Source organism: Rhinichthys klamathensis, unplaced genomic scaffold (assembly GCF_029890125.1).
Source record: "Rhinichthys klamathensis goyatoka isolate OS25496 unplaced genomic scaffold, OSU_Roscu_1.1 h1tg000032l_1, whole genome shotgun sequence".
Taxonomy (NCBI): domain Eukaryota; kingdom Metazoa; phylum Chordata; class Actinopteri; order Cypriniformes; family Leuciscidae; genus Rhinichthys; species Rhinichthys klamathensis.
In genome coordinates this window covers 4091284-4213179 of record NW_026606581.1, presented here as the reverse complement: position 1 = coordinate 4213179, position 121896 = coordinate 4091284, and the positions used below count along the sequence as shown (strand labels likewise).

General features: G+C 38.5%; 6 protein-coding genes and 2 long non-coding RNA genes across 10 annotated transcripts; 4 read left to right on the top strand and 4 right to left on the bottom strand.

Moving 5' to 3' along the window:
• Window positions 1-1960: 1960 nt before the first annotated feature.
• itgb1bp1 (integrin beta 1 binding protein 1) lies at window positions 1961-8504 on the bottom strand. The gene is made up of 7 exons (XM_056245626.1): window positions 8352-8504; window positions 6399-6528; window positions 5926-6004; window positions 5712-5842; window positions 4818-4910; window positions 4442-4591; window positions 1961-2594 (listed from the first exon to the last, which is right to left on the bottom strand). Exons 2-7 carry the CDS (start codon window positions 6468-6470, stop codon window positions 2523-2525), a joined length of 597 nt encoding a protein of 198 aa, XP_056101601.1. The 5' UTR covers window positions 6471-6528; window positions 8352-8504; the 3' UTR covers window positions 1961-2522.
• Window positions 8505-8910: 406 nt separating this feature from the next.
• iah1 (isoamyl acetate hydrolyzing esterase 1 (putative)) lies at window positions 8911-11461 on the top strand. The gene is made up of 6 exons (XM_056245625.1): window positions 8911-9065; window positions 9147-9199; window positions 9319-9461; window positions 9547-9708; window positions 10383-10504; window positions 10590-11461. Exons 1-6 carry the CDS (start codon window positions 9003-9005, stop codon window positions 10761-10763), a joined length of 717 nt encoding a protein of 238 aa, XP_056101600.1. The 5' UTR covers window positions 8911-9002; the 3' UTR covers window positions 10764-11461.
• Window positions 11462-12482: 1021 nt separating this feature from the next.
• Window positions 12483-31445, bottom strand: adam17a (ADAM metallopeptidase domain 17a). Of its 3 annotated transcripts, none has more exons than XM_056245622.1 (20): window positions 31037-31445; window positions 30137-30269; window positions 29585-29718; window positions 29412-29500; window positions 29120-29291; window positions 27718-27848; window positions 26651-26737; window positions 23753-23866; window positions 22765-22906; window positions 22599-22690; window positions 21218-21370; window positions 20943-21142; window positions 20026-20129; window positions 19741-19875; window positions 18685-18812; window positions 18513-18591; window positions 18318-18406; window positions 16978-17034; window positions 16732-16771; window positions 12483-13080 (listed from the first exon to the last, which is right to left on the bottom strand). In XM_056245622.1, the coding sequence occupies exons 1-20, from the start codon at window positions 31149-31151 to the stop codon at window positions 12740-12742; spliced, it is 2535 nt and encodes an 844-aa protein (XP_056101597.1). In that variant the 5' UTR covers window positions 31152-31445; the 3' UTR covers window positions 12483-12739. The 3 variants fall into 3 exon arrangements, with proteins under 3 accessions (XP_056101597.1, XP_056101598.1, XP_056101599.1); XM_056245623.1 differs by having other exon boundaries at window positions 27718-27849; window positions 29124-29291; XM_056245624.1 differs by lacking the exon at window positions 16732-16771.
• A 3624-nt stretch (window positions 31446-35069) lies between these two features.
• rnf144aa (ring finger protein 144aa) lies at window positions 35070-86394 on the bottom strand. The gene is made up of 8 exons (XM_056245621.1): window positions 86268-86394; window positions 61487-61637; window positions 60029-60133; window positions 57650-57710; window positions 54181-54391; window positions 46547-46694; window positions 46274-46363; window positions 35070-35454 (listed from the first exon to the last, which is right to left on the bottom strand). Exons 2-8 carry the CDS (start codon window positions 61619-61621, stop codon window positions 35323-35325), a joined length of 882 nt encoding a protein of 293 aa, XP_056101596.1. The 5' UTR covers window positions 61622-61637; window positions 86268-86394; the 3' UTR covers window positions 35070-35322.
• On the top strand, window positions 37235-37890 carry LOC130080282 (uncharacterized). The gene is made up of 3 exons (XR_008806663.1): window positions 37235-37320; window positions 37504-37670; window positions 37830-37890. It is a non-coding gene; the product is annotated as an uncharacterized LOC130080282 (long non-coding RNA).
• LOC130080281 (uncharacterized) lies at window positions 39385-40709 on the top strand. Its single transcript, XR_008806662.1, has 3 exons — window positions 39385-39549; window positions 39624-40321; window positions 40509-40709. It is a non-coding gene; the product is annotated as an uncharacterized LOC130080281 (long non-coding RNA).
• A 2125-nt stretch (window positions 86395-88519) lies between the features above and the next one.
• rsad2 (radical S-adenosyl methionine domain containing 2) lies at window positions 88520-92090 on the bottom strand. Its single transcript, XM_056245620.1, has 6 exons — window positions 91728-92090; window positions 91140-91301; window positions 89669-89898; window positions 89430-89579; window positions 89130-89162; window positions 88520-88768 (listed from the first exon to the last, which is right to left on the bottom strand). The coding sequence occupies exons 1-6, from the start codon at window positions 92029-92031 to the stop codon at window positions 88604-88606; spliced, it is 1044 nt and encodes a 347-aa protein (XP_056101595.1). The 5' UTR covers window positions 92032-92090; the 3' UTR covers window positions 88520-88603.
• A 691-nt stretch (window positions 92091-92781) lies between these two features.
• Window positions 92782-97582, top strand: cmpk2 (cytidine monophosphate (UMP-CMP) kinase 2, mitochondrial). Its single transcript, XM_056245618.1, has 5 exons — window positions 92782-93396; window positions 94161-94275; window positions 94453-94654; window positions 95664-95897; window positions 96785-97582. The coding sequence occupies exons 1-5, from the start codon at window positions 92818-92820 to the stop codon at window positions 96903-96905; spliced, it is 1251 nt and encodes a 416-aa protein (XP_056101593.1). The 5' UTR covers window positions 92782-92817; the 3' UTR covers window positions 96906-97582.
• Window positions 97583-121896: the final 24314 nt, after the last annotated feature.

Here is a 121896-nt window from a genome sequence, read left to right as displayed (position 1 = left end):
AGACAGACATAAGAGCGCTTTTGTTCTGGCTAAGGGACTGGGAACAGGAAGACTGAACGAAAGAAATCTTGACTCTGTACCTGCTGGGAGTTTTGAGCGCTGTGACAGTCTCCGTGAACATTCGGTGGCCTCCAGGGAGAGGAAAGGAGGCGGTGAAGAGCATCAAGAAGGTTTATTTCTGTATAGATATTTATAATTCTGAGCTGTCCTTCTGTGGTCTTGATTTAGATGCTCTTATTGATTTTAATGATCTTTTGCAGAGGCCTGTGGAACGCTGTCATTTCTCAACTGGCTCGTTCTTTCTTAAAGCGATAGACCAAAAATGAAAATTCGGTCAGTAACTCACCCTCATGTTCTTTCAAACTGTGCAAAAGAACATGCACTGCAGAATGTGCAGAGTGCTTTTTCTAATGTTAGGCACTACAAAAGTGGTCCATAAGATTAATTTGCTATATTCAAAGTCTTCTGAAGCCCTACTGTAACCGTGTGAGGAACAGACCAATATTATATTTACTCATCCTCATGTCGTTCCAAACCTGTGTAACTTACTTTCTTCTGTGGAACACAAAAGATGATATTTTGAAGAACATTTCTCAAAATAACTCCTTTTGTGTTTCACAGGAAAAAAAAAAGTAATTCAGGTTTGGATTGGAAAGACATTGTTATTCGTTTAAAATCAAACCTCCCTCGACATGACAAACCAATGACGTCCAACTTGACACGTGTCATATTTGAAACAAACACAACTTTAATTTGTCTATTGTAGTCAACATATGGGTTCAGTGTACTTGGAATGCTGTGCATGTGTCATATGGACCACTTTACAATTTTCCTAGACAGGTTTGTCGTCATTATGGAAAAAGCACTCTTGACATTCTTCAAAACGTTTCTGGCTAGATAGAAAATCATACAGGTTTAAAAGCAAATGATGACAGTATTTTCATTTTTGGATGAAATAACCCTTTAAGAAGCTCTTACCTTCCTTCAGTGTGTAGAACATGAACATACACTGAATAGTGTTTTCAGCTTGAGAGCACTAAAACCTTGTCATTTTTAACAGATTTCAAGGTGTCAGTTTGAGATATGAATTATATGTATTTCCACCAACCAGGATGTGCCCTGAATCTCCCAGCTTTGGTTGGCCAGATGGGTGTTCCCTGTACCAGTAATAACTCGGCATCTCTTTCTTTCTCTAGCGCTAATTGTATTCCAGGGGAAATTAAAATCCCTCATGCCATATTTCCCTCACAACACTTCTCTTAAAATCCTTTCTAAAGCTTTGAAATGCTCATCCATCAGTAATTGTGTGCAGGAGCGTTTTTAATGTCATGAGTGTTTGATGTGGTTGCAGAGCAACTTAATAGAGTCTGTTATGTAACTTTTAATTACAGTCATGTTAGTCTTGATTGAGCTCGGGCCAGAGTGACCTGTAACTCGGGCAGTGACGGGATGTAATTATCCTGCATTCAGCTCAATGTATACGGACGGCACCTGGCCGGCTGTGATTGTAAATAAATGTAGACTTTGCTTTGTGCATATTTAATTGTAAACAGAGAGCTTAACTGATAATGACTGGCGTTTTGTTAGATAAGACTGTTACAGTACACTTTTAATTAAGATGAAAACAACCTCTATTCATCCGTTTACCATAAACGTCATTGTTGCTAATATATAAATATATGCATATATGTACAAATAAATGGGAAAACTGGAATAAAAAAAAAAAAGACATGAATTAATTTCATTCAGGTGTTGCATTATTCAGGTAGATTAAGTGAAACTGACAGATAAAAGGACAATAACCTTCTGAAGGGTTCCCCCATCCCTCTCAGTTAGGGGCCTGTGAGATGTTTTTGTATTAAAGATTAATCATTTGAAAACAGAAGTCCATAACTCAATAGGTTAAAGAGCACTGCCATCTATTGGGGATGAGGAAAAAAACATGAGAAGAAACTCCACATTATACATTCGCATTGATTTATTGTACCGTATTAACTGATCCGATCCCACTTGGACCAAGACACACACCAGGACGACAGAAGAAGGGCATGTTCAGAAGTGCAGGATACAGGGTGCAGGGGGTTTGGGTTTTACAGCATCTTTGTGTTCCACTGACACTAATGTACCACGCTTAACACAAATCCCACTAGAGTCCAAGAAATCCCGGATTCACTGGCCCGTGGTGGGAAATGTGCTCTGAGGTTGTTGTATATTTACATTAAATAAGATTAAATTAGGTTACAAAAATAGACGCAGCCCGAACTTGGACTTTTGGGTTGGGGTGGGGCTGTTAGGAGAAGAGGATGCTGGGTAAGACTAATGAATATGTTGTAAACGTGGTTGAGATGGCTGCCCTTTCATACTGAACAAAGACCGAACAGCTGTGCTAACATTAATCAAAGTGAGACAAATTCCAGCATATCTGTTTAAAAAGGGAACCTTCTACAAACAGACTGACTTTCTCGTCCTGCTGAAGGAACCAGTGAGGGTGGAAGAACAGGAACGCGCGTTCCCAGCACTCCTCAGGACTTCTCTGAGGCCAGAGCACAGTCGAAGGAGGTGGACAGGACTTTACAGATGGCCTGGGCTTGTTCCTGCAGAGCACAAAAATGATGTGTTAAAGCTACAGAATGTAGCAGAGTTTTCAATGTTCACAACCATTCAAAAGTTTGCGGACAGTAAGGATTTTTTTTGAAAGAGAAATTAATACTTTTATTCAGCAAGGATGCATTAAACTGATCAACAGTGACAGTGAAGACGTGTACAAAAGATTTCGATTTCAAATAAATGTTCTTTTGAACTTTCTATCCATCAAAGAATCCTGAAAAAAGTATCATAAAAAATATTAAAGCTAGGGTAGGGTGACACTTTTTGTTATACTGGTTGAAACTCTCTTCACATCCTGATAGCAATCAATAATAGAAGTGGTCTATTAAAAGATGTCTTCTAGGGAAGTCTCAGGACCAATAAATGTTCGGTCCGAATGCAGTGTTTGGATCTCCTACCTACCAACCTATGTATTTCCATACCTCAACAGAGAGTTGTAGACACAGTCACTGACCGCCTCAAACAAACAGCAGCCGCATTTAACAGTTCCTCCTGAACCAAAATAACGAGCTTATGCTGCGTTCACGCCGTGTCATGTGTTTTGGAGGAGTTATGGCTTTGGAGACGCTCTGAAGGGTGCTTTTTTTAAAGCTCCCTGAAATTGTCTACCCAAGCTTTGAGCAGCATAACAGTTTTCAACATTGATAATAAGAAATGTTTCTTGAGCATTAATTCAGCATATTAAATTATTTCTGAAGGATCATGTGACACTGGAGTAATGATGCTGAAAATTCAGCTTTGCATCACAGGAATGAATTTTAAATAAAGCTTTTTGTTCTAAATGATGGTTCCTTCAATTTAAAATAAAATTACATTTTCAAGCCATTTTAGAGCAAATACATAAATAATGAAATACTAAATATTTCTGCTACATCATCAGGGGTCTCATTTATAAAGCGTGTGTACGCACAAAACGGGGCTGGAAACGTACGTACGGCGTATCTAAAACCGTAAATCTTCATTATAATCATAAATACAGTGTTCTGTGAAATATGTTCACAATAACAGTTTAAATAAATAAAACTATGTTTTACTTCTGATATAAACATTTAGATTAAATATGCCATTCTGATGAATGGAGTTAGACACTTAAATTACATGAAATCATTACTGAGAAGTTACAACATTTTTTTATATTCAATGACTAGAAATATTTGTTGTGGATGCAATGCTTTCAAACACTTTCCCTCTGTCATGCTGTGTTTTAATGTGTTAACTACAGAGATAATTGCTTATGATAATAGCAGATTGTCTGAGAAAATAGTTTCGTGCAAATAATGCACTACAAGGTCTATCTGTTTCCATTAAAAATATAAATCAATTAAAAATACTCTTTGGCCAGTGGAAAAGATTGAGAAAAACTTTCTCTGAAATGTATTTTACACTATTTGATTTATTTATTCAAAAACAAGGCAAGGATATAGGCTACTAAATTATTTTTTATTAATGTAACTAATGTGACGGCACATCCGTATTTCATATTTTCCAAATGTCTTGTACCGTTAAACATGTTATCACGTGGATGAATAATCATATGCAAATGATATGCAGTAAGGATATGCATAGTAAAACTAGGCGTTGTAAGCTCCATATATGGTTGTTTCGGGGAGGAGACGCAAGTGCGCACATTCTTCCGCTGACTGGGATTTATAAAGTGAATTCTGCGCAGGTTCTGGCGTACGCACGGTTGTATAAGTCAGAATATTTGTTTGCGTACGCATTTTTGGCTTTCGGACGCACGTACACTTTTAGTAAGGATTCTACGCACAGTTTTATAAATGAGACCCCAGATCTTTATATGCTCTCAGAAACACTTCCTGTATCCAGGTCTTACCGCATTGCTGCACTGATACACCCAGATGCTGCAGTCATGTTGCTTGGTATCAGTGGTCTTCAGTGCGAGCAGGTTCTTTCCAGCACCCAGACCATCATCATAGCAAAGCATACGCACAATCAGGTAGAGCGGGTGACGGTGAAGCACATCCTGAGAAGAGAAAGAATCGATAACAAATCAGATACCCAGCCATGACATTACACTGAAATCCTGTATTTCATCGTGGTGTAGATAGATGTTTCGGTTTCAAGACATGCAGTTCCACATTATTTTGTGAACGTGAATTTCAAGCTTCTCTCAACATGCTCGTTTATTTCGTGTAAAAAGAAAAGAAGCCAAATATCTCATAGTTAACAATGACATTGAGTCGACTCACACACTGGTCTAATGAAGCCACTTTAACTCCATACTTGGACACTCCCAGAATCATTTCCTCATCTCCAGGCACAAATGGCAGTTTTCCATCTTGCTTTAAAGTGAATACATGAGATTAGGTTTTTAAACAGCTTCAGACAACATTTATTTAAAAAAATTTTAAATACAGTTCGCTAGATTAGAGGTCTGAGAAGATTTCTGAGAAACACTGTTGAAAGTGGATCAGACCGAGCGCCACAACAAAATTGTAGCCAATCAGCAGTGGGGGGCGTGCCCACTCGTGATGAGAGAGTGCGCAAGAGGGAGATTTGAGTGTAAAAATAGAGATTGCAAAAGAGAAAAGGCCAGAGGAACATCACTGGAAATAGAAGGCAAGAGATCAGGCAAGAGTTGTAGGACCTGCGGTAATATTGGAAAAGCTTTCCAGCACAGGAAAGACCTAAGGCCTGAAAATTGATGCCAAGGATGCATTTTTTTTCAGCTCCATACGTAGAACAACATTGGTTTTGCTATTTTTCACAGAACCAAGATATGCTGTTGTAATGTAAACTACAGTAACAAGAGTGTCATTGTTTATCTGAAGCTGGTGTGCTGCTGGTGACTATCAACATACTCTTGCTTGTACATAGTCTTGTGTACTGTATTCATTTTTTGTTCTTCCTTGTCGTTCGTTCGTCATCTTTGCTTTATTTCTTCGTAAATACTTATTTTGCTTTGCTTCAGCTGGAATAAAGAGACCTCCACTCTTGCATTGAGTGTTTGGGCATTTTGGGGGCGGAGCAATGAAGGGAGGGGCCTGTTTGTTTGGGTTGATTTCAAATATCAACAGTGTTTCTCAGAAATCGCTCACTGCACCTTTAAGGGGGTTACATCTTCCCCTTCTGTAGATCCTTACCTGAGCTGCATCGATGAAGTTGATCAGGTCTAGAGGCTCCTGGAGGGTTTTGCTCATCTTAAACTGCAGCTTCTCGATGGCTCCCACATACTTGACTCTGAACTCAGCACACGTGTCAGACACAGCGTTACCTGAAGGGTCAACAAGGTCAGGAACTCTTACGGAGTCAAAAATATACACGCATGCGTTTCCACAGGTTTCATTGAGGACTAACCTGAGCTCTTGGTGGAGTCTGTATCAAGACTGGCGACTGTGCTTGACCTAGACAGGCCTCCCAAACTGGAATCTACTGACTGTAAAAAGGGAAATTACAGTTTATAATGAACTTTGTGGAATACAGAAGTCAGCAGACAGAATTGGTGAATCCAAATTCACTCTTTTATAAATTATTAGGTCTGAAATCATAGCATATTGTACTTTTTTAATAAGGATGAATCCATGCATGCCTTGTGAGCTATTACTGGCCAAGACCTCTTTCACTGCACTCTCCGTTATGAAGGTGCCATTTTATTATATTGTAGTACAGGCATACTGGGTCAATTCATACTTACTGCATTAGTTATGCTAAATGACATACTTTATGTGCTTTCTACTAGGTATAGAAAGCACATACAGTAATGTGCACATGGAGATTCAGCCAACATTTAGTTTATGACGCGTGTACTTGATTACTTTTGGTGAACTGACCTTGCTTTTAGTGCTGATCTCACTGCTCTGGGAGCTGCTGCTGCTGTGGCGCTTCTTGACCTTTCGAAACATCCTTCACCATGACGCCAGTGCTGCAGTTCTCCAGCTTACCAGCAGATGGCAGCAGAGTCTGAGGAGATTTATCAGCTTTAGCACCATTTAAAGGTAGACTAAGCAGTTTTACACTTTCAAAATAAACAAAATTTAAATATTGGGTCAAAACATCATCAATCCTTGTTCCAAAACGTGAGAGGAGAGTCTGCTGGCAAAAAGAGAACATGACAGAACTCGTAATAAAACGAGAATCAACATTGGCCTGGCTTTTCGGAGATGGCGAGAACTGAGGGATTTGAAACATTGTAAAAGCAACGCGGAGATGCTGTTTTTATTACTCAACAGGTCAGAGTAAGGTATTTTATTAAACAAGATAAATTGCTATATGTAGCTCTCTAACAGAGTTCAAGCATTGTAAAGCATTATCTATTGTGAAGGGTTGTTGTAGCGCTGTGCTGCTATTTTCAATGAAGTGTCTATTAATGGGTATAACTACAGTAATGTCTTATGCTAGTTAGCCTGAGTTCTTTCAATCTAAACTGGTTATCTCTCTTAAACCTAGTAGTAAATGTTTTATGAGTAGTGGGATAATCTCTAATTTCTCTATGAGGAAGAATCATATTCATCTGCACAAGCACAACCAAAACAATGTCCTTCCACAAAATGCATGTAGTTTTGTTATATATAAAAAAAAATAGTTACATAGTGTACATTTAAATTAATCAAAATCACACCCATTGTTGTTTCCTGTAAAGCTGGTACTAATATTTAAAGAATGTGCACCCAATGGTGTACAAATGACTCTAACACTGAAGATAACGTGCAATATGTAGCCAATAAAATATTTTAGAGACTATAATTAGAATTAAACAGAGAAATAAAGATAAACCACAAAATATTTTAATGACTTTTAAGGCCTTGAAATCAAAAAATGATTTTTGATAAAAAATAATTCTCATTATTTGGTAATGGAACTAGATTTGAGACATTTATCTAAACAAAGAAACATACAAGCACATTAATTTATAATGATGTAATTTACTTATTAAAATATATATTTTTATTTATTCACAGGTAATATTTGACCCTTATTTAAAGAACCATTTATGACCCTTTACCTTTGGATTTTCAGCATGTTATGTAGCTTTAAACATATTTATATATATTTTATATCTATGGACTAAATTGACATCAATATCTATATTTGTACATAGTATTTTCTAGAGTTTTATACATATAATAAAAATTTTGATACAGATATAGGAACGTTTTCTGGCTAAAATGTCGTTATATTGTTTAATTATAACGTGAAGGTGTTGATAAGTTTGATTCATCCCAATGAATCAGTTCAAAAATGTCCATTTAAATTAATCGTTTTATGATATGCACACTCAAGACTGACTTCGAACCAAATAACTATGAGTCAAGAGTGTAAATTAAGTGCCGTTTCAGCGTAATGAACAATTAACAAGGTTCCTTACGTATTATTTCTGTTCAGATACACTTATTACGCTACATATCAATAGTGCCTTTATACGAGTTTAAGAAGCAGCTTGGACAAACATGTTCTTGGGGTTCGAGATGAGCCCACGCCCCTATAAAACAATGGTGCCAAACTTTGGGTAACTTTCTATGAATCTACAGAGAGGCGCTCGGCTCGCGCACTAGCTCGTGGTGTGTGATTACTAGTAGGCACGAGCTCTCCGCGGGCACATTGTTAATGAAAACCCCTTGGAAAATAACGGAAACCCGTTGCTAGGATAAACATTGAGCAGCACCCCTGACCCACGTCTAACTTGACTAATGCAAACGCAAAGGGCTGTTATTTGGTCGTTTATTGGCATTTCTATACATAACTATGAATAATATGAACTTGGTAAACAAGCACACTGGGCATACCTCTATTTTGAGCTCACTATGCAGCAGTGTAGGGCTGTAATAATTATTAATATGGTTCATCAAAGCGGCGGTCGGTAGCTCTCTCTCTCTCTCTGCTTTGGCGAGACGTGCGTTGACACTTTACTTCCTGTACGGCTCCACCCTGCACCTCTTAAAGGGGACGCACGCTAATAGGTGGCTAAGTTTGGAATGGAATATCAACTTACTTCTAACGTTACTTACTAAAAATACTGCACATACTAATATTTTTAAGTAGCAAGTGGCTAATGAATTAAGAATGGACAGAACATCAGCTTACTAACTATAAGCTGTATTAATTAATACATTAATTAATTTATTCATTCATAAATTCGTAGGCGGCTACGTTTAGAATGGACGGAATATGACAGTAGTAACTGTAAGCTGTATTATTATTTACTTATTAAACAGTAAGCAGTTGTTCTGAAGACAGCTATCGGCTCGTGTGTCTTTGAAAGCAGTCACGCGCTTCTACTGACACAGTTCAGTGAACGAGAAAGGATTCAGTAACGTTACGTGAAAGAAAATGATTCAAAGATTTGAACTCCGAATCATTTACGAACGAAGCACCGGCTTTGCTGCTTCTTCCTCGCAGTCTGAGGTGAATTAAAGTCGTCGGTTGTTGCAGTTACAATGTCGACTCTAAAGAAAGTTGTATGGCCCCAAATCATTCTCTTCGGTGACTCAATAACACAGGTAACAGTTAACATTTTGGGACACTGCCGTTTGAGTTTTAATACTTAGCAGCTACTGTAACATGCATTGTTTTTGTTTCAGTTTGCCTTTCAAGCGAACGGATGGGGATGTGAAATCTCTCATAAACTCGAGAGGTAACGTTACAGAGTTCATGACAGCGCACGGATGCATCATTGTATTCACACCGCCACAGCTGATGATTTTATCATTTAAAAAAATAAATAATGATTTGATCATTTCTTTGATTTATTAGAAAATGCGACGTGGTAAACAGGGGCTTGTCTGGATACAACACAAGGTGGGCTAAGATTGTGCTTCCTCGCATTGTGCCCATTTCTGATGCTCCTATTGCGGCTGTGACTGTTTTCTTTGGCGCTAATGATTGTGCTTTGGAAGGTAAGACTATGTCACGTGTGTTGTGCATCATTGCTAAACAACAGCGGCGGTGATAGGACAATAGTTTTTTGGGGTTTTTTTACAGACAAGAACCCCGCGCAGCACGTGCACCTCCAGGAGTTCTCAGAGAATTTGAAGGACATTGTCAGATATCTGGTGTCTATAGGAGTGTCCAATGACAAGATCATCTTCATCACACCACCACCACTTCAAGAAGCCGCCTGGGAGAAAGAGTGCTTGCTAAAAGGTGACACACCTCCGGACTTTAGGTCGTGTTCAATACTAGTGTACTGCGTGCTGGACACTAGTGCTGCTTTGCAGTAAATTCAGTGCTTAGTGTAAATTGAGTGTTTTGCATTGTGGGATCCAGTGTACTGTTGAACACTTAACAAATATAGACAGTGAATAATATACTTATTCTACAAAAACTTCAGCAAACATACTCTACTTTCAAAAAGTATTAATAAAGAATGTGCACCAGGTGTTTTAGCTGTACATTTAATCATATATATATATATATATATATATATTGTAATATTACAACAACTGTCAAATTTTGTACATGCAACTTTTCTAGTTTTATTGTAAATGGTGAAAAAATGAAGTTTACCATGCATCCCCCTTATTTTCACACTGACATGGAAGTTATATCAGCCACATGTTTAGCATCTGTTTCTTGAACTATGTAATTGGACACCAGTTAATACATTTTACTTGCATCTTGTTCAGTATTAAAAATGCAAAATATCCAGATCACTTAATTGAACATGCAAACCTTATGAAACTTGTATCGCTGCATATTGCATGCCATTTCGCAAACTATTTAAAAAGATATATTTGGCTGTATAGACTGTGTAGCAAGCAGTAGTATTTAATAGCCTCAGTCTCTCTCACACACACATTGATTATGATTTTCATCAGGTTCAGCTTTGAATCGGTTAAACTCTGTGGCTGGTCAGTATGCGCAGGCCTGCGTTCAGGCTGCAGGACAGTCTGGTGTGGATGTTCTGGATCTCTGGACACTCATGCAAAAAGATGGACAGGTAACGACGCACATGCTGGCACATACTGTTGTGAATGAACATGTATAAATATAACGAATATAAACAAATGCGTTTTCCCCCTCAGGATTTCTCAGTGTATCTTTCAGATGGACTGCATCTTTCTGATAAAGGAAACCAGTTTGTGGCAAAGCATTTATGGACACTTCTTGAGAGGCGAGTGGCTAACTTGCCCTTCATTCTGCCTTACTGGGGGGATGTGGACCCAAAATGCCCTGAGAGCAGCCTACTGTGTGATTAAACCTCAGGTCACATGATGCACAGCGGATGAAACACCATTCAGTTCCTGTGGTTTAAATTAGAACATTTTTGGATACACTAATCATACATGGTGGAAGGACCAGCCGCCAGCCCTATTTGCAAACAAGGAGTATTTTGAGTTACTCAAGCAAGTTAAATGACAAATGTCACAGATTATGTTTGATGTTCTGGCAAAAAATATTCAGATTTCTGTATTAAAGTTTTGGTGAGGTCAATTGATTTACTGCCGTTTAAACACACACACACAAAGCTTTTAGTAGGGACAATAACCACTTTCATTTTATACCTCCTTGCAAAATTCCAATGTATTTTTTTCAGCCTAGGTCCATAAAATAATTAGAAACACTTCAGTGTAGAGGCAGTTTATTTATGTGGGTTCATATCCCTAGAATATGTTGAATAAATGTAACAACCAAGCATCAGAAACACATTTAAGGATAGTAGATTGACATTTCTAGTGAGAGGTTTTAATTATTTCTGATTTTATATACAGGAATATAAGAAACAATACAAAATATATATGTAGTCTATTGACTTATGGCACATGAAAACGTTGTTAAAACTCAACTTTAATAGTCATAGTCTGATATTTCACAGTGGGGGCATAATAGTCTATACTATACTTCTATTGATTTTGGTCACGTCTATACATCCGTTTTAGTGGCAAAAAGATGAAATCTATGAAATATGCACATCCCTGGCTCTGTAATCAGTGTTTCACATATTCATACAGGTATATTAAAATGACACGAGATGCTGTAGAGAGCACATATTAAACTGAACAACAAGCCTTAAAATATATGAAAACATTTTTAACATCCTGTGCACTTTCTATCATAAAGCCAAGAAAACTCTTTATAAATAGCATCTCCTCTTACAGTTCCCATAAACACACAAGTAATTTATATACATATGGCATAGAACATGCATAACTTGAATTTTGTCAGCAAGTCGACCAGTGCAACATTAAAAGTGTGATGACATGTATAGAGGCGTGCTGTAGGCCTGCTGCTCGTGTTTTTAATGAGGTATAAATGAGTGAGAATACAAGAATTTGCACTACTGCGACTGTGTTACAAGGCACATATTGACTGGTTCAAACGACATGAGGGCGATTAAATAATGACAGAATTTGTTTTGGGTGAACTGTCCCTTTAAGCTCTATAGACAGCATCTGATTTGTCAATTACCACAATCAAATAATTTTGATTTGTACTTCAGATTATAAAAACAACTAAAAGTACCTAAACAGTTACAGTGGAAGTATACGAGGCAAATTATTAAAGGAATAGTTCACCCTAAAAAGAAAATTCTGTCAATATTTACTCACCTTCATGTTGTTCCAATCCTTTATATAACTTTCTTTCTTTTGTGGAACACAAAAGAAGATATTCTGAAGAATGTTTTGTACTGTTTTTGTCCATGCAATGAAAGTTAATGGGGTCCAAAAAATATTAGACTCTCAATGTTTGGACAAAAAAAAAAAAGAGTGTTTCCCCCCTCCCATGTAACGACATAAGGGTGAGCAAATGGCTGAATTTCATTTTCACTTTAACCCCTTAAACTTTCATTGTAAATTCATTCAAGTTCATAGCTGTCAATATGTATTTTTGCTTGCTTTTAAAAACTGATAGGCTTGTCGCATTTTGCAGCTGTCCAAAGCCGTATTGAATTTATTCCTTTAATTTGTATATTTACCAAACATCAGTTATTTCTCTTGGCAGTTACTGACTTGCTTGTAAGTGACACTACTTGTAACAACGACAATTGTGCATTAAAAGAATGCTAGAAAATGTCTAAAAACCAACCGAAATGTGTCAGCAGTCTACACATCACATACACTTTTAAGTGCACCAACAAAATGAAGCCTGATTGCACCGTTTATTACGGCTCTTGTCTCAATCGAGTGATCTTTGACTTGAATACGAGTGTCCTCAGCACTCGGTCTCCTTACTGTCAATGCGCGCCTGTCTCTTCAGCCGTCTCTTGTCCCCGCGGGATGGCATTGCCTGTCCGGTGAGGTCCTCGAAGGACCTGGCAGCTGTGCCGCTTTGAGGGAAGCCTTCCTCCTCGTCCAGGTGAGAGGAGTCTCCGCTGGGGTCCTCCTCGATTGTGGCCATTCGCAGCGGATCCACTTTGGGTTCGGCGGAGAGGTTGGCAGGGCCTGGGGCGGCGAGCGTCTCCTGTGCCGATGACACGGCGGGGCCCGTTGAGGGCTGAGGTCGTGCTGACAGCGGATGAGGGACCTTGACGATGCGGAAGGGCACCGGTTCCAGACTGCTCAGCATCTCTGCGCTCTAAGGATAGAAGTTTGTGACAGAATCGGTAAGGAAGACTTCCCAAAAGCTTATCATGGTATTCACTACATCACTAGGGATGGGCACGAGTACTTGGAAGTGACAGCAATGATCGATTTTAAAAGCACTACAATTGCGTATCATAAGTTTCTTTCTTCCAGTCAAAAACATCTAGACCAGTGGTTTGCAACCTTTTTGACTCAAAGGTATTGTCCAACACCGTAGTCCCTTGCAGTCAATAATTGTATCCATTAAAACTCTTCTTTGATAATTAAAATGACTTTTTAAATGTTTTACCATGCTTATGCAAATTAGTCTCCGCCTCCACTCAATCACACCAGCTTGGACTACCTGATCCACTCTGTCAACTGTAGTAAATGCTACACAATGGCAAGTGGAAATGTTGGTTTAATTCAGCCATATATAAGAGGAAGAGCGAATTATACAGGGTCATCTACAAGTCGATGTATCAGAAAGGATAAAGTGTTTTATGTGTCGCGCTCTACAATGTCGGAGACATAACGGTAATTAATATGATTAGTCTTTGGCTTGACTACGTTGTCAAACAGTTAATAATATGTTGCTAATGTTACACAAACCATGTTCCCGTTCGCCATCTCAGAGTGAGACAGCTACCTTCTAAAAATCTGCATCCTTAGAAACACTTTGAACATCATAGAAAGTCAGTGGAGAAAAGCCCCGTCCCGCACATTGACGGTTATGACGGTAGGAAACTGTGTTTTTGAGACGTTCTTTGGTGCACTGCAGTTTTAAGTAGAAAATATTTATCTATATCTATACTTCTAGAATTTGTAATTTATAGAATTTATAGACATAAACAACATTAAAAACTTGATTTCTTTAAAGATCCCCCTATATTAGCTACGATATTAGTTTTTAAAACTTTTTATTAACATAAATAATCATTAAACCGAGGTCTTGACTCTTTGTGGTCATTAAAACACCAGGATCTCTTTTGAAAAAGAGTAGGGGTTTAACCCATTGGCCACTGTCCACTGTGGTGGACGTTCTGGCTGCCGTCGCATCATCCTGGTGGATGCTGCACATTGGTGGTGGTTGAGGAGATTCCCCCTTCATATGTAAATCGCTTGAGTGCCCAGAAAAGCGCTATATAAATGTAACAAATTATTATTATTAAAATAAACTGGGTGTATAGATATATCAAATTAATTAAACAATATATTTAGTGATTCAAAAAGATAAGAAAATTCGGTATATTTTTCAATAACAATAAATGATTTAAGTTTACATCTTGAATTTTGTGTGTTTTAGCAATTTAATTATTGTTTTTAATATAACTGAATAATTGATTGCCCTGGCCCCCTGGTTAAGAACCACTGATCTAGACATCGCAATAAAAAAAGCCCAAAGGTTTTCGAGAACAAAATGGCATGAAACGAAGTGTTTTGAAGTATTTTTTAACATGACACGTCATCTACAAACCCGTGACTGAATTGACACCAAGAGACGATGGAAAAACATCTGTATTAGGGCTGTGAATCTTTGGGTAGGCAGCGAATCGATTCGATTCACGATTCATAGGTTTTCGATTCGATTCAAGAACGATTTTTGCAAATTCAGAAAGATTCGATTCGATGCGATTCACATTAAAATTCGATGCGATTAAATTAATTCGATTCGATTCTTAATTTTTTATATGCATTCATAGGATTATTTAAATGCTTCCCCCAATGGGTCTTAGTCAGGGTGTGAATTATACAGCTGGCTTCGGGGGTCAGAGAGTGGGAACAAAAAGAAAGAAAAGAAAAACAACGACATTTTGTCTATTGTTAACGTTAGTTCATGTTAGTTTTTAATGAATCTATTCTTATAAAAAATATTTCCAAAGCCTATAAATTAGCATTAGTAAAAATGTAAACTATGATTTAAAAAGGCTTTAAAAGTATAGTTCATCATGCTAACTATTTTGTAGGAATGGATACACAACCTTAAAGTGTTCCTACATTAAACATCCTTCCATTGTGAGACTAAAAATACCATGAACTTTCCCAACTAAAACCTTAACTAACGTTTCCTCATGGAATAGCTATACTCTTTGTTTTCTCTTTATCCGACTGAACATTTTCCTTGTGATTCTGAAAGAAAACGCGCCGGCTGTCTACTTGTGCTATATTAACGATTACGAATGCAACTTTAATGCGCATCTGATTGATGGATAAACCACGCGCTCTTATTTCAGTGTAATTAATGTTGTAGTTATTTCATCAGTTCAGTTTAACGACATTAAGTTACATTTCATTCATCATTCATGATTAATCGGTGTACATTTTAGACACCTATTATACGTTTTCTCTTTCCATGTAATAAATGCGCACCCTTGAATAAGTGGGGTTTTACTTTAACTGCTCAGGACGGGTATGACCCATTTCCGTAAAACTTCAGTATCTTATCTTAAAGAAAATAACGGTGACGTTTCCACGCAACGAACGCGTTGTTTCATAGCAGTGACCGCGCAATGATATGGCAGCTTTATTAATGGCTTGCTTTCTCGATAGAGAGCTGTCATCTGCTCATGTGAACACCAATGGCTGTCCTGAGGAGAGCTCAAACACGGACTGCTCAAAAATCTGCAGATGAGAGCTATATGGGACCGAGCGCGAGCGAAATCCAGTGAAAGATGGTAAGAGTGCAGCGAGTATGTGTGAGAGCTGTGAGGACGCGAAATGACGCCGCACAACGCCTCATAATTCGCGCATGTAGTCATTTAATGACTGTTTTTATGTTTTAAAGCACTGAATCGATATAGAATCGCAAATTATTCGATTCTTAGCATTTTAAATCGAATATTGACCGAAATAAACGATTCACAATTCGAAATACATGTTTCAAGATCGATGCATATGCATCGTCAGGATTTGTAATCGATGCATCGAGAAAACGAATGAATCGTTACACCCCTAATCTGTATGGTGCTTGTGTACGTAAACCAACTACTGATTAACCAAAACTTGAATTTAAATTTTTACTTTTTTTAGCCATTTGTTTCCATTGTTTAAAAATAAAATAATGTATAATCTATTATTTTGTATTCATTTTTTGTTTTTATAATAGCATTTTTACTGCAAAAATTCACCACAAAAGTAGGCAGAAAATAAAATAAAAATGACATGTTCTTCAGTTTTTTGTAAAATCTAGGACAAATCTATTACAATTAGCACAAAGAATTAAAAAATAAATCGGAAGCACAGTTAAATTACTCTGATTTACTGTATATGTCAACTAAGTGAGTAGACAAACTGATGCCCATCCCTATGCATAACATGAACAGCATGCTACACTTGAGTTGGATGCAGCAAAATATGCGATCCATTCACATCTCTTGAACCAAATCAAATGAAGAGAAGGGCATCTGTAGAGTATGCAGTATCAAGAGAGTTTCAAAGTCGTGCATTTAAAACGCTCAAGGACTGAACTGCATCCAAAAAACACGTTTGAACCAGAAACCGCCAGCACATCCTCACTGACACATACAGACATACAGGACAAGCTGAACTGAACTCAGTCGGCCCATCTGACACGTCACAACCAGCGCGCTCCGACTCGTCACACCCGGGAGGGAGGGGGGGGGGGGAGGGGGGGTTGGGGTATGACGCACAGTCACACACTCACCTGAGTTAAGAGCTCTACTACACACCTCCACTACCATCTGCTGCTGTTCCACAAGGGTCAGAGCAAACAAGCCACAAGTCATACACTACTAGCCCTGATTAAAGACACCATGCTAACTGAATGTTATTATGTTACTTTGGGGTCGTGAATGACTTTAATGCATATTAGTGTGTTAGTATTCTGATCTCCGCTGCATGAGTAAGGAGTCCATCTTTGGAGTTGTAGTTTTGTGACAGAAGGACTTACACTAGGGTACATCATGGTTTTGGAGTTTTCCTCATATTGTTGATCCAGTTTCTTGTCCTATTAGCAAGCAAAGAGAGATGATCACTGTAATGTATTGTTTAGCCAAAAATGACAATTCTGTCATCATTTAATCACCATAATGCCTTTACTTCTGTGTAACATGGTGACAGCAATACAAATGATGCTATGGCAAAATACCATCAAATTTCAGACTGTTCCTCACAGTGTTCTTATTGAACTATTACAAATCATTATTGTTGATTGAAACAAGCTGAAAAAAATATATATAAATGTTAGATGAAAAACTTAACCGCTTGCAAAATGGCCTTTCAATAAAACATGGCTGCCTATACAGTAGAAAAGATTAGAAAAATAAATCGGTGCTACCTGACTAGAGAAAAAAGGCTGTTTTTCTGTATTCCCTTTTGCCAAATACGTTGGAAAACATCAACACCCATAATACACTGTACATGTTGCCACCCAAGCCCACTGCCAGCTGTCTGTATGGATACGGTTGACCAGAGTCAAATACTGCCTTGCTTTAGTAGGTAATACTTTTTAGTAAACTTGTAGTCGACTTGTATTGTTCCCGGGTGCAAGAATTCAAAGAGTAAACGTTTAACTGCAGTTACTTTCGGTTTCCAGTGAAGACTCCAGAGTGTTGTAGGCAGTGGCTAAAGGCGGCAAATAATCGTAAATACGGAGAGAACACAGCGACGGAAAATCTCAAAAAAAAAAAATTGTGTTTGTAGTCAACATTTCATACCGTATGACCACAAACAGTGTTTTAGGCCAAACGGAGAGAAAAAAAAGAAAAGAAAAGGCCATACTGTCCGTTCCGCCTGAAGCAAAACGCCGTCGCGTAAAGGTAAGAAAGCTGTTACCATAGTGTTACATTTTTACCATAATGCTGTTTAAAGAGTAGAACAAAGTATGATACTTTTTTTTTTTGATAAACCTACTCTTGCAATAACGGTTTTGTTAATAAAACTCTGTCTAATTGTCTAATTAGTAAAACATCAATTTAAATGAAAACGCTAATTCAAAATATTAATAATAAATGCTAAAAGTATCGTTTGGCTTTAGGAGACTTGGAATATAGTGTACAAGCCATATGGGCCACTTTTATGATAAGAGGTTTTTTTTTGTCCTTTTTGGAGCTTGACAGTCCAAATTCACATTCACTTATTGCATGGATTGTATATTCTACCACATAAATTCACAGAAGAAAATGACAAAGGATTAGAACTACACGACAGTGAGTAAATGATAACAGAATTTCAGAAAATTCACACAAAATCAATTCAGAAAAACATTGAAATTTGTGAAATAAGTCTCACCACACAGTGCACCAGTATGCTTAGGGGGATCCAGAACAGGAGAGAGAAGACCACCACTGATCCCACTATGTTGTCAGCCAAGAACTTCCCTGCACATTGACAGAAAAGAGTCACCATTGGCATTTACAAAATATACAGAAAAAGTCAATTTCACGGCATGATTCCTAGCTAAATGCACTCTGCTATATCTCTTACCAAATGTGTTGATGTCCAGTTTGTCAATGAAGTCCCATAAACGTTCAATGACATCTTGGACCTGCTTCATGCATTTGCCCTGAAATGAACACCACCACAGCATTTATAGAAAACACTATTTATCAGTCTGATAAATGATCATTGTCAAAAGATAGACAAGCAATGCACTCACGTCCCCGTCACAGAAGCCAACAGTACAGGGTTTGCCCTTGCGCAGGTAAAGAAATATCCCTCCACCAAAAAAGGGAGTGCACAGCCCGTCTCTGCTCCTACAGCACACTTTACACGATTCCTCGGTCTCTGAAAAACATCACAGCAAATGGACAGACTCAGCATTTTTGCATTCATAATGGAGGCTAAAACTGTGAACACGATTATTAGAATGCACAAGTTTCAGTGTACATGGACCATTCCAATTAACAGGCCAATATCTGTCGATGTGATAATGACAAATGCCAATATATGTGCAGGTTCTGTTTATATTTATTTGGAGTACATGTGTGAAATAGCCTAAATATTCCTGTAATTTCAGCCTTTTTATACATCTTACATGCTATCATATAGGGAAGACTGGGGATACAAGTCACATGGTCTGTATTTACACTATCTTCTAACTTTCTATTCATAAAAGAAACCTGACAAAATGCATCACGGTTTTTATAAAAATGTTTCCAACTTTGATAATAATAAGAAATGTTTCTAAAGCATAAAATCAGCATATTAGAATGATTTCTGAAGGATCATGTGGCACTGAAGACTGGAGTAATGATGCTGAAAACGTAGCTTTGCCATCACAGGAATAAATTAAATTGTAAAATATATTAAATTAGAAAACACTTATTATAAATTGAAATAATATTTCACAATATCAATGTGTCAAAATATCAAATAAATCAAAATCTTCTTTCAAAACCATGAAAAAAATCTTACTGAGATTAATACAATTAATGAGTAATTCATAAAAAAAAAAAAAAAAAAATATGACCCGCATCCTTTTTCCTGGGCAATAATGGAGTACATTTTCAAAAGCTTTATTGTAGCCAAGATATTAAGGTCTGTGTCTATATAGAAATTGAAAAATATCAACTGAAGTAAAACAAATTGTGATATATAGAAACAACGTTATATTGTCCATCGCTGGTCACTAGGTATCAACACTGGTCATTCAAATAGATATCTCTGTAGGGCACTAGTGTAAACACAGAGGAGGATTTGTCTAGACATTTACCATTGCAGGCGCAGGACTCAAGGTTATGCAAGGCCTCACAGAAAGGCTTGCACTCGCCCTTCTGACATCGACCCTTGTCCACACACTCTGTATTATCAACCAGGTTACCAGGCGTGGGGCACTCACTGCTGTTGCCTGGGATACACAAGGGTTAAAAAGTTAACCAACCAAATATAAGAGGTGTGCTCAGTAGCGGTCTGGATAAACTACACTGACAGAGTGGAGTTTTATGTTATTAGTTATTATATTATTACGTGTCATTAAAGTTAGTGTGAGCAGGCTGACCTGTGCACCTGGACGTGTTTTTGCAGGTGGCAGTGATGGTCTCCTGACAGATCTTATCTGCACTTTCAAACCTACAGTTCTTGCAGCAGGGGCTGTTCCTGTCACTGAGGGTCACAGAAAACAACATCAGGCACAAATACTCATAGCAACAATGATATATGTGTGTGTGAGTATTATTCCTACAGAAATCATAATGATATGCTGATTTGGTGCTCAAAAACATTTCTTACTATTATCAGTGCTAAAAACAGTTGTGGAGCTTAATATTTTTGTGAAAACGCAAGATTTCAGGATTCTGTGATTAATAGAAAGTTAAAAAGAACAGCGTTTATTTGACATTATAAATGTCTTTTCTGTCACGTCTGATCAATTAAATGAATCCTTGGTGAATAAAAGTAATAATTTCTTAAAAAACAACTTTTGAATGGTAGTGTATACACACACATATATATATATATATACATTTTGCTATAAATATGTACCAATGTCTATAAATCTATAGTGTCTTTATTTGATAACGTCATTTATTGCACAAAAAAACAACCCATAAAAGACATTAAGTACAGTTTCTTTTTATTATTATTAAATGAATTTAATATTCATTATTTTATGTATTTTTATATTTTATAAATGTATTTATTAAAGAAAAATTATTTTTATTTTTATAAATTATTAATATTCTATTTAATTTATGTATCAATATCTCAGAGCTTGTTGGTCTGGTTCAGGGCTTAGATTGAGGTATTTTTAAAAAAAATCCCTATGAAGGCAATAATTGTGGAAAATACTTCAGGAATGAAGAAATAGTGATATAGTGAAATAGTGGGCGGTCACTATTGTGATTAGATCTGGGCAAAGTTGATGCTAATAATCTCAAAATGTCTGATATAGTGGTCTATCCTGTTTAGCTTGTTTACCTGCATTGTGCCTGCTTCCTGAATTTGCACTTAGCTGTGCAGCATTCGTCGTCGTAGAGATGAAGCAGTCCAGGGTCGCAGTCTTCGTCCTCCTCCACACGGGAGTTCCCACACAGCTTACTGCTCCTCTCCTTAAAGCACTGGTGGGCCTTAACCTTTAACGCCTTAATCACTGAGTTCCTGCTACAAATGGAGAAGCGCTGAGGGAAACAATAGGCGAGTGAGAAAATGTAACTACATGTTAAAAGAAATAATCAGCACAGGATGGATAATACCTTGTTGTTGAAGTGATCTCCGCTGACCGCAATAGGGTACATGACATATTTGCCACCCTGGTCGTCGCTGGGCGCACAATTAGGTACAGTGTCTGGATCGTGTTCAGCTCCAAAGTTGTGTCCGAGCTCATGAGTGGTTACAAGATCTGCTTCCTGGATAGACGATACATCACTGTGCTTTAGGGGTGGAACGGTACATGTATTCGTACCGAACCGAAACGGTACGGGCGTCACGGTTCGGTGCACGAATTTACACGGAGAATACACGGTATAAAAATAAATAAAACTCGCGTGAAAATTAATTAATGTAATGCGGAACTACTGTTAGATACGCGGGTTCTTTAGGGACACATAATCTGTAGGCTACCATCGGCTTAGCTCTGAACGCGCGTTCACTTCAAACGTTGGCTTTATACGCGCGTCCTATTCGCTTTGGACTAGCGTCGAACTTAACGCTCTATTCGCGTTTGGTGTGACCGCATAATGAACAGGCTGCGATGTCAAGATTGCAATGCTGGAGTGTGTGTGTGTGAGAGAGAGAGGCGCGGCCTCGATCGAACAGTGGAAACATAAAAAACATACTCCGTCATTTTGTTCATACAGATCATTAAACCTGCAAAGTGTTTACTTATATTTGTGTACACTCGCAATAAAACACAACATTGTGCTTTTGTCACACTGTAAACTCTTGTCAAACTGTAACCTACAACTGTCACCCAACCAAAATCACACACACACACACACACACACACACACTGTTTTAAAAGCAAAACATATTTATCCAACTCCATTTCAAAACACTCTGTGGGCCACATCTTTTAGACATTCATCATATCACATTGGTTTTCATTTCTTGTCCTCGGAGCACTAATCTTACACATTCTACATTGATTAAAAAAGAAAATCGAATGCGTTTTTAATGGTAGTATTATTTTATACAGAAATCAATTATTTATAATTCAGATGAGAATAATGTTACATTGTTAATTAATAATGTTAATTAAAATTAAGGAAAACAAATATATTTATCTGAAATATAGCAAATTAATTTTAAATTAATTCAGGTACAATTACCAAACATATCGCAAGGTCTTTTTGTCTTTTTATTAATTTAATTAATAAACGAATTATATAAAACTATTGTCAGTGCACTACAAATAAACTGGTTCTATGCCTTTATTAATAAAACTTATTTAAAAAATACAATGCCTTCTGCATTTTTGTTTTGCTTTTCCCTCCATTGTACCGAAATCGTACCGAACCGTGATGTCTGAACCGAGGTATGAACCGAACCGTGACTTCTGTGTACCGTTCCACCCCTACTGTGCTTCATCTACTAGTATGCAAAATCCAAATGGAATTTAAAGCAATGTATGCAAACCTTAGTCAGAATAGTTTTCCCATAATTCATGGTGCTTGTCAAGCCAGTGTTCAGGTAACTGGGTTTCTTGACGGACTGTGATGGATAGTAGGCTGTAAGACAAAATGAATGTGCAAAGTCAAGCGCTGTTGAGCGGAATTCCATTCACAGTTGTAGAGATCCTTACGTTTAGGGCAGAGCCCTCCCAATCCCTGTTTGGAAGGGGCCACGTATGCCAGACCCAGAGTGCCATCATCAAAGTCCTGATAGGTGAAGAGATGGGCAAGGCAAACTGCAGAGGCGTTGTCTGCGATGTCATAACTGAATTGCTGAAGAGAACCCAGAGAAAGATGAGAAAGTGAGAGTCAACAAATCTGTGTTCCAGGGCTCCTCTTTAAAAATAAATAAATAAATAAAGCCACATGCTCTCGGCTTTAGAAGCCAAATTACTCTTTTAAATGACAAATGACAGAATTACTTGATAAAGATGGTCATTCAGAAGCTTCTTTACATTTTAATATACATTTGGCGCATAAATATCCAATATAGTGATCCTGATATAATTATGCCATGTCTCTTTTTTTGTAATAAATACTTTGTACAATTTTTTTTTTTTGAAAATGGTTCTAACATGTCATTTAAATAATGTTGCCCTTTGATCAATAATATTTCTATACAATATATTTTTTTAGAAAACCATTAATTAATTAAATAAATAATAATTAATTTAAATAACGTTTTGAATAAATAGACTGATTTATGGTTCACAAACAGTAGCGGATCTCGGTTCATTTCGAATCAAACAATAGAAAAATGACTCACAGTTCAGTAAGAGAGTCTATTGTGAATGAATTCACAGACAAAGTTAGTATGATTCAAATCGAACATTAAGAGTCACTGTTCAGTGAATCGGACCTCACACTGACTTCATTTATTTGTGCAGGAAACACTGGCACACACCCTAACCAGATGATATCTGACGAATCCTACACTGTCTTCATTTGAAATGTCTTTTTGTTGCATTTGCGATAATTTTTTTCACTGTCTGCCAGCCAATAACATCGGACCCGAATACAAATCACATAAACTTCACTGACCCCAACACTGGATTGCTGTTGTGGATTGATCATAACATTTTGACCGGTGTATATTTCCAAGGATTTCATGGCACTTACTTCCAGAAGTTTCTTCACATCCCACACACTGCCAGTTCTTTCAAGTGGGCTTCCATCCATATTGTAGTGAATCTCTCCTGGGGCAACTTTTGTCGGCCACTTATTTATGATTATCTGTTGGCATATTGACATCTTAGATGGCAAGATAACACTAACTCATCAAACTTTGCACATTGAGATAAAGTAATAACAAGCTTATAAAAAGGCAAAGCATTGAGCACATGAACTCCACTGTAATGCATGAAATGGATTTCGTCACAATGGGAGAAAATATCCAGATACCAAAAGCCACTTCTGAGAAAGACCAAGATTAACCCTCAGGTGCTCTTCGGTCATTTCTGACCGAAAAATTTTCTGTTTTAAATTTTAAAAAATCACAGCTTCATCGGAATGTTACAAAACTTGGTGACTTTTATGGCATTGGGTATGTGAACACACAAAAAAATTGAGGTCATGATCCAAGCAGGCTAAGTGGTTGTAAAAAAAATAGTCACACTTGTGCTCTTCGGTCAAAAATGACCGACCATAGGAAATGAATGGGAAATTGACAAAAACACAAAAACTGAGAGAATTTTTGTGTGTACAATCTACAAATCGGCCACGATGCAGAAAAAAAGTGCTCAGCATTGAAGGGGTGACACTCTAAAACATCAGGAGTGCAAAACATTAATTAATTAATCTGAAATACAGCAATAATTGAAGAAATATTTTTATAAATTAGGAAAAAAAAAATTGTATTGCTTTCAATGGCAAAAATGGACCATAAATATTGCATAAATATTAATAAGTAACATCAAATTGTCTCAAAATTAAAAAGAAAAAATATTATTGAACAAAAATAAATTGCATTGGTTTCACTGGAATGGAGAAAGTTTCATTTTTAGGTGTCCGGTCACTTCTGACCGGGAAGATAACAAGTGTGACTCCGAAACGAAGAGCACCTGAGGGTTAAGTCACACCTGGAGTGTGCTACAAGCCATGTGACAAAATCTGGAAATGTTGGTGGTCTGGTCTAATGAAACTAACATTAAGCTCTTTGTATTAGAGTTGCGTCAGCTGCCATGATCACTTTGAATGAGTCACCAGTTCTACCAATGAGAAAACCAGGGATGCATTGGGACAACCCCATAAACCTGTATGATTTTCTTTCTTCTGCGGAACACTAAAGAAGGCGTTTTGAATAATGTTTCGCTTGTTCTTTTCCATGCAGCCTGGAGCTTTCAAGCTTTAGAAAGGATGTAAAGCAGCAAAAAGGTATCATAAAAGTGGTTTATACGACTAGTCGTGTTATATTACAAATCGTCTGAAGCCTTTATTTAAGAAACAGACTAAAGTGAAGTTGTTATTTACTGATAAATTTGTGAAACAAATTGTGCTCAAGAAAGGGATCAGTTTGATTTGTTATTGAATCATTCAGAACATATTAATGAACCACTTGAGTGATTCATTCAAGATTTTCAAAGAATAACAACTTGAAAACTTATTATTAACTGGAACATACACTCACCTAAAGGATTATTAGGAACACCTGTTCAATTTCTCATTAATGCAATTATCTAATCAAGCAATCACATGGCAGTTGCTTCAATGCATTTTGGGGTGTGGTCCCGGTCAAGACAATCTCCTGAACTCCAAACTGAATGTCAGAATGGGAAAGAAAGGTGATTTAAGCAATTTTGAGCGTGGCATGGTTGTTGGTGCCAGACGGGCCGGTCTGAGTATTTCACAATCTGCTCAGTTACTGGGATTTTCACGCACAACCATTTCTAGGGTTTACAAAGAATGGTGTGAAAAGGGAAAAACATCCAGTATGCGGCAGTCCTGTGGGCGAAAATGCCTTGTTGATGCTAGAGGTCAGAGGAGAATGGGCCGACTGATTCAAGCTGATAGAAAAGCAACTTTGACTGAAATAACCACTCGTTACAACCGAGGTATGCATTTGTGAAGCCACAACATGCACAACCTTGAGGCGGATGGGCTACAACAGCAAAGACCCCACCGGGTACCACTCATCTCCACTACAAATAGGAAAAAGAGGCTACAATTTGCAAGAGCTCACCAAAATTGGACAGTTGAAGACTGGAAAAATATTGCCTGGTCTGATGAGTCTCGATTTCTGTTGAGACATTCAGATGTTAGAGTCAGAATTTGGCGTAAACAGAATGAGAACATGGATCCATCATGCCTTGTTACCACTGTGCAGGCTGGTGGTGGTGGTGTAACGGTGTGGGGGATGTTTTCTTGGCACACTTTAGGCCCCTTAGTGCCAATTGGGCATCGTTTAAATGCCACGGCCTAAATGAGCATTGTTTCTGACCATGTCCATCCCTTTATGGCCACCATGTACCCATCCTCTGATGGCTACTTCCAGCAGGATAATGCACCATGTCACAAAGCTCGAATCATTTCAAATTGGTTTCTTGAACATGACAATGAGTTCACTGTAATAAAATGGCCCCCACAGTCACTAGATCTCAACCCAATAGAGCATCTTTGGGATGTGGTGGAACTGGAGCTTCGTGCCCTGGATGTACATTCCACAAATCTCCATCAACTGCAAGATGCTATCCTATCCAATATGGGCCAACATTTCTAAAGAACGCTTTCAGCACCTTGTTGAATCAATGCCACGTAGAGTTAAGGCAGTTCTGAAGGCGAAAGGGGGTCAAACACAGTATTAGTATGGTGTTCCTAATAATCCTTTAGGTGAGTGTAAATTACATATAACTTATATGATTGGAACATATTTTTAAAGTGCCTTTGCACCCTTTTTCATGCTTTTCAAATGTCAACTGTTCAATTACCCCTTTAACAAATATGAAGAGAAACTAGTCAAACTCATCTACTGAAGTGATGTAGAAGAGAAAAGATGAAAACTAAGAAAGTTATTAAGGTCACCTGTTGAATCTGCACACCGTAACCTATAAATTCATGATCCCAGGATGTGTTCCTATAGATATCATCCACTCTGTCTATCAGCTCAATCTGAAAAACACAAAATGCTCAAATTCAATGTACTTTTATCAATAAATCTGATATCATGGTGTTAATATGAATCATATCCCCAGTGCCTCAAACTGCTCTGTTGTACAAGAACAATGACATTAGGGCTGGGTTAAACGATTATTAATTAAACGATTAGTCTGTCGATTATTTTATCGATTAGTCGGCTAATCTAACGACTAATTGAACGATTCTTTTTTGTAACATGGAAATTGCAGGAGTGCACATTCAATGCACAACAATTTTGATCTGGTTCTTACAGAGTATCTACACTGTAAAATGTTTGGTAGGCTACTCAAATGAGCCCTATCACACTTGGATGTGGTGCTCATTTTAATGTTTTCAGTGCTCATAAAAAACATCCGGACTGATTTTTCGGTTTTGTTGACGGGGGTGGGGTTTACATGCGCTTCATAAGGCACACACGCACATTTGCACACACACGCGCAAGGTCTCTCGCTCTCTCCCTCGCTGCGCACGCTACACGGTTTGGAGCTCGCGAGCTCTAGATTCCGGGAGATTTTAGCTAATTTGCGGTCATCAGGGAGCCGCTATCACTATGCGGGAGACTTGGGATGTCAACTCCATTTGACAAAGAGCGCAAATAACGACACCTTTACGTTTGGGACTAAATTTGAAGTATTCCCATACCTTCGATGATTTAGTGTGAGCTGGGTTTTTTTAGGACTTTTTCTTTTGTTGGGACTTTTGCATGGCTTTGTTGTGAATTCTGTGAAGAGGTTGCTGTTTCGTCCTCGATTCTGCAATGTTTCGGTCTCCCACGTGTGTGTGGCGAGCTGTGCCGCCGGGAACGGTGCAAAAAAATAAATACATAAGTAAATAAAGAAGCGTCGACAAAAAAATATCACGTCGACGAATTTTTGACGTCGAAGCGTCGACGCGCCGCTACAGGCCTAAATGACATGCCACCTTTCCAGTTCTATTTCGTGTGCTTTGCTCACCAAGTAGTTGAGGGTGGTGCTCTCCTCTCCACGGCCCATGTGCTTAAAGAAGCGATGATCTGCCACTAACAGCAGCGGGCAGGTGTTCTTCTTGTGGTCGTGTGCAGATCTTCTCTCTCTGTTGTGAGGCTCTGCATTCAAAACATAGAAACCATCTAAACATGGTGCACTATGAGTTTTGTTATTTCTAATTAGTTATGTAAATCCCAAAGCATCAATATCCATAAATGGATCTAACCAATTTAAAGCTACACAATGGGGACTTCCATGAATATTATAATGGAGGACAAAAAATAAAGAAGTTATTCAACAGATTTATTATGCTTTGTCTCCAGAATATTTTAAATTCTCATGGCAAGAGGTCAATGCTGGGTGACTACATGCTTGAATGGGCGGCCTTTGTCAGACTAATGTATAACTCCTACACACTCATGCAGTATCAATCCCGCTGAGCCGACGATGAGCATGTGAATAAACTGAATATCTATTGTCCATTTAGGCATCTCTCATAACAAAATGTGTTTGTCTCAAAATGGCCAAAAACAAAACAATTTGACCGTTAAGACTACATGAAACAACATATGATATTTACACTGCTGTTCAGAAGTTAGCAATTGATTATTATTTTTTAATTTTTCAGTTTTTTAAAGTCTCTTGCGCTAACCAAGGCTGCATTCATTTGATTAAAAATTCAGTAATATTGTGAAATATTATTACAATTTAAAATAGTTTCTATTTTTTAATAGATTTTAATATGTAATTTATTCCTGTGATGTCTAAGCTGAATTTTCAGCATCCTTACTCCAGTCTTCAGTCACATGATCTTTCAGAAATTATTCTAATATGCTGATTTGGTGCTCAAGAAACATTCTTATTATTACCAACGTTGAAAACAGCTGTGCTGCTTCATATTTTTGTGGAAACTGATTTTGTGAAAAAATGCAAGATTTTTGATTAAAAGCAAACAAAAAAATAACAGCATTTATTTGAAGTAAAACTCACTTTTGATAAAAATTAATGCATCCTTACTGAGTACCGGTAAAAGTATTAATTTATAAAAATAAAAATAAAACATTTGAATGGTAGTGTAATTCTGTTAAATAACATATTTTCAGAATTTTTAAAAAAAAAAACGGAATATTTAGAAGATAATGTGAGCGGGGCTTGATTTTATTGATGAGGATTTGTTTGCACTTCTCAAAAAGTGGTCCATGAAACTTTTCTCACAGTATTTTTAGCCTACCTCTGTCTTGTGTTTTACTGTGTTTAGTTACTGTGTGTGTGTGTGTATGTTTGTGTCTTGTTGATGTCATGTCTACTTTATCTCCCTGTGCAGCAACCTCATAAATAAAACATATTATTATTATCATCAATATTATTATATATATATGTAAATACACACCCTCCTCCTGTTCCGTTTGTCCTGCTGCCTCTTCTGGCAGGAGATCCTGGGCATTAGCCTTCACATATCCACACACTTTGGGTGAGGACAGTCGACTAATATTCTTAATGTCCTCTGAGCGGTACACCAGCATTCGGCCATCAGGGGGCGACTCTGTAAACCGCCACAAGGGCTAACGAAGACAAGACAAGAGAGACTGAAACGTACTGTAAAAAAAAAATAAGTACTTTGTAAACTACTTTTAAATGCTTTAAAGTATGAAGAATTTTAGGAGCATGTGTAAACAAATCACCTCTACATTATATTCAGCCTCTTCAGTAAGAATGTGGGCTGAAAACTCGTCCCCGTCTATGTGTGCTTGCACTCGGGAGTGCTCCTCTCCTGTTGGGATAGCAAACAATCATGGATGAAAAACGAGGTTATTAGCCTCGGCCGAGAACTGAATTTTCTTATCGCATGTCTTACCCACTACGTGTCCTTTAAAGTAATTCTGTAACTGAATATCATATTGGTCCTCTTTTCCATTCTCATCTACGAAAACAGCCTTGAAGTTGTCCGTGAAAAGTTCTGTGTTTGTTGTCAAGTACAGATTGAAGTGCCTTTGAAAAAAGATGTAATAAACATGTTTTTAGTGCAGTGAAAATCTCAAATAAGAATCAGCCTCAAAATCATTAATTGAGGTCAGAGGTGGCCAGAGAAAATAACACAAACACTCTCACACATAAAAAAATAAAAATAAAAATAATATAGATAATTATATATATATATATATATATATATAAAGATATTATTATAATATGTCAGGGGTGGTCATAAGAGATTAACAAAAGCAATTAAAAAAATAGATATAGAATAAAAATAAATAACACAAATACACTATATATATATTATATATATATATATATATATACATAGAAATCAGGGATGTTTAGAGAATAAATGAATAAACAAACAGATTATCACATGATCTGCCATGTAATAGCAAGAGAGAGTCATGTGTGGATCTGTTAGCTTTACCTCCGGAGAGCTGTGAAGCTGACCAGCCGCTCCACATGTGACCGGGCATCAACATCCCTCTTCCTGAGCGAGTGAAGCTGGAGTCCTGATGCAGGCACCACATCATAGTCTGACAGTAAGGAGCTGAGCGCATCTGGATAAAGTAATGCACATACGTAGGGATGGGCAACGATTAATTGCATCCAAAATAAAAGTTTGTGTTTACATAATATATGTGTGTGTGTATAATTATTTTGTATATATAAATACACACATATATTTAAGAAGAATGAGTTATAAATATATAAAATATTTATATATAATATCAATTATGTATATATATATATATACAATATATATATATATACAGTAGTATATACATGCAAATATTTCTTAAATATATACATGCAAATCTATTTATATATACAAAATAATTATACACACTACTCACACATATATTATGTGTAAACAAACTTTTATTTTGGATGCGATTAATCACGATTAATCGTTGCCCATTCCAGCAGAACACAACTATTTGCCATCACACACACACCTTTTAAATCACAAAACAACACATTAAAGATTAAATATTCCATGGTCAGTACTACAGACTTTAAGTTTATTTATATGATCATACAGTGACCCCAAACATAGACTCTACTGCAAGAGAAGCATATCAAAATGCCTTTCCATTCAGTCTGCAAATACAGCACCTTCCCTGTTTGAGGAAATGATCTAACATAAGCAGTCATGACTGAGTCAAAACAGGAAAAGGAAGGAAGACTGAACTTACAAAGCAAGATAACCCATACATATATATATATATAACCCCATTTAAGAAACCAGTATATTTAGTAGTTTGAAATCGTATTTCCTTGTTGAGCCAATTTAAATAATGTTAGCTTTCTCAGAGTAACTTACCAAACTCTTGTACCTCTTCCTGATTTCTCAAGTCTTCTTCAAAAGAGGCTGGCTTCACAGCAGAATAGACAAGAAGTGGAGCTAACAGCACTAAATAAAATATTAAAGACTCCATACTGGCGATGCAGCATCACTTCGGTCAAAGCACCATGTTTGGGTGGTAACGTAAGTTCTATGCTGTCAACATCCGACTTACTGTCCGCTATTTACCTATATTCACGAGCACCTTCTGTTCGGCTTAGGTTATTAGACGCGACTATGAAAGAAGGCATCAGATAGTATAATATTTGACAGGATAGGATCCGGGTGAATGCTGAATGTCCATAAAAATGAGATAATACACGTCGAACAGCCACAGCTTTCAGCTGGTCTCAGTCCTTCCTGCACATTTGCGCTGGATTCTGCTGCGATATCAATCTGAGGAAGAATTCCACCGACTCTACTTCCGGGAGACGATTGAATTCACAGGAAAAGGGAACTTTTATTTTGAATTTATTTTTAAATTCGATTTACTACCGGGATCGTGCTTCTTCTTTTTTTTTTTGGAACATGATTTATGACATTTAAATAATTAAATAAGTAATAAAGCAAGGCACACCAATAAAACTGAGAAAAGTAAAAAAAACTAAAAACAAAAACAAAGAGGGGCCTTTTCATTCATCGTTTTACCCAGAACATTACGTTAATTAAATATACTGCTTTTTGTCATCCAACAACATTCCATTTCTTTACAATTTTAAAACATATATTCAACTAAACTAAAAGTGCAAAGCAGTTGCCTAATTATATGAAATTATTAAATGAAAATCTGAATGAAATTATTTTACTTAGCCATATTTGGCAAACATTGTTTTATTTTTCAGAACATCCTGAATTTACATATTTTTTAATCTATGTTTTTAATGGTATATTTTTTCAACAGTGGCCTACTAAACAGTTTTATTGACATTATAACAAAATCCAAATATAAACAAAATAACAGGAAAATATGAACATGAATACATTTTAATGTCACAGTGTTAGTGGCACAGATGATACAAAATATGTTGTTTTTGTAGTTGGATTTTTTTTATCCTCAAGACTTCACATACATGCAATTTTACATACAACTGTACAAGTGGAATTTGGTTCTGATTTATAGAGAATAAAACACATATTTTCTTTATGACGTATCAAAAACAAACACATGATACATAAAAAGGCCATCTAAGGAAGAGTGAAAGGCAAAACTAGTTTTAAAAGCAATGGCAAAGCCAAGGTCCCTAAAAACCCAGTCATGTTTTACAGGGGTACAAGTCAAATAATAGGCCTAATTAATATTTGGAATAGGCAAAAGTCAAGTGTGGAAGACAGACATCAATACAAACATCAGACCACTGTGGTGAAAAAGAAAAAGAAAGACATGCTTTCCAAATTCTTGCTCTAACTCCAAACTATAAGAGCTTACAGGAGTTTCATCTGGAAATATAAAAACCAATCTGCAAGGCTAAGTTTTGTGCAACAAGCAAATTCCTACAAACAGGAACCATACAGTTTTTGGTTGTTTGCAAGATCTATAGTGTACGTCAAGGAGTATTTCCCAGTTTACATGTAAAGCCACAATTATTTCTAATTAGATTTAGGAATAGGAACAAATGACATTTCAAATGGAAACATGACCCAAAAAAACAAAAAAGTGAATAAAAACAGCACTTGACTGAATTCAATAACCCTGAAGGAAACGGTTATATTGTACAACTAATATTTCATAATCACAGTATGCAATAAAAAAGAACATCAAATGCAGTATCACAACAAAAACAAAATATACAAGCAGCTAAATTTATAAAGCCCATACAACATCGGAGTTCTGCTTTGAGTACATATTTACCCACTGTCAAAAAATGTTCCCTCATCAATGTCTTAAAAACCTGCTTGGCATGATTGTCAATATATTCATGTATATATAAGCATTACTTTACATGAAATGGCCAAATGTTGCTGAATAATGAGCATAATTAGATTCAGCTGGATCGAGTAACTTGTGTGCTATTCATAACTGACAATGATGCTGTGCTTTAATTTTATCATGCTGATTCTTACTTCAGAATAATGTACCAAAATCAATTTTGAGATCTATATCATGGCCATTTCATCTATATCACAACATTTTACATTACATTTACATTTATTCATTTACATTTATTCATTTAGCTGACGCTTTTATCCAAAGCGACTTACAATTGCTATATATGTCAGAGGTCGCACGCCTCTGGAGCAACTAGGGGTTAAGTGTCTTGCTCAGGGACACATTGGTGTCTCGCAGTGGATTCGAACCCGGGTCTCTCACACCACAGGCATGTGTCTTATCCACTGCGCCATCACCACCCATATGCATATGTATTTTAGATACATATGCATAAAGGTATACCTTTAAACATCACACAAGTTCAAAAGAAGTGCCAAAATTATTAATCTAAGAGGACCTGAGGATAAATACATAAACAAATAATTATAAAATAAAACAAAAAAACAAAGCTCTCAGCTACAGGAGAGAAAACCAGTGAGGTACTCAAAAACTTTAAGGCTAAAACAGGATAATGCAGGTTGCTACCAAAGGATGGAGGTAAATAACATGAAATATTCACCAGAAATCAACTTTATAAATACTGTGGGTTCCAGAAGGATAAAGAAATGTTGTGTTACAAAAGAAAAAACATTCACTTTGTCATATCAACCTCCGATATGGCACAATTCAATTACATAACATGAACGAAAAATGGCAGATGATGAAATCGCACCAAGGATTTTCAGGAAACCTAATGAGCTACATATTATACAGCTACACATATGGCAGGTGCTCTGATTTGAATATTTCTAAGTACATATCATACAACATACACTTGCTATTCCAGGTGGTGCAGGCAAGATGTTGACAATCAGTCTCATACCTATATTTTAAAACCAGTCTATTAAATGAAAGAAAAAAAAAAGTATTTTTAATGGCTTTTCAGAAACTGTTGAACATAATTTGATATATTCTTCCTTTTAACTAAAACACACTAACTTGCCCATATAATCCATTCAGTTCAAGACAGCAGAAACCACAAGTTATATGAACTTGCATAGATACAGTGCTGGACTTGTAAATATGTTTAAGCCAAACAGTCTTTAAAAATCAGTGTATAATCCCAGTCTGAATTACAGTGACTGTTCCAAAATCTCAAATGCTGTGAGAGATACAAACTTTACTATCTGAGAAAAATAAATAAAAAAGAATACAATTCTCAATTCTAAGAATTCTAAGTTCAACTTTAGCTACAAAAAAAGGAAACAAATTTATTTTTTTATTTTTTTAAATTTGAAAGAGCTTAAAAAACTTTCTATTTGGTTGCAGTATTTTGACAGTTCGCATTTAGATGTTGGGTGTTCAGATAAGCCTTTAATTGCCACTTGAGCGACACTTTCAGTGGGCCAATATTTGGCATTGTAAACTCACACAAAAGCCCTGCTTTGGAATCATATTTATGCTTTAAATCCAGGGACGTCAGTGACTCAATCTCAAGGCTAAAAATTGTATTTAAGTGCACTGAGAGAAATTTCGTTGGCAAACATCAACAGCCAAAATCAGCTAAATCAAACTAGGTTTATCTGGAGTTTAAGACTGAAAGACAATGAAGTGACATGAACAGAACAAAAACAAAAAGAAAGTGCTATTAAAACGTTTTGAATCTACAATTTAGCTTTTAATAAACATGTAAAGTAGTATTAAGCTGTATATTTGAGCCAAGAAATGAAATCTACTCCCTTTAGAGAATTTAAAAGTGACAGAAAAGCCCCTTATCTGTGTAAAACAAGTAATAAAAGAATAGGCCATGTGACTGAAATGCTACTATGAACATAGAAACAGACAGACAAACACACTGAATATATTTTCTGTTAGAACAGAACCCTCCATAAGAGCCACATATGCAAAACATCCACAAAATAGTCAAGCGCCCGGATGGAACAGCACTGTGCTCTTTCGGTAACGTCTGAGGGGTGCGGTAAGGGAACCCCCACCTGTCGAATCCCCCACCTAAGCAAGCAGCAGCCTCATGAGGTCTGCTTTAGTCTCATCGGGCCTGTGGGGATGGAGCCTACTCAGCTAGCTGTGACAGTAACCGTGGCGTGAGATGGCTCGTGTTGCGGCTTCAAATGCGCAAGTCCCACCGGTTGATGAAGAGCTCGAAGGCGGAGGAGGAAAAGAAAAAGGATTAAAGGAGATGACCGGAATTCCTCGTACAGGGACTGCTCACGCCAAGCTGTTAGGTGGGTAAAGGGTCATCGTCGCCTTTACTGCACTTGCACTTACAGCACAGCACGAATGGTGTAGCTAGAAGCAGGAACGGAGAGGCTACCAGTAAGAGGAGGCCGAAACCAGCAAAGATTCCAACAACCTGTGGAGAAAGAGATGAAAACGTCATTAACGTCAATGATATGAAAGAGTGTCCACAAAGAAAAATAGTTAAAACACATACAAGTTTTCTTGTACTTTTTGCATTCAAGTTGGTTTCATATTAGTTTGGAAAAACTTCTATACCATTTTCAAGACAAGTTTAAATTTAATGTCATGTGGTTTAACCATCAAGTAAAACTAATAATACATTTTCCTTACAAACTGAAAACTTTTGAGTATACACATTTTATATATATATATATATATATATATATATATATATATATATATATATATATATATATATATATATATATATATATACACACACAAACTAAATTCAATAAAAAGTCGAGACTTTATATCATAATGAATAAAGAATGAAAAGAATAAAAGACACTTTGATTTTCTTTTACTTTAAGTCCTCCAAAAAATATGAAAATTAATTTTAATTCAGAAATTGAATTGTATTTTAGTATAGTGTTGAATAAATTCATGTTTTTTGTTGTTTGTATACGGCCACTTTGCAATATAATATACTTTTCAAATTGTGGAAAATTCTTAAAAAATTTGGATGAGTAAATTATGACAGAATCTTTACTTTTCATTGAACCTTTCCTTAATATATTGAGTTGTAACACTTTGTTTTACAGTGTCCTTGTTACACGTTGTAATGGTGGTGGCCGCCCTAATACAAATAAATGACTTTAAAGAAAAGTTCGGGCGCCAGACAGGATAAAACCTGTCAAAATTTAAATGAACCCAGGATAGCCAAAAAATAACCACCTGTTACACACAAAAAAAATTATAGTAATAATCAAAAAAGAAAAATCATTTCACAAAGGATATTTATTCATAATAATACTAATAACACACAAAAAGTTCCACGGTATATCTCATCTCTGACGTTTCTTTAAATCCGTGCAAAACTTCCCACGTCTTCACTTCAACGCAACATCAACGCAACATCCACGCGTCCCATCGCGTCACTAATCCACGTTGGCAGATTCGTGTCCACATTCATTCACAATTGTTCATATGAAAGGAAAAAAGAAAAAAAGTAAACAACTCATTCATTTTGTTGTAAATCACCAACAGCAAACAATCATTTTAACAGGCAACACCAAATTATGAAAAACAACTAAGCACACTGAATGTGCAAAAGTGAAATGCGAGTGGGTGTGTGCGTAATGTGTGTATGGCGTCGCAGCGGTACTGACCACATTTGCAGGCAAGAAACAGGTGTAGTGAGTCGAGTGTCCTCTTCGACACTAGGATAGGCGGATACAGCAGCTTTGGCTTGTCTTTAAAACAGCTCCATCATTGTTTGTCTGGGAATGCACCGACTTTCGCGACGCACCAGACTTCAACCACAGGAAACAACAGATCGACAAGCGGCCGTCTCTCCCCAACGATCCGTCACGATTTCACTAAACTTCTCAATGCACAAACGGGTGACGCCTTTCCCAGGTACGACACACTTCCTTATATTCAATTTCCTTCCGTGATTAACGTTAATTTGTTTGACATACTCCTCCCATTTTGTGTAACGTGACAGTGAAAGTAAACAATCAATTATGTGACTCGCGGCACAGATTTTCTTCATTGCCACACTCTCCCCCCCCTAGAAGAAAACAACCCATGGTTGTTTAAAAGAGAGAGAAACCAACAATTAAAATCCTAGAAAATCTTCGTCATCTGAGGTTTCTTGGAATAGATCCAGGAGTTTCGCTTTTTCCTGTAATTCAATTTCCGCATCCGTTGGATAACACATTTTCAAGTTGCAAACGTGAGCTGTGCGTACATCTTCTCCTGTGTCTTCAAGGGCTATTTGGTAGTTCACAGGACCCAGCTGCTGGAGAATACGGTAAGGACCTTTCCATTTTTGTGCTAGTTTTGCACTAAATTTACGCTGTGCATTAGACTGAGGAAAGTTGCGCAACCACACTCGGTCTTTGTTTTTGAATAGTTCATCTCTTCTATTCTTGTTATAATTTCGCAATTGTCTCATTTTGGCTTTCTTGCTATTCTCTTTGGCTTGAGCTTGCAGGTGATGGAGATGATGAACTACATCATAGGAGGCAGCGTCTGGAGTTAGATTAGGCCCACAGAGTATTTTGTCCATTGGACTTTGGAGTTTTCTACCAAGCTGGAGTTCTGCTGGGGTTAGTCCAGTGGTCTCTTGAACAGCTGAATTAAGGGCGAATCTGAATTCTGGTAAGAATTGGTCCCATTTCTGGTGATTGTCATCCACATAGGCTGCCATCATGCTCTTGAGAGTTCGATTTACTCTTTCGGTCATGTTGGTCTGTGGGTGATAGGCTGTAGTTAACTGAGGAGTAACACTCCAGTTCTCACATAGTTCTCTAAAAACAGATGAAACAAACTGAGCGCCTCTATCTGAGAGAATGAAATCCGGTACGCCCCACCGTGTTAGGATGTCTTTCCTGAAGATGGTGGCGATATTCTTGGCTGTGGCATTGCGAATGGGAAACAACTCAACCCATCGGGAATAGTAATCGACAAAAACCAACAGGTATTCATTTTGATTTGTGCTACGGGGTAATGGTCCCATGAGGTCGACTCCCAGCATTTGGTTTGGGCGGCTGGTAGTGAATTGCTGTAACTTTCCAGCAGGTTTTCGGTTATCACTTTTCAGAGTCTGACATTTTACACAGGTTCTCACATGCTGTTTTACGGCTGTCCACATGCCAGGCCAGAATGCTACTTCCTGAAGTCGTTTATAGGTCTTGTAGATTCCGCCATGGCCACTCATGGGAGTGGAGTGATAATGCTGGAGAAGGGTGGATCTCAGAGTGCTGGGAACGTAGATTCTGTAATGCAGTTGGTTATTTGACAGGTATGTTTTATGATACAATTTGTCCTCAATAATTTCATACTGGTCAATCAGACTGGCACAATTATCTGCAACTGCTTGCAATAATTTTGAAACTTCAGGGTCTTTGTGCTGTTCTTCCCATAGGACAACATCTGACACAGGCAGTGCTGGGTCTTTTCCGCTGGTGTATAGGTTACATCCTGGGGTATATGAAGACCTGGATAGAGCATCCGGAGCTACATTTAGCTTCCCTTTTCGGTACTCAATAACAAAATCGAATTTCTGCAATCGCAGAACCCAACGAATGAGGCGGCTGGTGGTTTTGGTGGAGTTCATGACCCATTGCAGTGCAGCATGGTCGGTAACAACTGTAAAAAGCTTGTGCTCCAAGTAATGTTGCCACTTTTCCAGGGCCCAGATGACTGCCAGACATTCTTTCTCTGTTGCAGTGTAATTGAGTTCAGCCCCAGTTAAGGTTCGACTTGCATAGGCGATAACCTCCTCTCTGCCAGCATCCTTCCGTTGTGCTAATATGGCACCCAGACCGGTGTCACTGGCATCGGTGTACACGATGAATGGACGCTGAAGATCGGGATGGCCAAGAATAGGTGGTGAGGTGAGGCAAGTCTTGAGTTGGTCAAACGCTTGTTGACACTGGGTTGTCCATTTGTAACTATGTCCCTTTTTTTTCAGTGCGTTAAGGGGTTCAGAAATCTTAGAAAAATTTGGAACAAACCTGTGATACCACCCCGCTAACCCGAGGAAACGCTGAACTTCCTTTAAGTTTGTAGGCACAGGGTAGGCATAAATGGCTTCAGTCTTACAAGGGTCTGCTGAAATGCCCTTGACACTTACAACATGTCCTAGGAAGTTGAGTTCTTGAAGACAGAATTTACTTTTTTTCAAGTTTATGGTGAGACCAGCTGTCTCTAGTCTATGGAGGACAGCCTGGAGGTCATGGAAATGTTGTGTTATTGTAGGCGAGTACACAATGATGTCATCGATGTACACAAAGCATATTTTCCTCCTTAGTTCTCCCAGGACTGTCTCCATGAGCCTCTGAAAAGTTGCGGGAGCATTTTTGAGCCCAAACGGCATAACATTAAATTGATAGAGACCTGAAGGAGTGATGAAGGCTGTCTGGGTTTTGCTATTGGGGTCCATGGTCACCTGCCAATATCCACTGTTGAGATCAATAGTAGAAAAGATGGCTGCCCCAGAGAGGGATTCCAGAATTTCTGTGATATTGGGAAGAGGGTAAGCGTCACTTTCAGTTACAGAATTGACTTTTCTGTAATCCACACAGAATCTCAGTTTGCCGTCTTTTTTAGGTACTAAGACCACTGGTGATGCCCAACCAGAGTGGGAGGGTTCAACTATTCCTTGTCTCAACATTTCGTCAAGTTGCTCATCCAGTGCAAGTTGCTTGATGGGAGACAAACGGTATGGTCGTTGTTTGATCGGTACTTGGCTGGTGGCATAGATGCGGTGTTGGAGAACCTCAGTACGTCCAGTACGGAGTGTGCATACCTGAGGGCGGCCTTCCAGGATTTGGAGTAACTGTAGCTTACCTTCCAAGGGTAAATGAGCAGCGTCCACAGTTTTTTTTATCAATGCATTTTCATCAATACTGTCAAGTGGTTGAATTTGCAATGGCGATGATAGAGGGGGAACAGAAGTTAACAAGGAAAGGTTTTGTGTGGCTGTTCTAAGTTGACTCCTCTCGTTTTGGGGACTTAGATTTGGCACACTTGGATTTCCTGGTTGAAAGGGGTACTCTTTTGAAGGATCAAGCTTGAAGGAGTATTTCTGATCAATGACATTGAGTTGCAGGCCACTGAAGAAAATAAAGTCCAACCCCAAGACTACAGCATAGGCTAGAGCTTGGGAGGAAAGTACAGCAGTAGGTAAGGTAAATGCTTGGTCATGTAAATGAATTGTGGTGTACAGCCATCCTAATGGTGTCTCTGCTTTTCCATTTGCCAGATAAAGAGGACCACGAGACCATGGTTGGAGCTGGTCTGGTGAGGTAAGCTGCCTCATGAGATTCTCATGGATGAGTGTGAAGCTTGCACCAGTGTCCAAAATGGCCTTACCTGACCAGGCATCAATACAAAGGGGAACAACTAATTGTTGAGGTACCGCTACATGTTCATTAGAGCTTGCAGTTGAGGATGAGGTTTTCTTACTTGCGGATGGTGACTTATGCATCCTAGTTGCAGCAACAGAGTTGTTGGAAGGGTGACCACTTGACTTCGGGTGATAAGGATGTTTGCCACTGGTGTAATACTGTGGACCAGATGTCTGAGGTGACTGTGGAGAGGTATAGTGTGGACATTTTCCTGGTGGATGCTGTCCTCTACATCTCCAACATTGAACTGGGATTTTCTCAGCAGGTTGGTTTGAGGAAGATCGTGGTGATGTGGGTAGATGCTTTGGGCCCATTCGACCACAGTCATAACGAAGCTGTTGTTCATAATCTTTCTCCAGTTGATGTCCTAGTTTTACCATCTCCTCCACAGTGTTCACTCGGCTACGTAATTGGCTTGCAAGGTATGGCTTTATATTCTTTAGTATCTTCACAATCTCACCTTCTGTAAGATCGGCCTTCCATCTTTTACAGAGAGCTCTGTAAGAAAACGCAAAGTCTCTAATAGTTTCTGTCTCTTTCTGAATTCTAGTACGGATACGTTCTGCCAGTTCGTCCTCATAATCCTCAGAAAGGAAAGCAGATAAGAATGCAGCCTCAAACTCATTCCAGGTGGTTATGTTGGACCGTCTGACTTCCCACCAGTCACGTGCTGTTCCGTATAGGACAGTACGGAAGGTAGCCAAGATGTCTGCATCTGTCAGGGGATGTAAAGCCATGAAATCCTGACATTTGGTTAAGTACAGTAGGGGGTCTGCATCGTCTGAAGGCCTTCCAAAAGTGGGGAAAGTTAATCTTATATGGTCACTCTTAACCACAGATGTTGAAAGAGGGGTTGAAGAAGATGATGTCACTGGAGCAGAAACAGATGGCAGAGATGAAGTGGTGGTGCTAGGATCTGATGGTGTCAATACACTTAACTTTCGTTGATCCGCACTTTCTTTGACACTTTGAAATCCTTTTTCCACTTCAATTTTCAATTCTTTAAAACTGGTGAGACATTGATCAGTCTGTGTAACACATTGTTGGAGTTGTGAATTCATCTTATCCTGGCTTGTTTGAAATACGTTTTGAACAGCTTTGATGTCCTGCTGAACCTCTGACTGGAGCTGATCAACCATGAAGCGTAGTTCAGACACCAAGGTAGTTTCCACCTTTTGGAGTTCTCCAGTGATCATTAGCTTAATTGTTTTAATCAGTTTGTCTGCTTCAGACTCCTCTTGTTGCTTAGTGGTAGTAAACAGAGTGAAAACTTGACTTTTGTTATCCTCCACTTTTGCAGCAAGATCAGCAATCTGACTCTTGTGATAAGAAGAAGTTTCTTTCACTTCCTTGGTAAGTTCATTCACTCTTTTTTCTTGTCTTGTCATTAAATCAAACAAGGTATCCCAGTTCCCTTGAACCCGAGCAGTGACTTGTTGTATTTCCCTTCCAGGAGTCGGTAAAATGCTGGGTAGATCATGTTGTGCCACTGAAGAAGGAGTTCCACCTTCAGATGAAGTACAAATTTGCATGTTATCCACTTGTGGTGCCCAGGTGAGGGTTTGCACTGGAGTGCTGCCAGCCAGAGCAGGAAAAGACGTGTGCACATGGGTTCCAGGATGACCAGGGCTGAATGGAATAGGGGTATGGTAAAAGGCAGGAGCACTTGAAGGTGGCACCAGAGGCATCCGAGGTCGCAGTACGGGCGGCCATACTGGAGTTGAGATGTCTGGTGGAGGCTCCATTTCCACAAAAGTAGATTGGGAAGGAGGGGTATTTGCCATGAGTGTTGGAGTGTAAGAATGTTGGGTGTGAAAATAAATAAATGTATCAGTAAATGAGATGTGTGTCAGTTTGTTTGTTCCCCCAAATTTTTCCAAAACAACAAAATACAACTTTTCACAAATGTTCAATCAATATTTTCAACAAAAAAAAACATTAAGTCAGAAACAAAAAGCATTCAAAGTAAGTCACCTTCACTTATCTCAATTTCTGTGACACCTAAGAGATAGCACTCTAATTAGCGTTCACAGTTTACACAACCCAAAAAATATTTTCCATCACATATAAAGTTTACAGTCACAGGGTCTCAGAGTGTTTTTTTTTCTTTTTTTTTCTCCAAGTAAATTGTTCACAGTTCACAAACAGTTCCAAAATGTTCAAAATGAAAATGTCCAAAGTTCAATTTCACTAGGTTCCACAGTGCTCAAATTCAAATGTTCAAGTGTTCATGTTCATGTCCCTGTTCGGGCGCCACTCTGTAACGGTGGTGGCCGCCCTTATACAAATAAATGACTTTAAAGAAAAGTTCGGGCGCCAGACAGGATAAAACCTGTCAAAATTTAAATGAACCCAGGATAGCCAAAAAATAACCACCTGTTACACAAAAAAAAAATTATAGTAATAATCAAAAAAGAAAAATCATTTCACAAAGGATATTTATTCATAATAATACTAATAACACACAAAAAGTTCCACGGTATATCTCATCTCTGACGTTTCTTTAAATCCGTGCAAAACTTCCCACGTCTTCACTTCAACGCAACATCAACGCAACATCCACGCGTCCCATCGCGTCACTAATCCACGTTGGCAGATTCGTGTCCACATTCATTCACAATTGTTCATATGAAAGGAAAAAAGAAAAAAAGTAAACAACTCATTCATTTTGTTGTAAATCACCAACAGCAAACAATCATTTTAACAGGCAACACCAAATTATGAAAAACAACTAAGCACACTGAATGTGCAAAAGTGAAATGCGAGTGGGTGTGTGCGTAATGTGTGTATGGCGTCGCAGCGGTACTGACCACATTTGCAGGCAAGAAACAGGTGTAGTGAGTCGAGTGTCCTCTTCGACACTAGGATAGGCGGATACAGCAGCTTTGGCTTGTCTTTAAAACAGCTCCATCATTGTTTGTCTGGGAATGCACCGACTTTCGCGACGCACCAGACTTCAACCACAGGAAACAACAGATCGACAAGCGGCCGTCTCTCCCCAACGATCCGTCACGATTTCACTAAACTTCTCAATGCACAAACGGGTGACGCCTTTCCCAGGTACGACACACTTCCTTATATTCAATTTCCTTCCGTGATTAACGTTAATTTGTTTGACATACTCCTCCCATTTTGCGTAACGTGACAGTGAAAGTAAACAATCAATTATGTGACTCGCGGCACAGATTTTCTTCATTGCCACAACGTTACATGTAGTTACTATAGTAATGTTATAGTAATAGTTAATATGCATGATTACACACAACCAAACCCCAATCCTAACCATAATAACCCTATAGTAAGTAGATGTAGTTAATTAATATTACGCAGTATTTAAAATGTATAATTACACTCTAACAAGTACACCTTAAAATAAAGTGTAAGCTTGAGTCATTTCGTTTCTTATTTAAATTGAAATGATCACAAGATAAATAACTAGTAAAAACAAGACAATATAAACACATTTCTTTCCTAATCTTGCTCATCCTCCTTCTCACCATCATTTCTAGTACTCTTTCTACTCTGCAATCAATAAAGGTAAGAAACGGAACAGAAATAAAACAAAAAAGGGCAAAAATGTCCAAGTAAACAAAAATCCACTGTTCTGATGCTGCATCATCTTCCACCACATAGGGGCGTCAGATCCTTAGAATTTATAACCGTTACAAAATGGAACAGAGATTGAGTTCATCTTATGCATGAACTATATAGATTCTGTCAATGTCATGGGCCAACAAAATTACACATATTTCACATCACTGTAGGAGCACCATGTAAAACTAATTTTCTCTGGATGCAAAACAATCTCTGAATTCTGAACAGGGAATAGGATACAATAAACCTCTATTCCTTCATGCGGAATCTTCTCAGCATTCCGAAGATGACAATACCCATTTATCATGGGACAAATTATAGCGTTGCACACTATTTCTGTTTCTATGTAAATGTCCCTCCATTTTATGTCTCTTTTTTCTCAGAGCTCTTGTGTGGAATGGCATGAGAGGAGGAGGAGAGTAGAGTGGCGTAATGGAAGAGTGTTGCCAAACCCTGAGGTTCAAACCCTGGACCGGCAGCTCCGTCTTTACTAATTCATAAAGAATCAAATTTCTGATGCTGCTCGGCTGAAACGTTGTAAAATTCAAACTCATAGGGCTGGAGCAGAGCCGCTGCGCTCTTACGAGTCTTAATATGACTCACTCCTCCCTGCAGAGCAACAGATGTCTTTGTGCAAAAGTACTGAAAGCTCTCCATAGTTTCAGGGCCATCTCACCTTTTCAACATTATGTTCAGCATATGAAACGACGAGCGTGTGAAACTCAAGGTTTATAAGGTGAATAAGGGTATCAGAATTACACCTTAAAATGAAAAGGAAAAACAAAAGAAACATATTGCAAAAAGAAAAAAATTATCATTAAGGTTTTTTTGTTGCATTGACACATTTTCATAACTATTAAGCTCATTTTCCCTCAAAACTGTGATTATTATAAATTACAAAAATATGAATGCTAAATTAATGCTGTAATTAAAATATTCCTGATACAATGTTTTTTTTTAAATCAGGAAAATTTACCTTAGCATAACAAATGGTACCATGATACATATTAATACATATTTAATATTAAAAGTAATTTCGAATTATAATTATAAATTAAACATTATATATATATATATATATAATATTATGTATATATACATATACATAACACAACTTCATACACTTCATAAAGAATATGCTGTAAACCATATACAGGTGAAACTCGAAAAATGTGAATATCGTGCAAAAGTCCATTTATTTCAATAATTCACTTTAAAGGTGAAACTAATATATTATATAGACTCATTACATGCAAAGTGAGATATTTCAAGCCTTTATTTGTTATAATTTTGATGATTATGGCTTACAGATATGAAAACTTTTTCACAATATTCTAATTTTTAATTTGAGGTTTTCATAGATGCAAGCCATAATCATCAAAATTATAACAAAAAAAAGGCTTGAAATATCTCACTTTGCATGTAATGAGTCTATATAATATATTAGTTTCACCGTTAAGTTGAATTACTGAAATAAATGGACTTTTGCACGATATTAATTTTTTTCGAGTTTCACCTGTATATGCATATATACATACACACACACACACACACACACATATACTGTGTGTGTATATATAAATATTATTTATGAAGTTGTGTCATATTTCAAGAAAGGAAACAAGGAGTTTTGGAGGGTTGATTCAAACAGACTTCTGCATACTATGTTTCTCAGTTCCTAATGGCATCGCTTAAAGGCTTTTTTTCAACACTATTTGTGCTGATTTTTGAACCATAAAAAAAAATATTTTTTTCAAAGCTATTAAGAAATACATAATGGACAGTGGGACTAATGAGCCTTGTGTTGAATGTTTTTTTGTATATGCCTTTAATCCAAGAAAGAGGTTGATATTTTCTCAGTATTATTCTTTTTTTAAATCAGCCTTTTCAAATGTGATATTCTCCTATCATTATTTAGTCTAACAAAAGAAAAAGGAAGGGAGGTGGGAGTACCCGAGTTGGTCTTTTAAGATGTGCTAGTCTAAACTGTTCTAAATATATGGCAGATTCTACTGCTCTTCTCCATCATTTGATGAATAATTTTAGTGAATTTGTCCCAAAGAGACATATAATCTGCTGTGCAACAGCAAGCATCACCTGCTCGAACCAGACAACTACTTACTTCATGAACAAACGCTTGTGTCTGAATGGACGCCTATGACTTGGTCACGTGTGGATGCACGTGTACTCGTTTTGAACACTGCAGAGAAAAGAAAATGGGTAAGAAAACGTGTGCTCCTTCCCATGAGCACCCACCTGTGTTCTGTGCCAGATCACCGAGGCTCTGGAGTGGCCTAATTTGTTCCGACAGGGTCCTTTGTCATAATGGATCAGGAGGAAGTCGTCCTGTCAAACACACAATTTACAAGAGGCCGGTCATTATCTACGTGGGGGTTCGGGACAGCTGCATGAAGGACACTGTTGCATTTACGGCCTCAGTGGTGCGCACATGGCCAATAAAAATACAGTAAGATCGCAGCATGACGTTAAGAGTGTTAAGCTGAGATATTTTGGACACTGTGTACTTACGTCCAGAGACTCCAGGCAGTACCAGCAGAAAGCATGCTTGCAGTTCTTACACATCATCTGGGCACAGCCCTCGTCTCTTTCTATGTAGACTTTACACTTAGGACAGCGTTTGATGGGGGCGTCGTCATCATCAGCTTTAAAGAATGAACTAAAGAAAGAGTAAGAGTTAAAATTGTTAGGGATGCACCGATGTATCGGCCAATAATCTGTATCGGCCGACAAAAGCAATTATTTTCATAGCTGAGGATCAGGGACGATTATATCCCGTTAATCAAAAGGAGGCGGAAAAACGTGTCAGACTGCAACTCATACTGTGTGTGAAGAAAATCTCCTTGTGTTGAATTTAGGCCTGTTGAAGTTAAAGAAAAATCACATGTAGTTCAAGCAATGGTTGCCAGGTCTGCGGTTTTTTCCCTACACCATTATTTACATTTATATCTTTATATTTAGCGCATTTTCTATCCAACAATTGCAAAGAGCGTTGTGCTTTGTTACTTCTGATAAGAAACAAAGTCTCCGCTTTCAAATTCTGTCTATTTGATTACAAAATCCAAACAATAAATGGTGTTTTGATGCTCTTAAAGGGTTAGTTCACCCAAAAAATGAGAAGTGATTAATTTCAGCGATCTCACATCACATTTAAAGGGTTAGTTCACACAAAAATGAAAATTATCCCATAGTTTACTCACCCTCAAGCCATCATAGATGTATATGACTTTCTTTCAGCCAAACACAATGAGTTATTTTACAAAATATCCTGGCTCTTCCAAGCTTTATAATGGGAGTGAATAGTAGATTGGTCACAAATTAGAAGTCTAAAACCAGAATTGTTAAAAAGAAATGTCAAAAGAGCTTGAGTTTGTTGCCCAGCCCTGTTTGTTTGACCTGCGAGAGGCAGTCTCAATGCTACGCTTAAGTCCTACGTCATACGCCAGATCTTGACTTTCTTGTGAACGCGCGGACGGACGTTACCGCAAGCTAGTGATTACAGTTTATAAAGTTATAATTATGGATTTTTTTTTCTTCTTACAAAAAACGCACCGCTTGACTTCAGAAGGCCTTTATTAACCACCTGGAGCCGTATAGATTACTTTTATGATGGATGGATGCGCTTTTTTGGGCTTCAAAAAACAAGGTACTATTCACTCCTATTATAAAGCTGGGAAGAGTCAGGATATTTTTTAATATAACTCTGATTGTGTTTGGCTGAAAGAAGAAAGTCATATTCACCTATAATAGCTTGAGGGTGAGTAAACTATGGGATCATTTTTGGGTGAACTGTCCCTTTAAATGTGACGTGAGATCGCTGTAGTGCCCCGGTTTAAGCGGCAGTGTGGAGAGCGAGTCTTTTCTTCCACTTTAATACTGTAGCACGAAAAAACATGCATGAACAATAAAAAGATATGTTGAAAGATAAAGTACAACTTACTGAAATGAATCACATCTCATGTAATCACTCAATCTGTGTTTCAACCACGGAGACATGTCAATAAAACAGCTTGTGAACAATGTCACTAAACATTGCATTTACCTCAGGAAAGTAATCCAATGTTCACAGATAATTAGCTATAAATAAACACTAGAGAGGACCTTATTGACTGTTAATTATAAATGTATGTTTGAAGACAGGTGTTTATGAAAACTTTATGTGCAAATGAGTACACACACATTTCAGCTTTTAATTATTTCAGTGTTATTATTATATCTGAAAATAACTAGCAGTTCAATATAATAGGTTGGGCTCTGTTGTTAATTTTAACCACTAATATTATAGTAATGTAGTGTACCAAATGAACGGGTCCCCAGTACAGTTTAAAGCATTAGTTGAGAGAGACCGTTTTTTTCCCATTAAGAAAAGCAAACTATCGGTATCGGCAGATATCATTCTGAATAATCAGCTATCGGTATAATTTATAATTTTTCGCTGAGAAATTTTATTATCGGTGCATCTCCAAAAATTATCCCTTTTCACAGGACAAAAATAAATAAATACGGTACTGGTAAATTCGATTTCTAGTACAGATTTCTACAGTCGATTTTTTTTCCACGCAGACAGGCCCATCTCTTTTCTGTGTACTAAAGTGTTGTGGGCCAGGGACAGTGTTCGCTGGTAATGAAGAGGCTGACCCACAGGGACCGAGCTGACAAGTACAAGCCCATTCATTTCCAGGACAATTCCCAGTCTATTGATCTAAGAGAAGTGACACTGTGCAGCAAACCTCTCATAGCCCGTTAAACAGCAGGAGCTCCTCCTTACAACTGCCTCTGACTCACAGTACTGCAACACTGCAGTTTAGTGAAGTACTATTAATAATCACAATAATAGTAGTAATATGATTATTTCTGATTTGATTATACACTACTGTTTGAGTTATATACACAAATGTTTGAGGTAAAAAAAACAAAAAACTTTTCTTCAGCAAGGATGGATTAAATTGACAGTAAAGACTTTTACACTGTTCTTTTGAACTTTCTATTCATCAAAGAATCCTGAGAAAAAGTATCACGGCATCCACAAAAACATTAGGAAGTATATTAAAATATTAAACCATATTAAATGTAAAAATAATAATAATAAAAAAAGAGAAATTCTTGAGCATCAAATCAGCATATTAGATTGTTTTCTGAAGGATCGCGTGACACTGAAGACTGGAGTAATGATGCTGAAAATTCAGTAAATTAAAAAAAAATCAGTAAATTACATTTTAAAATGTATTCTACACACACACACACAAGAGCGCGCACACACAAGGACAACATGATTTCACAATTTTATGGAATACTCATCAAGAAATCATGTAGAGTGAGACTTGATTTTGTCCATCAGATTTGATTCTATTATGATAAGTGGGCATATTATTAATAAGCAAATATATTAGTAATATTATTTTATAGCTCAAGGATGGCAGCTGGCCCGGGGCCAGTGTGAGAGAGTTTTAGGCTAGTTGCCAATAAAAGTTTTACATTCACTGATCCATTTTTTTATGCCCTGTAAACTTGATGTTTGGCTCTCTGTGATGTATTCCACATTGCTATAGCAAATTCTGATGATTTGTCACCAATGTAACTAACTGACTAACACAAAAAAATCAAAAAAAATGACCTGTCAAAGTCATCAACTGTTATGTGAAAAACTACAAACCAATCAATGATATTTTGCATTATCATTTTCCAGCAATGACGCTATCATAATTTCATGCTTGTTGCAAATATTCTTTTTTGTAGAAAACAAAACAGTCAGAAAAATAAAGGAAGAACGTATATTTTTTAGCAAAAATAGCATGTATGTACATATATATACACTCACCTAAAGGATTATTAGGAACACCTGTTCAATTTCTCATTAATGCAATTATCTAATCAACCAATCACATAGCAGTTGCTTCAATGCATTTAGGGGTGTGGTCCTGGTCAAGACAATCTCCTGAACTCCAAACTGAATGTCAGAATGGGAAAGAAAGGTGATTTAAGCAATTTTGAGCGTGGCATGGTTGTTGGTGCCAGACAGGCGGGTCTGAATATTTCACAATCTGCTCCGTTACTGGGATTTTCACGCACAACCATTTCTAGGGTTTACAAAGAATGGTGTGAAAAGGAAAAAAAACATCCAGTATGCGGCAGTCCTGTGGGCAAAAATGCCTTGTTGATGCTAGAGGTCAGAGGAGAATGGGGCGACTGATTCAAGCTGATAGAAGAGCAACCTTGACTGAAATAACCACTCGTTACAACCGAGGTATGCAGCAAAGCATTTGTGAAGCCACAACACGCACAACCTTGAGGTGGATGGGCTACAACAGCAGAAGACCCCACCGGGTACCACTCATCTCCACTACAAATAGGAAAAAGAGGCTACAATTTGCAAGAGCTCACCAAAATTGGACAGTTGAAGACTGGAAAAACGTTGCCTGGTCTGATGAGTCTCGATTTCTGTTGAGACATTCAGATGGTAGAGTCAGAATTTGGCGTAAACAGAATGAGAACATGGATCCATCATGCCTTGTTACCACTGTGCAGGCTGCTGGTGGTGGTGTAATGGTGTGGGGGATGTTTTCTTGGCACACTTTAGGCCCCTTAGTGCCAATTGACCCTTCGCTAGGCCACGCCCGAAAACCGCCACTGGCCAATCGTGGCTTAGCAACCGTAACTAGGCGCGGGAGGTCTGTCAAGCTTTCGAGCGAGGGAAACATGCCGACGCGTTGTGCGTATGGATAGTGCAAATCTGATACCCGGTATTCTAAAAGTTTGGACGGTGGGGTGGCATTTTTTCTCTTCCCGAAACCTAAAAGCCAAAGGGGAGAAATCCCGGGCGTGGATCAAGCAGTGTGGAGACCCATTCACAGCTAAATGTCGACAGGATTAACAACAAAAAAACACGCCTATTGCTTGGAAATAATGGCGGTTCTTTGTTCATAATGCATATATTTGAACGTAAAATAAGACGATTAAAGGCAAGACGGAGGCTCACTGACATACTTTAAAATATATTTCAGCATTTTGTTAATCGACGGCCTACTAACGTTACCCCAGTAACTTTACCCCAATCCGACCGCGGCTCTCCCGGTGTTAGATTGATGGATAAGCTGTTTGATTTGTAATTATTAGATTATTTTCACATTTCACTTACTCTGCTGTGGATGAACATAGCTGTTCAATTTGTGTGTTTCCCATGTGAATGGTCTGCTAAGGAGGCGGCTGCTGCTTGCGCTGGGACCTTAACGTCATAGGCTTTAGCTTCAATTTTGATGAAATTATTCTCTAATCGGTTGCATATTATGTCGTGGATATATCCCTCGAATGCATACTGCTGTCCCTTTTGTCTTGCTCTCTCAGATATTTCACCTGTTCGCCAAAAATGACAAATTATCTCCTTGGGAATGTCTGACACCGGTGCATTCACACTGTAATAGACGTGGCAGCCGCGAAAGCTTGACAGGCGTAGCAACAGTAACTAAGGAGGGCGGGGCTTAGCGAAGGGTCAATTGGGCATCGTTTAAATGCCACGGCCTACCTGAGCATTGTTTCTGACCATGTCCATCCCTTTATGGCCACCATGTACCCATCCTCTGATGGCTACTTCCAGCAGGATAATGCACCATGTCACAAAGCTCAAATCATTTCAAATTGGTTTCTTGAACATGACAATGAGTTCACTGTACTAAAATGGCCCCCACAGTCACCAGATCTCAACCCAATAGAGCATCTTTGGGATGTGGTGGAACGGGAGCTTCGTGCCCTGGATGTGCATCCCACAAATCTCCATCAACTGCAAGATGCTATCCTATCAATATGGGCAAACATTTCTAAAGAATGCTTTCACCACCTTGTTGAATCAATGCCACGTAGAATTAAGGCAGTTCTGAAGGCGAAAGGGGGTCAAACACAGTATTAGTATGGTGTTCCTAATAATCCTTTAGGTGAGTGTATATATATATATATTTTTTTTTTTTTTCTTGTGAACTGGGCCAGAAAGAAAAGAAGAAGTTACACAAGTAGCAAAGAAAACATTTGAATATATCAAATATTTGAATAAAGTCAAATAACCTAAAAACATTTTTTTTCCATGCAGGGCTATTGCTTGAGTTCTTAGGGAGGCCATGAATATTTAAATACATTATTTACACTTTCTTTAAGAGTCAGGTCAGCTCATAGCTCCTTGAGGAAACAGTCTGTTTAAAGTGTAAATCGGATCCATTTAGATTTCATGCTGTCTAAAGACTGATTCTCTCACTCTGAGATATATTTAGGAGTTTAGGCGCAATCTCAAACATGAAATGATACAGAAATTGAGCTGTAAACTTGAAAGGCTCTTTGGAGTATTATGACTAGTGTGTATTAGTGAAGCAATTCACTTCAGAGCTGGCTGAGTGTTCACTCCTGTAAGACCCAAGATCAAGGATCAGAAACTCCGCTCAATGATGCTTTTGCTTTGGAATCAAGTGTGCGTGTGACATGAATGTCAAATAACACCTGTGCATGCATCTCTGGCTTACTGAGCAGAGAGAGAAAAAAAAAAATCACTCTTCAACATCTAAAAGCTGAAGATCCATTCTTCGACTGAATGATGAGCATGTTCAATAAGGCAGAAAAACTGACTGATTGAGGTATTTTATTTCAAATCTAAAGTCGCCTTATCAACATCGAACATCATTACACTGTACATGCCTCATCGTGACAGCTGGATAGTGGATACACATACCAACCAGGAGGGAGGACGGGAGTGTTTAAACGCACATCAAAGAGACAAAACTACACTGAAGCGTATCTGCTGATGAATGAGGAGGAGACAAGAGGAGAAAGACTTAAAGGAATAGTTCAGGAAAGGATAACCTCAGAGAAAAGATAACCTCAATCAACAGCATTTGTGGCACAGTGTACCCCCAAAAATAATTAATTTTGACTCGTCCCTTATTTTCTTTATAGAAAAAGGGTTACATGAGACACAAATGAGGTAAATGGAGCCAATTTTCAGTGGAAAAGCAGTGAAATCACTTGAAAGCAGAAACGAGAAACTTACACTACCAATCAATAATTTGGGGTTGGTAAGATTTTTTAATGTTTTTGAAAGAAGTCTTCTATGCTCACCAAGACTGCACTTATTTGATTAAAAATACAGTACTAAAAGTAACTGTTACAATCACGTTCAGTTTGTTTTGTTTTCATTCAGTCACAATCACATGTTTCCTTTGTCTAGTTTCCCACCACTTATGGATTGTCATGGTTACTGATGATTGGTCCTCTTGTACAGCTGTGTCTCCTTATTAACCTTGTTTGTACCACTACTTAAGTTCCTTTGGTCCCTCAGTTCTTTGTCGGTTGTTGTCTGTGCACTAGCACACCGTTTCGCATGTCGGCTTGTTATTCTGAGTTCATAATAAATCTTATGTTCTTTTATAATCAACTTCATCTTCTGTGGATCTAAGCATTACAGTAATACTGTAAAATATTAATATTATTAAATATATTATTTAATATTATTTAAAAGTATTTTTTATTTAAATATATATTAATATTATTACTGTGAGGGCAAAGCTGAATTTTCAGCATCATTACTGCATTACTAACATTTCTAATTGTTATCAATAATATCAATATTATTATCATCAATGTTGAAAAAAGGGTTGCTGCTTAATATTTTTGTGAAAACCAAGATTTTTTTTTCTTTTTTTTCAGGATTCTATAATGAATAGAAAGTTCAAAAGACCAGCATTTATTTGAAATAGAAATATCTTTTTACTTGTTGGCCTAAATGTCTTTACTGTCAATTTTGAACAATTGAATGCATCCTTGCTGAATAAAAATGTTAATTTCTTTAAAAAATCTTACTGACCCCAAACTTTTGAATGGTAAACAATTTTATAAAACCCTTTACATTAATTCTTCTCATAAAACTTGTATATTAAAGTTGGTCCCTTTCATTTTTGGTTGGTCACTTTACAGTCAGTTTAAGGCATTATGTTGTCATGGCAAAAAATAAGTTGTAATATTGGTCATATTTTAAGTGCCTCTCAAGGTAACCCACATTTTTGCTTTTTAAAAAAGGAGAGACAAGTAAAAATCAACATTATGCCACAAGTGATGTCATTTAAGCACAGCTTGTACTGAACCTAGATCATTTCTTTAAAAGACAACAGTACCTGCTTTCTCCAGGTAGAAACGAGGTGATGGGGACGTTCTCCTGGCAGTCTTGGTCCGGGTGCCAGCTGGCCTTGCAGGCGGAACAGAACTCAAGTGTGCAAACGCTGCACCGCACCAACTGCGGAAGCGGCGTGTCAGACTCCTTCAGCTGGCACACGGCCTGGCACGTGGAGGAGGGGCACCAGGTCCGGCTTGGGTCCAGCAACACCTCTGTAGGGGGGGGGTGAGAGATGAGAGATCAGACGCAGTTTCCGTGAGTGTTTATTTTAGGCTGCTTCCAGCTGATGCAGGCTGACAGGTCACCATGGTTACGCCATCTGAGATGGAGGGGTAATAGAAAAGAGCAGCTTCGGCCTCATCTGCCCTCAGGAACGACATCCCAGAGCTGCTGCTCATAGCTTCGCATAAATTCATTAGTTAAATTAGATTTCATTAAAGCAAAAAGCTGCATGAGGCCTGTGCGTTACAGTGATTTTACGACTGGGCACAATAGGTGGCGGAGACAAAGTTGTTCAATAAATAATTACATTTAGTTGTAGCTAGATTCATGTATTCTGATAAAACATGAGTGGTGCTTGTTTGTGCGAAAGATCTGGATGTCTGGGTGTAGCTATGCAGTTGCTAATTCATTCTGCTAGGGCCTTGCAAGGTGATTTTGAGGTGGTTTCTAGGATGTCCTCCTGAGATGCTAACTGATCCACACCAAAAACAGTCCACTCCAAGTCTCTGTGGTATTCTGGTCCCTATATACACCTTTGATTGTAGCTCTAATCAGAATTTAGAGATGCAACTACCCATTTCATAATGGTTTTACTTGCTCATCTGCCTGATGAATGCATAAAAGGTCAGTTAGTGGCACACTATATGGCTATGGTTATGTAAGGTGTGTTTGGGGGCAATTATGTTAGAAAGAGGACTTTCAGTAATATCTGCTGTCTTGTGTCAGGATGGCATGTATTTTTGTCTGTCCTCAAGTGCACTGCGAATCTCTCACAAACTAAACACACTCGCGCTCACCCTCTCCATCTGACACGGCAGGCCATGCGGGAGTGTGTATATGTTATAACCACCATTCCACTCCAGTTTCCCGGAACACCGATGGGCTAAATGAACGCATTTTTACACTCTCTCTATGTAAATCTCTCAATTATGAGGGTGTTGCCACCATACATTTACCCACCCAAAGACCCTTACCTCGAAGAAGTCAGAAGAGGTTGAAAGTGGACAAAAGAGACAAATTAAAACACCAGGTATAAATGGGAATGTGCCTCCCTCGTCTACTTGTGATCTGATCGACTAATCTCGACGCATTTTAATACCAGGTCTAAACAGGGGCTAGATAGCATCGGAACAACTGCAACGCGTAACTACATTTATTTCCCTCCCTTATGTCTTTTTAAAATAGGCTAATGTAACACACTGGAGGGGGTGGACAGAGAATATCTCTAAAGCAAATGTATCCTGTGGTTCAAACAACTGGAGACTATCAGAGTCCAGAGCCTGGGATCCCCTACTGAAGAAAATGATGAAAGAGAGGATTCATACGCCAGGTTTATGGCACAGATCCTCAGGTCTTATCTGTTTAAGGGAACCTTCATGCTTTCGATCAAGCCTATCCAATTAGCAATAGTCTAATTTACTCTTTATTAGTCTTTTAATCTTGGAGATTTCTGACTAGAAGCTACATTTGTTAAAATTAAAAAACATTTCATGTCAGCATACAGACTGATTTGGATACAGAGTGGAAACACAGAGTCTTCATTTACACTTAACTCTTTTTAAGATCCTGGGTTAAGTCTATTTTAACCCTGGGTTTCACACTTGTGATTTTCATAGGTTTGCAATGCTTTAAACTCTGAATTATGAATCATATAATTATGATATATGTTCTGGAAAATGTGCCAGAGGTATGAAGGTTTCCCTCTCACACTTCAAATTGTTAGCCATTGGTTTAATGTCATTCTGGATTTTAAAAGTTGTTTATAGTTTACCTTGGGTTCATAAATAATTATTAGTGGCTAGAATAGGGTTCCAACAGCCATTTATAAAATAGGAGTCAACTATAGAGGTTTATTAACTACTAGCTAGTTTGAAACTCTATACTCGGTTGCCCCATTTGTTCTTGACCCTTGCAAATCCGTGTATCATTCGTTCAGTCGTTTTGTTTTTTATTTATAATATCGAAAGTAGAAAAATAAGAAAACGGCTCCTTTTTATTTATTTAAAAAAAAAACAAAAAAAAAACAAGAATTCAGTTTGATATTTCGTTTTTTTCGTTCAGGGGTAGAAAAATGAATAAAAAGTTTGAATATTCGATCTCTGCATGTGGGTGTAAATGTCAACATCATCACATAGGTCTTAAGGATTAAAGTCTGTCAGTTAAAACAAGAGCTTATTGAAAAAATTTAATCAATCTGATGTTTAATAATTATCTTGGTTGGAGACAATTCCGTAAATATTTCTTTTAATGTAGTTACGTTTCAACAAGTTTAATGGTGCAATGCAAAAATGTTTAATAGTGCGCAAGTTGTACTTTAGTGCCCCTTTACATTATAAGGCTAAGTTGTAACTTGTTTGCATATTTACACGATGAATGTTACTATCAATACTATCAACACATTGCTGTTTGTTTGCGATCATCCTGACCAGACCAGCCCAACATTGGTTTAACGAACCTGAATGAAAACAATCATAACACACTTATGCATTAACTCTTTACAAAACACATACTGTAATCCACCTTATTTTTAATATAGCTTGCAGATGCAAGGCTTCTGGTCCATTTATTTATTTCCGCGTCCAGTTTTTTTTTTACAAAAAACGTCTGTGTGATGTTGGTATTTGTTATCATTTTATTTAAATATTAAGCATAAACACAATGTTTTGTAGTGCAAATAGTTATACCATTTACAGCACTTTGTTAGTCTTCTAGCACTTAATGAATTGGAATCCTGCACAGTCACAGGAAATAGCTTACTTACACTTTGAAAAAAAAGGGACCGTTTTTTTTTTTTAAGATAAAAATTGAAAGTCAGGGCTGTGGCATATTGATCAGCACGAGTTTCAAAACGTTGAGCCTTGGTGCTCACGTGGACAAAGTACAAAGATTTGATTCTGCCATTTTCCCGGAAAAAAAAAAACTGCGCAAATGATAATCAGAAAACATAATGAGGTACAGTTAAACAAGGTGTCTGCAGGTGGCAGGCTCTCATTGAAGAAAAACAGACAGTACAGCCTAAGGTAAAAGCCTCCATTCTGTGACAGCATAAGGTCAGCTGGACCTACACGAGTCCAGTGCAAGTCCACTCTCACATCCCTTTCATCCTCACACCTGCACTGGCCTATTTATCTACAGTGAGTCACTCTGAGTCATCTAGGACAGCAAGCATGGAGCTCACCATCAACATGCACACGCACACGTGCCTCACCAGCCCCTGATGGACAGACAGACAGCCTCTTTCCACTTACCCTTCTCAAACTGCAGCTTCCTGTACCTCTGCATTATCTCTGTGGCCACCATGCATTCAATCTGAGAGAGAAAGAAAGAAAGTGGACAAAAGCCATTATTAAACAACGTGGATGGATACAAAGGCACTCTTTGCTTTGCAGATATTGCATTTAGCATTCAATTTGATCTGGGTAAACACACATCCAACAACAAATACGGTTTCTAATCTAATCACTGTCTTGAGATCAAACAACACAGCAGGAATATGCATGTTGAATTTTTGTTTGGTAAGGATTGCCCCCCAAAAAAAGGCACATTAGTTGCTCTGATGCTTTGCATCTGGGTCTGATTCATCTGGTTTAGCTGCTTTGATACCGAACGAGCCAGCCATCCTCACAATGAGCCTGCAGCGGCGAGGAGGAACCCTGCCCTCGGACTGACCTCATACTTGGAAGGATTTCGTGGTGCAAGACACAGAGGGGAGAGTCAGAGTGGAGAGGTTTCAGCATCCATTTTATGCTAAAAGAGCTTGATGAGATGCAGGTCCATTTTAGGACTTTTTATTTGGACGGTAAAGTATTTGTTGTTTTAGAAGCTGTGACTATTGCAGGTTTTGTAGAAAAAAAAAAAAAACTTCATTACACTGGAGTTCCTAAAACCCCTTTAATCCTGACAATTCAACCTTTTCAGACTCCCCACCAAGATTAACATAACTACATTATTTAATGCTTAACAGATCATTAGTTAGACAGTTATTAATTAGTTAATAGTTCTGTACAGATAAAGCGTTGTTGAAAATCCGGTTCGCGTACCCCGAAGTGATAAAATAAAACAAAATTCTTTATCAAATGTATAGGCAAGACAAGTAGTTTGTTTAGGCATGGTTTGTAGGGAAATTACAAACCTGCACACATATATTCAAACGAATATAACTATAGAATCAATTTTTAATGCGCATGTGAACGCATGTGAACGCCATCAGGTCACAGGTTCGCGTTTAAAGTCTGTTTAGAGAGAACGCCGTCGTCTTAGTGGCCCCTAATGTAATAACAAATGATAATTTTGGTGGAAGTGAATCAATCAAAACTAACTTTAGCTGGAAATAACACTATTCAAAAATCGCTATAAAGCCTAAACAATCTTTGTTACCATAAATTGTAAGTTTATCTCTGTAAAGCTGCTTTGAAACAATCTTCATTGTTAAAGACTTAACTTGACTTGACTTTTGTATCTTCAAGGGATAGTTCACCCAAAAATGAAAATTAGCCCTATGATTTACTCACCCTGAAGCCATCCTAGGAGTATATGACATTCTTCTTTCAGACGAATACAATTGGAGTTTTATTAAAAAAGGTCCTGACTCTTCCAAACGTTATAATGGGTGTCAATGGGTATATTTTTTTGGAAGTCCATCAAAGTCCTCTATCTGTGATAAAAGTGCTCAAAATGGCTCTGAGGGGTTAACAAAGGTCTTCTGAAGTGAAGCGATACGTTCCTGTAAGAAAAATATCCATATTTAAAACTTTATCGACTAAAATCACTAGCTTCCGGCAGACGGCCGTATACAAGTCGACTTGGAAGAGCCAGGGTCTTTTTTAATATAACTCCAATTGTGTTCGTCTGAAAGAAGAATGTCATATACACCTAGGATGGCTTCAGGGTGAGTGAATCATGGGATACTTTACATTTTTGGGTGAACTATCCCTTTAAGGGCCCTTTGTTTAAAAACCCTAATAGTAAAATGAATAAGTCCCTGACATGAAAGCTGTACTGACCAATCACAACTCTGTTTTATAATAGTAAATATTTAGCATTAAAAAGCTGTGCAAAATGCAGGAATATGTATGCGTTCAAATGTTTGGTAATTTTGTAAGATTTTGTCATGTTTTTGAAATGGCAAGAAAACAGCAATGTTATGAAATAATATTGCATTTTAAAAAACTGTTTTTTTATGTGAATATATTTTAAAATGTAACTTATTGCTGTAATGACAAAGCTGAATTTTCATGATCACATGATCCTTCAGAAATCATTCTAATATGCTGTTTTGATGCTTAAGAAACATTTCTTATTACTATCAATATTTAAAACAATTGTGCTGCTTTATATTTTTTGTGGAAACGGTACATTTTTATCAGGATTCTTTGATGAACAAAAAGTTCAAAAGAACAGCATTTATTTGAATAGAAGACTCGTGTGATATTGCAGTTGTTGCTCGTGTATGATATTGCTTAACTATATCGTATGAAATATGAGACAAAAACTCATACAGGGGCATTTTTGCCCCAGTATCTTGCATTTTAGGGGGATTCTAACTGCCTTTTATAGGCTTCATCATGCAGTGATGCAGATGTTACTGCCCCCAAATGTTTGAACAGTAGAGTGTATGTTGACATTACCTCATTTTCTTGTAAATGTCCACGTTTCGGACAGGCTGAGTCTGGACAGCTGATGGCCGTTTCAAAGCCTTCTTTTATGAGAATTTCCACATACTGCTTCAGGCACTTTAAAAGGATAATAAGACATAAAAATAAATAAAATAGAAAATATGGAAAAATACATTATGAGTAAACAAATTCTGCTTTTAATTTTGTGTTTAATTTGCTAAGTGTCTGAGAGTGTGAGTACAGAAACACTAAACCACTTGTAATGCACTGTTAACTTCCTCAAAAAAATGACGCTGTATAACATCTCAATTTAATGAAGACGCAGTCACTTGTCCAAGACTAATTATCCTTCAGTGTGAGCAATTTGCAAACTCACTCTTTTAATAGGCTGTGAACAAAACATATTTTATTATTTCATTTTTTGCTTCAGGAGAAAAATCCGGTCATATTTTCTATCTCTCCTACTCTCTCTCTCAAAAAAAAACTAATAATAAAAAAAATCGAAATAAAATAATAATAATACAATTATAATACAATTTAAAAATAATTAAAAATATTATTAAATAATTTTAATCTGAACGCACCAAAAACTAAATTGTGTATTTGAGCTTTTAGGAATGTTTGGCAAGGCAAACTCTGAGGGAGTTGTTTCCATAAACATGCTTCGCTTAAGACACAAAGACAGTTTTGTCTCTAGTGAGCTAAGACACAAGCAAGACAAGGCTTCTCAGAGTCAGATGAGGAGATGTTTTCCCTTTACCCTACTCTAGCAGCTTCCTTTCCCCAAATGTTGCCTGCAACCTCAAGATATAAATAAAACTGGTCTCAAATCAGTATAACTACACAGCAAAGGGAAAGTCAGAACAGCAAACCTCAGAGGGTTGAATAAGACTGTTTATTACTGGACTATGAATCACATTTCTGGATATTCCGTCTATAGCTGTGAACTGTGCTTATATATAGACACATTTCAAAATGTCTGAGGCTTATGTAAGAATCCCACTCATTTATTTTTAGACGTTCCATTCCTATAACAGTGAAACCTAAAGACAGAGATGAAATATAGAAATATTCATAAAATATGGCTGAAAGCACACATTATTTTAAATCTTTGTGGAAATCTCTCATTGAGTTCTATTCTAAACTTAAATACAATTAATACAATAAAATTATCATTTTATTTCATTTTGATAAATAAATAAAATAAATAAAATATTAGCTTATTTTTATTTTGTTATGTGATATGTTATTTATTATGCATTATTTTATTGTATACTGATAAAAATTAAATTAAATAATATAATAATAATAAAAAATAAATGTTTAAAAATATATATTTTTTATTTATTTGTTTATTTATTATTATTATTATATTATTTAATTTAATTTTTATCAGCATAAAATAAAATAATGGATAATCATAATAATGCATGTTTTTTGAACCCTAAAATCCGTTTAGATACTACTCACCAGGGTGCAGAAGATGCATTGGCACTGGGTGATGGTGGTCATTTGCTCCAAGGGAAACTCTCCCAGGCACAACTTACAGGTCACCAGCGGGTCCAGGGCCAAATCCCAGGTGGGTCGGTACCTGGCTGTGGTCATGATGCCTGCTGCAGAGCTGAAACACAGAATAGCTGCTATTAGACAAAGCCTACAGTTTTATACACCTATACAAACGGCACAAAGCTTTTAACCGCTGTCAATCCAAAGTGCAGACTGCTACTGCAGACACGATAAGTGCTTCTCAGCGCTAATATCCACGGCATCACAAACACCAGCCCTCTAAATGCACATCAAATTAGCCACATTACGTTTAGAGATGGTCTAACAGAAGCAGTGGTGAAAGGGGCAAATACATTATTTACCCCCTTTTATATTCTGTAGCCTAAAGAGATGCCTTTTCAGAGATGCGCTTGGGATTCTAGTCTGACTGTAATGGAATGAAAAGTCGGACCAGATAGACGGAGCAATTTTTCGGCTTCTGCTGCTGAATGAAAGATGAGTTCACTGCGTGGTACTCCTTAAATGAGAAGGGTGGGAGAGAGAGAAAGTACATTACTCTCTGCCTACGTCTCCTCTTTTCTCAGTTTTTCAGAGAGGGATATTTTTGGAAGTCTCGACACTTCCATTTTCTCACGCTGAAGTGGGCTGTTGTGCACAGAGAGGCTCGTGTCTTAAGTGTTTGCAGGAAGTGCCTGCGAGAACATCAACACTGCTTGGCTGCTAAGCAACGGGGGAAAAGGGAACCGCTTCTGCAGGTCGAGGAACGGGTGCTTAAGGCAGGTTATGTTGGATATCATATGCTGAGAATCACTCAGGATGCTTTTAGACATTTCAGTCAGTGATGCAGAGTTGTGTGATGTAGTGGTTGAGGTTTAGTGCTAGTCAGGCCCGCCGACAGGGGGGGACAAACGGGTCTGTTGTCCCGGGCCCAGGGTAGGGAGGGGGGCCCAGAACTGGGCCCTCATTAAATTATGGAATAATTGTTAAAAATATAAATAAAATAGGCATATTTGTTGAAAAAATATCTAATATTTGAGTTACATAAAAGCTTTTTATTTGTTTTCTTCCTAATTGTCCTTGAAATAGTGGTCAAGAACCCACCCCCACCCCCAAAACAAAAATGGTTTGGCCACTTAATTAAAATATGATGTTGTCATTTGATTTGAAGTTCAGTAGGCTAACGTTACGCTCAAAATTTCCGGTCAGCACAAGTCCGGTGCTCAGAAAAGAAAAGAAAAGAAAAGAAAAGAAAAGAAGAAAATAGAGGCCTTCGAGATGTCCTAAACAAATATTTTTAAAAAGGTGCTGACGGTGAAGCTGGAACTAACGTTAGTAAAGTCAACGTAGAGCAAGGTAAGAAACAGCGCAGCCAACGTTTATGAGTGTTGTCAAAGACCCGGCACTTCGGTACCAAGTCGGTACAAATTTCTTTTTAAACGTCACGCCACGGTACCAGGTTTTCTCAAACCCGGGATGCGCGTGCATGCCCAAAGCGCGTGCAGTTGCGTCCTCTTCATAAAAGCGCTGACACATGGCGACCGGCGGTGCTGCTGCTGTGGTGGCTGTAAATCCACTTGTTGATAAGAAAGGAGGAAAGAGCCACATATGGAAATATTTTGGATATTAGCTCATAATAATAGCGACGCGGCGCGCTCGTTTTTACAGGCGCGCCTAAGTTCATTGTTGCATAGCAACGACAGACGCCACGGGAGAGCAAACGCTTGTGGAAAGGAGAAAGCGGTGCGAACTGCGCTCTCCATGATGATGACGAGGAAGTATTAGCAAAGAATTCATTGATTTCTAGCCCTTGCATTAGCTTTACTACTATTTATGGAGATGAGAAATAAAAAGCCGGCTGAAATGCATCACTGTCATCATCGGTGAACAGATAATGGGTCAGATCCGAGTCTATTTTTGCTGCGCTGCTCATGCTTACAAGTGAAAGCACACTTTTGATGGACAAAAAATAAATATGATTTCACACAAAAAGTGCCCAAAATGCACAGATTTTGCATGTCTAGTGTGTTTTAACAAGAACTGCAGTAGGCTATGTCAGAAAAGAAAATTAAGACATTTATAGAAAATGTACCCATTTAAACGTGTTTTTATTATTCATTTTGGGTAAAAGTATATGGTGTTTTATAAAAAATAAAAAAAATCGTGGGGGGGGGCCCTATCTAAGATTATCTTGTCCCGGGCCCAGGCAAGACTGTCAGCTGGCCTGGTGCTAGTAACGGGAAGGCACTTGACTTGACACCACGCAGGTGCCGTTTACACCACCTTTCTATGTCGACATCAAATGAAACCGGAAACATTTAACTGGAAATGTGCTAAAACTAGTTTATGCCACATTGCTAGGTGGTTGCCAGGTGTTTTGAGTGGTTTTTAGTGTTTTTTACCCAGTTGTTTGCCAGAGCATTGTCGAGTGCAAATCAGAGAATCATATCAAGCCAATCTCGCCAAAATAACTTTTTAGCACACACCCACTCCTATGAAGTACTGCAAATCAAATTAGTATGACTCTCGTTTATGCTCTCAAAATACTTAAATATTTGTATATAAATACGCATATATACGCACGAAGGTGTCATGATTCTGCCATCTTGTCTTTGATTTCACTGGTCTTGTGGCAGGATCATGGCAGACCCATGTTTCATGTGCAGCACATGGCCATTTGTTTGGGCCATGTGCTTGGGTTGTCTCGTCTCTTTACCCCGCCCCCTTGTTATCCTGATTTAGTCATTATTGCTTTATCTGTGTCACCTGTCATGTCATGATTAGTCTCCCTATTTTATCCCCTTGTGTTTCACTGTCTCTTGTCGGTTCATTGCCAAATGTTACTTGTGAGTACCCTGTGAAAGTCTTGTCTTTGAAAGTCATTGAAAGTCTAGTCATTGTTAGTTTCTCTTGAAGTGTTGTTTGTTTTCTAGTGTTTTGTCAGTGTCGTTGTCTAGTTAGTCACCGTAGTCCTGTCTTGTTTTGCCCCCTCGTGGGCTTTGTTTTCCCGGTTATTTGTTTAATAAATCGTGTTGCCTTGACTACTGTCTGCTATTGGGTTCATCCTTCCTCACCCACATAACAGAAGGTTTCATCGCAGAAACCTTGTATCTCCATAGTGTTTTATCTTCTTCATTAATCATTACTGTTGGTCAACTTTAATGTCTGTATGTGGGTTTTGCAAATATTTAACCAATAAAAAGTATTTAAAACTCCAATGGATCATCAAACTGTCGGTAAAACCCAAGAACTCCACCCCGCCTCAATTGTGAATGAAGTGCAGTAAAAATTTTGTAAGGTCTCTGCTTGTTTGTAATGCAAGAGTAAACAAAAAACACTACATATGTTTAATGTATTTGAGGAGTGGAGAAGAGTCTAGCATTTGGCATCTTAAATAGCCTGTGTGTAGCACTTTGCCTTTAATAATAACATGAGCTTTTGGCCAAATTACACTTATGTCTGAAATTCTCCTAAATTTGACTATGCTGTTTTTCTCTCTCATTAAATCCGTCAAGTACAGAATCTTGTACCTATGTCTTTTTATCTGACATAAATGTCCACAGCATAAATGATATGAGGTTGCACATCAGTTTAATATTTTTCTTAACCTCTCACCTTTAGTATAAGAAATTTCAGAGAGGCTTTGCATAAGACAAATTCATTTTCTCTGAGCATAAACAGAATTATAAACAAATCCCTAATGCTACAGACGTTAAAGGGCTCTTAAGCTCTCATTCGTCATTTGCACAAAAAGTCCTGGCTGTTTCCGCTTGATAAGTCAAACGGGGTGAAGTACTGATGGCTTGATGATGCAGCAACGCAGCCTCCAGTATCTCAAGAACAGAGACGCCAAAGAAAGCTGATTTTGCTGGTCGAGCGCAGAGGTCTTACATCACTCTTCCTTCAACCTGTCACAACCTGTCTTGCTCGTCCACATCCATCCATCTCTGATGCTCGTTCTCTCAGGCTACCACCTCATCTGAGCAGCACAGAGAAAAGAGACCACATTAACTATATCTCATGAAACAGGGGTGCATGATATCTTTATGCTGATATGTGGCCAAAGAATGAGAACTTAATGATTCTTGAGAATATATATATGTACACACACACTCACCTAAAGGATTATTAGGAACACCATACTAATAATGTGTTTGACCCCCTTTCGCCTTCAGAACTGCCTTAATTCTATGTGACATTGATTCAACAAGGTGCTGAAAGCATTCTTTAGAAATGTTGGCCCATATTGATAGGATAGCATCTTGCAGTTGATGGAGATTTGTGGGATGCACATCCAGGGCACGAAGCTCCCGTTCCACCACATCCCAAAGATGCTCTATTGGGTTGAGACTGTGAGGGCCATTTTAGTACAGTGAACTCATTGTCATGTTCAAGAAACCAATTTGAAATGATTTGAGCTTTGTGACATGGTGCATTATCCTGCTGGAAGTAGCCATCAGAGGATGGGTACATGGTGGCCATAAAGGGATGGACATGGTCAGAAAAACAATGCTCAGGTAGGCCGTGGCATTTAAACGATGCCCAATTGGCACTAAGCGGCCTAAAGTGTGCCAAGAAAACATCCCCCACAACATTACACCACCACCACCAGCCTGCACAGTGGTAACAAGGCATGATGGATCCATGTTCTCATTCTGTTTACGCCAAATTCTGACTCCACCATCTGAATGTCTCAACAGAAATCGAGACTCATCAGACCAGGCAACATTTTTCCAGTCTTCAACTGTCCAATTTTGGTGAGCTCTTGCAAATTGTAGCCTCTTTTTCCTATTTGTAGTGGAGATGAGTGGTACCCGGCGGGGTCTTCTGCTGTTGTAGCCCATCCGCCTCAAGGTTGTGCGTGTTGTGGCTTCACAAATGCTTTGCTGCATACCTCGGTTGTAACGAGTGGTTATTTCAGTCAAAGTTGCTCTTCTATCAGCTTGAATCAGTCGGCCCATTCTCCTCTGACCTCTAGCATCAACAAGGCATTTTCGCCCACAGGACTGCCGCATACTGGATGTTTTTCCCTTTTCACACCATTCTTTGTAAACCCTAGAAATGGTTGTGCGTGAAAATCCCAGTAACTGATAGGGCTGTCAACGAATATTCTAAATTCGAATATATATTCGAATAGTTTTAAAAAACAGAAATTCGAAAGTGAAAATTAATATTCGAATCATGTGGAAAAATACGCCAGCGGTAGCAGAGGCGTGGCTGTCTGCTTTGCGAGTGGCAAAATGTAAAACGCATTTTCCAGCTGCACAGATAGCACAGTGAGTGTCTGGCTCACTCATTGGCTGTGCTGCGGCAACTGCACATCCAATGGCGCGGGCGCCTCCAACGTGTGCGCCAATGAGCTAGCATTACATCATACACGTCAGAGCCCGCCAAGGGGGCGTGGCCAGACGCCCTCGAAATATGCTAGCCATTATAGCAGCAGTTTACCACAGCACATCTCGCTCGGAGCGTTCAATGTCGGTTCTATATACTGTAAAACTTCAATTAATGTAAATAATATTTGTTTCAATCACTGAATGAAGCCTGCTATATTTAGGACAAGAGTCGCGACCTTAAATTGCTTGCACAAAACTCTTGATCAGCACGCCACTCAACATTTGTTTTTTCTTGTTCATTTAAACCGTTATGCGCAGAGAGCGTGAGGTGAGGGGCGAGAGAGAGAGAGAGAAAGAGTGCCTGCGAGCAAGAGTAAGGTCTGCGGTTTTGGCCATTAGTTGATTTACTTGTTTTTGTGTAAGTTAATACGTTGTCAAATATGTTTAAACTTAAATAAACTACCTTTATAAGTAGTTGTGTCTCTTTGTATTAATTTGTCCTGTTATTGACGTAATGCGCGTCATTGACAAAATGCGCAACCAGATATTCGAATAGTTCGAATATATGTTTTTTTTTTTTAGAGGGAATTTTCGAACGTCATTTTTGAGCAATTTTGACAGCCCTAGTAACTGATCAGATTGTGAAACTGGATTGTGACCGGCCCGTCTGGCACCAACAACCATGCCACGCTCAAAATTGCTTAAATCACCTTTCTTTCCCATTCTGACATTCAGTTTGGAGTTCAGGAGATTGTCCAGGACCACACCCCTAAATGCATTAAAGCAACTGCCATGTGATTGGTTGATTAGATAATTGCATTAATGAGAAATTGAACAGGTGTTCCTAATAATCCTTTAGGTGAGTGTATATATATATATATATATATATATATAGGTGAGTCTATATATATATATAGGTGATATATACACTCACCGGCCACTTTATTAGGTACCCCATGCTAGTAACGGGTTGGACCCCCTTTTGCCTTCAGAACTGCCTCAATTCTTCGTGGCATAGATTCAACAAGGTGCTGGAAGCATTCCTCAGGGAGTTTGGTCCATATTGACATGATGGCATCACACAGTTGCCGCAGATTTGTCGGCTGCACATCCATGATGCGAATCTCCCGTTCCACCACATCCCAAAGATGCTCTATTGGGTTGAGATCTGGTGACTGTGGAGGCCATTTTAGTACAGTGAACTCATTGTCATGTTCAAGAAACCAATTTGAAATGATTAGAGCTTTGTGACATGGTGGAAGTAGCCATCAGAGGATGGGTACATGGTGGCCATAAAGGGATGGACATGGTCAGAAACAATGCTCAGGTAGGCCGTGGCATTTAAACGATGCCCAATTGGCACTAAGGGGCCTAAAGTGTGCCAGGAAAACATCCCCCACACCATTACACCACCACCACCAGCCTGCACAGTGGTAACAAGGCATGATGGTTCCATGTTCTCATTCTGTTTACGCCAAATTCTGACTCTAACATCTGAATGTCTCAACAGAAATCGAGACTCATCAGACCAGGCAACATTTTTCCAGTCTTCAACTGTTCAATTTTGGTGAGCTCTTGCAAATTGTAGCCTCTTTTTCCTATTTGTAGTGGAGATGAGTGGTACCCGGTGGAGTCTTCTGCTGTTGTAGCCCATCCGCCTCAAGGTTGTGCGTGTTGTGGCTTCACAAATGCTTTGCTGCATACCTCGGTTGTAACGAGTGGTTATTTCAGTCACTGTTGCCCTTCTATCAGCTCGAACCAGTCTGGCCATTCTCCTCTGACCTCTGGCATCAACAAGGCATTTCTGCCCACAGAACTGCCGCTCACTGGATGTTTTTTCTTTTTCGGACCATTCTCTGTAAACCCTAGAGATGGTTGTGCGTGAAAATCCCAGTAGATTAGCAGTTTCTGAAATACTCAGACCAGCCCTTCTGGCACCAACAATCATGCCACGTTCAAAGTCACTCAAATCAACTTTCTTCCCCATACTGATGCTCGGTTTGAACTGCAGGAGATTGTCTTGACCATGTCTACATGCCTAAATGCACTGAGTTGCCGCCATGTGATTGGCTGCTTAGAAATTAAGTGTTAACGAGCAGTTGGACAGGTGTACCTAATAAAGTGGCCGGTGAGTGTATATGTGTGTGTGTGTGTGTGTGTATGTGTGTGTGTTAAAAAGAGGTGTGCTTCTTCAAGTCCCAAAATAATCTATAATAGAAATTGTTTGGAATTAACGATTCAGGTTCTGATTCAACTTAACCACTGTTTCCCAATTTACGCACCCTCTACATCAGTCATCAAGGTCTGCAGTGACAAATGTTCTGTTAGAAAAGGTGGTGCATGAGAAAGTTCACTGAGCTGCATTACTCAAAGCAATTATCACTTTCCAACAGAGGAACAATAACAAGGAAAAACACAAGTAATCCTCAACAATGCAGCCCTCGGAGAGAACATCACTATGCCCTCATTTCAGTTTCTTATCAGATCACTGAACAGAAGAGAACAATCATTTATCATGAGCTCAGACTGCAATATGATTTACAACATTATAAATAATACCCTCAAAAATTCATGTAATGCAACTTGCATAAAAGGGATTGTTCACACAAAAATGAAAATTCTGTTATCATTTACTCATGTCTATGCAATATGCATTTCTTTCTTTTGTGTTTTTTTGGCCATACAAAAAGTCAGTGGGGTCTAGAGTTGGTTTGGACTTTCACAGTTTGACAAAAACAGATAAATATTAATAAAATATGTTCTTATGTGTTCAAGAAAAGAAAGAGAGTCATACAGTATTGGGAAGACATGAGGGTGAGTATATGATTGTTTGCTCGCCACCATTTCTATTCCGGTACATATTGAGAGTATTACTTATTACAGAGTTTTTTAGATGTTCAGATATGAAATAGGTGCAGAAGGTGGAACTTCTCAAAGGTCTTGTGCTGGTCTCCAAGTCTCCCTTCCATTATTTATTTTCAGAGAAATAGGTCAGTCTCACAATGAAACCTGAGAAGTACATGCCTGAATATTTCAAGATATGGATGGATGCCCCAGTCTCCATAAACATGAACACAATGTTCCCTCACTCTCTTTATCTGACTTATGGGTCTACTCAATCATCCTTGAAAAGAGATTTACCTGCCCCATGGGCACAGTTCAACCTCATTTATCATAATATAAACTATTGTAATACTGTAGGGTTTCATAATACTTTCAGATAATAATTGCCCAAACGAGATCTGTAGGATATCAAAAGCACACCAGACTGGGATGAGAACAGGCATAATTTAAATGTTTTTCCCACATTATAATACATCGAAGAATGAATCAGCAGGTAATATACGTTTAAGCTGCGGTCACACTAGACTGAGCATCTGCAGCGTCTTTTTTATTAAAGTCCCCCTGTGGTGAAAATCAAACTTTTAATGTTGTTTATATGTCTATGTGGTGTTTTTAATATGCTTTAAAGGTGAGACATAGTATTCCCCTTTTCACAAGATGTAATATAAATCTATGGTGTCCCTAGCCAGGGAAAACCCAGACAACTTCCGGCAAATTTAGATTTGCTCTGAAAGTTAGTCTGGCAAAGAGCTCATTCAAGCCCATTTCCAATCCGTCGAAATCGAGGCACCAATCAGAAACGTTGAGGCGGGCTTTACACGATGACGACAGCGCTGGGATTTTGAAGCAGATTTTGTAGCCTACATTACAAAGATGGATGCCGCCGTCGAACATCACTCTGTTCGAATCAGCTATCGCGTCTGTTTTAAGCGATTTGAACGTTTCCTTTTTGTTAAAAAACGAGCAAAGAACAACACTCGGAGATTCTCCGCCGCTCTGCATACGTCATCTCCTTCATCGCTCTGATTGGTTTAGGTCTATCCGCGACGTCCGTTGGTGACGCCCCTCTGGAAATGATTTGTCTATGACGCTTTGCCAGACCATAACTCAGTTACAACTGAGAATGGTCTGGTTTTAACCAGGCTATGGTGTCCCCAGAATGTGTGTGAAATTTAAGCTCAAAATACCCCCCAGATAATTTATTATAGCTTTTCAAATTTGCCCCTTTTTGGGTGTGAGCAAAAACGTGACTCAGGAAGCGGTTGCAACTTTTAGACTGCACCTGGACGTTTCTGTATGGTTAGTGTATTTATGTAGTTGTTGTGGAGTTACATTGATTCATCTCATCGACTTGCATGTACCGTCATCTTTAACTTTTACACAAGTTGAAACAGTTCCCTGAGGTCTTTATAAGGCAGCTGTGACATTTTTTGGTCAAATAGTGTTCTGTGCTGGTCTGTGCAGCCAACGACAGAACAGTTTGCATGCTTTGCTCGAACTTTTGCCATTGCGTTAGAACTGGTTACACTCACTGTGGGGCGGTAATATTATAATAAGATCCCCTTCCTAGGTCAGAAGGGAAGTGAAATCTGATTGGCTTATTTTTTTACATGCTTGCAGAGAAAGGCTTACCAAAACAAAGTTACTGGGTTGTCACTTTTCAAGTTTTCTGGGTTGGTAGATGCACTGGGGACCTGATTATAACACTTAAACATTTTCATGATATGTCCCCTTTAAGACAAACCATGTGCAAATTCATGTCAACACCATTGCTGAGTATTTTCTCCTTAAAACTTCCGTGAACCAAAGACAGTCTCAAAATCGCAGTTTGAAATCGCTGGTGTTTCTGATGTCACAAACTACATTGCAACCAATCACATCAACGTGTGATCGTCAACGAGTGGATCTCTGAGCTGGTGTGAGTGAGTGGAGGCAGGGCTAATTTGCATATTCATAGAACCGCATATACTAAATTAGGCAAGGGTGTAGAGTTACATTCAAGCTGTTTTAAGGCATGATGAAGATTTTTTTTTCAAGGAAGAAACATTTAAATATGTAATTTTAGTGATCAAAGATAAGTTTTCAGGCATACAAGGATACAATTATTGACTACATGGGGACTTTAACATAAGTTCAACATTTATTTAACAAATAGTAATGCACTCAAAATGTAATAAATATACGATCTACTCGACTTTACAGCAAAAATATTGTTCTTTTAATTCAGCCAAGAAGTCACGGTGTGACGTATTAATCTTCTTCTGGTCACACGTCTTCACGTGATTCGAATTCGCAGGTCAGAGTTCACCAAACTTGAACTTTGGAACGCAGCGAAATGCAAAACGATGCCCAAAAACAGGCCTATATGGGCCATTCTATGCAGAATTGGTGCAAACTGCCATCCCACAACCACAAAACACATTTAAAAAGTATTTAAGTATTCAAATTTTAGATGTTTACAAATATCCTTCAATTATCTAGTGAATCCCACTATAATATTTAAAATATCAGTACGATTTTAATATATAATCATCATTTATTGAGTACTTTCAATTGGGAGGTGGCTGTCCCGAACCCTAACCCCTAAATTTCAACTTGTGAAAATGATATTGAAATGTTTTTTTTTTTCATTGTTGTTTTTAAAAATATCTTTTTGATTTCTTTTAAAAAGTGAATTTAAAAAAAACACACATTTATTTTATATTTTATTTTTAAATCATGAAACTATGTAAAAAAATGTGTCCCGCATTTTCAAGTCACTACCGGAACAGTGTGTGTTTTAGTCCATTGGCTGAGACTGATTTTAACCACACCCCTAAATTTTTGTTCAGGAAATATTCCTGTGTCCCTCTCTCTCATAGCCTCTCTTTCATTGTAGATAGGTACCATCATTTTGAGGGAAATGTGTTCAAAAGTCTGAAAATCTGTGTGTAACTTTAAGGAACGTCACTACCAAACACCTTTTTTCTTCAATTAAGCAAACTTTTTTGGGTGTTATTACATAAAAGTAATTTTTTATGTGTGTACAACTGTTGAGAACTGTGCTAGGCAACCATGTGCTGGCTATCATATTTGAACTAGGCTCAAAAGTATCTAAAATTGTCACTATCGAAAAAGTCACTACTGAAACATGTGGTGAAGTTTCGGTTGTGACATCATGGTTTTTTTAGTGTTATTCGATAAACTTTAGTTTGTGTGTGTGTACAACTGTTCAGAACTGTGCTTGTTAACCATGTGCTGATTAGCATCTTTGAGTTAGGCTCAAAAGTATCTTAAATTGTCACTACAAACTACACTAAACAGTCATGACCGAAACATGTCATCATTGTTTTAGTAATGAGAAAAGGGAACACATAATCATTTATTTCGGGGATTATTATTTTATTTTTTTGTACAGTTATGCAAATCATTAGTATCTTAGGATGTTCTAGTAGTGTTTTAGTATGAGAGTTAAAATTCTATAATGTGATGTGGCCGCTCCCAAAACATTAAGCGGCAGTGGCTCAGTGGTTCATGTAGGTTGTCTACAAACCGGAAGGTTGGTGGTTCAATCCTCGGTTCCACCTGACCAAGTGTCGAGGTGTCCATGAGCAAGACACCTAACCCCAGCTGCTCCCGACGAGCTGGATGGCGCCTTGCATGGCTGCCGTCGCCCGTCGGTGTATGAATGAGTGAGTGAATGGGTGAATGTGAGGCAAATTGTAAAGCGCTTTGGTGGCCATTGGGTCTGTGAAAGCGCAATATAAATGCAGTCCATTTACCATTTACTATTTACCATTAATGTCACTACTGATAACGTGCCGTCACGACGGAAACATGCATGTTTTGTCTAAAATAAAGTATATTGAATTATCAACTAAGATGTCATTATAGTGTTTGGTTCAATGTATATTCAAACTAATGAATCCTTAACTTTGAAATCAGTATGATTAACTTAATGCCTTTTACAAAGAAAGATTGGATTCAAAATACAACAAATCTTATAAATTACACTTGAAATATTGTTAAAATTGTAATTGTCATTGATTTGCCTGTGGAATTATATATATTTTTTTTAAATAGCAAAGAATTATATATACAAAGTAGATGTAAACAAAATATCAATAGGTCAATAGAAGCCTTATTAAATTATTTAATAGTGTGTTTTGGTAGTAACAAATTTGGGGAGAGGAAAAATATTTCAAAACTATAAACCAAAATTATCATTTAAAATGATAATTAATTGCACAATTACTAGAAATGTGTACCTTGGATATTATACAATTTGCATACAAAACATTTTTGTGGAAAAATACTGTATATATTTTTTCTATTATAATAGACAAATTATAATTTGTCCGTATATGAAGTATTAAATTGATAACTTATTCCTTAATTTTATATTTAAGCGTCACATCTAGTCATCCATAAAACATTAATTGTGACCCTGGATCATAAAACCAGTCGCACGGGTATATTTGTGGCAATAGCCAACAATACATTGTATGGGTCAAAATTATCGATTTTTCTTTTATGCCAAAAATCATTAGGATATTAAGTAAAGATCATGTTCCATGAAGATATTTTGTACATTTCCTACCGTAAATATATAAAACATTTATTTTTGTGAATGAATGCAGCACAATCGCAAACATAAATTGACAACTTTAAAGGCGATTTTCTCAATGTTTCGATTTTTTTGCAGTTTGCAGTTTGTGAGCTTAACTATAACTAACAGTTAATGAACTGAATAACAAAGTGATTTGCTCAGAACATCTAAATTCATTAAGTTGTTTTTCCAAAAAGGTGTGTTAAGCACAAGTATAAAATGGTGGCAATAAAATAAAAGGCACCCATGTTCAATAAATAATCTAATTTATTAATGATAACAGACACAAAAACAATTTCTCCACTAAGTATTGCTGTTCATTATAACCCAATGCTGTGTTCACATCATGTCTGAATTACTGTAATTACGAGATGACAACTCTGAGATTTTACTCTGAGCGGTTTGCGTTTCTATGGCAACGACAAAATATTTAACCACTACATTATTTCATTAATTTAATGCTATATGCTCTGGCATAATAATGAAAAGCAAAAAATCTCACCAGGTAACAGGCTATAATAAAAAGATGAGAGATGCTTAACTACCTTTAACTGTTTATTTTACATAATCATGACAGTCAAATCCATTAACTTAGGTTGTGTATCGTTGGAAAGAAACGCATCACATTTAAATGGAATTTAAAATCATGTGTAAATATCAAATCGCCTTGAATGGCTCATCCAATCAAAATGCTAGACTACCCATTTTAATAATAGCTTTTTGACTACAGATGCACTAGTATTAAAATTATGGTCAATATTGAAAAGTCAATGATTATTTTTTGCAATATCTCTCTGTAAAGCTGCTTTGAAACAATGTGCATAAAGAAATTCAATTGAAATTTCCATAAAAAGAAACAAATAAAATTGAAATTGACTTAAAATTAACTATTAAGTTATAGCTGATAAATGGACGATATTAGTATTCTATATTATTTGGTATAAATAAGAAATAAAACACTAAAAAAACTAATTAATCCATTTAAATTGCATAACAACATTATATAGTAAAGTTCTGAAGAGGTAAAACAGGTTTTGATGTGAAAATATGGGAATTTCCCAAAATGAAGGAGCCCCAGTGTGTTTTCGTAAAGCTGGGCTGGTCTCTGACTGCAGGCTGTGTGTGTGTGTGTGTGTGTGTGTGTGTGTGTGTGTGTGTGTGTGTGTGTGTGTGTGTGTGTGTGTGTGTGTGTGTGTGTGTGTGTGTGTGTGTGTGTGTGTGTGTGTGTGTGTGAACTCGCTCAGGAGGTATGTCAGCCCTGAGTCTGTCTTTCTCTAAAGGTCATTCCTGGCTTCCTGTCAAAAACTATAACCTCATTAAACTGCCATGATACCAAGTGAATGTCAGAGTGGCATATGACAAATATCAATTGGTTTCATAAATGAGACAATAAGATAATTTTGACTAAAGTCTCTTTAAAGGGGTTATGATTATGCTTTATTTTACTGAACGGTATCTGCTATCTGTATGACCACACAGTCTGTTTACAATCTACTATTGAAACAGATGTTTATATCAACCAATGTCTTTATACAGTGTGTGTGTGTGTGTGTGTGTGTGTGTGTGTGTGTGTGTGTGTGTGTGTGTGTGTGTGTGTGTGTGTGTATATGTGTAAGTATCTTATTATTAGAATAATCAGATCAGGACTCTGTATTAGCAGATAATCAATAGTATTCAATGACTAGGGTTGGATGCGTATTTGAACCGGACACGTCAAAGCAAACGTTGCTTTACTCTTCCATTTGTCCTGTTGTCGGGAGTAGCTCAAGTGCATAGAGTACTTCAGAAATTGAACGTGCTTTCATGATTATAATGGGTTCTATTTGCTTTTGACACAACTGGTGCAATGATGTAAAGGTATTTGTTGATGTCTTGCTCCAGAGGCAGCCATATCCGTGAAATGCTCTTTTTGTATTTACAGGATGTTTTAACGGTCATGTCATGACCCCTTTTAAGCAACTCAGTTCACTTGGCAGCCATCTTGAAAGGCCAGAAATCTACTAGAAATAATTAAAATATTTACAATTTCTCCAGCTCATTAAAGATATTTAATTTACAGTTCTTCCAAGAATGCAACTGTAGCTGTCAGACTAACACATATACTACTGAGAGTAAAACAGCCAGCCTGGACTTTCATGGAAGACAAGAAACTAGTGCATAAAGCTAAAAACTTCAAGTGGCCATGACTCTGTGTGGACAAATCCACACACGAGTAACTGTTCTCTCACTGTTTGTTTGCCCTTGCCAAATGACCCACATTTATCACCCAAAAGCAATTGAGCACTATTCTATTATTGGCTCAGTCTTTATAAACGTCAGGAATCCCAGAGGTGAAACACTCCCAAAGAGCAGACAGAGACAATTATCTTCAGTTCTCAGCAGTAAGATCAAAACTGAAATGTACAACAGGCTACTTTACTGAACTGATACACTGCACTTTTTTTATCCGAGGATCATTTTTGAAGTTCAGTGACTGAGGCAAGGCCACAATAACAATTTGGAGAGAAGGGAAAGGCGTAGCGCCAGACACTAGTCCAAAAAAGTTGAATGAATGGAACTCTTTGCGGTGCGTAGATCCAAAAACTAGCTAAAAAAAATAAATATAAAAAAAATGACAAAAGATCCGCACACGAGAAATAGTTGGCCAAAAAAGCTCACATTAATTTATTGTCCAGAGGCCACAAATAAATTGCAAAAGTGTGTCATGTGTGACACATGGCACTAATGAAGGGTTGAACCCGAAAACGTTTTGCACGTGCAGTTTTTGCACTTTTGTACCAGATTATCAAGGCTGTATTACAACTATGTTTGTAGAGATGGTATCCTTTTTTGGAACAAGCTCAATTTGCTTTGCCTTAACCAAATAGCAAAAACCAGGTAGTAGCCAGCTTTACATGGTTTCTAGCTAGTTGAAGCTGGTCAGTTGGGGTGGACCGGTACATGTATTCGTATTGAACCGAAACGGTACGGGCGTCACGGTTTGGTGCACGAATTTGCACGGAGAATACACGGTACAAATAAAATAAAAAAAAACTCTTAAATAGCGATCAATTTCGCTCTATTCGCTTTTGGTGTGACTGTGAACGCAGCAATGAACAGGCTGCGATCAATGCTGAAGTGTGTGTGTGTGCGAGAGAGAGAGAGAAAGGCGCGGGCGCGATTCGCGCGATCGAACAGTGTGTGTGTGTGTGTGTCGGTGTGAGAGAGGCACGGGCGATGAACAGTGGAAACAAAAACATACTCCGTCATTTTTTTCATACAGGACATCATTAAAACTGCAAATTGTTAACTTTTTTAATTTGTGTACACTCGCAATAAAACACAACATTGTGCTTTTGTCACACTCTAAACTCTTGTCAAACTGTAACCTACACCTGTTAACAAAAGTTTTTAATGGTAGTATTATTTTATACGGAAATCAATTATTTATAATTCAGATGAGAATAAAGTTAGGGTTAATTAAAATGAAGGAAAACAAATATATTGATCTGAAATAGCAAATTAATTTTAAATTCATTCAGGTACAAATACCAAACATATCTCAAGGTCTTTTTAATAATTTAATTAATAAACTAATTATATAAAACTACTGTCAGTGCACTACAAATAAACTGGTTCTATGCCTTTATTAATAAAACTTATTTAAAAAATACAAGGCTTAAGACATTTATAAAAATGCCTTCTGCATTTTTGTTTTGCTTTTCACTCCATTGTACCGAAATCATACCGAACCGTGATGTCTGAACCGAGGTATGAACCGAACCGTGACTTCTGTGTACCGTTCCACCCCTAATAGGAATGAGTCAAGGTGGTCAATTAGTCATTCGACAACTGTCTAGCCATCACATTTTAGTACACCTTAGTTAAATTACAAGCAAAATATGTATTTTAACCCAATAACTAGAAAGAGGTGAGGGATTTAATTGGAAATAGACCTGAAAAATCTTTTTTTATTGTGCCATTGTTTTTCTCAAAAAGTGCAAATGTGCAACATGAGTTAGGCCTGAATTCACTAGTTATCTCTTTCCACTTTTTATTTTGCAGGGGTCAAAATAATTCCTTCGTTAATAATTCGTAAGATGAGTAACACTGGAGTTTGGTTTATTGAATACGTTATAATCAATAAATATGAAATAGTGTGAGGTTTGACACTTAGGGCTAATTGAAGACAACATTATGTTAACCGAGAAGTTTTTGTATACTGACCAAAAGAGATAATCTTATTGTTGTTTTTATTTATATTGTTGTCCATTTATCGAACTTCCATACCTCTTATATAGTAATTATATATTACTATGTATCAATTTACTAATGCTCGGACACACGCCGAAGAAAGTGCTCGTTGTCGCTCGCGGAGTTCGCTTCGCTTTTATCCAGTCCAGCGCCAGACAGACGCTGTGTGTGTGCGAGAGGCGCGTGTGTGACAAGACGGAGTGATACACTGTCACAGTGACAGAGAACGAATACACAGCGTGTTTTAAATAGCGTAAAAAATAATAATAATAACGAAACGCATCATCTGGCGGCCGGTGTTGATTCTGTGGCGCACCGCCATGAATTAGTCTGTGTGGGAAACACTGGACTGTTACCATGCTCTCTGTGTTTGATTATTAATGCCTGTGCATTACGCGAGTTGGACACAATAGAGGAAAAGGTTAAACGTTCAGTTCAGCCTCGATTTTGTATCGTCATTAGTAGTGTTAAAAGTTGTAAAGAGTACCAAATTGAACAAAACAATATAACTGCAAAATTTGAATTTATGAATATCTAACGGTATTCTCGGTATCGCAAAATCCATATCATGGTACAACATAATACCGGTAGTCACGTTCACACCGGTATAGCGCCCACCCCTAATCTCCAGTATCAAACACATTAAGTGAACCCAAAACCCATTTAATTATTGGCTTCCCTATGACAAATTATTTGACTATTAGGCAAACCACTGACTAGACAACTAAAAAAAATTTTTTTTTAACTTTTGCTCATCTCAATCTGGTAGATCTTGGATAACCGGGCCAGAGCTGGTAGCCCTTGACTAATCTGGTGGGGACCTAGTTGAGCTAGTATACTAAAACACAATTAAGCTGGTTGAACTGAGTTGAGTTCCAAAACATAGTTTGAATTAGTTGACGAGTAAATACCACCTTAACCTGGTTTCTTCAGCAATATAAGCTGGAGAACCAAGATGATGAAAGAAATGCAGTTTAAAAATTTCACGTACTGACTTGTTAGGAAGACAGCAGATTCACGAGGAAGTGATACAACAGCAGAATGAGTTCTCAAACAGCCTGAAGGAAGAAGATCTTGGAGAACAAAGTTACTCTGTTCAAAGGTCACAGGAGAATGTACTGTAAAGGTCAATCCTCCAGAATAAGGAGAAGATTTCTCTAATGATCTGAGGTCACTCTGCCTAGCGTCTACAGAGGGTGGAAAACATTTCCCAGTGTGACTCTCTGTGGTGTGCAGACAAGGATTTGAATGAGAAAAAAAAAAAACATCAGCCATGTCAGAATAGAACTACATTAAAATATGAAGAGACATCTTTCTTCTCAGAAGTCTTTAGAAAAGTTAAGAGGATATGACAAGCATGCTGCTGAGTACTTATTTCTATTGACACGATCAGAGACAGAGAGCCCTGAGGTTATCTGTGAATGGCATCTGTTGCCACTCAAGATTCTTGAGTGACAGCAGATGTGAGAAAAAGTCAAACATTTAGCCAACAAAAACAAAAGCCATGGATGAATATGTCTTGAAATGGTCTTTTCAAAATTCTGATACTTTTTTTATCCATCGTTACTTTAAAAAAACAGTATGAAGAGTACAGTAGCACCTGTGGGCAATAGTTGTGAATAAGCTCTGAATCACAGATGCTGAGGACAGGACGTGCTCAAACTGGTCTCCCCTAGCAAACACATCTTCACTGGAAAACACTTCATCCTGGCTTGACACTTCAGACACACTCTTCTAGACATCTCATAGTCTTGTGAAAACCAAATGAGTGCATGAAAAAAAAAATATTCTGAACATAACAATTAGCTGGCACAAAATGTTCTGTGTTTTAAGGCCTGTTCACACCGGGACGAATTTCGCGTGCCTTAAAAAACCTCACAGAACTTAAGTCCTGTGTTAAAAAAATGAAACTCAAAGAATGAGTCAGGTTTTACTAGTTTGCTGAGCCAATCAAAGTTCCTCTTGAACTCGTAAATTAGTGGTGGCAAGCCACAGCAGCAACCCAGAGTTTGAAAAAATGTTCCTGTTTTAATCTTTTTGAGTTGTGAGATAAAGTTTAAAATAACAGATTCATAGGAAATATGGTGACCCTGTGAGATAAAAAAGTTATAGATATAGCCTAGTCTTAATTATAAGATATAAAGTTGAAATTGTGACCTATAAAGTTGCAATTCAAATAAATAAAGTCACACTGGGGAATAAAGTCGCAATTATGACAAATTAAGTCTTAATTGTGAGATAGGAAAACTGAAATCACATTTTAATTAACTCATTTTATGTCATATTTTTAATTACTGAGGTTCCATAAATGAAAATGCAGAAATGACTGGTAAAATTTTGTGGTTAAAAAACATCATGTATAATACCATTTTCTTCACATTAAACTGTTGCTGAATTGCTGCATTAACCATCACGGTGGTACCGGAATTTGGACGATGTTGTACAGTGCTAAACGCTTTGAGGCAAAGCTTTGCTCGTTTTTACAACCTTCACTGTCTGATAAGTTCACACCTTGCCATCAAGCTATTAACATGCAAATGTCTCATTCTATCACCAGCTACATGTGGCAAAGCTCAATGCTGTGGGCAGGTGTGAGCGCCAAGTATTGAGTGGGTACCAGCTGTGAGAACTGAATAAATTAAAAATGATACCCGTCAACCAGGTAGGCTTAAATCACATCAGACAGACTTGCAGTAAGCTTTTTCACCAAAACATCTCAATGATCTTGTTTCTGTTTAAATGACAAATTTTCTCACTGGAGTAATTAAAACCCAAGCAAAAAAAAAAAAAAACAGTGTGTATGACTTTAGTGTTTAAAGGGATACTTCACCTCTGGAAAGATGAATGTGTATTTAAAATGGGTCATTTATGTAGAAGAAATGTGAAATTATTTTTGAATTTGGAGCTTTCTAGACTGAGAAAAGCCAGAAAATGTATTTTTGGCTTATGTGGATGAAAGACACAACTCCCAGAATGCACTTGCTTTGCTGCCCTAGGAGGCCACGCCTACCGGTAACAGAGCGCAGTAGTTAAACAACAAGTCTAGGCGAGTCTCCGTGATGTGTCTGCCCGAAAATGTGTTTCGAGATCGCCCAAAATGTCCGGGATTCGGCTTTTGCGTTCTACAGTCGCCATTCATCGGGTTTACTGTGGCGAGAAGAACGAGTGAGGGCCGCGGGAGAACTGCGCGAGGCCGGTGGCGTGATTACCGATGAGCGAAACCTGTGAGACGCACCGGTCTCGTATCTCTCACGGAGGAGCGAGAATTTTCTTAGCAATGTTAAAACGCACATCAACCGATCACTTGTTTAGCGTTCATGTAAACACTACATTCAAATTCACCAATCGGAATGAATTCAATTAGATTGAAACAAAATGTGTGCATGTAAACAATGAATGGCGACTGCAGAAAGCAAAAGCTGAATCCCGGACATCGACGGCCGGACATGTCCGGGAAAAAGAGGATGGCAACCCCTACTACTCAGCTTTCTCCACAGAACAAGAGCCTGCTAGCTTAGCTTCCAAAAAAAGATGGCTGACACTATGTGTACATTCTGTGAGTGAGATCCCCCCCTCTATGGGCAGGTGAGAACATGCGGAACAGCAAAATGACGATTTTTGCGTCATCGGAGGATATTTTCCAGACAAAAAATACATAAATCTCTCGTCTCAGAGGGATATGAGGGTGGAAAGCACGGTAATTCGAAAATACTACAGGTTTTCTACTAATACAAAGCTTAATGCTAAATCCTGAAGTATCCCTTTAAGCACCCATATTATTTATTTATATATACATGTATATATATATATATATATATATATATATATATATATATATATATATATATATATTAAACCAATAACTTTGACTCGTGTGAGTCTTTTGGTGTGACTCATTTATTTTACGCCATGAATCCCAATGTGTTCTTGGCACACTCACTTTGGAAATTTATTTTGCACATATGCAACTTTTATACACTAGGCTAGTCTACTGGGACTTATCCTGCGAAATATCTGACTCAATCAGATCTGAACCCAGCTGAGGTCACCTTCTGCCGTGAGCCAGCCAGTCTCCTGCCTGCATTTGAGCTTTGCCTTTACTGCTTTCTCATCCACAGCTGTTGGGCAGCAACAATGTACCTACTGAGATCACTGATAGGAATGACTGACTAATAGAGAAAAACTGCATTAGACAATTCTTAAAAATTTCAAAAGAATCCTTACAGCTTATGGCAAAAACAATGCCTTGAGTGATAAAGGCATCGCAGATTTGATTTAGGAGGAATTCCGTGGTAACATTACATGGAATCTTGAAGTAAACAATAGGGCTATTTGATTGAAAAGTTCATTATTCATTAGTTGGTATGGCAATAACAAAATCCTGAGTTAAATGTCTGTTGTCATACTGCATCTCATAATTAAATTGCAAAATGGTTGCACATACTGTATGTCCAACTGCTGAGTCTGACCATAAACAGCTTTAAGTGCTCTGTAATGCATTTAGTGCATCAAATGTATGTGTGTGGGGGCTGAAAAGGTCAAACAAGGCCATATTATGATTAAAATACAGTATGCTTGTCTGTGAAGCACATCTATAGATTAGAACACATTTGCAAAGCTAGTCAATGTCTTCATGGATTTCCCGTAAAAATTCCCAAGTCAGGTGCTTTAAATGGGACGACCAGGAAGAGTTATTAAAAATTCAATATGGCCAGGCCAAGCTATTCGCATTTTCTTTGTTATTAAAGTGTTACATCTTATTGTATTAGGAACAAATGATACCAATAGCATAAATCAGACTCGCTATAGGCGGTGTGATGATATATCATGACCACAATATAAAGTATTGTATCGTAAAGTATTGTTTATATCACGGATTCATGGTGTGTAAACATACCCATGTAGCACAGTATTATTTAAGGCCCCGAATCCATGATATACAGCAAACTGACAGAGCTGCTTTATAGCAGAAAATTAAGTTGTACTTCTGATGAAACAAGACCGTAACACTGCTTTCATGTTTAATACGGTAAAGCTGCTTGAATTTAAGCTATCTATTGCATAAAGTGATATACAAATAAACGTGACGTGACTTTACTGGAGTGCATTAAAAAAATTCATGCATTGAAAGTCGATAACCTGCTGAACTTTCCACTCCCAACCGCGCTGTTATAGGATTGCGGCCTCATGCTAATTTGCCTTTTTAGCAAATCTGGCCAAACGTTTGCAACTTTGCATGTTTATTATCATATTCTTGAGATGACTGTTGCACTTGCCACTGTTGCTGCTGGGTCACCACAACCTTTGGCTGAAATGAAGCATCTGTGAGCTGCCTATCGGAGAAAAGAGTCTGGTTTTTTTTTTTTTTTTTTAAGATTTAAGCCACCATTATGACTAAAGGACGAATACTGAAACTACAGAATGTCTATTTATGACGTGGAAATATAAGTGGCCTCATTTGGGAGGGACTTTCTGACTGTTATGAGCAACACACTTATCTAACCTCTGTTCTACTTATTTCGGGTGAAACTGCATAACCGTATATCAAATACAGTGCACAGATCAATAATGTTACTGTTTATAGTGCACATATAGTGGATAAGTTCATATAATTGTTCTTCAGTCAAGGCTAAAATGCAGAAGCGGTCTTGACATTAGATGGAGGACAAAGAGTTTGATGTTTATGCTTTAAATATACTGTCAAGCATAAAAGTCAATTCCAACCCTAGATAACACTAATCAGATAAAGACTCTCCCATAATGTAAACAGACTGCCGTTATCCCATTTATAAGATAATATTTGAAAGAAAAAAACATTGCCATGCCAAATAACACAGGTAACATTTCTCAAAACTCTACTTGTCAAAGATAAATACATGTCTCCCTCATAGTAACCCATCTAAATGATGACTAAGCCAGTAAAGTGATGAATGCTGGGTGTTGGGTCCAGAGGGACTGCACTGCACTACCAAATGTAAACACTGGCAGTTAGCAACATGTGGTGTTGTCAAACCTTTGCAGCCATTAGTTACTTGAGAGAGCCAATGGGAGTAAAGAGTTTTTCCTGGACACTGACTGGAAGTATTTTGATAAACCCTCTTTCCTAAAAATGCAATCTAGCTTGACCTAAAAAAAAAGAAGAAAAAAGTGTGGCGTATGATCCAACCAACTGAATTCTCTAAGTAAAAGATGCTTAAATTATCATGTTCCTTAACGGATACTGATATTTGAAATTTATTTATTTGCAATTTCAATTAGTTATGGCATCTACTTGTAGGCCAACACATGGGGTTTGGGATTTGGACTACATGTTTCCATTAAAATGGAATATTGCATAAAACATTTGCTAATAAAGCAGAAAAATATCTATAATAAAAATGGAAGTTGCTTCAATCGGGGAAGCCATAGGGGATCTATTTTCCTACATCATAAATGACTTGCACCCCAGAGCACGTAGACGAAAACCAATAAACGCTGTCATGCATTCAGATGCCTGGTATTTAGTAAATGCAATCGTGAGACACTTCTGGGAGGTCATTAAACCAAATCATTTTGATGACAGACCTTGGCTCAGGCATTTCAGAATGATCAAACCAACATTCGAGATGCTATGCAATAAAACGGGTCTGCTGGTTAGTCCAGTTATCCAATCACATCCACTGTTGAGGCAAAGACACGGGAGTTTTTTGTTGCACATCAAGGGATTTATTTGGTAAATGTGTCGTAGTTTAAGCGCATGTCTTCTTATCGAATAAAAAATAAATAAATTTCGCCTCAATTGAGCACATACAAAAAAGTATGCACATTTTTAGAATTTATGTGCATTGTGCATCTTGATGCATAACAAATTTGTCTCCTGCCTTCTTGGAATATTACAAACAACGTTCAAACCAAATGTACCTTCCACAAAACATTTACTTGAGATGTCAACAGACGCATTGAGAAGATCCTGGTACTTTGGATCCCACATACAGTTTTCACGACCCAGGGAGGACCTTATTCCTTTATACTGCACAATCCCAAAAAAGCATGGAAAATCCCTAGAACTCAAAGCTACTTACTGTCTTTCCATGGAGTGTTCAAGGGTTTATGTCAAACCTTAACAATCTACACAATCCTGATCCTCTAGACCCCTGCAGAGCACCAGCACCTAAACTGGAGCACATGAACCCCTCAAACAAACACCCGAATGGGTAATTTCATATGAATATTTGCATCATCTGACTGGACTGGCCATGGGTCCCACGATCCCAAAACAGAGTGTGCTGCCCTGCCTACCTAGGCAGCTTTTTTTAGGCATTACAGCAGCATTTTTGGACATCACGATGCCCAAAAATGCTGTCTAGGTAGGCAGCACACCAGGTTTTAAAAGCCAGCCCATCTTAATATGACAGTGTGTAACCTATGAACATACAATAAAAGTAAACAGCCATCTTAGACATCAGTCGGGTAAACAAATCTATATGAGAGCTGCACATCCAAGAAGAAAGTGGAGTTTCGCCGTTTAGCCAAATGTAGATCATAAAGCATTTCCAAAAATGAAAACAAATTAAACCGAAATTTTGATATATTGACAGGACAGCTGACATAGACATTTGTCTTAAAACGAAAGAACGCTGCACAAATCCTATTGCAATAATGAAAGTCAATATAGTGTCGTATGCAGCGAATATTGTGGATAAGCATACATTCTAGTTTAAGACAGACACGTTCATCATAGCTATCTGTAATTGCACGAGCGCTTTACCTTATGTCTTCATGTAGTTTTGCAGGCAGATATAAGAATCAGCTGATCCGTCGGGCGCGTTGTGAAGACGCCATTAGTCTGTATTTCCTAGCACTGTTCTGTACAGACAGCGGGTCTGTACGTCTCTATATATTTGTAATGTGTATCTGAAGCGAAGGCGTAGCACTAGCGCCCTCTATTGGGTGCAATACACAAACTACTATGGGGCTTTAGAAAAAGCTTGCTACAGTTTTGGGAAGGTTTTTTTTTTTTTTTTGGGCGAAGTTGAGGTAACATTATCTTACATGTAACATGAGGTGTCAACCTGAAGTTTATTCTGATTTTATTAACCATCTTTCGAAATTTTTATACTTGTATACCGATTAATCTTGTGTCAGATCCAAAGACCTGTTTTTTTTTGTTTGTTATATTTTATTAGTTAGGTATTATGAAAGACTAATAGGGTGAAATAGTACATATGAAATATGGGGGGGGGGGGGGGGGGGGGGGGGGGGGAGTGTATATCTGCCCCCTTTAGAGTGTCCAATGGTGTTAGGCAGGGAGGAATCTTGTCCCCAGTTTTATTTAATTTATATATGGATAATCTGTCAAGGAGACTTAATGGTTGTAACATGGCTGTATGATTGGTGGCATGCCGGTGGTGAATCATATCATGTATGCAGATGACCATGTTATTTTTAGTCCGAGTAGTGCTGGGCAGCAGGAGCTTCTTAATATATGCTCTGATGGGGTGGAATTTGATATAAAATACAATTTCAGCAAAAGTGCTGTTTTAATATGCAGAACGAAACAGGATAAATGGCTTAATTTTCCTATGTTCATGCTAGCCAATAATTGTCTTGAGGTCTGCAAAAAGATTAAATGCCTTGGTCATTGTATTACAGATGATATGAATGATGATGACATACAGACAGTGTTAAAAGTTATATGCACAGGCAAACATAGCATGTGAGATTAGTTACTGCTCTTAAAGTGGCTCTGTTCAAAGCTTACTGTACACCACTTTATACTGCCCATCTGTGGTCTTCTTACAAAAAATCCAGCATGCAGAAGTTAAAAGTTGCCTACAATGATGCAATGAGAATTTTACTCAAGGTTCCCAGAGGAGGGAGTGCTGGTCAGATGTTTGTATCTGTAGGAGTAATCACACTGAAAGCACTTTTAAGAAATTTGATGTTTAAGTTCAAATCCCTTAGTGAGCTGCTCCAGGTACACATCCAGACTGAGAGTGCATTGGCTGAAATGTCTGTATGTATTTTAATTCTTGTATTTGTTTTATGTTTTGTTTGTTGTTATTTGTCCTGTCTTGCGTGGTTTTTTGGACATGAGTCTGGCAAATAAACTGAATTGAATATGAATTTGGGTAACATAGGACATGTATGATGATGGGGACTGATAACAGGGATTACAAATACAACTGAGCAGAGAGAGCTTGAAGAATTATATCAAGAAATTCAAGTTAGCAAAATCAGTAACAAATTTGTTTTAAGTCCTTTGTATGAAGGCTTATTCATCTTAAAAGATGACTCTTTGAGCAGTTTGAACAATTACATGAGATCAGATGTAACAAGTTGTCAAAAATATTTATTAACATAATAAAATAATGAAATAAAATACAATATAAAGTTTCAACTTCACTGTAAAATGAAAAAATATCGAGGTATCATTTTGATTTCTATAGATTTCTTTTTCATGGTGCCTCAGTGAACTTCTCTATGATAGAAGTGATTTAAAGCTTTCCCATTATAATGGGGTGGGGTTACAGGAGGGTATCACTGATAGTCTTTTGAGTTCTTGCAAGAACTAGAAAACTCCCCTTATAGAAAATGAGCTTAAAGGATTCCAACATTGTGATCTGAGGAGCCTCAAACTGCGGCGTATGACAATTAAAGCATCTAAGGTGCATTAAGTCATAATTGTAACTCAAAGTGTCTCTGTGCCTTCAGAGTGCACATAATTAAAAAATAGATAGATCAATTATCAATAATTTTCCTATAGGATTACATAAAAACAATTACAATAAGGTAAAGAAAAACACAGCAAAGTAAGAGTTAAAAACATACTTTGGGTAATTCAAATACTCAAGCATAATACAAATAACAAATTGAGCATATATCTATACAAATAATCAATGTCTATAATATAAGTATTTCAGTGCAGTAGAATCTCCTTATATTATATAAAAATATTGAATATACAGACATAGGCACCAATGTATCAAATCAGCTTATATATGGGGCTGTAACTATACTGTATAATTATTTATTGTTTAGCATTTATAAATTAAATCAGCTTTCAATGTAAACAGAGTTAAAAAAAAGCAATATTGAGAAAGGTCACCACTCCAGTTTCATATCTTCCTTGCTCCACACATATTTCCCCCCTCTTACGAGGAACATCTTCTCATCAAAACCACTGAACTTGATGGCCTCTTCCACACCAACATCCAGAATGGACTTTGACGGATCTTTCCTCCCCTCTCGGCAATCCAAGAAGCGCATCTGCGGAATCAGATATGGAGGATTAAAAATCTATTTATGATGATTGCTCTGTCTGATGATGTAGCGTAGACAGCATGATTATTAATAGAGATCAGAGATTATCCAAGGGGGAGAAGTCATTTGAAGCCTGGAATGAGGCAAATTACTGCAGGTCTTATTAGATTCCTATCCATAATCCCTTCACTACTGATATGACGACATAATGTAATTTAAAGGAATCATTGACACTGTAATAACAGTGTAATCTAATATACAAAAAAATCCTTTAGACTCTAATGACAACATAATCAAATATTTATTTTAAAAATCCTTTGCGCAATAATGAGAAGAAAACTGCTGAGGAGAAAATATGACCACTTACATATTCATCAAGAATCAGGTAAGAGTCTCTCATCTGTAAAAGGGGAAATAGATGAGAAAATAAACAATTCGCATCAAGTTAACAGTATGCTTTAGATTCAAATCCCTAGCTTCCATCTCTGAACAGAGCTATTTTTATTTAAATTCAAAACTCGTTTACGTCTTAAAAGCTTCGGTAATGAATTGAAACTGAGAGTTTATTACCCATAATTTGAAGCCACTTTATCTGGCAAATTGTAAGCTATTTTGAAACGAGCGATCTGAATTGAGCCAAAGTATGCGGTCTGTGTTTCAAAATTACCTTTTGATTAGACTCTGGAACCAGACACTTGACGCTCTGATGGCGGTCCAGGTAGTCTTGGAATTGCTGCTCACTAATGACAAATTTCTCTGCCTCGCGGAGGCTGTTCTCCCCTGCGTTTTCACCATCAATTAGCAGACACTGGAAGACCTGTGTGAACATTGCAGTACATTCAGCAGCCTGGTTATAATGATAGAGGAATGGAACATGGAAGTCTGTAGTAAAAGAAGTAACTGTACCTTCCAGCGCACTGGGTTCAGAGCAGTGATCTGCTCTGTCATATCTTCGTCCACATTGTAGGTGTTGATGACCGAGTTGATTTTGAAAGCCACCTTGTAGTCCCGGCACCAGGAACAAACTTTATGTAGATTGTCCAAATGGCTCTTCTTGCCCTGACCTCGACCAATGACTTTATTGGTGTCTTCGTTAAAACTGTCGCAAGATACTGCAAGAATGTCCAAGTAGTCACCTATAGAATACAGATACAAATTAAATTGACCAATTAAGGAGCTGACAGTGCTATACTTTAACCTCTGGTTTCACAGACAAGGTTTAAGCCTAATCCCAGACTAAAATGCATGTTTGAGCTGTTTTAACTGAAAGTAAATTGCACTGACTGTCTTATAATATGTCAGTACCATAGTTTTGTCTCAAGATGCACAGCAGTAATGATTTTTTCTTCTTCTAAGGCATGTTTATTAAAGCTACTTAAATGTCCTAATTGAACTAAGGCCTATTCCTGGCTTAATCTAAGCTCTGTCTGTGAAACTGGGCCTATATGTGTAGGGGAAGTATTTTTCTGGCTAATTTTGTCACCATATGCAAATACTTTTGATAATTTTAAGTAACATTTAAATACATGCTTAAAAATAACCACTTTTAGCATTCCATAATTAAGTATTTTATAATAAACATTTTTTTTTGAGCAAATATACTGTTCAAATGAATGTGAAATATTATTTCAGTTTAAAATAACTGTTTTCTCCTTTAATATATTTAAAATATATTTTATTTATGTGATTCTGTGATTCGGATTCTGTCTTCAGTGTCAGTGATCCTTTAGAAATCATTCTAATATGCTGATTTGGTGCTAAATAAACATTTCTTCTTATTATCAATGGTGAAAACAGTTGTGCTGCTTAATTTGTTCAAAATAACAAATTAATTTTTGTCACATTATAAATGTCTTTACTGTCACATTTCAATGCATCCTTACTGAATAAAAACCCTTAATCACACCAAACTTTTGTATGCGGTGTATGTTAGAGCTATTTAGGTTGGCCATATTTCACAACTATGCTTTCACTTTTTTCCCCATACTTTTTATACAGACAGTGTCAGGGATTCTCATGTGCTTGAATTAAAAATAAAGATCAATTGTTTGATCAAATCTCATTACACACAATGAACGAATTGGAACAGACAAAAGAAATGCAGAATGCAGTGACAACAGGTGTTCATGAAGTGCTGTGGTGGATTTTGTTAGTGTGCAAAAATTATGTATATTAATAGGCTACTTAATATTAATATTCGTAATATCCAATTATTAAGTGGAGCTTAATAATTAACCTATGAGTACGTATTTATATTGTGTAGAGCTCTATGTAATCAACATTGAGATTGTTATTACCGTGTAAAATGTGTAACGTTCACTCTAAAGTGTTTTAAAATGATCTTTGCTGACCTCTGGTGGTCAGGAATGATTCTCACCGTATTTCTGAAACCAGGATTCTTTGATCAGACTGCCATTACTAACGATGCTGACGCTCGGAAGCTGCAGCTCCTGTTTGCAGTATCGCACCAACTCTCCCAGAAAAGAGCCTCTCTCGTGAAGAAAGGGCTCTCCACCCGAAAAGTTAACTTTTTCCATTCCTAAAACATACAAACCAAGTTTTAGAATAAAAAAAGACAGTCTAGTCATCATTAAAGTTGAAATGGAAAAAAACCCCATATAATTTACATTTACATTGATTTATTAATTATGACAATTATAATATATATACAAAATATCAATTTATATGAATAACTAGACTACATTAAATTATTAATGTCGCATGTCATGATCTCATGTGAGTGACAGGTTGCCCCGCCCTCGTGCCATTAATCACGTCATCAGATAAACATGGGGAAGTTAGTTATTTTGATTAAATATTACGAGGGCACATTACTTTTATTATTATTATTATTTGTATTTATTTATTTAAAAATAATGATTTGCACGGAAAAATCATTTATAATAAATTCTGCAATATTCCATAAAACATCATAATTTAATTGCATGGTGACATGTTAGATTACCTGCTTCTTTCAGAAGTCGTAACCCTCGCTTTGCCTCTTCAATAGGCAAGACGAACGAGGTCTTCGCAGTGTGGAAGCAAAAGCCACATTTGTAATTGCACTGCCGGGTAAAATGGTAGTTCACACTGCTTGGAGTGGTCAGCTGTGCGCTGGATCCCTCTTTCTGCTCTTTGGTGCGAATCTTCGGACGACTGATCATCCCAAGAGGCACCAGTGTGTCTAATACCATCATCCATCCTGAAATCCATTTCAACAGGGCTGAAAAGAAGCCGTGGACGTTCTTGAAACACAACTGCATCAACATTCTTGCAAAACCAACTTGGTTTGATGTCACTATGGTGAAGTGTGTGTAGACTGATACTCAGAGAGCTCACACCTCCCTTTTTATAGGACAGTCTCAAGTTCCTGTTCTGATCGGTTTCTGTTCTTGCTTGGGGGGGACTGAAAAACGAAAGATAATCAGCTGAGTCAAACATGCGAAAAACGAAAGATAAATAGCCTATCAGCTGAGCCAAACATATAGGCGTAGTTGTTTAATTTTCCTGAGTCACATGGATTTAGTAAATATAGCCTTTATACCATGCATGGCCAATTAAAATGCAGCAAGTTGCAACATATTATTATTTTATTTTATAGGAATATATTTGCTTAAGGACACTAACCCTACAACAATAACAATATCATTAAGTGGTCACACTTTATCTTAAGTTTCAATTCTCACTATTAACTACGACGTTTGCCTCAATAAACTCCTAATTAGCCTACTGCTTGCGGGATATAGAATATGGGCATGAAGAAGGCATTAGTGCTTTATAAGTATGCATGCTGCTAAAACATACTAGTTAGCCAAATAGTGAGAATTGGACCCTAAACTAAACTAACATATAATTAATGATAGTTGAACTTCACCGTAGCTACTGTTGATTTTGGAATGTTTGGCTGACGCTAGGCTCGTTTCGTGAGTTACGTAAGTGGACGGCTGGCTATCCTACTTTCGTTTTCGGGTCAAGTTTCGTTTCTCTGTAAGCGGCGCGTGTACAAATGTGATTCTTCCATATATAACGTACTGTGCTATCTAACACCGTTCACAATGCTAAGGAGAGCAATGTTTCGCTGTGGAGAGCTGTGTTCGCGTGTATTTGCGGTGGAGTTTGATTTGCGCGCTGAACCTCTTTATTTCACACTGAGCTCAAGCCCACAGGTTCTCCATCATGATCATCAACAGCTCTTTGGAGAGTGTGGGAAGCTCTTCTCGGTACATGTCCGAAGTGAGAACAGAATTGAGAAAGCGCAAACGCACGCCGAAATAAAACACAAGCTGTCTTCAACAATCTCGCGAGATTGCGATGTTTTTGAAGCGTCTTCGTTTATTCCGGACGACGAAAAGAGCGTCGTTAAAGGCTTTTTTATACGAGACAAATCCACTACAACACTTTCAGAGGACTTATTAAACACATTGCGGCAGAGTAAAACAGTATGTGTGTTTTCATACAAGCGCGAGGGTCAGTACTGCTGGCAGGAGCTGTGGTCACCTGTCAGTCAAGTGAAGGAGTCAGTGAGACAGTACATCACACCTGCTACAGCAGCAGAGCATCACCCATCCACACTGAACATCAGGAACTCCGATGTCTTCTACAGTATGGATGAAGCCTATAAGGTTCTTCAGGAGGTACAGTAGGATTTTGAAACATTTTGGGACCAGATTATTATACTAGACTATCATACACGTAAATAGGCTAGCCTACTAGCCTACTACTAATGCAGCAACGATGGATTAAATGAATCAAAAGTGACTGTAGTCATTTATAGCCTATGTTAAATGCTGTTGTTTAGAACTTTCTATTCATCAACGAAAACTGAAAAAAAACGCATCACATTTTCCACAAAAATATTAAGCAACACAACTGTTTTCAGTACCAAATCAGCATATTAGAATGATTTATTTAAGTATCATGTGACACAAGTTGAAGTAATGGCTGCTGAAGCTTTGCCATCACAGGAAAACATTACATTTAAAAATAGGGGAGAAAAAATAGAAAACAGTTATTTTTAATTGTATTTCACAATATTACTCTTTTTACTTTTTACTGTATTTTTCATCAAACAAATGTAGTCTTGGTGAGCATATAATAGACTTCTTAAAAAAATATAGGCCTATATATATATATATATATATATATATATATATATAGCCTATAGCCTATACCAAACTCAAACTATAGTATTTTTATAAATGTATACAGTATACATATAAAAACAGCTGCAGTTATATCTATCTAGATTATTTTACTTTAATGCTGAAATGAAAGTATACTTGATTACCTGATATAAAGGAACAATTAACAATGGGTGATTATTTAACCAATGAAGTTCAGTACTCTAACCACAATGCAGCTTGAGGTAAAACATTACATCCTCCTCTGCCCATCCCAGTGCACTGACATTATCCCGGAGTCAAAGGAAGTGTTGAAGCTCGTAGACGAACAGTTGGAGACGAGCAGTGGTGATGGATTTCCTGTCATTGTGATCGAGGGACTTGACGCTACAGGTTAACACTGAGTCTTTCTGACAAATATTTTGTTCAGCTTATTAATACCAAGCAGAAAGTAATACCATCTAAAAATTCATAGCTGTCAGTATGATTCAAATCATGCTTAAACAAATAGTTTGCACTCAAAAAAGTTTGTTGACTCCTCTCAATACCTTTCCCTGATTTCACCTATAGGTAAAACTACTCTCACAGAAGCCCTGCGGGAGTCTCTGAATGCCACTCTGCTGAAATCTCCTCCCCAGTGCCTGGATTCTTTCAGACAGCGCTTTGACTCAGAACCACCCCTCATCCGCAGGGCCTTTTACGCTCTGGGGAACTACATCACTGCAGCCCACATCGGAAAAGAGTCCTTAAGGGCTCCTGTCATAGTGGACAGGTATGTGTGCGCCACAAATACACTCACACGATTCAGCTGATGTTTGGGCAGCACTGTGGAACGTATAGGGTTTTAGCAGATGTTTTAAAACTGGATTTGTGGAAATTGATGCTCGCTCAAACGTAAATGTTTATTTGAGGATATTTTAAATACCGATCAGGAAAAAGCATTTATATTTGTAATCAGAGCATAATTTAGCTGGCATAAAAAAATACAATTTACATGGATGAAATTGAGGCTGTGAGAAATTGACTTGTATACCTCACTCCCCTGGCCTCAAGAGGCCTGCTAGCGGCTAACGCGTCTTTAGCGTCCTTGTTAGCGCACCAGCCTCCCATGCCAGGGTTTAAATCTCGCACTGGGGTGCTTTTCCCAAAGCCAACTATGGTCGCAAGTTCCGTAGTTACCAATAGAGTTCAACGGAAGGTTTAGGGGGGTGAGTGTAACAGACGTAGGCCAGTAAGAGCTGTGCGTGCGTGTAAACCTCACTTCCCTGGCCTCAATAGGCGCGCTAGCTAGAAGCTGCGGTCTTTAGTGTCCTTGTTAGTGCTCGTGCCTCCTACGCCGGTTTGAATCTCGCTTGGAGCGGGTTAAGTAGGACCTGTTATATTTGGTGCCGTGACCCAGATGGGAGTGAGGTGTAGGGGTGTGTGTGTAACTGACATAGGCCAGTAAGAGCTGTGCGTGTAAACCTCACTCCCCTGGCCTTAAGAGGCACTAGCGGCTGTGGTCTTTAGTTAGTGTGCCTCCCAAGCCGGCGACCCGGGTTCAAAACCCGTTCGGAGCGGGGGGAGTGGGACAGGTTACATTGGGGGGGGGGGGTGGATTAACGTAGCCCAGTTAGAGCTGTGTGTGTGTAAACCTCACTCCCCTGGCCTCAAGAGGTACGCTAGTGACTGAACCTGGTGTAAGGCTAAAAAAATCCATGTCATGACCCTTTTAAGTTATTTCCTTTTCCCGGCACTGATATAGATAACCTCTAAACAATTTTTTTGGGGGTCTCCTCTAGGTATTGGCACAGCACAGCAGCGTATGCTATTGCCACAGCAGTCAGTGGAAGGGTTGAAAACCTCCCTAGGCTGGACTCAGAGCTCTACCAGTGGCCAGGAGACCTGCTTCAACCAAACCTGGTGCTGCTTCTCACTGTCAATCCAGAAGAAAGACTGAGAAGACTCAGAGACAGAGGACAGGACAAGACCGTTGAGGAGACTGAGCTAGAGCTCAATCAGCTCTTCCGACTTAAGTAGGGCAACTTGTTGAAGTGTTTTATCTTTTAAGATCACTTGCTTACTGTATGTGATAACCCTTAAAGTTTTCAGATGTTGTGCATCTCTATATTGGTTGTACTGATTACTCTAAAGTAAATGTAAATTGCTATTTCTTGGGCATTTCCAGGTAATAGTGCCATTTGTGAGAGAAAATGTGGCTTTTCTTAAATGAAGCATTTTACTTGTGAAAAAAGTAATAACTTAATATGAAACAATATTAAATAGAATTTCTCTTTAAAACATGTTTGTGCCAATCCCATTTAAAATGTTTTAGGGTTGAATATAATGGGTAAAGAAGACTTGATAAAGAAGACTTGATAAATACTTTTTTTAGCATGTGGTCAAAGAATTTATATCAAACCCAACGGGCTTGAACAGAAAATGTAGAAACAATGACAAATTTAGCATTTTCTCTGGAAATGCATAAATCATTTTAGATAAAAAAAATAATAATAATACACTGATAATGAAATATGACAGTAATTTCAATAATGGTAAAATTTCGGTACAACAAATTTTTTAAATTGTATACACTGCTGTTTTAAGTTTGGGGTCAGTATTTATTTATTTATTTTAAAAGAAATTAAGACTTTTATTCAGCAAGGATGCATTTAATGGATCAAAAGTAACAACAAAGACTTTTACATTTCTATTTTTTCAAAAAAATATTCATCAAAGAATCCTGAACAAATCTATTTATGGTTACCACAAAAAACATTATGGCTCAATTTCCTGAAAATGACCCCTATTGGTAGCCAAGTTTTTTTTTAAAGATTTTCATCCAAACAATATCAAGTATATTTAGAAAGCTGTAAGCAAAACAGCTTTGGTGCACATATGACAAATTGCTCTTTTTTTTCAGAGTGGAGGAAGCTTACAAGAGAATCCAGAATCCCGCCTGCATTATCGTGGATGCAAGCCCCTCTCCACAAGAAGTGCTGCAACAAGTGCAGCATTTAATTAGGAACAAATGTCACTTGTAAACAACCGGCTCCCTATCGGACGAGGCAAGAAGCCCTGCAATCCCTCCGCAAACCACTAGATGGCAGTGCAGTGTTACGATTCCATCCTCAGTCAACTAAACCCACTGTAAGAGCCCCAGTCAGCTGAGCCTGTTGATTGAAAGGGAGGCTGGTGGCTAACTGCCAGCATATATTTCAGGGCTCATATCTGGACATGTCACAACATATTCCCCTTCCCACAGAGCTTTAGTGATGACACGAGAGGGAAAGTTATTGCGGGTGCCGTAGCTGGATGTCAGCTCTCATCCGCAGGGTCACAGCGTCCACTTTCCTCACTCTGACTTATTCCCAGTGAAACACAGGAACTCAGCTAAAGAGGTTTGAGAATTCATCAATCACTTCAATTAGATTTAAACACAAGAACTCATTGTTGGTCAGCTCGGCATTCACTCCTATAGGAGATGGAATCAAGGGACCTTATGGAGGTATTAAAAGCAATAGATCTGGTCCAGGCAATTTAAACTTGCTTTGATTTGTTGCTGTTGCTTTTGGACCCAGACTCTGATCATTAATTAAGAGTGATATGCTAGGACAAAAATGTACATGTATAACTCAGTTTTCAGTTCCAGTTTGTTTATTGTACTGAAATAATGAGCTAGGAATACATTTTAATATAATACACATCTTTGTTTTTAGTTTTTAAAGAAAGTTCACCTAAAAATGAAAATTCTTTTAATTAATTGATTTTGGTGATTGCTCTGAAATCTCATAAATCGTTTGTAAACACATCGTGCCAAGTTTTGACAGAGATTGAGATTTAATCTCCATGTTATATTGCAAGCCAAACAGTATTTGCATGAACAGACTGATTTATTAATACTATTATTTTCTTTTTCTTTTTGAATTATATATTTTTTTTTAGCTATTTAATATCAATCTCTGTCAAAACTTGGCACAATGTGTTTACAAACAATTTGAGAATTCAGAGCAATCACCAAAAAAAAATGATATTCCAAGTCAAACAATATTTGTGTAAACAAACTGTTTTATTATTATTTATTTCGTTTTTTCAACTGAAAATATTCTACCATAGCTAATAAATCTCAATCTCTGTCAAAATGTGGCGCGATGCATTTACAAACCATTTTGAAATCTTAACACAAACAACAATGAGATTTCGAGCTATGGCAGTGGGGAACATTATTAGTGCAAATCAACTTAAATTTGATAATGACCGAAAAAGTTTTCATTTTTGCATCAAATAATCTTTTAATTATACATTTGATCGTCAATAATCCACATTTAGCACACATACACACCTTAAGTGCCACGGCATGCATGCAGGCGCCCACCATGCCCTCATGCACAACAATACCACACTTATCCTATAATTCATTTATATGGTGAGCACTGCATTTACCCAGTAATAGCAAGATTAATTAAAGGTTTTAGTAATTATGAGCTCAGTGAGGATATGGGCCAGGAAAGACGGAGTGACCCGTCTCCCTCACACTGATGCCTCAGCAGTGCGGAGAAGAGACTAGGGTATATTCATATGGCAATTAATGGAGTCCTGTAGATCACTGTCAGACGGCTTTCCACACCACTGCGCAATTACACATTCCCCTTAGCCAATTATTGAATCTCTTGCTATAGATGCAATTAAATGTTTATTTTTTTTTAACACACTGCTTATATGCCTGGTGGTGGTTAATATTAATGCCTCACAGGCGCAAAAAGCCAAATTTAAATATGCGGCATGAGAAATGTACTGGTCAGTGATTTTAATAAACTCGCTCCAGTTAAATTCCTGAGATTTTCTGCTCGGAGACCACAGTGGTCTCCAGTGGTCAGACAGTCGGGTTGATCAATTTTACATCTATTTGCAGTTGCTCTCTGAGGGAATATACAGTGTTTAAGGATTATATGTTCAGTTGCTATGGACAGACGCTCCTACAGCGCAGTCCTTATGAACTAGGGAGGGGGTCAAACATGTGCTCTTACAATTCTGTGGGTGGCTTCTAAGTAGCTTGAGCAATTCTTTATGTATTTCCACCCATTACTGACTGTAATAAGTCTTTCTTATAGTGCATTGTGATAAGATACAGAAGATACAATGTTTTTCTAAAACAAAGTTTGGGGTTGGTAAGATTTGTTTTTAAATGTGTTTGAAAGTGTTTTATAATCATCAAGGTTGCATTTATTTGATTAAAACAGTGAAAACAGTAATATTGTGAAATATTATTATAATTTTAAAATGACTATTTTACTTGAAGATATAAAATGTAATTTATTCCTGCTATTAATTTTTAGTGTCAGTCTTTAGTGTCACATAATCCTTCAGAAATCATTCTAATATGCCGATATGCTGCTCAAGAATAATTTCTTATTTTTATCCATGTAAAAAACAGCTGTGCTTCTTAATATTTTTGTAAAAAACAAACAAAAAAATGATACACTTTTTTCAGGATTCTTTGATGTAATAGAAATATTTTGTAACACTGTAAATGTCTTTACTGTCACTTTTAATGAAATAAATTCTGGCTTAATGAAAAAAAAAAAAATATATATATAGTAGTGTTGTTGTGAGATAAAATAAGAAATATGGTCAGATTTGTGAGATATAAAGTTGCAATTAAAAGAGGTACCTTACAACTGAGAAACAAAGCCACAATTACCAGAAATAAAGTTTTTTAATTGTGAGATATAACGTCAATTTGATAAATAATGTCCGAATGAAAAAAATGCGGTCAGAATTTTTTTACACTAATGGAAATAAAAATTTTTTAATGAATAATTGTTAATATTTCTTTAGATGTGAAGGATCTATGGATGTACCCTTCACTACGTAACTTGTTAATACATCCATATTATTTATAACAGAAAGTACATTTTAATAAACTTGATATACTTAACAACCTCATCTATTAAAAACACTACAAACTACCAATCACGACCTTCATTTTTCATTTCACTTTAAACTACTTATGGATAAGAGACCTTATTTCCAAACACTTTAATTTAAAGCCATTTACAAATGTGGAGTGCAAAAAACTTTTATAGTAATCAGACATAAAAAAAACAAGCTGAATGCACTGACCTCTTTAAATAAACATTTGATCATATGTGCTTTTGAAATATGAAAAATCAGGTCAGAGGGCAGAAGGTCTGTGCAGAGGCAAAAGGTAATCCACCATCCTCCCCAGCAGGCCCCACACAATCTACATCGGCCACTTCAATATTTCATTAGCACAACAAAGAACAAGACAGAGAAAACACTCTCTGCAATAATTAAAGATCCAGCAGGGATGGAGCCGCACAGCAGTCTGCGGTCCCCCCCGCCTAAGTAATAGATCAAATGAAAGCTGTCCCTATGAACATGAATAATGAGTGAAGTGTGGTGGAGAAGTGGGGGTGGTATAGGATGGTGGGCTGGAGTGGGATCTAGAGACCTGGCACCGTCACCCTCCTTCTCCGGGCCCAGAGACACTGGCAACTGCAGGGGGGTGAGGGGGGGCCAGAGGCCTATAGGACCCTATGGAAGAGGTGGTGGGAGGAAGACCAGAGAGGGACTATATTAAGCCATGAGACGGGACCCCAAATTTGGGCTACCGGTACCATTTTGAGGGATTACATTTCTTTTTGATTTTCATGAAGGTGCACATCTCTAGTGTTGGAAAATGTGTGATAGCATCCGATCCATGGTAGCTTTCATTAGAAATCAACACTTATATCATCCTACCTCAAGGTAAGGTGTTCAGTGACTACAAGAGAGAAAAATGTATCCTTTTATAATTTTAAAAATTTATTTAAAAAAATTGTAGTTTTTTTTATTATAAAATTTTATAAAAATGTTTGAAAAATCTGTGATAGCATTAGATTCAAGGTAGTTTTTGGTAACGGAGGACGATTTTCAAACATATGTCAAGAAAAATTTAAATAAATTTTAAATTTTATAAAAAATTCATTTATCCTTTTTCTTGACATATGTTTGAAAATCGTCCTCCGTAACCAAAAACTACCTTGAATATAATGCTATCAGACATTTTTCAAATACAGGGTCATATACCTACTCAAAAATCACCATGCGGTTTAATCCCTCAAAATGGATTAACGGCCTATATGTGTGTTTTATGCATCTATAACTGCAAAATATGCCACCAGATAAGCAGGTGACTTTAGATCAGGGTTCATGACTTTTAGGGGGTTATGATGGAGATTATGATTTTGTGATTAGTAACGCTTTACAACAAAGTTATATACATTAATGGATATCTTTTTTTTCCGCATATCTTGGTTAATGTTAATTTATACTCTTGTCCATTGTTAGATCATGGTAGTTCTTAATGATGCTACATAACTTAATCATATTTAATAAAATAATTTGGACTGATGCTGATTCTGAGAGAAAACGGGATGGTATATGAAAATGCTAGTAACGAACGCAACTTTCACGTGCATCTGATTAACAGATCAATCAGATGGGCAGTTTCCCCTGAATGAATCATTGTTTTGAATGAATCATTGGTTCAGTGAATCATTTGACTCAGTTATAAAGATAGGCTGCATCCGAATATGCGTATTTCCTTAGGAGAAAACTGTACGTGAAAAGAGTTGAGTGTCCGAATTCACAGTAGTCATAAAACATTAGACAAAGGTACCTCGATAACCTATGTCTGGGGAGATTCTGAAGTGCACATCTGATGAACACTTAATGACAATGATATATCGAATCTAGCATCCCAGACAGCAACATAGTGTCGGCCCAGATCCGGCCCACATCTGGTACACGTGGATCCCACACGGCCCAGATCTGAGCCAACACATATGTTGCTATCTGGGATGTCTGGATTACATGAAGTAATATCCAGATATACTGTAACTGTTGTATTGTATATAATGTAAAATAAACCTCAAAAGTGACTTGATTAAGTATAGTGACAGTAGCCTGGGACAATGATCAGTTGTAGAGTTTAGCACTCATTATACACAAACACTTGACCACGGGATGCTGCGATTGACCAATCAGAATCAAGTATTCCAGAGACCCACTTCTAGACTTTTTGAACAGCCCTTGGTCTTATGAAGAACTGGGCATATATATATGCTCTTTACATTTATGGATAGATGCACCCTTAAAGATATACAGAGATACACAAACAGAAAATGAGCCGAACATCAATGTGCATGTCACATTTTTTTTTTTTTTTTAGCATTTCTCGGATAGGATGAAATTGCAATGGGTGTTCCTGACAGCAGACAGAGGAGCTACTCCAGGAATTGTTAAATATTTAAACACGCTGCGAGATCTCATTAAAATCTGTACAAGCGCAGCCCTCACCAAAACCCCCATCAGTGTCTAGCACAGTCATTTTGGATACTAGTCATAACTCAGTGAAGTGTGACACAACACTTATTATCTAAAGCTTCCTTGTCATACTAAGAACATCATATATCATCATTTCCAGTGAAATGAGGCAGCCTTTGACAGAGATTCATAAAATCTTGGAGTGATTCGCTCTGCTTGAATTCTGACAGCCGAAGGCGGAAAACAACAAGAAATGGATCGAGGGTAGAAAAAAGTAAGGGAAAAGAAGAGTGCGTGACAGCTTGACTACACGACTAACTCTGTTGAGTAAACACAAAAACAGGACGGTGAACAAACTTGGGTTCTCCCTAGTGCTCTCTTCTACCAAAATCATGCCAATTAATTCTTTGTATTCTTAGCGTTACCCTATTTTTAACTGAGATGCCCTCTCACTTAAATTGATTTCCTGCGGAGAACTTGAATCTTCCTTGTACGCCATTCAAGATGTTCCCGTCCTTTCTCTTCCCCTTAGGAATAAATCAAAGACTGCGGCTGCCTAGTTGCTGCGCGGCTGTGTATCTTTTTATACTTGAAAATGGTTTATTTTTGTTTTAGTGCCATTAATGGTGGGGCACGCTTTAAACTTCATCAGTGCCAACCGTCGAGATGAAGCACTGTGTCTGTTTATCCCTCTCCCATCTCCTTGTTTATGTATTTATTGAGAACGTGTGCGACGCTTTGGTTTTCACAAACCCAGTCCCCCAAAATGAATGCAAGGCTGAAAAAAAGCTAAGATCTTGAATTGTGGAATACATATTTTCTAAACAGCCTCTGCTGCACACAGATAAAAGTAGAGTGACTTCTTTCGCACTTATTTGAGCGTCTGTGGAAAATCGAGTCTACGATGAATGTAGCGCTCCGAAAGAAGGAAGTCCGCTCAATCGCAGAAGTTTGCTTGATGCAATACTGGAGAGCATATATAATTATCACATACAACAACCAAGACCAAGTTGGATGCGTATACATATTTCATAACTATCGTTCTCTGTCTTAAAAAAAAGTGAAATTTTCATGTCGTTTCAAACCCGTATGCTTTTCTTTCTTCTGTGCGTGTTGTTCCCCCCCTCCTCCAATGAATAACTGAAGCCTTTGAGTATCAAAAAGGCATGCAAAAGAACCATAAATGTATCATAAAATCAGTGGGGCGCTATATTTCAAGTCTTCTGAAGCCATGCGATAACTTTGTGTGAGGAACAAACCGAAAAGGTTGTTACTTATTGATAATCTCCTGAGCTGTTCTATAAGATGAACCGGATGTTTTTGTTAACAAACCTTTCAGACCAGTTTTGTGAAACACATAATGCATTTTTTTTAAAAGATCTGATTGAAAGAAACGGATTCATTCACAAACGGGGCATTACTGCTTCCCTCCTGGGAATGAAAGATTTATCTTTTCATCAAGATTTTCTAATGACTTAAAAGTTGGTCAAAGTTGGTTTCAGGAGAGTTGGAAAATAGCATGTCCATGTATGGACAACCTGATCTCACAGGAAAACATAACTATGTCACGAGGTGGCGATTTTTTTTATGAACTTGTATGAAGTGAACTGTAACAAAAATGTAAGATTATTAGAAATAATTAAGCATTAAAGGTCCGCCCCTAACCATAACTAAACATAGCTGTCACTGGGGCATAAGCAGATTATACGAAAACATACGAATTAGCCACCAATTTGGCAAACTTTAAAATAGTTACGAACTGCCATGTGATTGTGTTGATATGACCCACTTTTATGATACTTTATTGGTATTGTGTTTTCCTTTTTAGACATTTTGAAGCATAATTCTAATTCATAGCAATTTTATGTAAAAGCCTTGAAATTTTGTTTTTCTACTCCACTGTGTCTCTTTATTGTTGTGGGCTGTTGAAGGGTGTTTGAGAGGAAGCCCTGAGGTGGAAGGAAGAGATGAGTGAAATCCTCACTCCTTATCCAGAATAAGCTTCATGAATCCCTTTACACCCATTTAGTTTTCTTACTGTGCGATTCTTCTGACTATGACCCAGACATCTCCCTACTTTAGAGTTCACTCACTCCTCCTCGTAAAATATGGAGCTTATGGCCGTTCATCTCTATAATCATCCGTGTGCGTGCTTGGCGGGCGGCACCAAGACAAGCTAACAAGAACTTGGGCTCCACGCCAGCTTCCTATAGCTCAGTTCAAAAAGTCCCCACTTTTTCAAAAGGTAACAGTATTGAATGTCCCTTTGAGGTTGAAAGCCTTCACGACGTGCACAATTGCTATCATTCCTAAATATGGTTTTAAACAGAGAAGCATTATGTTGTCACAAAGAATAATACATGCAGTTCACACAGCGAACTGTGGCTTAAATATAAAGCTTAATCAACAAGTTAAATGCTCTGAAAACCCTGAAAGCCTTCGTAGCTTGAGGTGGGACTTCTTTAAACAACTAACTGTACCACGCAGACATACTGCAGTAAGAAAATTGCCTTTCCAAGCTGAGCTGATGTAAAATTCAATATCCATATCAAAGTCATATCTTTACTTGAACACCACTGTAGTACATTAATTTAAAGACCCCATTGAGCCAAAACTGAAGTTTTTTCTTCCTGAAAATGGAATACTGATGACTCATAGTGCATGCAATAAATATGTCTTGTTTCATATACAAATTAAATTACATTAAATATATATTATTCTAGTGCATGTAAGAAATATTTAATATATACTGTACATTGTATATTGTAATGCATCAAGGGAGGCAGTGTCTCCTCAGAAAAACTGGATTAGAAAATAATCAATATTACAAAAATAAAACAATGCAAATATTACAAAATGTGAGATTAAAAAGTGTAAAAGTCACTTGTTTTTCTAAAGTAACACTGTCCAGCAGCGACACCCGCATGTAAAGTTACTGCGGTAGGCTTGCCTCCCCTGAGTCCATTGACTTTTAACAGACCCCCCAAAGCGTGTGGTGAGTTTGATGAGGGGTAATTGAGAATGAATGGGGGAAAGTCACGTGATGATTGGATATGATTGGTTCATGCGGTAAATCCCACCTCTTGTTTTTGTGTGCGTTCTCGAATCGGCCTGAATGAAGACAATGACAGCGTTAATGGCAAGACTGATTAAAAAGCAAAGAAACAACCCATCCACTTAGATACCACCACTTTATGTCACGTCAAAATCAAACTTGAAATGGCCTGAAAACATGATGACTGTGGGGGTTTCTATTGAGCAAGCAGCCCAAGCTGAACATTAGTTCACAAATAATATTGTTTAAATTGTTACTGCCTTTAGTTATTATTTTGGAATACATGTAAAAATGCATACAAATGCTAACTTAATTAAATCTATACTTGGTTTTAATAATTAGAGCATTACATTGTTCGCTTAAAAAAACAAAATAGAATTGTTTTTGGTCTCTTTTTTTTATGTAATATTTATTTAACCAGGAAAATGAAGTGTAAAGGCCAGTTCACACAAAGGATCCAGAAACTATAAAGATAAAGATTTAGTTCTAAAATCGTTCTCAATATTAAAGAATGGCAGAGTTCACACCACAGCTGTAACGATAACAGCACAGAGAAATTATATTGTTGGAATCACTTTCAGAACCAGCTGATGAACGATAAAAACATTGGCAGCCAATCAGAATCCATCCTGCTGTAACGAGCTCAAGCATTTAAAGTGATAGACAAGCACATGCTTAGAATAAACAGAACGATATCGCCTGCTGGTGTGGACATTAATATAGTTATCATGGTAACACTTTACAATAAGGTTCATTAGTTAACATTAGTTAATGTATTAACTAACATGAACTAACAATGAGCAGTACATTTGTACAGTATTTATTAATCTAATGTTAGGTAATAAATATACAGCTTTTCATTGTTTGTTCATGTTAGTTCACAGTACATTAACTAATGTTAACAAATACAACCTTTGATTTTAATAATGTATTAGTAAGTGTTGAAATTAATATTAACTAAGATTAATAAAACAGGTGTCTGAAATCACTATCAAATCACGTCAATCACATTGACTGGCGACAGCCCGTGAATCATTAACGTGAATGATTAACGTGCTACCTGGAAGTATATAAGGGCGCCTTGCAAACATGACAAATCACCTTATCGTCTGAAGGGACTGTACGGCAGGCAAGCCCCGAGGCATGGCAGGGAGACGTATTGTCTCGTTCCCTGTTCTCAGGGAACAAAGGTTACAGTCGTAACCTGAGACGTTCCCTTTCGAAGGGAACGAGACAATACGTCATTCGACGCTATGGGGAACGAAATACCCACTCCGCCATGCTGAGGGGAATGCATGCCCAAAGGCAGTGACAACTGTCAGAACCAGCAATTTCAAATGAAACGCTAGAACCACTCACCGTCAGGTCACACTAGGCCAGTGTTTCCCAACCCTGTTCCTGGCGGCACACCAACACTGCACGTCTTCTTTGTCTCCCTAATCAAACACACCTGATTCAACTCGTCAGCTCATTAACCCATGTGATTATGAGCTGATGAGTTGAATCAGGTGTGTTTGATTAGGGAGACAAAGAAGACGTGCAGTGTTGGTGTGCCGCCAGGAACAGGGTTGGGAAACACTGCACTAGGCTGTCAGTGACAGCATTCCCTACGGTCATAGCCCAAGCTAAGAGCCTAGCAGGAAACCTCCATAAACATGGTTAAATGAAAAGGCCTACCTGGGCCTGCTCAAAGGCCTAGGACCACAACTTCAATTAGAAGGGGTCCCTTCCAGAGAATGTGGCTAGGGAACCCGAAGGAACCCCAGCCAGTCACTATTCAGGGGAACGTACTCACCCTGAAGTGCCACCAGGACGGCCTGACCTGGCGTCAGAGCATAGACACTTAGTCTGGCCACTTCCTGTCTGTCCGAAGACAGAGGGTGCTTCTCAATATCCCTCCTCGTCTCCTCGCTCCTCCGTCCTCCATCCTATGACCCGGAAACCAATCGAGCTCAGCCATCTTGAAGGACATCTCAATTCTCTAATTGAATTGAGTTGTGTGGTTGAATTGAGCGAGGAGGCGAGGATCGAGGAGCGAGGAGGCTTCCAGAGGAGCTATTAGCGAGGATACACAGGTGTACCCTTTGCGGAAGAGTTTTATCGACTAAACGTGACGCACTTATCAATTCTCCTCCCCCTTCACATCTGTCACAATCATTTGATTTTATACTTTACTTTTGTATTTTACATAAACCACACAACTCACATATTTCAACTAGGTATCTTGCTTTATTATTATTTATTATGAATTTCTTAAATAAACAAACTTTAACAACATAAGGGCAGATCCTTTGAGCACTGCTGATGACGCAGTGAAGTGACGCTCGAGTGATCAAGTATTCCAATGTATAAAAAAGCTTTCATTCAATTCCTCCGTCCTCATTTTTTTCCCTTGCAGCCTTCCCTCGCGTCCTACAGGGGGTGGAGCTGAGACGCGAGGAAAGGAAGCGAGGAAAGGAAACGAGGATGCACAAATAAGAAATGAGAAGCACCCAGAGCCTCTGGACACTTGCCTTAAGTAAGGCATCCAACCCGAGGGACTGCGAAGCTGGCAGTGAACCACTCGGCCCGGATCTCAGAGACGGGATATCCCGGAGAGTATGACTCAGCAAGTGCTTTCCAACCCTTACCAGCGAGGGGAGTTTCTCTACTCGATCCATGGATCTACCCAGTGCTTGTGTTTCAAACACTGAGGAGGCCTGTGAAGGCCTAAGGGCTGATCTAACTGGGAGGCCTCACGAGAGGCCTACGACCGTCTGACCAGACTCAGGAGTCCGCGTGCTCATAGTGACCCTCTGTGAGGGGAGCACATGGTCCGCCTGGTAGGAAAACCAGGCTGTAGGCTTAGGAAAGAGGTTCCGGGAGGGAACCAGTAGCAGGGAATGAACACTTTAGTCGATAGCAACAGTATGTGGTCACCTACAGGGAGGCCTAGAGAGGCCTACTACCCGCTAACTATAGTACGGGGGGAACTCACCCTCAGGGAGGCCTGGTAACCTACTACCTGACAGCCATAATATCAGGGAGCATTTTCTGCTACCCGATAGAAAGTCAGGCTAGCTGTTCAGTTGTCTGTCCTTGGGCTTGTCTCCAGGGAGGCCTGGTGAGGCCTACTACCTGATAGCCAATGTAGGTGGGGATTCGCCTTCAGGGATGCCGGGTGAGGCCTACTACCTGATAACCATCTTAAATGGGAATTCACCTTCAGGGAGGCCTGAGTGGCCTACTACCTGATAGCAACTGGTAGCTGAGTTCGGGTGACAGTTCCAAGGCGGCCTGTTAAGGCCAACCGGCTGGGGACTCACCTATCAGGGAGGCCCAGTTGGGCCTACCAGCTAATAGCAAGTAAATTCTGCTACAAAGGAACACTGTTGGGAACCATACTACACCAACGTAACTATTGGGCCCACCCACAGGAGGCCTAGTACGGCTAGCTACCTGCAGCAGCTATAAAGTATGTCCCACAACGTTGGGACTCACCTCCGAGGAGGCCTGTTTAAGGCCTACTACCCACCGGTGAGTCAACTGCCCGAACCACCAAGGCCAAACAATTCTCTTGAGAAGTAGCCTATAGCGCCCTCTTGGGGGCTGCTCATACAAGGAGGCCTGCTGAGGCCTACTACCTAATGGCGCAGCCTTTGTTGGCAGATAAGCTGTTTACACAGCGCCTACAGCATCCTGGTGCCTAATCACATTGCCCATGGCAGTGTACTCAGCATAGAGAGCTAATACCCTTAAAACAAGGGGAGTACAACATACGCCACTCTGCCTCAGCGGAGGCCCCAGATAGTCAGGGGCCTACCAAGAATGCATGGGCGTCAGCACAGGGCAATGCTCTGGCTTCAGGGGAACGTACTTCGACCAAAGAAGAAGTAAAGGCTTACTTCATACTCGACCCGAGCCATAGTAGTGCGAGGTAGGATAAACAGAACTGGGAGTGAAGTACTCAGACCTACCCTGAATCACAGGGGAATACTCACACCTCACCCTGAGGTTACCAGGGGGCGGGCCTGCCAGCGGCTCTAGGGGTGACAGAAATGTCTCTGTGCCCAACCTAGGGGAGTGGGGCTTGAATGAAAGCCAACCACCTACAACCCGGCACTCGAGCAGTAGCTCAGCGAGGTAAGTGAAGCCCATACTGGCGGCCTAAATCCGTAGGCCAGTTCTGCACGGCAGGGTCGGGCAGGAGACTCAGTCTTCTTCGTGAAGCGAAAGACGGCCTAACCCTGCTCAAAAGGACTTATATACCACGGAGGCCTAACTGAGGCCTACCGTGTCCTTATAAACCATCCTCTGCACCACGCTGCATTACTCTAATCACCCCAGAATGCAGAGAAGGGGGCGGGCCTTGGCCTAACGACTCCCATGGGAGGAGGCTGTTTATACAGGGATGCTAGAAACCTACATCACAAAGTGAAGGGTCAGAGGAAGAAATGCTAATTTTAGCAGAGCGCCTCTATTATCCCTGGCACAGCCTAAGCCAGCTACAGAGGCGGCCCTGGTGAGGGCCAACCTGCAAGCATAGATCTATCTGAGGGCTCCGAGGAGCCACAGCCTAATAAGGAATAAAGTCTGTATTATTCGATACAAAAGGCTGTAGAATCGCTCAGCCTAATGAAAAACCCAAACAGAGCTCAAAGGGGCGAAATACTCAGGAAAGTCAAACGGTCCCGTGGGCCGGACTTAAGATCTATCTGAAGCTCTAGCGTCAGTCAACACTCTAAATAAAAATTTTTAAGAGAGAGACCAACTACTCTACCCTGAGGTGGCTAACAGCCCGAAGGCTAACATAGTTATCGTTCTGGCCACCTAACGGGGAACTTCAGGGCCCTGATAATCCAATAAAGTTCTCTTACCTTATTACCTTGACATGACCCCATAACTCTTTATACAGGGAACGAGGTCTGTAAAGAGAAATATGTTATTTTTTAATCACAAAAAATACTCTTTGAGAAGACCAGCAGCTCACCTGCGGCGTGCAAAGCGAAGATTCGCCAGACAGTTCTTTACGAACCTGGGAACCGCCACTTTACATGCCTGAAAGGGGCGTTTCCACTAACCAGGCCCAGGTGGGCCATCAGAACATAGTTCTCATCATAGGCCCATCCCCAGGCCTGATGTAATGAACGCCTGGGGGTCAGAAGAGAGAGGGCAGATTTCGTGACCCTCCGGGGAGGTTATCCACTACCGACGCTGTGAGCGTTTGTTCTGGATAACCTCCCTCAAATCTCTTCTGTTGCGGGAGTCACGTCTCCTCTGCGACCTGCTCCTCGAGGGAGGGGGCGCACGAGAGGCGACACTGGCTCGCTGACCCTGCCTACGGTCCTCAGACCGTGAAGGGCCAGGCTCTCCCGCCTGCCTGGGTGCGGACGCGGATCTCAGCGGTATACATGTCTTAAATGCTGCTGAGCGCACCTTCGCCTCCCTGAACTTCCCCACCACCTCTTCTACAGAGGTGCCAAAGAGTTCGGAAGGCGAAACTGGCGAATCGAGGAGAAAGGTTTTCTCTTTCTCCCCGATGCCAGCTAGATTTAACCACAGATGCCTCTCCGTGGCCACCATCGCCGCCATCGACTGACCGATCGCGGCAGCGGTTTGCTTGGTAGCCCGGAGAGCCAGATCTGTGGTGCGGCGCAGCTCAGCCACCGCCTCAGGGGACATCCCTGCCCCCTGGTCGAGATCCCCCAGCAGGTCGGCCTGGTACGCCTGCAACACTGCCATGGTATGAAGTGCAGCACCGGCCTGACCTGCTGCCGTGTATGCTCTGCCATTCAAACGAGCCGATGTTTTCAGCGGCTTGGATGGCAGGGTTGGAGCTTTCAGTGTCGCTGCCCGCCCAGACACGAGATAGTTCGCAAACGTCTCGTCAATGGGCGGCATTGACACGTACCCATGCTCTCTGATCCCCTCAACATCAGCGAAACTGGCCCGCTGATGTTGGTGAATACGGGCAGAGTATGGGTTCTTCCATGCCTTCTCGATCTCCATGTGCAGATCAGGAAGGAATGGAAGGCTCATCCGAGCTGGTGGTGTACGGCTGGTGGTGTACGGCCGAGAAACCGATCATCGAGCCTTCCGCGAGCGGTCCCTCCTCTAGCCCGCTGCCAAGGCAACCGCAGCCTGCCAGCAGCGCGCTCCATAACCTCCACCAGCTCAGCATACACGGGGCAGGATGGCTGAAGAGGTTCAGGATCTTCCTGATCATAAACCTCCTCAACCATCTCCTGCGCGTCCTGAAGAGCCTCAGCTGCAGGCACAGTCGGTGAAAAATCTTCCCCATCGACCTGCAGCTCGCTCTCGTCAGCCGTTGAATCATCTGAGAGGTTTACAGCCTTCTCAAGGCGATCAACGAGCTCCATCTGAGAACCCCATGATGTAAGTCGCCGCTCGGCCTCAGCACGAGCGGGACCTGCACCACGAGGAACAGATGCTGAGCCCCCTTCACTCGAGAAGAGGGCCAGACGAGAGCGGAGCGTTTTAAGGGAAAAACGCTCGCAGTTCGCACAGAGGGTTCCCTTGAGAACCTCCCGTGCGTGCTCTTCTCCCTGACAAAAGACGCACAGCTCGTGTGTGTCAGCCGGTGTCAGAAATCTCGGACACGGGTCGGCACACTTACGAAAACAATCTGCTTTTGCTGTGCGTTTCATCTTACCTTTTGCTCGTAACTTGAGTAGCGTTTCATACAAAACAGTCCCTGAAGACGATGAGATGATTTGTCATGTTTGCAAGGCGCCCTTATATACTTCCAGGTCGCACGTTAATCATTCACGTTAATGATTCACGGGCTGTCGCCGGTCAATGTGATTGACGTGATTTGATAGTGATTTCAGACACCTGTCACGCCTGAGGCGTTCCCCATTGCGTCGAATGACGTATTGTTGAGTTCCCTTCGAAAGGGAACTAATGTTAACTAATGAACCTTATTGTAAAGTGTTACCGTTATCGTTTGTTATCTTTATTTTTATCGTTGTTGGTGTGAACGGGCCTTAACAGGGACATAAATTTACATTCATAAACTGTATATGAAAAATGTGAGGACACCACCGCACACCACTAATATATACAGGTCCTTCTAAAAAAATTAGCATATTGTGATAAAGTTCATTATTTTCCATAATGTAATGATAAAAATTAAACTTTCATATATTTTAGATTCATTGCACACCAACTGAAATATTTCAGGTCTTTTATTGTTTTAATACTGATGATTTTGGCATACAGCTCATGAAAACCCAAAATTCCTGTCTCAAAAAATTAGCATATTTCATCCGACCAATAAAATAAGTGTTTTTAATACAAAAAAAAAGTCAACCTTTAAATAATTATGTTCAGTTATGCACTCAATAGTCAATACTTGGTCGGGAATCCTTTTGCAGAAATGACTGCTTCAATGCGGCGTGGCATGGAGGCAATCTGCCTGTGGCACAGCTGAGGTGTTATGGAGGCCCAGGATGCTTCGATAGCGGCCTTAAGCTCATCCAGAGTGTTGGGTCTTGCGTCTCTCAACTTTCTCTTCACAATATCCCACAGATTCTCTATGGGGTTCAGGTCAGGAGAGCTGGCAGGCCAATTGAGCACAGTAATACCATGGTCAGTAAACCATTTACCAGTGGTTTTGGCACTGTGAGCAGGTGCCAGGTCGTGCTGAAAAATGAAATCTTCATCTCCATAAAGCTTTTCAGCAGATGGAAGCATGAAGTGCTCCAAAATCTCCTGATAGCTAGCTGCATTGACCCTGCCCTTGATAAAACACAGTGCACCAACACCAAAGGCTTACATGGCACCCCAGACCATCACTGACTGTGGGTACTTGACACTGGACTTCAGGCATTTTGGCATTTCCTTCTCCCCAGTCTTCCTCCAGACTCTGACACCTTGATTTCCGAATGACATGCAAAACTGAGCAACAGTCCAGTGCTGCTTCTCTGTAGCCCAGGTCAGGCGCTTCTGCCGCTGTTTCTGGTTCAAAAGTGGCTTGACCTGGGGAATGCGGCACCTGTAGCCCATTTCCTGCACACGCCTGTGCACGGTGGCTCTGGATGTTTCTACTCCAGACTCAGTCCACTGCTTCCGCAGGTCCCCCAAGGTCTGGAATCGGTCCTTCTCCACAATCTTCCTCAGGGTCCGGTCACCTCTTCTCGTTGTGCAGCGTTTTTTGCCACACTTTTTCCTTCCCACAGACTTCCCACTGAGGTGCCTTGATACAGCACTCTGGGAACAGCCTATTTGTTCAGAAATTTCTTTCTGTCTTACCCTCTTGCTTGAGGGTGTCAATGATGGCCTTCTGGACAGCAGTCAGGTCGGCAGTCTTACCCATGATTGCGGTTTTGAGTAATGAAACAGGCTGGGAGTTTTTAAAAGCCTCAGGAATCTTTTGCAGGTGTTTAGAGTTAATTAGTTGATTCAGATGATAAGGTTAATAGCTCGTTTAGAGACCCTTTTCATGATATGCTAATTTTTTAAAACAGGAATTTTGGGTTTTCATGAGCTGTATGCCAAAATCATCAGTATTAAAACAATAAAAGACCGGAAATATTTCAGTTGGTGTGCAATGAATCTAAAATATATGAAAGTTTAATTTCTATCATTACATTATGGAAAATAATGAACTTTATCACAATATGCTAATTCTTTGAGAAGGACCTGTATATATCTTAAATTTTATTTGGCAGCGTAGGTACATTCCCTGAAAAAGCCTATACACAAACTCAAAAAACATGAAGTGCCCTTTTGAGTGCTCCAAGATGCAATGCTAAGGCCACAATTAAGGGCCATTCACATGTGTTTGAACTGTTTTTAAATTGTTTTTCTACAAATGCATCAGATGGGTTAGACCTGTCTGACACACGCAGCATGAGTGCCAGTTTGAGTCAGGTAAAAAGTAGTTGAAGTAGGTCTGATGGACTAGTGGACGTCTCAAGGACAGTCCGACCTGTGCAAAATATAATCATATATGGTGCAACATATAATAAATACAGAGAGAGTGTCAGTATGCTCAGTCACACTCACTGTCTGTCACAGCATCGCTTGCCCAGGGACTGTGATACGGCACTCAGCACCACAGACACAAACCCGTGAGCTCGTGAAAGTGCCAGCAGGGGCACTGTACCTGATAGCCAGAGGATTTATAACCAGCAGACTGAGAAATAAAGAGAGAGAGAGAGAGAGAGAGAGAGAGAGAGAGAGAGAGAGAGAGAGAGAGAGAGAGAGAGAGAAAGGGATGGGTAGAGGGAATAGAGAGCATGTGTGAGGGGAGATTGCTGCAGGCATTTCTCAGTCTGACCTTCAGTGTCCCGTCCCAGTCGAGCTCTCTAAATGAGTCTCTACACCACCGGCGGCCAGGCAGCCATCCAGCCGCGAGGCAGGGGACAACACATTTTGTCCACGCATTCACAGTGGTGATATGTCCAATTTTCACCCAATCCCCTGAAGAGTGTGTTCTCAACAGATGCACTAAATGTATTTCAATGAATAGAGCACAACAGCAGGGTTCTCCATAGAGAAAACACTAACATATAAACCTATTAATACAGACCAAAAATTAGCTCCGAGATTGTTATGGTATATGTATTTGAAGAATATTCACTACTAAAAAAAAACAAGTTTAATAGCCAAATTGCCAGTAACTACAGTACCCATAATCCTGATGAGAGATGAGCCAATCAGAGTATAGTTGCTGTTACCATGGAAACAAAAAACCACATCAAGAGAGCTCAGCAGCAATTGCAAATGGTGTAATTCACAAAGTCAGTTATATATCAAGTCAGTCTCTTATGTTTACATGGATCAATGATGTGACACTTTTTTTGGGCTGAAGTGAATTGAAAATTAGTACCGTTAAATCACTTCATTGCAAGTGATCACATCTAACATAAAAGCTTTTTTTTATATAATATATGTGTATATTTATTAGTATATTTATATATTTTATATATGTATGCATATATATACTATTAAATATATGTCTGTGTATATGTATACACACACACACACACACACACACACACACGCACACATCGATTAATCGATTGACAGCACTATTAAAAATACACATTAAAATTTGAATTTATACAAAAATTCTATTCTTTCTCTTCAATGATAAACTTTTTCACTTTTCTGAATTAAAAGAATTATATTTATATAGGCTATCTATAAACCAAAGAGATAAATTATAACATATTTTGCCAAATTTTCTATTTAATAAAATAAGCATCAAAGCTGTTTTTATTTCGTTAAAACATTTTAGTAAGTATTATTTAAGCTGCCAAAGAGAAGTTGACTATTAGAAGTTGATTAATTGACTATTTTAATATTTTTAATTGAGGGTTACACCACTTGACATTTGAGTCATTAACTAAAAAAAACCCCTCAATTTTCAGATACATATTTGCTTCAGATTTTGTTTGTTGTTATTCATCTCTGAGCTGGTTGGTTTGTTTAAAGTATACAACTCCCTACATAGAAAATAAATGGGGAAAATACTTCCCTGAAAAATACTTAAATCTGCTGAAGAAGTGAGAGTTTGCCATTCACAAGACTCTGAAATTTCCCTGCGAGCAAAACCATTCAGATTTGATTCTGAACACCGTGCTGTGGTGGGCCTTTCCTGTTTGATTCAGTTCGGGCCGCTACATAGGTTTATAGATGAATAGTGAATGATTCAATGATTCCCCCCTGATACCAGCAGAGCTGCAATGTCTCTGCTGGAGTAATATCTCCTATAAGAGATGCTCATAAAACACAACCGTGATACCAGAATGCTTTACAACCACAGGGTCTCCACCGAGTCTGCATGGCCCTGCATACAGAAACCAGATAAGATAATGCGTCTGTGTGTGCGTGTGTGCGTAATGCACATGATGGGCATTTATGAGAGACCGTGGCTGATCTCTTTCTTTCATAGGGCATTCATAACGAAGCATCCGGATGTGCGGTTGTCTGCGAATACTTATAGAGGGTGGTCAGAGTTTACTGTGTTATCAGACAGGGGCATTATTCAGTCTGCTGCTGGCAGCACATTGCTGTAATTGGCCGAAAGGGATGGGCGTCCCGGTGGGTTCACATGGGGGCTTGATGCTCCTCGTCTTTCAGCTGCTCCTGTTACACCCTGATGTGCTGAGACGACCGTGCTGCGGCCCGTCTGTCAGTCCTGTGGTCAGACACAGACATCCTCACCGCTTCACTTTCCAGTTTCGATGTCCTGGGCCGAATGTCCTCTGTGACCATGAGATGGGGCGGCAGTACACTCCAGTTATTAAAAATAAAGAGCTCAGTGCCGGCTCAAGCTGTCAAGATCAATGATCAAATAGTTGTGTCACAACAGAAGGTTATTAATTCAATTTTCACGGATTATTTGATTAATTAGGAAAGATGCTGTTTTGCTATTCAGTGCATCCTACAGAAATTAAGAAGGAAAAAGATAAGCAGTTACAAGATTAGAACAATGCTCATACATTTTTATAAGTCCTTACCCCTAAACAAAGTATTAAAGGAATAATTTGCCCAAAAAGGATAGGAATATGGTCAATCATTCATTCAAGCACAAAAAAGTCCTTTAAAACAGTAATAGAATCCTTAAACAAAATTTGACAAATATTTTAATGATTTAAATACAGGTAGATTTAATGGCCCAAAATTGGTCATAATTCATATAAACAGCTACAGCAAATTTTGGTGCAGGTTTTGCTGCTAATAAGTTACTAAATTCGGGGTTTCACTTACTGTCACCACCTTGCCCTTTCAGTGATCACTGAATGTATTCAATAAACATAAAATTATTTGTGTTATTAGTTTAGATTGTGTTTATAATTGTGAGTTAAATAAAGATCAGACCACATTGTAGGCAGAAATCAAGATATTTTCAAAGGGTTCACAAACCTATTCTTGCCACTGAATAAAATGCAAAGCCACATAGGCTACCACAAACGTTACATGGTAACACTTTACAATAAGGTTCTTTTAGTTAACATTACTTATACATTAGAACTAATATTTCATAATCACATCATGACTTTGCGTAAACATACATAACATACGCTATCTATACGCATTTTGAGCTATCCGCGCGTATGTCGAACGAAAGAAACGAACCGTCATCTTTTGCGTGTATGTCTACGCCGTTAAATGTCGGAGTGATTCCGCGTGCATGTACGCCGTTAAATGTCCGAGCGAAACGAAGCAAAATGTAGATCTACATCTGGGGAGCGATATTTTTTTTCCTAGGATGGTAGGGGAAGACTCCAGTACCAGTGACGGGGTACCAGTGACGGGTAGGTTTAGGGACGGGGTTGGGGTAGGTCATTTATTTATAGGCCTATATACAGTAATGTAACGTTAAAGGAGAACTCCGGTCAATTTTAACATTGAGCTCATTTTTTTGTACATTTGGAGTGCTGTCAGTACAGACAAAAACGACAAAAATCAGTGTTGCCTACACCGTGTTATCCTCTTTTTAAAATTCGCACCCTGTTGACTTCAATGGGGCAAGTTCTAAACCTGCTTTCAGCCTCTTAACATCCTTGATTTGTCATTACTAGTGCACAGCCATGTGAGTGGTGTTATTAAGAGTGACCACGGTCAATCTGACTGCAGTAGATCTGAAAGATATCAATAAAAATGATGTTAATTCAGCCAGCTCACATACCTGTATTTACTTCATGGTTTCGTTCGAAGTCCACAGTAGTCGATTGTCGAGTTCGCGCGCGCGATCGTTAGTTATATTACTTACCAATGATCGCGTGCGCGAACTCGACAATCGACTACTGTGGACTTCGAACGAAACCAGGAAGTAAATACAGGTATGTGAGCTGGCTGAATTAACATCATTTTTATTAATATCTTTCAGATCTACTGCAGTCAGATTGACCGTGGTCACTCTTAATAACACCACTCATGGCTGTGCACTTGTAATGACACATTAAGGTTGTTAAGAGGCTAAAAGCAGGTTTAGAACTTGCCCCATTGAAGTCAACAGGGTGCGAATTTTAAAAAGAGGATAACACGGTGTAGGCAACACCGATTTTTGTCGTTTTTGTCTGTACTGACAGCACTCCAAATGTACAAAAAAATGAGCTCAATGTTAAAATTGACCGGAGTTCTCCTTTAAGTCAACGGCGTTGATAAACATGCTGAAAAGCGATTATGCGTGTTGATAGCACGCCAACAAAGGAAATACGAATTGGCGTGTCATACACACGCCATTTCATGAGATTTACTAATACATTATTAAAATCAAAAGTTGAATTTGTAGTTAATGCACTGTGAACTAACATAAACAGCTGTATTTATACTGTATATAAATACTGTAACAAATGTATTTGTCATTGTTAGTTCATGTTAGTTAATACATTAATGTTAACAAATGAGACCTTATTGTAAAGTGTTACTTACTTTTTACAAAACATTTACTTGCCTAATCTGGCTTATAGTATTAGCTACAGTGCACAGATCCAGTCTGAATGATATCTTCATGAATCGGACCGATGGTTCTCAAATTCAACTCTGAATCAATGATATTTGCAGTAGTTAACAGTGTGAGGAGGGTATCAGTCCATTCATCACACAAAGGTATTTCACTTCATAAGTACGCTCTGTGCACTTTTGTGATACATTGACATTTTTGTCTCCTACTGGAAGCTTTTCACTGTTTGAAACAAATATGTTTTAGTAAACAATACCAATATTTTCATTTATGGTTGAGTTAAAAATCGTCATACTCTCTCCTTATAACTTGCATCAAGAACGTTTTATTTCTGCTATTAGGTCTCTCTCCTTTCCCCTCATCGGTCTCTCTGCTTGGCCTTCTTCCTCTCATCTTTCTCTCAGGCCCCTTGCTGTTCTGCCTGCCTTGCCTTTGCCCTGTCAGTGTGGCTGCAGGGATAAACTGTGTGATTAAGCAAGCCCGGCTGTGAACAGAGGAGAGATTGGAGCAGCTGTTCTCATAAAAAATGCAAGCCAATGAGACTCTCTTCCAGCCAGAAATCATCCTGCAGTTTAATGCATTCATTTTTTGTTTTGCTAGAGAAAGTTGCCCCCAGCCATTTTTACAATGGCAAGGTCTTCACTATAGGTGAACATGAAAATGAATCATAACACACACAGATAAAAAGCACAAAAGAGCACACACATTTATAGGTTACTAAAGGTTTTAATCTTACTTTAGGTGCTAAGGAAGGGCAAAGGTTTGGGTTTAACAACAGGGTCGTTTTAAAATCAATCAAACTTTTAAGATGCATCATGTTACATACACAATGAAAGTACTTGTGAACTACCTTTTGTATACTCAACAGAAATAGTTTATATATTTTAATATTTTAACGCTTTCATTAAAGTTGCAATTTTGCAACCTATTATACCTATGAAAAAAAGGAGATATTTATCAAATATAAACCCCCCACACAGAATTGATGTCCCTAGCCCCACGGAAAACTCAACAGATTTCCACCTGTAAATCCATTAAAAATGTATTTAAATCCATAAATCCATTGCATATTTCTTCTAAAAATCTCTGCGGAAAATTAGCAAAAAGTTACAAGATAACAACAATCAAGACAATAAAGCTTTCAATTTTTTTTTTTTTTTTTTTGGTGAGCAAGCCTTTAGTCCTGTGGTGAAACACATTCAGGACATTCTCTCAATTTTCTGCTGACACTTAAAAAAAAGAAGTGAAACTGAGGAAGGGAGCGTAGCCTTTAAAGTGGAGAACCAATGAACTGTACAAGAGGGCAACCTAAACAGGCGGTGTGCAGAACCTCCCGAATCAATCACCATCCACTGCTAACCCCCCCAGGAACTTCATAGCGAGAAAATGATCGCTAAAACCTCGGCTCTGCACACGATATAAGCCGCCATGTTACATATTGTCAACACAGGATGCCATTTCTCTCGTACTGTCAAGGGGTTGTAGAGTTTTAAGGGGATTTCCAGACTGGATGGGCAACCTCTGGTTTTCTTCAAGCAGCTGCTGAACACGGGGGTCATGGGAGGAGGAGGAGGAGGTTCTGATGGATTACCGGTTTCACCTTTGAGACGGACTCCATTAGCACACCTCCTCTGCGCATGCAGATAAACACACATGCACACACCAGAGAGACGTTCAAACTTGGGTTACAAATCAGTTGCTTAGTCTTGTTTCAGGACACGGACAGACATGACCATATGTGTTTGGTGATTTAATGTTACATCAATATAGGAACATCTTTATTCACCAATGTGTCCAAATGCTTTGGGGATGCACAGTGCTTTAGGTCATATCTGAAAGTAAATTTCAATTGGGATGGGACTAGTTTGTCCTGAGAAGAAAATCGGTGTTTCACTGACATACTGTTTTTTAGTAATTTTTTTCTTACAATTATATACTTAATGTTACATTTAGCACACATGGGGCCCTATTTTAACGATCTGAAACGCAAGTGTCAAAGCGCAAAGCGCAAGTAACTTTGTGGGCGGATCCCGGCGCTGTTGCTATTTTCCCGGCGGGATAAATGCCTCTTGCGCCTGGCGCAAATCTAAAAGGGGTTGGTCCGAAGTAGCTTCATTATTCATAGGTGTGGTTTGGGCGTAACGTGAAATAAACCAATCAGAGCGTCATCTCACATTCCCTTTAAGAGCAGGCGCGCTTGTTCTAAAGCGGATTCCTATTATAACGGCGGATTTGCCAGGCGCGCGCCAGGAGCGGTTCACAGCCGAGGAGAGCAGCGTTCTCGTCAGAGAAGTGACATTGGGGATGGAGAAACCCACCCAAATTAACTTCTGTTAAACAGGCGTATGATAATTTGCGTAAATGTGTAAGCTTCATGTATGCTTTTACAATAAATTATCTATCTATCTATCTATCTATCTATCTATCTATCTATCTATCTATCTATCTATCTATCTATCTATCTATCTATCTATCTATCTATCTATCTATCTATCTATCTATCTATCTATCTATCTATCTATCTATCGTAGCCTAATAATGTATGATTTGCAAAAATGAAAACGGCTGCTTAGATGAGAGAATCAAAGTGTATGCGCGTTGTGCACACGCTACATTGATTATGGCCAAGCATGCGCCCTTAAAATAGCTTGATGAACAACGCGCAACGCGCCACTGACTTTAGACTAGTTTTTTTCTGGTCAGTGGCGCAATTGTTTTATAGAACAGCAAAATAGCATGAGGGAAAGTTTGCGCCGGAACACGCCTCCTCTTTGCGCTGAACCGCCCCGGGGAGCGCAAGTGTATTTCTTAGTTAACCGACGTGCGTCTGTGGAGGGAAAAGCCCGCTTTGCGCGGGTGCAAAATAGGAATGATACATGCGTCAGTGTACAAAGTCATTTGCGCTGAGTGCAAGATAGGGCCCATGATCTTTCATGATGGCTACATAGAGACCACATACACTCCCATTAAAGGGTCAGTTCAACCAAAAATGAAAATTATGTCATAAATGTTCCAAGGCCGTAAGACCTCCGTTCATCTTCGGAACACAGTTTAAGATATTTTAGATTTAGTCTGAGAGTTTTCTATCCCTCCATTGAAAATGTATACACGGTATACTGTCCTTGTCCAGAAAAGAAATAAAGACATCATCAAAGTAGTCCATGCGACATCAGTGGGTTAGTTAGAATGTTTTGAAGCATCGAAAATACATTTTGGTCCAAAAATAACA

Bases quoted from the DNA above. Each gene is read 5' to 3' on its own strand.
- itgb1bp1 (XM_056245626.1), bottom strand. From the start codon at position 6,470: ATGTTTCGAAAGGTCAAGAAGCGCCACAGCAGCAGCAGCTCCCAGAGC. The intron at 5,843-5,925 runs GTTAGTCCTCAA...TTGACCCTTCAG, and splicing joins AGACTCCACCAAGAGCTCAG to GTAACGCTGTGTCTGACACG. The intron at 4,592-4,817 runs GTGAGTCGACTC...TTCTCTTCTCAG, and splicing joins TGGCTTCATTAGACCAGTGT to GATGTGCTTCACCGTCACCC.
- iah1 (XM_056245625.1), top strand. From the start codon at position 9,003: ATGTCGACTCTAAAGAAAGTTGTATGGCCCCAAATCATTCTCTTCGGT. The intron at 9,066-9,146 runs GTAACAGTTAAC...TTTTTGTTTCAG, and splicing joins TCGGTGACTCAATAACACAG to TTTGCCTTTCAAGCGAACGG. The intron at 9,200-9,318 runs GTAACGTTACAG...TTGATTTATTAG, and splicing joins ATCTCTCATAAACTCGAGAG to AAAATGCGACGTGGTAAACA.
- adam17a (XM_056245622.1), bottom strand. From the start codon at position 31,151: ATGGAGTCTTTAATATTTTATTTAGTGCTGTTAGCTCCACTTCTTGTC. The intron at 30,270-31,036 runs GTAAGTTACTCT...TACTTTATCCAG, and splicing joins GGAAGAGGTACAAGAGTTTG to ATGCGCTCAGCTCCTTACTG. The intron at 21,143-21,217 runs GTATTATCCATC...TGTTTCCCTCAG, and splicing joins GAGATCACTTCAACAACAAG to CGCTTCTCCATTTGTAGCAG.
- rnf144aa (XM_056245621.1), bottom strand. From the start codon at position 61,621: ATGACCACAGCCAGGTACCGACCCACCTGGGATTTGGCCCTGGACCCG. The intron at 46,695-54,180 runs GTACTGTTGTCT...CTCTTTCTTTAG, and splicing joins TTTCTACCTGGAGAAAGCAG to TTCATTCTTTAAAGCTGATG. The intron at 46,364-46,546 runs GTAAGTACACAG...TGTGTTTGACAG, and splicing joins ACTGCCTGGAGTCTCTGGAC to GACGACTTCCTCCTGATCCA.
- rsad2 (XM_056245620.1), bottom strand. From the start codon at position 92,031: ATGTTGATGCAGTTGTGTTTCAAGAACGTCCACGGCTTCTTTTCAGCC. The intron at 91,302-91,727 runs GTAATCTAACAT...TGTATGTTTTAG, and splicing joins ACGACTTCTGAAAGAAGCAG to GAATGGAAAAAGTTAACTTT. The intron at 89,899-91,139 runs GTGAGAATCATT...TGTATTCTATAG, and splicing joins ATCCTGGTTTCAGAAATACG to GTGACTACTTGGACATTCTT.
- cmpk2 (XM_056245618.1), top strand. From the start codon at position 92,818: ATGCTAAGGAGAGCAATGTTTCGCTGTGGAGAGCTGTGTTCGCGTGTA. The intron at 94,276-94,452 runs GTTAACACTGAG...TTTCACCTATAG, and splicing joins CGAGGGACTTGACGCTACAG to GTAAAACTACTCTCACAGAA. The intron at 95,898-96,784 runs GTAGGGCAACTT...CTTTTTTTTCAG, and splicing joins AATCAGCTCTTCCGACTTAA to AGTGGAGGAAGCTTACAAGA.